General features: G+C 35.5%; 9 protein-coding genes across 10 annotated transcripts in view; 3 read left to right on the plus strand and 6 right to left on the minus strand.

Moving 5' to 3' along the window:
- The first annotated feature begins 3,606 nt into the window (after positions 1-3,606).
- On the plus strand, positions 3,607-9,972 carry LOC132307092 (uncharacterized). Its single transcript, XM_059804756.1, has 5 exons — positions 3,607-3,857; positions 4,435-4,665; positions 6,907-6,992; positions 7,098-8,784; positions 9,207-9,972. Exons 2-5 carry the CDS (start codon positions 4,503-4,505, stop codon positions 9,893-9,895), a joined length of 2,625 nt encoding a protein of 874 aa, XP_059660739.1. The 5' UTR covers positions 3,607-3,857; positions 4,435-4,502; the 3' UTR covers positions 9,896-9,972.
- A 20,618-nt stretch (positions 9,973-30,590) lies between these two features.
- Positions 30,591-31,912, plus strand: LOC132307093 (metallothionein-like protein 1). The gene is made up of 3 exons (XM_059804757.1): positions 30,591-30,729; positions 31,038-31,115; positions 31,444-31,912. The coding sequence occupies exons 1-3, from the start codon at positions 30,668-30,670 to the stop codon at positions 31,553-31,555; spliced, it is 252 nt and encodes an 83-aa protein (XP_059660740.1). The 5' UTR covers positions 30,591-30,667; the 3' UTR covers positions 31,556-31,912.
- Positions 31,913-35,717: 3,805 nt separating this feature from the next.
- LOC132307094 (metallothionein-like protein 1) lies at positions 35,718-36,902 on the plus strand. Its single transcript, XM_059804758.1, has 3 exons — positions 35,718-35,868; positions 36,313-36,393; positions 36,543-36,902. Exons 1-3 carry the CDS (start codon positions 35,816-35,818, stop codon positions 36,634-36,636), a joined length of 228 nt encoding a protein of 75 aa, XP_059660741.1. The 5' UTR covers positions 35,718-35,815; the 3' UTR covers positions 36,637-36,902.
- Positions 36,903-56,881: 19,979 nt separating this feature from the next.
- Positions 56,882-59,097, minus strand: LOC132307095 (putative FBD-associated F-box protein At5g56410). 2 transcript variants are annotated; one of them, XM_059804759.1, is made up of 4 exons: positions 58,951-59,094; positions 57,498-58,461; positions 57,208-57,285; positions 56,882-57,098 (listed from the first exon to the last, which is right to left on the minus strand). In XM_059804759.1, exons 2-4 carry the CDS (start codon positions 58,437-58,439, stop codon positions 57,057-57,059), a joined length of 1,062 nt encoding a protein of 353 aa, XP_059660742.1. In that variant the 5' UTR covers positions 58,440-58,461; positions 58,951-59,094; the 3' UTR covers positions 56,882-57,056. The 2 variants fall into 2 exon arrangements, with proteins under 2 accessions (XP_059660742.1, XP_059660743.1); XM_059804760.1 differs by lacking the exon at positions 56,882-57,098 and having other exon boundaries at positions 57,166-57,311; positions 58,951-59,097.
- A 4,358-nt stretch (positions 59,098-63,455) lies between these two features.
- LOC132309550 (uncharacterized) lies at positions 63,456-64,592 on the minus strand. Its single transcript, XM_059807843.1, has 3 exons — positions 64,288-64,592; positions 64,115-64,224; positions 63,456-64,066 (listed from the first exon to the last, which is right to left on the minus strand). The coding sequence occupies exons 1-3, from the start codon at positions 64,590-64,592 to the stop codon at positions 63,456-63,458; spliced, it is 1,026 nt and encodes a 341-aa protein (XP_059663826.1).
- Positions 64,593-93,405: 28,813 nt separating this feature from the next.
- LOC132307097 (uncharacterized) lies at positions 93,406-97,246 on the minus strand. Its single transcript, XM_059804761.1, has 2 exons — positions 96,615-97,246; positions 93,406-94,372 (listed from the first exon to the last, which is right to left on the minus strand). The coding sequence occupies exons 1-2, from the start codon at positions 96,706-96,708 to the stop codon at positions 93,762-93,764; spliced, it is 705 nt and encodes a 234-aa protein (XP_059660744.1). The 5' UTR covers positions 96,709-97,246; the 3' UTR covers positions 93,406-93,761.
- Positions 97,247-113,726: 16,480 nt separating this feature from the next.
- Positions 113,727-118,807, minus strand: LOC132307098 (F-box/kelch-repeat protein At1g74510-like). Its single transcript, XM_059804762.1, has 2 exons — positions 116,831-118,807; positions 113,727-114,689 (listed from the first exon to the last, which is right to left on the minus strand). The coding sequence occupies exons 1-2, from the start codon at positions 117,128-117,130 to the stop codon at positions 114,081-114,083; spliced, it is 909 nt and encodes a 302-aa protein (XP_059660745.1). The 5' UTR covers positions 117,131-118,807; the 3' UTR covers positions 113,727-114,080.
- Positions 118,808-128,624: 9,817 nt separating this feature from the next.
- LOC132307099 (F-box/kelch-repeat protein At1g74510-like) lies at positions 128,625-133,007 on the minus strand. The gene is made up of 2 exons (XM_059804764.1): positions 131,732-133,007; positions 128,625-129,592 (listed from the first exon to the last, which is right to left on the minus strand). The coding sequence occupies exons 1-2, from the start codon at positions 132,029-132,031 to the stop codon at positions 128,984-128,986; spliced, it is 909 nt and encodes a 302-aa protein (XP_059660747.1). The 5' UTR covers positions 132,032-133,007; the 3' UTR covers positions 128,625-128,983.
- Positions 133,008-143,529: 10,522 nt separating this feature from the next.
- Positions 143,530-144,179, minus strand: part of LOC132307100 (F-box/kelch-repeat protein At1g74510-like) — a 5,066-nt gene continuing 4,416 nt past the window's right edge. Inside the window, exon 2 of the mRNA XM_059804765.1 lies at positions 143,530-144,179. This exon is cut by the window's right edge and continues 313 nt beyond it. Coding sequence (XP_059660748.1) covers positions 143,884-144,179 — 296 coding nt within the window. The 3' untranslated portion in view covers positions 143,530-143,883.

Raw genomic sequence — 144,179 nt, forward strand, 5'->3', positions numbered from 1 at the left:
TGGGTTAATTTAAATTATTCAACTAGTCAGAGACTACTCTAATTGATTAACTTAAATTATTTAACTATTTTAAACTCACTTGTCTAAGACTACTTTAATTGATTAACTTAAATTATTTAAATAGTCCAACTTCTCTTGAAAGTGAGTTAGTTAAATGAATTTTTGTAATTAATAATTCACACAAATAAATGTGTTACTTATCAAAAGAAAGACAATTACAATTCTATCCCTGTGTTGAGCTTATAAATAAAGGTATTGGAAAAATGAAGAATTAAAAATAATGCTAGGCTCTGCGAGACCATGCATTCTAAGAAGGATGAGAAGACTGGGTGGGAATAGGTCGGGTTAGGCTGTCAAAGGTAAGCTTACGCCAAATTCAAGGTTTTAACACTTTAATTTGTGTGAAGCCTAAATTGTAAGAAATTCATCACGTCTCATCCTGTGTCATATCGTATGGATTTGATTAGTTTTTCGAGTTTATAAGATTATTCCAAATTTTAATAACTTCCTAACAAATAAACATTAAAACAAATAAAACGTTATGTTCACTCACTTGTACAATATGAAATCTTATAACAATAATATGATATCATCTGAAGAATACACGATTAATGATACTATTAATAATCTAATTTTAAATATAAAAGTTATAAACCATCCTAATATTTAAATTGGGACTCTAAAATTTAAACCCAGTCAAGTTCCATGGTCTCGAATACTTTACTCACTCTAGTAAAAATTTTTGAACAGGAATCGACTTGCACGGGTTAGTCTTACCCAAGTCGCCCTTAGACTCAATATCGAAGTTCTTCATCCTCTCACTTCTGGAGCTCGAAAGTAACAAGAAGCACTATCAAGATTTATAGAGCCAGGTCTTCAAGAACCTCCGGCAGTCCATATACTGTCATACGATTTGCTCCGGCGGATCTCTCCTCCTGAAGCTCATGTCTGCAACATTCACGAAGCTCACTTTTAGCCAAGTACTCGGCTTGTTAGCTTGTGTTTTGTAAGACTAGTGTAATTTATTGAAGATTGTTTGAGATTGAAGCAATTTGGTGAGTTTGATGGGTTTTGTTTTAGTGAGAAAGACTAGTGTAATTTATTGAAGATTGTCTGAGATTGAAGCAATTTGGTGAGTTTGATGGGTTTTGTTTTAGAGAGAAAAGGGTAATTTTGTAATTTTAAAATAATAATTTTTAACTTTTCAAATAACATTAAATAGTAAGATCAAATTTATCATTTCACAATTTATTCAACAGGTCGAGCATAGATATAGAGGCAATAGAATACATTTTGTTAGTTCCGTGTTTTTTTAAATTGTGTTGGGGTTTTATGCATGTTTTTATAGTACTATGGAGTTTTATGATTTTAATCCCAAAAAATATAAAAAGTTAATTAATTGAAAAAATTGGATTAAAATTTGATATTGTTCCATAGATATGTGAAATAATCACACTAATCTTCTCACCAAATATACTAAATTATAAAAATTTCTCCTGAGTTTTAAAATTTTTGCTCCCATCCCCTCTAATTAACACATTTATAACAATACAATATGACACAGATGTCATCACTTTATTAACTTTTAGATGACTACTTGATCGTTGAAATGTTTGTGAAGACATGTTTGTCCATTGAAAATATTATGAATATACATTTATATCATAAGTTACAGAAAATGCATGGACCGAAATGTCCTCAATTATCTGTATGCATGTATATTCTGAGATAACAAACTCCATTACATGAAGAATTCTTCATCATGCTCTAAGGCCAACTCTCACACATTCTGTGATCAATATTTTGTACCTAAACATAAATTGAATAATAAGGACAAAAGAGTAATTTCCTATATCTTGTTAACGGATAAGGATGGCAACGGAAAAAGTTTGGCGTGAGGGATATCAACCCCATTCCCACTCCCTATTAGCATAATTCCCCTACCCTTGACCAAAACTATTTATTAAACGGAATGGAGTAGGGCGGGATGGATTTGGGGATTAATTACTTTTGTAATTGTATTACCAATGTAAATAATGAAACGAAATTTCAAATTCTTAGAGAAATACATAGTGGTTCTCACTTCTCAAGTATGAATAATACAAAAGAAAATCTAGCCATTGGAATAGGATAACTTAATGTTTTGCTTTATATATATATATAGTATAAAATAAAATTTTAAGAGCAAAATTACAAATTATCACCATAAATGGGGTGGAATGGGAGTGGCAGATACATATTCTATTTGTATTCACTGATTTTTTTTTTAGTATCATATACCACCATTTTTTCATTTTTTAAATTATATACCTATGAAAATTTAATGTTCTGCCCTAAAATTATAAAAAAAATCTCATTTTTGCCCCCCCCACACAAATTTATGGGTCTGTTCCTAAGGGGTTGGGTGACCTTTTTCATTCCCGTCCCGCAACTACGGGGATTTTCAATCCTAACTCCCCTCCCTACCCAAAATCATTTAACAATCTTGCATAATCACTGTACACTGATCGGGTCGGGCGCTGCCCAAAATCATTTAACAATCTTGCATAACCACTGTACACTGATCGGGTCGGGCGCGAGGTGAGGCGGGGAGGATACAGGATGGTACCGGGTGTTTTGATACCCCACTAACAAAGGAGGACAATGTAATTTTTGAAAACTAAGGAAAGATTTCTATAATTTTTGAAAACTAAGGAATATCATTGTAATATTATCTAGATCTTCAAAGCCACACCTTGCTGGTTGTAGTTATATAATTTTTCAAAACTAAGGAAAATCAGTGTAATTATTTCTAGATGTTTAAAGCCACATCTTGTTGGTGGTAGTTATATCGGGTACTGCTATTAAGAGGGGACCTGTACTTTGGAGGTGTCACTTACATGGTCCCAGCTTTGGTTGACTAAATGAAATGAATTGACTTTTATATTATGATCACCCCATGAATTCTAAAAAACGGCTAATAGATTATTTATAACTTACATTAAAACACAACATCATCTACTTTACCTACTTTATTTGGGTATTTGAATGTAGATAGTTTGCAGGTTAATTCACACACATAGTTGTGACCGTTTCAAATATATATATATATATATATATATATAACGATGATGAGCATTTGATTTGCACATATACTATCATATATATATATATAGATATATAGGATAGCTTCTCTATATTTGGCTCCATATTTAGCTATATCATTGTCTATCTTGATAGTATATGTGTAAATCAAATGCTCATCATGGTTAGCATCCTATTCCACTAGAGTTGACTAAATTAATTTTCTTAGGGGAAAAAAAAAATAATAATAATTTTCTTAATTTGTTACTACTATTTTGTTAAAAGCTCACTACTAAAACCAACTGAGCCAATGGTAGTTGGTCTGACACTGTTTGGTAATCTAATCTCATCATTTAATTACTCCATTGACTCTTTATTTGTTGGCCTACCACCCAAACAAGTCCTCCAAACACACAAATAATGTGTATATATATAAATAAATATATATATATATAGAGAGAGAGAGATAGAGAAAGTAGTTGACGGGTAAAGAGGCGCGTAAGATATTTGGCGTCTGCTTGTTCTAGTCTTTCTTCAAAGAGGAACATAGATGACAACGACATTCTTCTTCTTCTTTCTTCTTGTTATCGTACACGTTAAATTTTCCCACTTGACCATATGTTATAAATATTAGTCATAAAAGTACCATTAATACTTTCAGTTATATATTCAACCCAAAATTAATGAGACCCAGTCTTCTCTTTCCACCTTGTTCCATAACTCTCAAGCTTTCTCATGCCAAAAACTACCTCTTCCACAGGCCTTCGCTTCACCACCCAATTCTCAACTCAAAGGTTCTAAATTTCCTTACTTTTATTTTTATATTAAAATTGTATAATGCAAAATTTATAGTTTTTGGTATTGGTTTTTGCACTTTTTGTTGATTTTGGTATATGAACATATTACCAATTCAGAGTAATTCTTTGATAGCTCTCTGTTTTTCTCTGTGTGTGTGTGTTTTTAATCCTCAAATTGAAGGGTGTTGTTACTGAGCTGACACTTGGTGAATATGTTTGTTTGAGCCTTTCTGATTAGTTATTTCGTTTTCGACCATATATTGAAATTAATTAATCAGAACATGTTTATGTTTATTTATAGAACTTTACAAACAATTGTCTACTATAAAAAAAGGAATTAATGAAAAGGGTTTGCAAAGTTTAACAGTTTATAGACATGGGTATTGGACAAGTTGGGATTTTGTTGATTCTAGTATCTTGCTCACATGGTATTTGATTTTTGTTTTCAATGAGATTTAACAAGCTTTCTAACACATGGGTTGTTGATGATTTTAAAGTTTACTATGTGAATTGTTTGTGCTTGGCTATTGGAATAGTTTATTCACATGTTATTTGGTGTATGATTCCTTATCAGGTTGGACAAGTTAGCGGTTGAATTCCGGAATTAATCGGGTTATAAAGGATTATTGATTTGTGGTATAAATGGGAAAGCACTTGTGGAGCAAAAACAATGGCGATGAATTTGTGGATAATCAACCAGGCTGCATGTGGGGCATAATTCATGCTCTTGACTACCATCATTGGAACCATAATGTCAAAAAGATGCTTCCCCACAAGAGGCATTATGGACGAAGACGTACCAGATGTAAGCGGTCTCAATTCGAGCAGTGTGTTTTTTTTTTTTTTTTTTTTTTTAAAGTAATATGAAACTTAAATCTTTAGTTGCTTTCATAACAACCTGTCAAAAACATAGATGGAGTTACTAATATCTCAGCTACAGAAAATTCGAAGGTTTTTTAAGTCATCTATTTGTATTTAGTATTCTCATAGCTTGTCTTCATGTGGTATTTCGAGTTTCATATAACACCAATGGCCTTGTGATGTATTTTGGAGGCTCGATTGTTGTTGCCCGAGCATGATTGCTTTGGATTCTTTTTGAGATATGTTACAATGTTTCCCAGAAGCCTGTTGATTTTATAAATCATAAATCATAATTTTTTGAAAGAGAATTTAAAGCGGCCATGGTGTGGCTACAACATTCAAGCCTAAAATTGCATCTTGTGGTCAATGGCAGCACTGATGAAGTGAGGAAAATTTTATTCTAAGAAGGGTCATAGGTAGGATAAATAGTTTAAGGTCCATAAATAGGGAAATTAAGGAGTTTCCTCATGATTGTTTTAACATCTCTTTTAAAAATTATGTTTCATATTTGACTGAGCTAATATGCAGATGTTCTTTAAAATGTTAAAAAGTACTGTCTTTGAATGCTTAGTATCTAATATAAATGAAGTCAAAGTGTGGAATGCCTCTGAGATTACTTTTTATGTGACTCATAGATTCATCTTGATTTTGACATCACGCATACTTTTATTTTCTTTTATTTGGTTCCTGTCAACTTAATAACCGACGTGCATTAAAGTAGTTAGTTTTTCTCTCTCCAATGTATATTCCGCACATGGCAGAAAATTTTCTTACATTATGTCCATAGGTGGTGTTATTTCTATCCATCTAGGTTGATATAGGAGCTTTGGTTCTTAATTGTGTTCTCAGCTCAGGAAGTTTGGGAACTCTTGAAAACAAGATGGAGCTTAATTCTACATTGAAAACTTATTCTTCAATTTCAGTAGCATGTAAATCCATATTAACATTGCCCTGTTTTAGGTGGACATGTGTATGAGCATGTGTGCCTATTTTTTTTGGGTGGAAGCCTTGCTTTCCATTTTCAACGGTAGAAAGTTACAAATAACTTGCTCTTGAAAAGGTTTGGCAATATGGATAACTCTGGTTCTTGTCTGCATAATCAACGGTATATTGAGCCACTAGACTTTATGAAGGAGTATGCAACAAAATTCCGCCAAGAGCTTAGCTCTAGTTGTATCTCCTCTACTTTCAAGTGGAATGAATGAAAAACATACTACTAATGTTTCATAAAGACACATCAGAATCCTGGCAGTTTTGAGAAACAACTGGAGTCAGGAAATTGCCATTTATCTGAACAGGAGAAAAGGCCAAATTTAACCTAAAATGTGGCTTATTTATTTTTACTGCATGTTTCAGTCAAACTTCTTCTCAAACATTATATTTCATCTTGTAGCATTTCAATGCTTCTAAAATTCCATTATTTGACCCTAAAAGAGTCAGGTTTTGGTTTGAACTTTGAACTGTTTTATTGCTCATATATTTGGACAATGATGTCAAAAAAGAGGTAATCATAAATTAAAGTACATAATATATTCAAAATAAGACAAAGCATTATCGGCAACTGTTCCAGCACATCGGATGGCAGACAGGAAAAAATTATAGCTGGAGTTGGATAGAGACTTACAGTTATCATGTAAATAATTTTTCACTATCCCTGAAAATCCTACTGAATAGAGAAGTGCCCAGTTTGCTATATGGTGCATGTTTAATTCCAGAAAAGATTGGTGTGAGTTATGTTGCTGATAACATATTTGGACTTTTATCTGTTCTTTGCCATTCGTGTTTGGAGATTTTTTTTTCCTTTTTAGTTTGTTAATATGAATTCGTGCTCGCATAGACCCTATTGAGGCACCTTTTTTCTTGTTTTATATTCTGATATTTTTATTTTTATTTTTTCAATTACGTTAAATTATCAAAAGATCAACTGTCTGCAACTATTTACCTTCCTAATAGTTCCACATATAAAGTAGGATTTCTCCAATGCTTTACTGATCTTACAGGATGTTATAAACCATTTCATTTGTACTTTATTTTTGAGAAGTGCAATGTTTTTTTCCACTTCCTATCCTCAATAAACTCAAGGTTGAAAAGGGTGTACATCATTTTTTATCCTTATATAAAATGTGTATATTCACTTTCCTGTTTTTCAATATTTATTAGATTTTTTGCTTCTCTTTGTTTATAGCCAATGGAAGTCCAAGAACAAGATTTTTTGCCAATGATGCTGGTGAAGTGCAAAAACTTTTGGATGTTGAAGCAAGTCACTTCCTTGTAAGTCCATTTGACATTTGCAATCTAAAATAATCTTGAAGTCACAACTGCTTCTAAGATGCAACAGAAAATGAAATAACAGTATTTTACTGTGAAATATGCCAGGTCAATGAGAGTAGTACAAAAACTAGCTCAACCAATAAAAGCTCTCTCAAAGCTCGCATAAAAGCATTTATTAGTGAAGAGATGTCTCGAGAAGAAGACTGCAAGCAACAGTCTTCACACTTTCCTACAGGAGCTCGGCTGCAACGAACATATTCAATCCATCATTTAGAATCTTTAGATCACGGCCCTGGAAAATACTCTGGCTGTAAGCATCCAATTATTTCCCGTCATAAGAATGGTTACACAAGTGCCACCAGATTGCAGGATCCAGCACAGACGAAGGCCAATGTCCTGCCAGTTAGCTGCAATGAAAAATTTGATGTCTCTATTACCAAGAATGTAGTGGACTGCTTGGAGCATAATTCTGGGGAAGCAAGGGAAATATTGGAAAACCAGAAGCTCATGGAAGCTAACCAGCTCAGTGGAAATGCTTCAAACAATGAGTTTAAGGACTACTTGGATGTTCTGGAAATATTTAACGTAAAGAAGGAATTATTCCTCAAAATTCTACAGAATACAGATGATGGTACTGCAAACTGCCTCCACAGCCTGCAGGCTTCCAATATGCAAGCAAGATTAACCAAATCAGGGTCATTTCCTGCAGCTAATTTTTCACACATTGGAAACTCCAAACAGAATGAAGTTTGGGCCTTTCCAAAAGGAGAGAAATTGGTTGCTGGTACTCAAGAACCTAATTTGGTTGCATCCAAGTTTTTGAAGGACCTCTATTCAAAGTCTGGGCCAGTGATAGCCGATGATAGTGGTCGAGGCAGTGCGCTAAATCAAGAAACAAGCATCTCTTCTTTGGGTTCGACACGTGAATTGGATGACCAAGGAAGTAATGAGATTGTCATGGATGTTTTGAAACATATTAAGCAGAGAATAGAACATGAAGTCAAGAAGAGTGGAAATGAGAGTAGCTTCACCTCCTTGGATGCATCCTTGGGTGGGAAAGAGATAACTGAAAGGTGGAAAGAGAGTACAATAGGAGTTGGTAAAGACAGTTCCAGCAGCTGTGAAACTGATGGTTCTGTTTGTGATCTCAGCAAGAGTAAACACAAAAGAACATCCTCCCTAAATGAGTCACTGAATAGGTATAATCAGTTGTTTGAGTATGGCTTCAGCAGAGAGGCCAAGTGGAATCTCTCTAAGAGCTTAAAGTTGACGAATGAGAATGCAATTCCATCAGATGGGCATGCTTCAATATCCTTCAGAAGGATTCACTCTCTACCTCATCTTGATTCTTATCGTTTCCTCCAGAATGAGGTATCTTGTGATGCCCATTTTTCAGGGATGCCAATCAGGACTGTTGTGGAAAGAAGTGGTAGTCATAATGAACTAAAGCCAGAAGGCCTTCCTATAAGTAAAGAGAAACATGTACCACTATATGCTAATGAAGAGACTGACTGTCTAAATAATACAGTAAAAAGAAGTGATAGTAGTCCAAGAATGGAACGTTTAGCCAGTATAACAGTGGGGATAGATGATGAAGGGACTGCTAGGATGGATGGGCTTAGTGAGAAAATGGATGGACCAACAATTGGGGAAAGCAATACTCAAAATGAACCGGAAATAAATTTTGCAGAGAATGCCAGCAATAAGCTTCAACAACAAACTCCTTTTTCAGTTCTTGAAAGCTGTTTCCAACAAGAAGAAACCGTCTCTGCAGAGTTTTCAATCTCTGAAGGTAATCAGCTAAATGCACTTCTTATCCAATGCACTGTATTTATACTTCATGTCGTGCTTAAATATTTGCTAATTATAAGCCAACAGGTGCTGGCAAACTAATTTTTCCCTAGTTCCAAGCCATAATGAATTTTTAATGGTGTCCTTTGTTAAAAAATTTCCTTATTAGTTGAAACTTGAACAAGGAGCATGAGTAATTTGGTTTTTAAGATATTTCTCAAAAAAATTCATCTTTGTGAACATGTTACCATAGAAATGTGTATCCTTCTTGTTGTATTAAATTGTCCGCTATGGCGTCTTTTTAACACTCCCGTACTAATTTACCCAAACCGCTCTGATTTTTAAGACAGATTCTTAAAACTTCTTTGCAGTTTTCAGTATGCTTGGAAGTAACAATAAATTGTTTCTGTTACATCTTATTAGGTTTGGAGAGTTGGTGTGATTATTTCAATGAGGATGAGTCTTCAGTCAACTCACAAGACAGGTCCGGCACAGATTCACTATCACGGTCTTGCAGGACAACAAACCCCAAGAGTTTTGAAAATATAAGCAGAAGTGCTAAAAGTCGCAGACATATTCAATTATATACAGAGGATGATACTGATTTCAATTATGTGAGAGAGATTCTTGAGCAATCAGGCTTCACAGGAGATGCCTTCCTCGGAACATGGCACATGCCAGACCAGCAGCCATTGGACCCTTCAGTTTTTGAGGAAGTGGAGGCTTGCCTCCCTCATGAACCAGAGTGCTCCGAGGAGGACATCATTGCTTCTTGTCATCGCCAGCTTCTGTTTGATTTAGTTAACGAGGTTTTACTTCAGATATTTGATAAATCATTCTGTTACTACCCAAGAGCCTTGTCCTTCAGTTGTCACATCCGTCCAATGCCTCAGAGAAACCATGTTTTTGAGGAGGTTTGGGCAAGCATTAACAGGACCCTGAGCTCGAGGCCAGATTTAGAGCAGCCACTGGATTTTTATGTGGCTCAAGATTTGGCAAAGGGTGATGATTGGATGAACCTCCAATTAGAAACTGAATGTGTGGCACTCGAGCTGGAGGAGTTGATTTTTGACGAACTTTTGGAAGAAGTTATACGTTCTGAAGATTGTTGAGAATAGTCAGGCTAGCCTTGTACAAAAAATTTTGCTTTGTTCACTGTATGTAACTAGTATGCCCATTGATGTTTTCCTTTTTTCCTTTTTTCTTTCTCGTGTGTGTGTCTGTGTGTGTGTGTGTGTTTGGGTAGGGGGTTTAAATTGTAGTTATAGTTGGAAGTTGGAACTATAGAATCAGTTCCATAGTTGTGGATTTTTTAAGGTTTTTTTTTTTTTTTTTTTTAATGAGATTTTCTTCTTCCCATTTGTCTTCTTTTCTAGTTTGATGTGTTTAAGGTAATTGGAAATTTTTCTTCAGAAATGTGTGTGGTGATTTAAATTTCCCCTCAATGCATGTATCTTCTGATTGGGACATAAATTAACATGCTTTACTCTAGCTTAAGATATATATTGAAAGCTGAAACAACCAGCCTCCTCTCTCAAAATTACTAATGGTTGCTGGTCGCAAAAGAAGCAACTGCAGTAGTGACGCGGCAGCAATCTGTGCCGTGGCAATGGCAGCATGTATGCCATCTGCTTCGCGGTAGAATGGTGATTTTGCAGATTAGGCCTTTTAATACTACTATTGTAAAGTTGTAATCAAATGGTATTACAATTAGTTTCTGCATAAGATACTATTTCTGCTTTATATGCTTATTCAAAAGTCATATGTGCATCTTGTGAAAGGGACATCATTGGAGAAGACCACTCCTCTGTTTTGGGATCTTGTTCAAATGAACAAAGGAGTTCTTTTTTTGCCTTATTATCTTAATTAACAATTAAATAGCTTAAACATTTCAGTAAATGCTCCTTTACATAATTTTGTTAACAATTACATGCTATGGAAAGTATAAACTTTTAGTGAAGGTGCAACTTTAATATTTATATCCTTTAACATGTCTGCGTATATGTGTGTATATATTTTTAATCTAAATCGTGAGGGTGACACTGAAGTTTTAATTCGCGACTTTTTGACTCTCATATATATCATCTTAATCTTTCTACAGAGAAGTTTTAGAGTTGATGGTGATTAACATTTTTCTTTGTCTTTGGAGCTTGGAACCATGGCTACCACAGTCCACATTTTTGTACTTAATCCTTTGGGGGCCAGATAGTTGGATGGGTCATAGTGGTGTTCTGTTTGGGCTGGGCCAAGATTTCTTCTTCACTTTTTATCTTTTTTTGGGGTTATATCTAACGAATTCGAATGGAACACATGACCTGGATGTATCACTAGTGTTACACACTATATCATTATATCGTAGTGCAACAATCTCATAATAACGATTAATGTGGTTGTTGTATAAACAATATGAAGTTGTTGTATAAACTGTAATGTTTATTAATTTATGCAAAAGTATAAAAGGGATATTTGTTTTTTTTTTTGAGTGGGCCCCATAAAGCACTAAACACATTTTGTATCACCAAGTATCATTTTGTGGCCATTTTCTCTTCAGCTTCGGGACTGAACTCTTTCTGTCTTTCCTTGCTTTTCTTCTTTTATTATTTTTCTACTATTTCAACTCTTAATTTCTTACTCATCTCTTGGAAATTTTGGATGCCGTTTGCGGCAAATTGAAGCCCACGACGAAATCTTCAAATCCATACCAACAATTTTAGCTTTTGGCCACTCTAGGGAGTCTGAAAATTGGACCCATTTTGAGAGTTTGAGGTGAAAATTAGGGCTTTTGGTTTAGATTGAGGTAGGGGTCTCTAACCTACATTTTCTTGTTCCTTTGTGAGTTGATTTCATGTAATTGTTGTTAATTTGTCCAATTGATGATAATTATCCTAGAATAATTGTGTTGTAATGTATAAAGTTCATAATCCTTTATGAATTATTGTCTAGCATGACTAATTTGTGTAAAATCTAACAAATTACTTGGTTGTTGTATATACGTTGATGTATAGTTATGGGTATTAATTGACCCATGTGAAGAGCATGTTTAAATATTGATTTTTATATGCCTATCATGCTAGATCTCGATTGTATGAAAGCATATTGTAGTTTTACTTGAAAATTCTTGTGAATCATGCTATATTAATTAAGTTTGAGTTAGTTATAGAATGATGAACTTGGACATGGCATGATGCATCTATGCACTAGTATTGTGCATGAAATGGGATTAATGTGATTTGAAATGAAAAAGGGAAATTTTGGGAAGAAGTTTTGATTAAAATGGTTTTGAGAAAACCTGGTCGCTGCGGGGTCACCAAAGACCCGGTATGTTAATATAACCTAGAGGGAACTAGGGAGATTGCCCTAGCGTGGTTGAGCTAGCTGGGCCCAAAATGACGCCGCGGGGGTACCAAGGGTCAGGGACACTAGCTAATCATTCTCTTGTGTCGTTGCGGGGTCACCAAAGGGCTGGTTATATTAACAGTTTGAAAGTGATGGATTTGAATGTTGAAAATGGGGAGCGACATCGGCATGTATTGCATTTCATAGTATCATATTGTGTATGCTGAGATTGGATTTAATGTTGTACTTTCCCAACATAGTATGACCCCGACTCCTATTGTCCTATTCTTTATTTGAATTCATGGGGATACAAGAGGTGTGTCTTAGGCACCACCTATTGAGCAATTTTGCTCACCCCTTTTTAATTAACATTTTTTCAGGGAACGGGAAAGAAGTGGCGGATGACGTTCCACCACAAGCCTAAATTGGATTAGAAGATTGTTTTGCTATTTTTGTATTTAAGTCCTATTTTTTTTGTAAAATTTTAGTTTGTTATATTTGGTATAAAGATTTGTGAACTCTTATTATTGTAATTATATTTATGGGTTGTAATTTTATTATAAGCGGTTTAAACGTTGTAAGACATGGACTTTAGATCTTAACCATGTATTGTTGGGACTGTAATCACGATATTTGGATTAAATGGTATGTGGATGCTCCACCGTGAGATGAACTATGTTGAGACCTGATGAATGGATGAAAGGGATGTTGGAATGTATTATTTGCATTTTTATGCATTTGAACAGGTTGTTGTAAGACCATTTTTAGCGGAGGTCATGCCATTTTTTTTTTTTTTTTTTTTAATGGTTTCAGTTTTGTGGTCATTACAAATTTAGTATCAGAGCGAAGGTTCGAAAACCATTAGGACGACAGGTAGAGGCCTACATAGGGTTGCATGGGAAGTCGTTTGCATAGTTTATGTGATTAATTGTTAAAGTGTTTTGCTATATGAAAAAAAAAAAAAAAAAAAAAAAAAGCATGCTTAACTGTTTACTAGTTTACGTGCTTACATGCTTATATGCTTATATTAATGTGTTCATTGCATAGTTTTGCATGCTAAATGTTAATATAATATACGTTTGTGTTGAGTTGTTCATGGTTGGACCTTAGTGTTATCGTTATTGAACTATTTTCCTTATTTTATAGAACGATGTCACGGTGTGAGGAACCCAGGGAAGTTGGCCTTAGGCCAACAAGGGGTGATGTTGGCGAGAACTTTAGCTCTAATTCGGCGGAGCCAGTTGATGAGGACACACTTCTTAGGGATTTGTTGCCCCAAGAGTTGTTCCTACAAGGAAGGATAATGTGGAGGCACCCGTTGAAGAGGGTGAAAGTTCGGCGGAACTAGTATTGAATCGCTTGTTGCAGAGAGCCTTGAGGGCTACAATTGCTACACATCCCAGCCGATACCGCTGCCGGTACCACAACCGGTAGTTCAGGTAAAGGAGACGCCAGCACAGAAATGTCTCAAGATTATTAAAGGGTTTTCTCAGTTAATGCCAGTGATGTTCGAATATGGTGCGGATCCAATGGAAGCGGATGACTAAGTTGAAACTCAATTGACTTCTATGGATGTGACGGATGATCACTTGAAAATCATCCTAGCCACTTACAAGTTTTCAAAGGATGCCAAGTTTTGGTGGAAATCTATCACAAATCAGTATAAGATTGAAGAGATGAGTTGTGATAGGTTCAAGGAGCTATTCTATGAGAAGTATTTCCCTGCCTCCAAGAGGTGGGAGTTAAATGATTAGTTTATTGGCCTTATCCAAGGCAATATGTCAGTGACGGAGTACGAGAACAAGTTTACTTCACTCTCTCGTTTTGCTCCAGAAATGGTGAGTAATAAAGTTGATAAGGTTCGAAATTTTATCTCCGGACTTGACTACAAGATGAAGCCGTTGTTAATAGCACAGGGTATCAAGGTTTATTCTGAGGCAGTGGAAAGAGCATTGATGCTAGAGGCGGAGGCCAAAGATAAAGATGCAAGAAGGGAACAGTGGAAAAAAAAGAGGAATGCAGGGTCATTTTCAGAGGGACCTTCAAGAAGAGCAACAGGGGTGGTTCATCTCAGTTTCAGGGACAGCTGTCTGTACGATCTGCTCCTACCACTCCTATGCCAGCTGGGTCAGATAAGAGTGCAGTTGTTTGTTATCAATGTCAGCAGCCTGGACATTACAAGTCCAGATGTCCTTGAACTCGACCACAGTTTCTGCGCCATTGAGAGTTATTATGGGTGTGGCCAGCAGGGTCATTTGATTCGAGACTGTCCGAGTTAGGGAGTAGGCACCACTAGTGGCAGAGGGTCACGACAGAGGCCACCATTGTTGGCTACAGTTCAATTAGGTTTTAGACCACCGCTACCACCACAACCTGCCATGTTTTCTCAGGGTTCATGGCCAGTTAGGAGGGATATTCCTATTATATTAGTGCAGCAGTCAGGTGTTCAGGTTGGCAGTTCATAGGCACAGGCACCACAGGGACGTGTTTTTGCACTTGCACAGGCCGATGCATCTTCTTGTCTATCAGTTCTCCGAGGTATATTTCCAGTGTTCGGTTCTTGGGCCTGTGTTTTGTTTGACTCTGGTGCATCTCATTCCTTTATATCATCATCATTTGCACTTGCATTGGGGTTAGAGGTCAGTTTCATGGATTGGGCGTTATGTGTAGATATGCCAGTTGGGGTTTCAGTGTCTTTAAGCCGAGTTGTGCGGGATTGTTCCATTATGATAGCCGGGCGAACCTTTGCGTTTGACTTTATCCTCCTGGAAATGACTAGCTTTGATGTCATTCTCGGGATGGATTGGTTAGCTTCCTTTTGTGCCACGATTGACTATTTTAGAGGTAGAGTCACAGTTTGCACTCCCGAGGGAGACTGTTTCTTTTTGTTGGAGATCGGAGTGATTCCCACATTTCATCGTTTTATGGAGTTCGTGGAAGGAGTCGTGGTTATTACTTCTTGGCTAACCTTATAGCCAAAGAAGATGATATTGTGGAAAAAGATTATCCTGCAGTTGTTCGTGATTTTCTGGATGTGTTTCCAGAGGATTTGACAGAGTTGCTGTAATACCCCTAATTTTAAAAAGGATATTCCTGGTATTTAATGGTAGTTAATTTATTATTTAAGTGCATTTTATTTGATTATGTGTCATTTTTTTTTAGTAGGTGCTTAATTGTTTTTTTTTTTGTGGTGATTTAATTTATAAATGATATTTATTTTTAGTTATTTGATTGGAATTACTTGTTAGTATTTTAATTATTTAATTGGTATTAATGGTTTAAGTGTATTTGGTTTAGTTATTTGATTGGAATTACTTGTTAGTGTTTTAATTATTTAATTGGCATTAATGGTTTAAGTGTAATTGGTTTAATTATTCTATGTGTCTTATTTTATGTGTGTCTTATTTGGTTTAATTGGGTTTACTAATTATTATTTTATTCAATTAGATTATTTGTTAAGTATTTAATGGTGAATAGGGTAATTAGGTAAATACATCTAACTAGGGTTTTAATTACAGTTTAAATTAGGGTTTTATATTATAGCCGTCGTAGGTTTCTACGTTAATTGGATGGGCCGGTTAGGATTGTGAGTTGGACTTAAATGAACCTAGGGTTTAGGAAAACTCTATAAGTATAAGGTAGACGTCTGTGTAGGGTTTTTTTTAACAAAGCACACGTTTTGTGGAAGTGGAAAAGGAAAAACGCAGTTTTTCACATTCTGCCAAGGTTTGATCAAAGCTCCGATCCCGCTTCGTCCATGGTCCGATCGAGCTGAATTTTGAAGGAGAGGTTCACGACTCAGTGACGCACAATCTGAACGATTGAGATCAGAGTTTGACCTCGGGAACAGTGATTCGTACTCGTGAACAGTAACTGGGTCGCATAGGTTTTTTTCCATTTTGCCCAGATTTCATCAAACATCCGATCCCGCTTCGTCCGTGGTCCGATCGAGCTGAAATTTGGAGGATAGGTTCATGACTCAGTGTCGCACAATCTGAACGGTGGAGATTAGATTTTGAGTTCGGGAATAGTGTTTCGTACCCATGAACAGTAACCGGGTTTTGGAACTCGCCGGGATTTTTTAAGAAGACGGCGTTGAAACTTTGAACAAAAGTTTCTGAGGCAAGATTCTATCCTTACTCTTTCCCTTAGGCTTCATACTCTTTGCACTCTTAAATGATTCCAGGATTAATGAAGATTAAACCAAACGAAAATGATATCTGTTTTGCTATGAAACTGGTAGTTACAGTAGTGTTGTATGCTTGTTCAACCTAGACTAAGCATGTTTGTGGATGCATTGTGGTTCTGTGGTTCACGTTTTCCCTTACCACTGCTAGTATAAATTATTGGAAGGATGGGTCTCGATGATAGCTATCTTAACTTCTGTAATAGCAACTGTTGGAACTTAAATACTAGGAGGATTTGAGTTTAACACTAGATTGGTTTTGTGGAACACTATAATTTGAGCATGTCTACATACATACTGTGAATATTGTTTTGATGCTTACATTATCACAGTTAGTATCAACTGTGGAGGTTAAGATTTTGTGATACATACCCTACATATCTGTATGTCATTTGTAAGGTGTTAAATGGAAGTTTTAATTAATTCTGTCTTTATATCAGACTAAAGGGAACAACTTAAACTGGGCAAGTATATGTTGTTGTTGTGACCCTGTTTATCAATGCTTATTTTATCACTGCTAACATTGAATGTTGGATGTTGGAATTTAGTTGATATATACTTGATTTATAGGTATTATTGACTACTGGAGGATTGGAAAGTAGGCACCTGTATGGGACGGTGGCATACTAAGGATGGGTTTGGTTTTTAAAACAATACCATTACCCACCTTCTTGGAATAAGGATGGTATTAACTAAAAGTTAAGTCCCGTGGATTTGTATTGTCATGGCAACTACTTGTTGAGCGGCAATACCAGGGATTTTGGATGGATTTTATATATGTACTGTTATGGTGCCTCGGTATGAGCTTGAGCCTCAGGACCGATGGCTAGGGAGCGTATATGCATCGGGATGTGTAGCTGGCTACGATGGTTGGAGGTGTACCCTGTTTAGGTATAGGTACATATGCCCACTTCGTGTGCGTTTTAGCATGTTACCTCTATTCAGGTTGAGACCGGCCTGTAGTCCAGTGGGAGTCCTTTAGTGTGACTATATATATGTTTACGGACTATTAGTTATTGTTGAATTATTTAGGATGTACATGCGTATCGGGCCTCTGTTTGGATTGTAGTAGTATAGAACTTGCGCGTGGGCCTGACCCACTTCTATTTTTCAGGTACACGACAGTTCCAGGCTTAGACGTGTTCGTGCTGAGCAGAGGTCTCTATTCACTCTTCCGACGATGTAGGGCTCTCTATATAGTTTTATTTCTGGACGTTTATTACAGTTGTTCTATCTTCCGTTTAGATGTTTAATAGGGGTCCACTAGAGATGGATTCCCAAGTTGTAAACTGATGGAGTTTTGGAGTTTGGGTTTGATGGATTTTAATAATTATAATATTTTGCGGATTCTATTTTTAGTTCCTTCCAGCTTTAATTTCATTTCTTAGTTTATTTTGTATTCCGTGTTCATTATAAAATATTAATTGTTTGATATTCCCTCGGGTTTGGGCCTGGGCCTGATCAACCCGTGTCTCGGATCCGAGGGGTATCACAGTTGGTATCAGAGCACTCCAGGTTCAAGTGTCTCTAGGATGTTTTCGTATTAAGTCTTCCGCGTAGCGTTTTCTCGTGAATAGAGCTTAAGTTAGGATTCATTGTATTCCTTATGGTTCGTATAGAAAGGGTACTGACATTTGTCTTTTCGTGTTAACAGATGGTTAACGCTAGAAATGGACAGAACATGCAAGGAACTAGGAAGGAAAGGAGAACGGCACGTAGGCAACAAGATTACCTACGGCGTCAGCAAATGGAGGAAGAGTAACAAAGGCTTGGGTTTTAAGATGACATGGATCAGTTTCAGGAGGAATAGGAGAATGTTCAACAGACTCTGAACCAGGTCAGAGATCCAGAGATTCCTCCTCACCTCAATGACCTCGTTGCTCGGGCTATAGAGGCTGGGATAACAGCTGCACTTCGGAATCAGCCTCAGGTACAGCCGGCACCTGTACCAGCACCAGTGGTTCAGACGGATTCTTGGGGAAAGGCTAGGAGCTCTTTCACAAAGGGGAGTCCACCTGTGTTCTCAGGCTCAACCGATGCGAGAGCAGCTCATCAGTGGAAACAAGACATTGAGCGTCATCTTCATTTGGTTCAGTGCACGGAGGTTCAGAAGTAGATGCTTGCTACTTTCAAGCTAGTTGGGGATGCACTACAGTGGTGGGAGTCAATTACCACCTCAGAGGAGAGGATGACATTGTCTTATGATGAGTTCAGTGCTCGCTTTGATGAGAAATATTTTCCCTATGCAGTCAGGGCAGCTATGAAGACCGAGTTTCTAAGTCTGCAGCGGGGAAACATGACAGTGGCGGAGTATGAGCAGCAGTTCACACGCTTGTCTCTCTTTGCACCGGAGGAAGTGGATACAGAGGAGAAGAAGCGCAACAGTTTTGTCAAGGGACTGATGTGGTCTATCAAGAGAGCTATTACAGATAGTCCAGCCTATACTACCTATGCTCAGGTGGTAGACGCTGCTCTACAACAGTATCAGTTGACTGTGGACATTAGACAGGCTCGTGGTGAGAAGCGGGGAGATAAAGACTCTACTAATCAGTCAGCTGAAAAGGGGAATGGCAATGGTCACCGGCAGAATGACAAAGGCAAGTTCCAAGGACAACAGCCTTGGAAGAAGCACAAGGGTGGTTCAAATGCTCACCAGAATGGGGCACCTATTCAGAGGCAACAGAATGGGGGACCACAGGCAGGACAGGGTCAGCCACAGGCTAACCGACAGAAGAGGCCATTTGGTACTTTCCAGGGTAGTTGTTACACTTGTGGAGAGTATGGTCATACCACCAGGCAGTGTCCTAAAACAGGACAAGGATAGGGACAGAGACAGTATGTGCAGCAGGGACAGAGGGCGCCAGTGCCTCTACCAGCTCCACAGGTTCCACGGATTCAGGGACAGACACATCTGGCTTTACCGGCACCGCCGCAGACTCAGGGACAGGCACCACAGCAGTTGCACTATGGCAGGGTGTATAACCCCATGCCACAGGATGTTCAGGCACCTTAGACTATTGAGGGCAAGTTTCTTATTCATGGTTTGCATGGACGTATTTTATTTGATACGGGTGCTACACACTCATTTGTAGCTAGGACTTTTGTTGCTTTGTCTGGGATGAGGACGAGGGTATGCTCTAGACCTCAGGGTATTTCTACACCATTGGGTGATACAGCTATTATACATGAGAGTGATGGGCCTGTGACACTAGATATTGGCAGATTCAGATTTCTAGCCAATCTATTGGTCCTGGACATGCACACTTATGATGTGATACTTGGGATGGATTGGTTGTCTCACTACTATGCCCAAGTTGTTTGTTTTGATAGATCTATTATTTCAGAATATGTATGTAGTAGCTATGCCACGTTCTAAAGGGGGCGGTAGCACCTATTTATTCCATGTGGAGGAGGAAAATGAGGAGGGGATTACTGTGTCATTAGATAACATACCGATTATACAGGATTTCCCGGATGTATTTCAGGAGATTCCAGGGTTGCCACCTAGTCGCGAGATCGATTTTGTGATAGACTTAGCTCCAGGCACTGCGCCTATTACTAGGGCACCCTATAGGATGGCACCGGTAGAGATGAGAGAGCTGAGGGATCAGATTCAGCAGTTACTCAGCCAGGGTTTTATTTGTAGGAGTACATCACCTTGGGGTGCACCGGTTCTGTTTGTGAAGAAGAAGGATGGTTCGCTTCGTCTGTGTATAGATTACAGGGAGTTGAACAAGGTTACGATTCGTAACAAGTATCCTTTGCCCAGGATTGATGACTTGTTTGATCAGTTAAGGGGAGCCACATATTTCTCCAAGATTGATCTGCGTTCTGGGTATCATCAGCTGAGGGTCAGGGAGCAGGATGTTCCTAAGACAGCATTTCTCACGCGATATGGTTCTTATGAGTTTCGAGTTATGCCGTTTGGGACGACTAATGCACCTGCAGTATTCATGGACTTAATGAATAGAGTCTTCCGGGCTTATTTGGATCAGTTTGTTATTGTCTTTATCGATGACATCTTGATCTATTCTCTGTCGGAGGACGATTATGCTAGACATCTTCGCATAGTCTTGCAGACGCTTCGTGAGCACCAGTTATATGCCAAGTTCGAGAAGTGTGAATTTTGGCAGCGGGAGGTGAAATTTCTGGGTCACGTGGTGTCAGAAAAGGGGATAGCAGTGGATTCGGCCAAGGTTTCAGCGGTGGTTGAGTGGGGACAGCCTACATCACCTACTAAGATTCGGAGTTTTCTCGGTCTGGCAGGATATTACAGGAGATTCATCCAGGGGTTCTCCAAGATAGCAGGACCACTCACTCATCTGACCAAGAAGGGTGTTCAGTTCGTGTGGGATGAACACTGTCAGCGAGCTTTTGATGAGCTGAAAAGGAAGCTAACTTCTGCACCAGTTTTGGCTACTCCGTAGAGCGGGATAGAGTATCTTATTTACACGGATAGTTCGTTGCAGGGTCTTGGATGTGTATTGATGCAGGAGGAGCGACCGATTTCTTATGGATCTCGGAAACTTAAGCCTCATGAGCTTAATTATCCAACACATGATTTGGAGTTGGCAGCAGTGGTCTTTGCCTTACGTATTTGGAGGCATTATCTGTTGGGTGAGTCCTTCAGATTATTCAGTGATCACAAGAGTTTGCAGTACTTGTTCACTTAGCGGGAGCTAAATATGAGACAGCGCAGGTGGTTGGAGTTTGTAAAAGACTATCATTTTTCTATACAGTACCATCCAGGGAAAGCGAATGTAGTGGCGGATGCACTCAGTCGCCGACCTGTTGGTAGTCTTTCTACTCTATTCACTACTGAGTGGAATGCTTTAAAAAGTTTGGATGAGTTATCGGATGCTTTTATGGCTTGCATGGTGGTTACACCTTCCATCATTCGCAAGGTTTTACAAGCACAACTCACCGATCAGCAGTGTGTCGACAAGGTCGCAGAGATAGCTTCCGGAGAGGTTCCATTCTACTATATTGGGGCTGATGGAGGTTTAAGGTACAAGGGACGGTTAGTGGTACCTTCTGCTGATAATTTGAGGAAGGATGTGATGACTGAGACTCATCACTCTGAGTTCTCTGTTCATCCAGGAGGCGATAAGATGTATCAAGATATGAAGCGGCAGTTTTGGTGGGCAGGTATGAAGAGGGACATTGCTCTTTTTGTTTCTCAATGTAGTACTTGTCAGATGGTTAAGATTGATCATCAGAGGCCGCCAGGAGCTCTACAGCCACTATAAATTTCGGAGTGGAAATGGGAGAGCATATCTATGGATTTTGTGGAAGGGTTGCCAAATTCTTTCAAGGGGCATAATTCCATATGGGTCATTGTGGATAGGTTGACCAAGTCAGCTCATTTCTTGCCTATTTGCACTGACTACACTTCGGAGCAGTTGGCGAGGCTTTACATTTCAGAGATTGTGAAGCTACATGGCATTCCATTGTCTATTATATCGGACAGGGATTCGAGCTTTGTATCTGAATTTTGGAAGAGTTTTCAGCAGGCTTTAGGTACGGAGTTACACCTTAGTACTGCTTATCATCCTCAGACTGACGGACAGACTGAGAGGGTGAATCAGATTATAGAAGATATGCTTCGGTCGTGTGTTCTGGATTTCAAGGGCCACTGGGAGGAATATTTGCCACTTGTGGAGTTTGCTTATAACAATAGTTTCTAGAAGACTATTGGTATGGCACCATTTGAGGCATTGTACGGTCGACCGTGTCGGTCACCTGTTTGTTGGATGGAGGTTGGAGAGAGTCGATTCTTAGGTCCGGAGTGCATCAAGGATACCTCTGAAAAGATTGCTCTTATTCGAGATCGCATGCGTACTGCCCAAAGTAGGCAGAAGAGCTATGCTGATCGTCGTACTCGGGCTTTGGAGTTTCAGGTTGGGGATCAGGTTCTACTCAGAGTGTCTCCTGTGAAGGGTGTTATGCGCTTTGGGAAGAAAGGGAAATTGTCACCGCGATTTGTTGGTCCATTCATGATTACGGATCGCATTGGAGCTGTTGCTTATCTGTTGGCATTTCCGGATACTTTGGATCGCGTCCATAACGTGTTTCATGTTTCCATGTTGCGGAAATTTCTTCGAGATGAGGATCGGTATCAGCATATCGATGTTGGGGAGATTGAGTTGCAGCCGGATGCAACTTATTTAGAGCCACCGTGTCGTATTGTCGACCGACGAGATCAGATTCTTCGTAATAAAGTTATTCCTTTGGTTCGTGTTCAGTGGAGTCATCACAATGAGTCTGAGTCCACTTGGGAATGAGAGGATGTCATTCGCTCACGGTTTCCTGGAATTTTGGAAGAAGGTAAGAGTGAATTCCGAGGACGGAATTCCTTTTGTTAGGGGGGAAGAATGTAATACCCCTAATTTTAAAAAGGATATTCCTGGTATTTAATGGTATTTAATTTATTATTTAAGTGCATTTTATTTGATTATGTGTCATTATTTTTTTTTTTTATTAGGTGCTTAATTGTTTTCTTTTGTGGTGATTTAATTTATAAATGATATTTATTTTTAGTTATTTGATTGGAATTACTTGTTAGTGTTTTAATTATTTAATTGGCATTAATGGTTTAAGTGTATTTGGTTTAGTTATTTGATTGGAATTACTTGTTAGTGTTTTAATTATTTAATTGGCATTAATGGTTTAAGTGTAATTGGTTTAATTATTCTATGTGTCTTATTTTATGTGTGTCTTATTTGGTTTAATTGGGTTTACTAATTATTATTTTATTCAATTAGATTATTTGTTAAGTATTTAATGGTGAATAGGGTAATTAGGTAAATACATCTAACTAGGGTTTTAATTACAGTTTAAATTAGGGTTTTATATTATAGTCGTCATAGGTTTCTACGTTAATTGGATGGGCCGGTTAGGATTGTGAGTTGGACTTAAATGAACCTAGGGTTTAGGAAAACTCTATAAGTATAAGGTAAACGTCTGTGTAGGGTTTTTTTTAACAAAGCACACGTTTTGTAGAAGTGGAGAAGGAAAAATGCAGTTTTTCACATTCTGCCAAGGTTTGATCAAAGCTCCGATCCCACTTCATCCGTGGTCTGATCGAGCTGAATTTTGGAGGAGAGGTTCACAACTCAGTGACGCACAATCTGAACGGTGAAGATCAGAGTTTGACCTCAGGAACAGTGATTCGTACTCGTGAACAGTAACTGGGTCGCACAGGTTTTTTTTCCATTCTGCCCAGATTTCATCAAACATTCGATCTTGCTTCGTCCGTGGTCCGATCGAGCTGAAATTTGGAGGATAGGTTCATGACTCAGTGTCGCACAATCTGAACGGTGGAGATTAGATTTTGAGTTCGGGAATAGTGTTTCGTACCCGTGAACAGTAACCGGGTTTTGGAACTCGCCAGGATTTTTTAAGAAGACGACGTTGAAACTTTGAACAAAAGTTTCTGAGGCAAGATTCTATCCTTACTCTTTCCCTTAGGCTTCATACTCTTTGCACTCTTAAATGATTCCAGGATTAATGAAGATTAAACCAAACGAAAATGATATCTGTTTTGCTATGAAATTGGTAGTTACAGTAGTGTTGTATGCTTGTTCAACCTAGACTAAGCATGTTTGTGGATGTATTGTGGTTCTGTGGTTCACGTTTTTCCTTACCACTGCTAGTATAAATTATTGGAAGGATGGGTCTAGATGATAGTTATCTTAACTTCTGTAATAGCAACTGTTGGAACTTAAATACTTGGAGGATTTGAGTTTAACACTAGATCGGTTTTGTGGAACTCTATAATTTGAGCATGTCTACATACATACTCTGAATATTGTTTTGATACTTACATTATCACAGTTAGTATCAACTGTGGAGGTTAGGATTTTGTGATACATACCCTACATATCTGTATGTCATTTGTAAGGTGTTAAATGGAAGTTTTAATTAATTCTGTCTTTATATCAGACTAAAGGGAACAACTTAAACTGGGCAAGTATATGTTGTTGTTGTGACCCTGTTTATCAATACTTATTTTATCACTGCTAACATTGAATGTTGGATGTTGGAATTTAGTTATTATATACTTGATCTTTTGGTATTATTGACTACTGGAGGATTGGAAAGTAGGCACCGGTATGGGACGGTGGCATACTAAGGATGGGTTTGGTTTTTAAAACAATACCATTACCCACCTTCTTGGAATAAGGATGGTATTAACTAAAAGTTAAGTCACGTGGATTTGTATTGTCATGGCAACTACTTGTTGAGCGGCAATACCAGGGATTTTGGATGGATTTTATATATGTACTGTTATGGTGCCTCGGTATGAGCTTGAGCCTCAGGACCGATGGCTAGGGAGCGTATATGCATCGGGATGTGTAGCTGGCTACGATGGTTGGAGGTGTACCCTGTTTAGGTATAGGTACATATGCCCACTTCGTGTGTGTTTTAGCATGTTACCTCTATTCAGGTTGAGACCGGCCTGTAGTCCAGTGGGAGTCCTTTAGTGTGACTATATATATGTTTACGGACTATTAGCTATTGTTGAATTGTTTAGGATGTACATGCGTATCGGGCCTCTGTTTGGATTGTAGTAGTATAGAACTTGCGCGTGGGCCTGACCCACTTCTATTTTTCAGGTACACGACAGTTCCAGGCTTAGACGTGTTCGTGCTGAGCAGAGGTCTCTATTCACTCTTCCGACGATGTAGGGCTCTCTCTATAGTTTTATTTCTGGACGTTTATTACAGTTGTTCTATCTTCCGTTTGGATGTTTAATAGGGGTCCACTAGAGATGGATTCCCAAGTTGTAAACTGATGGAGTTTTGGAGTTTGGGTTTGATGGATTTTAATAATTATAATATTTTGCGGATTCTATTTTTAGTTCCTTCCAGCTTTAATTTCATTTCTTAGTTTATTTTGTATTCCGTGTTCATTATAAAATATTAATTGTTTGATATTCCCTCGGGTTTAGGCCTAGGCCTGATCAACCCGTGTCTCGGATTCGAGGGGTATCACAGTTGCCTCCACACCGAAAAGTGGAGTTTACTATTGATTTGATGACTAGTACGACGCCGATTTCTATGGCACCGTATCGTATGGCACCAGTTGAATTGGAAGAATTGAAGAGGCAGCTTGATGATAGAGGATAAAAGGTTTCATTCGACCGAGTGTGTCACCGTGGGGCACACCGGTTTTATTTGCGAAGAAGAAAGATGGTTCTTTGAGGTTGTGCATTGATTACCGGAAGTTGAATCATGCCACCATTAAGAATAAGTATCATTTGCCAAGGATAGATGATTTGTTTGATCAGTTGAGAGGAGCCAATTGTTTTTCAAAGATTGACTTAAAGTCAGGCTACTATCAGTTACGGGTTAGGGATGAGGATATCCCAAAGACAGCGTTCCATATACGGTATGGACACTATGAGTTCCTTGTTATACTTTTTGGTTTGACTAATGCGCCAGCGGCATTCATGGACTTAATGAATCGCGTCTTTCATGATTACTTGGACCAGTTTGTGGTAGTTTTCGTGGATAACATTCTCTTGTATTCACGATCTCGGGAGGAGCACGAAGTCCATTTGAGTATTGTTTTACAGATTTTGCAGGAGCATCGATTGTATGCCAAATATGAGAAATGTGAGTTTTGGCTACAGGAGGTGAAAATTTTGGGGCATGTTATTTCAGAAGGTGGAGTGTCAGTAGATCCATCAAAGGTTGAAGCAGTTTTGAATTGGGAGCGACCCAAGAATGTTTTTGAGATCCAGAGTTTCCTTGGTTTGGCGGGTTTCTATCGGAGATTTGTGAAAGATTTCTCTCGTTTGGCAGCCCCTATGACCCGTTTGACTCGGAAAGGGATCAAATTTGTCTGGAATGAAACCTGTGAGACATCTTTTCAAGAGTTGAAGACAAGATTGACTACAACTCCAGTGTTGGTGATACCTGAGCGTGGCTTGGGTTATGTGATTTATTGTGACGCTTCACGTGATGGTTTTGGATGTAATTGATGATGATCTTATATCCTTATACGTCACTTCTTTATTTTCTTCCTACAACCCATATATTATATTATATTCTTATCTTCGAGTTTTTGGGGGCAACATGGCACTACAAGACTTGATAAATATTCTTCTGTAAACGTGCGCATAGAAGACACTGGAGTTGTATCTTGGAGCCTTACATAATTTTGTTAACAATTACATGCTATGGTAAGTATAAACTTTTAGTGAAGCTGTAACTTTAATATTGATATCCTTTAACATGCCTGCGTATATGTGTGTGTATATATATTTTTAATCTAAATCGTGAGGGTGACATTGAAGTTTTAATTCGTGACTTTTTAACTCTCATATGATCTTAATCATTCTAAGAGAAGTTTTAGAGTTGATGGTGATTAACATTTTTCTTTGTCTTTGGAGCTTGGAACCATGGCTACCAGAGTCCACATTTTTGTACCTAATCCTTTGGGGGCCATATAGTTGGATGGGTCATAGTGGTGTTCTGTTTGGGCTGGGCCAGGATTTCTTCTTCACTTTTTATCTTTTTTTTGGGTTATATCTAAGGGATTCGAATGGAACCTGGTTCTTTATCACTAGTGTAACACACTGTATCGTAGTGCAACAATCTCATAATAACGATTAATATGATTGTTGCATAAACAATGTAAAGTTCTTGCATAAACGATATAAATTATTGCATAAGCAACATGAAATGATGAAAAATGGAGTTTATGTTAGATTTTTACTATATAAAGTTTTTAAAACTTCATTTTACAGTTAAATTAAAGTGGTGTGAGTAAATATGAAAAATGTGTTTCTGACAAGAGTTGTGTCTATTGGCTAGAGGCATGAGGTAGCCTATACATATATGGTCTCTTCAATAAAGTAATTGATGATGACCTTATATCCTTATACGTCCCTTCTTTATTTTCTTCCTACAACCCATATATTATATTATATTCTTATCTTCGAGTTTTTGGGAGCAACATGACACTATAAGACTTGGTAAATATTCTTCTGTCAACGTGCGCATAGAAGATATCGGAGTTGTATCTTGGAGCCTTTCATAGTCGTCACAACCTACACGTAGGGAGGCTAGAAAGGCTTTAGAAAAGCATAATATTGTGTGCCTCTCTATTAAACAGGGCAGACATTTCTTCCTCTCTATTACTTTAATATGTATTTGTTGTTATTTTACTAGCCCATTATTTTAGTATATTGTTTTATTTATACTATATATATTGTGATATAATTACATTGTGATATGAATATAGAAGTGTTTTAGTTAAAGTGCATTTTGATATGATTACGTAAATAGACTTAAAATTAAGATTGTATAAAAATACTCAAAATCCCCAACAGTTAATATTTGAGACAAAAGATTGATGAATTGAAAGAAAAGTTGACAAAATTGAAAAACTTTACAAATAAAATGGTGAACGATACACAGAGAAAGCAAAAAGATGAAAGCACTCTTGAAGAGAATATTTCCTCTTTTAATCACATCAAAAACATGCTCCACATTAGGAGGATAGAGGCCATTGAGGACCCACATTATGTATTAATATTTATGATACATAGGAACATTAAAGTAGGTCTTGTGTATTGAACCAGAGGGTACTCACCTCCCTCTCTCTCTCTAGCTATATATATATATATATATATATATATATAATATATGTTGAATTCTTCAAGCAAAATGGATGAAAGGGAAGGAAAGGTGTTGTTAGTGACCTGGAATGTGTTGATTAAAGAGAGTGAGGAATCAAAAGAGCAAACGGCCAACACCATTCTTTTCGCATTTGATAAAACACCACAAAGGAATCCCATTATATGGAGAACCCCATTATCAATCACCAAATCAAACGCAACTTTGATTCTCTCTCTCTCTCCCTCGTTTTCAAACACCATGCCATTATTTGCATTGCATTAATTATAAACAATGTTGTGTAACGTGATGTACAGTAGGGACTTGTATAGAATTTTATTTGTAAAATATTATTATGTTGACTTTGTCCATAAGATCTATCATGAAAACAGCAAAACGTTATTGTCAATATATAGGTCGCTAGTCATGATCATTAAACAACAGGAGTATTTTGGTGGATCTACTTTTTAATTGGCACGTACTATTCATGGTAGGACTTAAGTTAGAGCGGAAGAACGCAAAACATAATAACCCTACTTGTTTAAAAGAATTATGTGATTTAAAATATGATTATTAATATTTTAAAAAAAAAAAACAAAGACACTCAATTGAGTGCGATTCATATAAAAGCGAAATAATTCTAAATACAATCATTAAAGTTTCTTATATTATATATATATATATATATATATATATATATATATATGCAACTTTTTGCTAATATATTGAGCAAAATGACTTTAATCTCATAGTAAATGTTGTTTATACACACACACACACACACACATTCACATGGGAAAGTCAAAATTGATGGTCCTGGCTGTGTAGCAGCATGTTTCATGCCTATGTGGCTCTGTATTGGTGTTATAAAAATAGAAAATTATACACAAGAAAAAAAAAAAAAAAAAAAAAAAAAGAAAATTGTTTGGTTCAGTTTTCTCAATTATAAAAATGGTTGTTTTCAAAAAACCGTCCTTTATAGTTATTTGAAAACAGTTTTTTATTTTCTAAATTTTAAAAACTGTTTTCAGAGTTACAAATCGAACAAACCTTTTAACTCGGTTACAAGTATTTAAAATAAATTTTGAAAATTTTGCCTTCATAATGTAACAAAATTATTTTAATCATTTCACAAAATTAGCATTTTAATTCAACTCTTTGGTTTTTTAGTGTTTTTATAAAAAGAAAAAAGTGTTAATTTCACTGACACTCCTTCAGATTTAGTCAAATATTATATTGATATACCTTTCGAAAAATTACTTTTATTTAAGTCCAATTTTATCTTTTCGTCACTGACACCTTTAAAAACGTGCTAAAGACAAATGTAAGCCTAATTTTTTTTATAACTTTTATTTCAAAATTTTGCAATTTAAAAGGTCAGAATTGCCATCATCAATTTCTCTCACCTACCCAATCCTCTTTCTCTCACTTTGCTGACCAACACCCCAATTCCACCGTCTTAATATATACTCCAGTATATGTTTGAGTTTTACTAAATTTAATCAGTTTGAGGGAAAAAAGGAATTCAGTAAAAATTAGGAGGAAGAGAAAGTTAATTCTTTTCTTTATGTGCTTGAAGCATACCTAGCTCATAATCTATCATTTCATTGTAGTTTTCTTAATTGTTAGTTTTTTTTTTTTTTTTTTTTTTTTTGTGGGATATTGTTTGAATAATTCCTTGCTTTTATGAAATTTTCATTTAATTTTTGCTGTTTATTTATTTTTTCTTATTTCATTTTACTTGATAGTTGGTACTGACTCTCATTTTTATGGACACAAATTTTCAGAATTAAGGAATCAGCATTTCACAAATGAATGGAGATATTTTCAGGAACCGAGTTTATTAGAGGAAAAACAGTGTGTAAGTCAAATTATGGGGAAAAAAAAAAAAAAGCACAAGAACATTTGCTTTAGTGATCTGTAATTAGAATTACATCAACAATTTCACATCAGCTTCAAAAAATAAAAGATAGCATTTGAGAGTCAATTATATATAATGAATATCTATTAATGTAAAACAATATTCCATAGTCTACGTACTTTTAACATTTTTCCACCAAGGCAAGGCTCACACGCATATAAAGCAAGCAATAACTAATTGTGATCTTATTTATACTTACAAAGGGTATCCAAGTTATTTTAATTATTATTTTTTTAAATCATTATAGAGTCAAAAGGATAATAATATTTTTTTTACATGTAAAAAATTATCTGACATATTTAAAAAATAACTTTTAGAATGTGAATGAAAAACGAATCAATTATATATAATGTGAGTTATAATAACAATAAAAAAATATTTTAATGTAATATTTAACCACATCGGTGTTGGTGAAATTAACTTAAAGGAAAAAAATTAACTGATTTATGAGACACATCTCAATCTTCTACCGAGAGAAGTTAGAAAAAAATTATTCCTAAGGTGGGCCTTACCAACACTGCATCATGGTGGAGCCCACATACCAATATTGGACTTTGCATAACAAATAATTATGTAAAATTGAAAAAACTAATGTAGGATTTTTTATTTATTTTATAATATATTTATGAGAGAAAATAAAATAGGATTTCAACACGTGTACGGTGGGATGAGCATAACTTCTCTGCTCACCTACATTATAAATAGGAGTGAGGTCTCTTCTGGTGAAAATCATCCTACAAGTGTTTTGAGTAATCCAATTTCCACTGAAATCAATCCTTTCCCGTCCTTAATTCTCTCTCTTAACCTCTAGAAAATGTCTAGCTGCGGAGCAAACTGTGGGTGTGGCTCTGACTGCAAGTGTGGCAGCGGTTGCAAGTACGTTAATTTTCTCCTCTCCCAAACAACCAATTAATATTTTCTTCACATTTTTTTCCCAGTAAATATATTTTCTTCCCATGTATGGTGGTTATTTATATTCTTCTCTCAGTCAAGACAATTTCTCATTTTCTTTCAACTTGCATATAATGCATTTTCTTTTTGTTATATTCACACACACACACACACACACACACACACACATACATAAAAAGTTAAAGATGCTTATAATTTTGTACATATTATACATATTTTCTGAACTTTTTATTTATTTATTTGTTTTATTTTTCCCATGGGTTGATTGGCAGATGTGGAATGTATCCTGACTTGGAGGTCCAGACCGCAGCTCATGCAACCATCGTCACTGGTGTTGCACCAAACAAAACGTAAGTATCTCATTGAAAATTCATGCATGCAAATAAAACTTTATGAATAAAAAAATTATGATCTGTTATATATATATATATATACATACAGAAGGACAACACACACATAGAGAGCTCGTCTAGTGCACGAGACTCTTGTTATTGTAAAGTCTGAGGATGTACTCAATCTTATTTCTACATGCTTAGACACTGTTTATTTGTTTTGAAACCATGATCTCTGGATCAAAATGGTGCAACCTTTTCATTGCGCCAATGACTCGCCCTCATAATATATACAATTTTATATGGACATAAAACAATTAATAATAATAATTGATTACTGTTGTAGGTATGCGGAGGGATCTGAGATGAGCTTTGGAGCAGAAGGAGGGCATGCCTGCAAGTGTGGTAAAAGCTGCACCTGTAACCCATGCAAGTGTGGTAACAGCTGCAACTGTTGATCAAAATTGGACCCTGACCTCAAAAAAAGCAGCTGTGGCTTAATATAAAATAATTGTGACTTTGTGTCGTAAGTTTTTACAGTAGAATAAGACAGCCATGGGCTTCTCTTAATGTGTCTTGTGGCTACTTTATTAGTGTAGTAGTTGTATCTCAGTCTGCTTTGTGGGTATTGGGGTTTTGATATCTGTATTAAGGAGAAGCTGGATTGTACAACAAGAATGAAATTAATATAGGTCCACTTCAGCCCAATTCCTTGTCACCTCTTTTGTAGCTTGAAGGCGAGGCACTTTTACTACTATTATGTCAGTGCTTTGGATTTGGAATCGGATGAAATTTAATTCAAAATTTGTACTAAATTTTTGCAAATCACAAATTCAAGACACTGATTCGGTGCCGCCAAACATAGCATATATATACAAGTACATGAGGAAATCACAGTTATTAAAGTACATTTGTTAGAAGATTTTAGCAAAAAGGGAGCCATTCTCAAATTCAAGCTTCTATGCTAGGTTTGATAGTGAAGCCAAGTTGAAAGCATGAAGATGTTTAGACCTAAAATCCTCAATCTGTTTTGCAGTAGTGCATATTCTACTACTCCAGTTAATCCACTCGATCTTGGAAGACTTCACTTTCTCAGTACTCAATAAATTTAACAAACAACTTCGCATATCATTACATGTAGCCTTAAGGATCTTTTAACATTGCATAGATTTAAAAATTTTTATTACTCACACGAAATAGATTTCAGATTTGACACCATATGTTAACGTCAGTGGTCAAAATAGTTTTAATATAAAGATTAAAGGTGCTGGAGAATAGTGAGGACAAGGATTCAATTATTACCTCCAATATATCATAATTTTTTATAAAAAACTTCCTCTTCTTTTTCTACCAACACCCTAAGTCCAAATGGATACATTTGATTAGATTTATGGCTCTATACTTGCAAAATTTCAATCGCTTATCCTTTTCATGAGTAAATAAATATGGTGAAGTTAGGAAGAATCTTAGTTTTTGTTCACAATTATATGTTATACTGAGTTTAAACTTTTAATTAGTTAAGGTGACACACTTGTATGTTTTTATTTCAGGGGGGTAACATAAATATTTTACAGATATATAATTGAAATATAGAAAAATTAGTAGTATATAATGATTAAAAAAAAAAAAAAAAAAAAAGAAAAAAACAGTGGGGGCATTGCCTCCGTAACATTATCAGGGTGGTATTAAAATTTTAACTGGAGACTTTTTGACTTTAATATTATGTTAGCCATTACCCACTCTTGAAAAAAGAAAAAAACAAAGAAAAAAAAAAAACAAACAAACAAACTACTTTTAGAAGTGATGATGGTTACTAACCATGGCTATTTTAGCCCACATTTTAGTGTATTATTCTAATGGGCCATCAAAAGTGTAAATTGTTGAACAACGTTATATATTCACCCTTATACATCCACGTTGTTTGGACTACCTTGTAACCCGTCACCCCCTAATGACTGGAGGGCCTATTAATGATCTGGACATAGACTCTATTTTGGTGACTGGTTGATGTGATATTAGATTAAGGGCGGAGTCTCACTTAGATATCATTTGTAAGGAGGTCGGATCCAAAAAAAAACATACTTGCGTATTTAGTCCTTTCCATTCGGATAGTAGGAGAAACCCATCTAACACTTATCCTACATGAGGCATACAGTTGGATGGCCCCCAAGCAGTGATTTGCTTAGGCTGGGTTCACTGTATATATATATATATTTTTTTTTTGGGTGGTGAAAACATAGACCAATTTGATATTTTTTATTTTGAACACTTTTCATGCTCATATCTGTATAGTTAGGAGGTATCCACACATATAAGTGTCAATAACCTCTCTCCTTAAAGACTATACAATCAGTGCGGGCAGGTTGTAACATATATTTGTCACGATCCACCCCGCTTTGTAAATATTTTTTGCTTTGCTTTGTGCTCGGAATTTTCAAAACGTATCTACACATTTACGAAGCGATCACACATATAAGTTTCAATAACCTCTCCCTCAATGATGTGAAATGTCACCCACATAGTGACGCGTTTTATAAGACATGAAGATACCACACACACACATATGTATCATCCTCCTCCTCCTCGTCATCGTTTCCTTTATCCCATGAAAACGGGCCAGTTGGCTTCATGAATCATTTTGTTCTATTCCTTCTCATTATACACCATGTCCTCTAATTAAATTCAAGTTTTTTAAGTCGTTTTTAATTACTTCATCCTACATTTTTGTCTCGTTATCACTTACCTTCTACACAATCAATTCGATCTTTCTCTATTTATAGGTGCAATATTGGGCTTACGCGGAATATGACCATACTTTCTATAAATTTTTTTTTTCATTTATAGACACTATACTTAATCTTCCTTTCATAGCCTTAGTTATTTATCTTATCTCTTCTAAGTAATTCTCATAATATTTTCATTTTTTTTTAATAGGGATATATCTTCATTTTTCTAAATGGATGCATTGTATTTGTGTCTTTCTCAAGTACACACGAATATGATGTAGGTCTTGTGTATTGGACAAATAGGGTGCTCACTTTCTATCTCTTTTGAATTCTTAAAGCAAAAACGGATGAAGGGGAAGAAAAGGTGGTTTTGGTGACTTTAAAATGTGTCGATCAACTTATGAAACAATAAATAAAAAAATGGTTGTGTATTTAAAAGATGACAATGCAAGTGAGGAGGAATCAAGAGCAAACGGCGAAGACCATTCTTTTCGCATTAAAAAATGGCCATAATTGAAGGAATTCTATTACATGGGGAATCCCATCATTAATCATCACATCTATATCACTTTGATTGCTATATATATATATATATATAATATATATACATATCTTTTTCAAACATAATGCCATAATTCTACTGCATTAATATAACCAATGTGTTGCTATAACTGACGTTCAAGAGGAACTTGTAAAGAAATTTATTTATAATTTTTTTTTTTATTCATTCAATAGTTGGGTGAAAGTTGACTATCTCCAAAGCTTTGTCCAGAAAGGAGCCAAAAACATCCTTGTTATACTTCTTAATTTGTTAATCACGGTGATTAAATAAGAAAAATACTTTGGCCGAACTCTCTAACTAATTATCATTTTTGTCATAATCTCGTGAAATAAATGAGATTAGACAATTGCAACCGTACTAACAAGTAACAATATTTCAAAGATTTTTGAAACTCAATTGGGTGCACGGTGATTAATTTCTGCATACCATCACTAAACTTTCTAATATATATTGATAAGAAATGGCTTTAATGTCATAGTAAATGTTGTTTATTTATATGTGTTTATATATATATATATATGAAGTCATTGACAGTTTCAAACTACTCTCCAAGGCACCCACGTGAGAATGTCAAAATTGATGATCAGCATCATGTTTCATGCCTACGTGGCTTTAATTGTATGGAACTGTTCTGTGAAGTAGGTGATGATGGATGGGACTTTGGAGTAAAAAATTAAATGATGATGTAGACTTGTATATTTTTCTGAAAACAACATTATCTCACATTTTAAATTTTATCTGCTTCCAAAGTCACCTTCAAAACATAGTTAACTTCTAAATTTCGTCTTGTTTGAAAGTTGCCTTTCGATGGATACCAAGAATTAATTTAATTAATTAATTAATTAATTATTTTCTTAATATATATTTTTTGAGAGTGAGGAGATTATAAAATATTTCTTATTATTTGATATGATTTAATGATACCGATCTCAATCTTATAAAAATAAATTAAAATAATATTTCATTGAAATTAAATACTCAATCCCCCCGAATCTTTCATAATTTCTTCAAACCTTAAAATAAAAACAACCTTGTGACTCATACTTATGGTGCCATTAAAAGGCTAAACAAATTTTATTTTCTACCATATTAAATTATTATGCTGAAAATGAAAGGCAAAATATATATATATATATTTGTTATGTGGGCCTCACCATTTATTACACAATGGTGGTGGAATCCCATCCCTCTTCTTTTCTGCCGTCGAGACTTGGACAACAAATAATTATTCAAAATAATATAGGTTTAAATAATAAATGCAAACGTGGGATTCCAACACGTGTACGGTGGGATGGGCACAACTTCTATCCTCACCTACATTATAAATAGGAGTGAGGTCTCTAACGTTGAAAATCATCCCGTAAAGTGTTTTTAGTAAAATCCAACTTCCACAAAAATCAATCCTTAATTTTCTTCTTAATCTCTTGAAAATGTCTAGCGGTTGTAACTGTGGCTCTGGGTGCTCATGTGGAGCCGATTGCAAGTATATTCTCTTTCTCCCTACAATCAATTAATATCTTCTTCACACTTTTTATTTATTTATTTTTAACAATTATGTTCTGTTCTATAGAATTTATGTTTTGATATTAGAATTAAAGAAAAATTAGTTTAAAATTTCATTTCCAACTTTAAGATTTATGCCACCGGACATAGCATAAATCTTTTCCAATCCATAAACGTAGATGTTTTCTATAGTCTTATATTATATATCTAATATTGATATGTTTTTTTTTAGCAAATGAGATCCCGTGGAGATATGGATATGGAATTGCTATTCAATAAAGTATATATACATACACATATAAACATACATAATTACATGGTTATATATATATTCACACACATATAATTATAGATCCTTATAAATTTGTACATATTATATATATTCTATACATCTTCTGAATTTTTCCCATTTATTGATTGGCAGATGTGGAAAAATGTATCCTGACTTGGAGACGAAGACCACAAGTACTGCAACCATAATCACTGGTGTTGCACCAAAGAATACGTAAGTATCTCATTGACAATTAATCATGCATGCAGATACAACTTTATGAATAAAAAGATTATGATCCATATATATATATATATATATATGCACATATATTAAAGAAAAATAATAATAATAATTGATCGGCTGCGATTATACCGGTGTAGGTATGCGGAGGGATCTGAGATGAGCTTTGGAGCAGAAGGAGGGCATACCTGCAAGTGTGGTGATAAATGCACCTGTGACCCTTGTACTTGTTGATCACAATTGAACTCCTCAAGCCTCAAAAAAAGTAGCTATGGTTTAATATAAATAATTGTTTACAGTAGAATAAGACAGCCATGGCCTTCTCTTAATCCACTACTACTTGGATTCTTAGAATGGCCTGTGGCTACTACTTTAATGGTGTCTTTGTGTAGTACTTGTGCCTGAGTCTGCTGCTTTTGTGGTTGTTGGGGTTTGATATATGTGTATGAAGGAGACGTTGAAAAAATGAAATTAATATAGCTCCTTCAACTGTTGTGTAATCCCTTCTCTCTTCCCACTGTAATTGACTGTTTTTTTTTTTTTTTTTGAGCACCCATTTAAATTTAAAGAAACTCGAACTCGAACATCCCTCGAGCCGTGAGAACTTAAATCTCACCGTTCGCACCGTCCACTTTCAGCGTAAAATATTTTTTTATGATAACCAAGTACTAGAAAAATAAAAAAATATTTTTCTAAACAGACTCATTGTTGAAAAAGTAGACCAAGTCTTGGTCAATGTTAGGCTGCCTAACTAGCATTGTTAGGCTGCCTAACCTACTATCTTTATAGGCTTTCTCAGGATCATTGGATTAAAATGAACTATACATAAAAAAAAAATATAAAAATAAAAAAAAATATATAAAAAAAACTTTTATACATTAAAAGATGAGGAAGAAGTAGGGCTCAAATCTCTTACTGTGAGTTACCCTGCAATCCCCTGCTGTGAACTGATGAAAGACCTTAGTTTGGCCACGTGTGCTTCAGTTTGTAATATGTCTGTGGGTTCCACTAAAATGGTGCAAAACGTATTATTCCGTTAAATTTGTCTTCCGTTAAACATTCATCTCTCGGCATCTCTGAAAAAGCCCAAAAGAGCCGGCTTTACAAATTAATTGAGCCGTCTCCAAAAAATTGGGTTGAGCCGTCTCCACATTTCTTCTTGAGCCGTCTGTCCATTATTTTTTTTTTCTTTTATTTTTATTTTATTTTGCTTGGCAAGGAGCCGGCTCTAAAAATTCTGATCAAAGGAACTCTGATCACCTTCACCATAAAAATTCTGATCAAAGGAACTCTGATCACCTTCACCATCAAAATAAGCTATTGACACAGTTCTGTAAAACTAATTTCACACCTCTGTAAAACTTTCATTTGTCATTTGTTAATGTAAATTATGATATTTTTCTACTTGAAATTGACATTGGTTAAGCATTCTAACATATTTGAAATGTTGGATAATTGTAGGATTTTTTTTCTATAATCTTCAATAACCATTCTAGTGAATGTAAAATCTTACATAATTGTTTTTTTTTTTTAACTGAGTTGGCTTCATTAGGTACCAGTTTATTATCCAAATATTTTTTCTTCTCATGTATGCGGCAATTACACATTTTGCAGGTTATTATGTGACATTTATGAGAAAAAATACATTGTGAAGTTTAATAAGTAGGGACACTGATTACCTTCACCATCAAAATAAGCTATTTACACAGTTCTACTAAACTAATTTCACACCTCTACAAAACTAATATCACACCTAAATTTAACATTTTTTAATTCTTTCATTTGTCATCCGTTAGTGTAAATTATGATTTTTTTTTACTTGAAATTGACATTGGTTAAGCATTCTAGCGTATTTGAAATCTAGCGTAATTGTAAGATTTTCTTCAATAATCTTCAATAACCATTCTAGTGAATGTAAAATTTTCCGTAATTGTTTTTTTTTTTTTTTTAACTGAGTTGGTTTCATTACGTACCAATGTGTTATCCAAATATTTTGTCTTCTCATGTATGCGACAATTACACATTTCACAGGTTATTATGTCACATTTCTGAGAAAAAATACATTGTGAAGTTTAATAAGTAGGGACACTGATCACCTTCACCATCAAAATAAGCTATTCATACAGTTCTACAAAACTAATTTCACACCTCTGCAAAACTAATTTCACACCTAAATTTAACATTTTTTAATTCTTTCATTTGTCATCCGTTAGTGTAAATTATAATATTTATTTACTTGAAATTGACATTGATTAAGCAATATAGTGTATTTGAAATATTGGATAATTGTAGGATTTTCTTCTATAATCTTCAATAACCATTCTAGTGAATGTAAAATCTTCCATAATTTTTTTTTTTAACTGAGTTGACTTCATTAGGTACCGATGTGTTATCCAAATATTTTGTCTTCTCAGTATGCGGCAATTACGCATTTCACAGGTTATTATGTAATATTTATGAAGAAAAAAATATTGTGAAGTTTAATAAGTAAGGACACTGATCACATTCACCATCAAAATAAGCTATTCACACAGTTCTGTAAAAACTAATTTCACACATCTGCAAAACTAATTTCACACCTAAATTTAACATTTTTTAATTCTTTCATTTGTCATCTGTTAGTGTAAATTATGATTTTTTTTTTTTTTTTACTTGAAATTGACATTGGTTAAGCATTGTAGCGTATTTAAAATCTTCGATAATTATAGAATTTTCTTCTATAATCTTCAATAACCATTCTAGTGAATATAAAATCTTGCATAATTGTTTTTTTTTTTAACTGAGTTGGCTTCATTAGGTACCAATGTGTTATCCAAATATTTTGTCTTCTCATGTATGCGGCAATTACACATTTCACAGGTTATTATGTCACATTTCTGAAAAAAAATACATTGTGAAGTTTAACAAGTAGGGACACTGATCACCTTCACCATCAAAATAAACTATTTACACAGTTCTGCAAAACTAATTTGACACCTAAATTTAACATTTTTTAATTCTTTCATTTGTCATCCGTTAGTGTAAATTATGAATTTTTTTTTCTTGAAATTGACATTAGTTAAGCATTCTAGCGTATTTGAAATCTTGGTTAATTGTAAGATTTTCTTCTATAATCTTCAATAACCATTCTAGTGAATGTAAAATCTTCCATAATTTTTTTTTTTTTTTAACTGAGTTGGTTTCATTAGATACCAATGTATTATCCAAATATTTTGTCTTCTCATGTATGCGGTAATTACACATTTCACAGGTTATTATGTCACATTTATGAGAAAAAATACATTGTGAAGTTTAATAAGTAGGGATACTGATCACCTTCACCATCAAAATAAGCTATTCACACAGTTCTGTAAAACTAATTTCACACCTCTGCAAAACTAATTTCACACCTAAATTTAACATTTTTAAATTCTTTCATTTGTCATCCGTTAGTGTAAATTATGATTTTTTTTACTTGAAATTGACATTAGTTAAGCATTCTAGTGTATTTGAAATCTTGGTTAATTGTAAGATTTTCTTCTATAATCTTCAATAACCATTCTAGTGAATGTAAAATCTTCCATAATTGTTTTTTTTTTAACTGAGTTGGCTTCATTAGATACCAATGTATTATCCAAATATTTTGTCTTCTCATATATGCGGCAATTACACATTTCACATGTTATTATGTCATATTTATGAGAAAAAATACATTGTGAAGTTTAATAAGTAGGGACACTGATCACCTTCACCATCAAAATAAGCTATTCACACAGTTCTGTAAAACTAATTTCACACCTCTGCAAAACTAATTTCACACCTAAATTTAACATTTTTTAATTCTTTCATTTGTCATCCGTTAGTGTAAATTATGATTTTTTTTACTTGAAATTGACATTAGTTAAGCATTCTAGCGTATTTGAAATCTTGGTTAATTGTAAGATTTTCTTCTATAATCTTCAAAAACCATTCTAGTGAATGTAAAATCTTCCATAATTGTTTTTTTTTTAACTGAGTTGGCTTCATTAGATACCAATGTGTTATCCAAATATTTTGTCTTCTCATGTATGCGGCAATTACACATTTCACATGTTATTATGTCATATTTATGAGAAAAAATACATTGTGAAGTTTAATAAGTAGGGACACTGATCACCTTCACCATCAAAATAAGTTATTCACACAGTTCTAACAAACTAATTTCACACCTTTGCCAAACTAATTTCACACCTAAATTTAACAGCTCTTGGGATTTAATGGAGCCGGCTTTTGAAGTTCAATGGAGCCGGCTCTAAGTTGTTGAGCCGGCTCTTTGAGTTGGCAGCCGGCTCATAATAAATATGGAGCCGGCTCATAATAAATATGGAGCCGGCTCTCAGAATTTTTAGAGCCGGCTCCTTGCCAAGCAAAAAAAAATAAAAATAAAAGAAAAAAAAAATAATGGACAGCCGGCTCAAGAAGAAATGTGGAGACGGCTCAACCCAAATTTTTGGAGACGGCTCAATTAATTTGTAGAGCCGGCTCTTTTGGGCTTTTTCAGAAATGCCGAGAGATGGATGTTTAACAGAAGGCAGATTTAACGGAATAATGCGTTTTGCACCATTTTAGTGGAGACAAACTGAAACACACGTGGCCAAACTAAGGCCTTTCATCAGCTCACAACAGGGGACTGCAGGGTAACTCACAGCAGGGGATTTGAGCCCGAAGAAGTATCATTAACATGTGAAAAGCTCTGTCACAAACATGATCTTGATAGGAAAACACAAGCAATCAAAACTAGGTAAATTACACAACCATATGACCTTCCGTTGTATTTGGCAAGGGACGGTTCCATCAACAGTTTCCTTGCAACATATATATATATATATATATATATATATATATATATATATATATATATATAGAGAGAGAGAGAGAGAGAGAGAACTAGCAAGGTGACCGAAGGAATTTTTCACAATGAGAGAGATCAAGAAATCACTACTTGACAACTTTGTGAACCCCTGGATAACGTCAAAAATTTCTTGCTATGACTTTTCTGGATTCATAGTAATGTGAATCGTCAATTTCTTCAAAACTTTACAATTCTTTAAAAAATACTCTGCTATTTTCAGCCCTTCTTCAAATCCATCAAATATTTTGATTTCGATTGCCTTGAGATGAAACAACAAACAAGAAGGCATATCCTAAGGTGGATCCTAATTATCATTGTCGTGTTTATAAGGATTTTAAGATTCTGCAGACAAACTGAAGTAGGATTTTAAGTCCTCATCCAAAAATTTTATAAACGTAAGACATAGGATTTTAAGATTCTGTAGACAAACTGAAGTAGGGACATTTAGGACAAAAAGACCAAACAGTTCAATTACCACCAGACTTTTACAATTAAAACGGTCACGAAGCAGCGCATCATATCCTTTAAGTTTTTGTTGGGGACTATTCCGAATTTCGAAAGGTAACAATGGCAACCCATCAACAAGGTTTAGAGTAGTTTGTGATGTCCAGAGATACTTGCATTTGGTTGACAAGACAGATTTTGTTGGAAGAAAGGAGAGAATATGACCAAGAAAGGAGAGAATATGACCTATAACACTGCTTGGTAAATTGGTAATTCTCTCAATTTCACTCTCCTCAGTAAGCATTTGGCGTTTTGAAATTGAATCCATGACTTTGTGATAATATCAACAACTACAAGGAAATATGAACTACTAAATTGGATTATGAACAATGCGAACAACTTATTATAAATTTATGCATGAATCAATCACATCAATCCCTTTTCGAGCATTGTGGAGGGGGTTGGGTAAATACAAGTCCACATACATCATTTTAAGCAAGGATTCATGTTGAACAATTGAAATCCACGGATAATCCCACAACCCGACCCAACAAAAATGAAACCCTAGCATTTGATGCCCTAATTTCCACATTGCCCAGAACAGGGATTGATGTTGTTAAGAAAACACTGCAGAAAGAAGAATCTTCCCAAGAAACAAAGCGACCCATTTCATGACCTCATGTTCCGAAGCTCCTTCGTAAATTATAGAAATTAGTCCCTCAAATAGACATACAAGTATATATATATATATATTTGTTTCTTGTAAAATAGATCACAGGTGAGGTTTAGAGAGAGAAAGAACGCATACCTATGGTTAGCGAAGCATTCGAGAGAGTTTCAGAGAGTAAAGAATTTTGCTGATGGGTTGATTTCAACGATGATGAAGTTAATACAACTTGAGCTTCAGAGCTGGAGAAGGTAAATCAGTGCATTAAATAAGAGGTATTTACTGAAAGCTTTGAATTGGATTGGTGTCCCCTAAAATCTTATAAAAAAATAATTTCAATTGGAATAAAATTGCAATTTTCATATTGGTTTTGGGGTAGTGCAATTGGTTTTGAAAAGCGCAATCTGTTCCACTTTGACAATGTTTAATATTTTAGAAGAGTATTTCGAAACTTAAACATCGAGACCGGTTGTGGTTTCGTTTTGGCAGTACACTTCGGAAATTTTCTTCAATTTCTAACTCCAAAACTCACCAAAGATGAAAAATAAAATGTTCTCACCAAAATACATTTTCTAACGTGGTATTTTCATACGAATCATGGTTAATGCATATTTGTTGCACTTGTTGTTCCAATTCCGAACATTGAGACACAAAATAAAACAAAAATTACAACCCGTCTTGAATGCCCAGCCAAAAGAATGCTTTGGTATTGAGAAACTTTTTTTTTTTTTTTGGTAAAACGAACTCATACACAATTGCTCGGAAAGTCCCTTTAGAGAGGCTAAATTTGCTTTGGTATTGACTTTTTTTTTGGTAAAACGAACTCATACACAATTGCTCGAAAAGTCCCCTTTAGAGAGGCTAAATTTGTGGCTATTCCCCCAGCTGGCTGTGGTATTGACAAACCATACCATACTAGCTTGTGCAATTAACTAGGGGCCTGTTTGGAGGCCCATATCTGTTATTGTTTTCATGTTTTGGTTTTATTTTTGGGCCAATATCATGTTTGGAGTGGGTTGATGTGGTATTGAACAATGTAAAAACATTATGAAATTTGGGCCAAAACCCATATCAAAGAATTGGTGATATTGGGTGATATGGTTTACTGTAGCGGCCATACTAACCAAAACCAAAACCATATCAATCTTCATTTAACTATACCGGTGATATCAAGTATAAAAAATCGCATATCAGAACCGAGCCATTTTTCATCGTCATTTTCTCTCTCATCGCGCAGCTCCTTTGGAGGCGATTTCATGGGCGATTGTTCTTCGTTTTTGTTACACCTTCGTTCCTAGGCTACAGATCAATCAATCCTCCTATACTTGGTTTTCAGCTCAATCGTCTCTCTGTTATGTATTTGTGTGACCCCGAATCTGAAACCCTAGATTGTTCTTCATCATCATTTTCTCTCTCATCACGCAACTCCTTTGGAGGCGATTTCTGAAGCCGATTGTTTTTCGTTTTCGTTACACCTTCGTTGCTAGGCTACAGATCGATCAATCCTCCCGTACTTGGTTTTCAGCTCAATCGTCTCTCTGTTAAATAGAGTGTGACCCGAATCTGAAACCCTAGAGTTCTTCGCAACCACAGATCGACGTTTCTTCTCTGGAAATTTCTGTTGTTTGCTACTGAGAAAGCGAACACGCTAAGGTTCAAGACTTTTAGCCGAGCGTTAGCAAAGCGGAACGAAGCGTCGGTAGGTTATACATTCTGTGTATCGGTTTCGTCAAGGGCGATTCTTTCAGGTGCTCTTTCTCTCTCTCTCTAAATATATATATATATATATACACTAACAAAATTCCAGATTTAGTTCCATAACTATAGTTCCACAATTCCATATTCTTTCAGTAGCAAATATAGTAGCATAATCCAGATTTAGATATAGTTTTATTCTCTGCAAAGTGATGAATAATTCTGTGTATATAGAAATGGGAGTGCATAATTTCATAACTCAATTTTAATTTTATAGCTAAAAAGTAAAGCCTATTTCAGCAACTTATGAAAATTTATAAAGTATCATTCAAACCAATTATTTGGAAATTTAGCCTTCATTAGTAACTGAGATCATATGAGATGTTTAGAAATATAAATTGTCTGATTCAATTAAATTAATAAATTAGAAATAAGCATGAGATTAAAAATAAAATACCTAACTTTATGTCATACAATCCCTATCCGGCCTTATTATATTGTAATTAGATGTGAGATTTTTGTATCCTCATATTTTATGCAATTACCAGGCACAATAAAATGTGAGATTATAAGTTGCATTACCTTGAATAAGTTACATTACCTTGAATTTGATACGTTGAGAGAGTTTTAAGATTTGAAATCATATACTTTGACAGATATGGACCTTCGAGATCACTGCTCTTCTCAACCTTTAGGAGAACATCAACTAGAGAAATGAAAACTTATCCAATTTGAATCACCTAGCTTATATAGAAATTGCCTTTAAAATTGAGGAAGGAGACTGATTTTTAAGAAAATCATGTGGTTGATTTAATTGATTTTGACAAATAGAATTTAAATCGAACAAAATGAAGAAAATGGTGAGAATTTGAACTGAAGAAAATGGAAGAAGACTAATTTTTATCACATTTTTACTTCATTTTTTCTTCTTTTTTGCCCCTTATTGAAGTGTTTTATAGACAGTACCTTTTTTACTTATCATTGACGTGTTGAATTATGAATCAAAACACAATTCAATGTACTAAACTGTTCAATTACTTAATAATAATCAGATGGACATGAACAATGACAATGTTGAGCAATACCCATCAAGAGACATTCATTCTCTTGATGGTGACAATGGTGAGGATGTTGTAGTTGTTGAACAGGTTGATGCCACTGTTTGGTGTGATGCCCATCAAGAGAAATTCATGCTCTTGATGGAGGAAGAGGTTGGAAAAGGAAATCGTACAGGCACGACTTTTAATCCAAATGGGTGGACACATATTGTGGACGCAATGTTATTGGAAACTGGAAAGAAGTATACGAAGGACCAATGTAGACAAAAATTCAATAATATAAGAGCATTGTACAAAGATTGCAAACAAATATTATCTGAGACTGGTGTAGGGTACAACAGTGAAACTGGAATGATTGAGTTGGAAGCTGAAAGATGGGTTCGATTGTGCAAGGTTAGTATTTCAATACGTGTCTATTTACCATACATATAGTAAGTAATTAGTGATTTAGTATTAAAAGGGTTTGATGAACAATAATTGTAAGCTGATAACGTGTAGGTTCTCAAGCATGGAAAAAAAATAAAAAAACAGGGGTGTAAGAATTATGAGCAGATGGTAAGGATTTTTGGGAATACACATGCTACTGGCAAGCATGTTCATCCTTCTACAAAGCCACCTAGAACTCACCAAGTACTAACAATGCCTCAAGTGGCAACACATGAAGCTCAAATTCATAACACTGAGGGCAATGTGGGCATGACTGATGTAGAACGACCTAATGTAGAAGGACCTATTGACCTCAGTCCTACTCCCAAACCTGTAGCTAAGAAACAGAAGAAAGAAATTTTTTCCGAAACAATGTCTTTAGTGATGGAATGTTTGACTAATATTGGGAACGCGAAAGCTGATAAAATTGTAAAAGCCATAGCAGAATCATCTTCTAGTTGTCAACCATCTCGATTTACCGAAATGCCTGAAGTGACATCTCCCAGTAAAAAAGAAAAAGAAATGGATCCCCAGCTTGAAGAGTGCGTTAAGATCGTCAACACATTAGTGGGGATTGATGATACCCATTATGCTAAGATCGTAAGGATGTTTGGTGAGGACAAGGTGTGGAGGGACATATTTCTTCGCATTCCTGATGAAAGGAAGGTTGGGTGGGTGATGAATCAGCCTCTATGATTTCTTCGGTATCTTACTTTTATATGCTTTTGGATGACTGTTTTATAACTGTTTTTACATTACTGTTGGATGACTGTAATGAATTTTTTTTTATCTACTGCTTTTACATTATTGTTGGAAGACTGTATTTAATTCCTCTATCTACTGCTTTTAAATTAATGCTGGAAAACTATTTATGTTCTACATTTATTGCTTTTACATTGTTGCTGGATAATTGTATGATTTGGTATGTCTTTTCCATTTTGCTTAATTTTTGTTACAATAACTGCTTCTGTTTATTCTTAAATATGATAGTAGCTATGGATATAAGGACAATATTAACCATTTATGATGATGATGATGAGGAGGAAATTCTTGTATTGATCGCAGCCTTATATGAGTACTATTATAAACATTTTGATAAACAACGTTGTAGGGATTCCATGTTATAAGGGGAAGATTACATATTCGAGGTCTTAAATGGACATGAAGATAGGTGTTATGAAAATTTTCGGATGTACCCCAACACCTTTAGGGCATTGTGTCGTGAGTTGAAATTGTTAGGATTGAAAGATTCAAAATTTCTAACGGTAGAAGAACAAGTTGCAATTTCCCTACTTACCGTGTCTCATAATGAAAGGAATCGTGTCGTTGCTGAAAGATTCTAACACTCTACATCCATAATTTCGTATCACTTTCATACTGTATTAAAGTTAATTTGTGAGTTAGGGACTAAAATTATTGTTCCCCCGGATTTGAATGAAATTCCTAAAGAGATAAAGAACAATCCAAAGTTTTACCCATACTTTAAGAATTGTGTAGGAGCCATAGATGGTACTCATATCCATGCTGTAGTGCCAGTTGACCAATAAATACCCTTTCGTGGTAGAAAGGGTGATACGACCCAAAATGTCATGGCCGTGTGTTCATTTGATATGAAATTCACATACATTCTAGCTGGGTGGGAAGGGTCTGCTAATGATTCGAAGATTTTAAATGAGTGCATTCAGAATGAGGATTTCAATTTTCCATCACCACCCGAAGGTAAAAATATTAAGTTTCCATATTTGTGCATTTAACATTACAAATACGTTAATTTTAATACTTAACATGACAGGTAAGTTTTATTTAGTCGACTCTGGGTACGCCAATCAACCGGGGTTTTTGGCCCCTTACCGAGGTCAACGTTACCATATGCAGGAATATCGTAGACATACTAGAGGACCACGTGGTAGAGAAGAGGTGTACAATTTTAGGCACTCGTCATTGAGGAATATCATAGAGCGATGTTTTGGGTTGGTAAAGATGAGATTCGCTATATTGAAGCAAATGCCCCCTTATCACTTTGACACTCAAGTTCTTATTGTCATTGCCTGTTGTACATTGCATAATTTCATAAGATCCCAAGGTGAATCTAATGAAAATTTTGATTCTGAAACCCCTCAGTCTTCACAAAATGAACCTGATGTGGATGACGATGTTCAGGTGGTCAATGATACTAATACACAGATACGACAGATGGATATTTATCGTGATGGTATTGCCAACCTAATTTGGGAGCACTGTAATCACTAATTATAAAACTGTCTAATAGTGTGTAGAATTAAAATATGGATGACTGTAATAACTAATTATATTACGTAAATTAAACTCAGATGCTCCTTATTTATGGATAACTGTAATAACTAATTATATTAGGATATCAAATATTAAATACTTTAGTACTTGTAGGCGCACTTATGTATAGGCTTGAAGGTGAGTGACCACAATGTGCATGTGATAGAGATCCTATGCATCTGTATAGGGCTCGAACTCCAAAAAATAATGGTCGACAATTCTATAGGTGTCGAGCTCGGGAGGTATGGTCAATTACTTTTAGGTGCTATTTCTGTTACTGTTTCCTAATTGTATAATTTATATTTCTTGTAGTCACATATGAATGCATTTATGTGGGTGGATGAGTTGCACCAAGGTGCACATGTTGAAGAACAGGTTCAATCTGACTTGGACAGAGTCATTGCAATGATTCAAAATGAACAATGTAGACAGAAGTACATGCTCTTCCTAGGTTGTGGATGTCTTGCTATCACAATCATGTTTATTGTGATTGTCCTCTTGTTGCTCATTATCGTTGTTATTGAAAGATGAAGTTAGATAAACTTCCATCTTTTGTAATATATGACATGTAATACGTATTTAGTTAATTTTCTGTGTTTCATTTGGTATGTAATATATACTTAAATGGTATATTTTGAACTGCGTATTAGTTGTTGTTGTGTTATCTTCTCTGTCATTTTGGGAGTGAGCTTTAGGGTATTTGTAAAATTTGCTACTGAGGTCATTTACACTCTATTTGCAACATTAGAGAAAAAAAAAAAAGGTTAGATATATCTTGTTTACTACTTCTAATTATTTCATTCCTACCGTGTATTATTTTGTTTTTCTCTAATGTTGTTCATGTCTTTTGCTTTGCATGAGGTCATTTACACTTTAAATTTACAACTAAGCCTGAAAAAAGGTTAGATATATCTTATTTACTACTTCTAATTATTTCATTCCTACCGAGTGTTATTTTGTTTTTCTCTAATGTTATTCATGTGTTTGGTTTTGCAGGAGATCATTTACACTTTAAATTTACAACTAAGCCTGAAAAAAGGTTAGATATATCTTGTTTATTACTTCTAATTATTTCATTCCTATCGTGTGTTATTTTGTTTTTATCTAATGTTGTTCATGTGTTTTGTTTTGCATGAGGTTATTTACACTCCAAATTTGCAGCTTAGCCTGAAAAAAGGTTAGATATATCTTGTTTACTATTTCTAATTATTTCATTCCTACCGTGTGTTATTTTGTTTTTCTCTAATGTTCTTCATGTGTTTTGTTTTGCATGAGGTCATTTACACTCCAAATTTGCAGCTTAGCCTGAAAGAAGGTTAGATATATCTTGCTTGAATTAAATTTGTGGACGGTGTCCCTTGTTAATTGAATTTTGTGGGTGGTGTCCCTTGTTGAAATAATTTTGTGGGCGGTGTCCCTTGTTAAATGAATTTTGTGGGCGGTGTCCCTTATTAAAATAATTTTGTGGGCGATGTCCCTTGTTAAATGAATTTTGTGAGCGGTGTCCCTTATTGAATTAATTTTGTGGGCGGTGTCCCTTGGGTTTATTGTGTTTTGAAATTTTGGAAATGTCCATTTTTAAGGGGAAGTCATGCCAGATTTTTTTTTAAAAAAAATAATAAAAATTGAATTTAACTCTGCTTTATATTTTGCTACTATAGGTAATGTCTTGTTTTACATTCAAATTCATTTTTTGCTACTACATTGAAGGACATGGCAGTAAGTTGTAGGCAGTGGCACCAGTGGGATTGATAGAAAACATTCTCCAGTTGCTGCAACTCCAGAAAGCTAGTGATCTCTAAGTTAATCAAATGGAGGCCTATGCAAGTATAAAAAAGTGGGTGTACATTTTATGGAATGAATATTAGTGATCTGCAGTTATGTGTACATTTTATGTAAGTCTAATGAAGTGTGTGTGTACACACATACTATTTTAAAGGAATGTCTAGCTCCTTATCTATGGAAGTATATATGTGAATGGTGTAACACTCAAGTTCTTAAGATTGTGATGTATAAAGCAAAACTATACAATTATTATATATGTAAATGTTGTTCAGTCTTGTAAGAGGGATCTTCCTTGATTGCTTGCTTTTTTAATCTTTATTCATATTTATCAATTCTGCTTATGGTTGGATATTGTATGAAATATTCACAAGTCCGTTATCAAAATAAATACTCAACAAAAGGGGAAATGGTCTTATGACTAAACAAAAAAAAATATTACCAATTTGAAGGACCTCCACTACAAAATTTCAAACTAATCTAAGTGAAGTAAAATTATTCACAAGCTTCAATGTTCACCAAATTTCAACTCTGACTAATTCAAGACGATTAACGTTTTGGCTTTGTTTCTTGTTTGTTTCAACTATAAGGATCTCTCTCTGTCTCACATTCATCATGAATATATATATATATATGTATGAAACAAAACAAAGTTAAATGGAATGCAAGCCAAAAGAAAAAGATAAATAGAGTGCAAAGATCTACTCTCATTGAAAGATTATTACAAAGTTAGATTTGTAATTTGGTTGCCATTAATCATGTTTATGCAGATTTATTCATTATTACAAAGTAGTTTGGTTGCCATTATACATGTAAATTTAACAAAAAAAAAATTTCCCAACTCTAATGCAGAATTTTTTTTTTTTTCCATAAATTATCTCAAATCATAAAGAAAAATGAACTATTTTACATATAAACTTATAATTGTATTCATATATATAATTTTTCAAAACAAAACAAAACAAAACAGTCTTTACCAAACAGGTATTCTGTTATTGATTCAGAATTTTTAATAACAAAACACTATTCCCAAACGTGTTTTGTTTTCGAATTCCTTAAAACGCATGACAATACCAAACGCGTTATCATGTTTCTGATATACAATTATCAAAAACAAAACAATCGTTACCAAACATGGATCCGATTTCTACTAAAAACATATCAATACCAAAATGATTGTTTTCATATCATACCAAACCATAACATATAACGTTATCGCCATCCAAACGGACCCTAGGGATATGGATTTTAGGGTGTTTTTAAGCGAGTAGATCTTACTGGGAGTCCATTGGATTATATCTTTGGAGTTAAAAGGTTGGGTTGGGAAAGATTTGTGATGTTACAGTCAGGAGAGACCAAGTTCTTAACATGCCTGGGCCAAGCCCATTGCTCATTTTAGTCATTTAAAATAAGAGAGAAACTACATTGCTCATGTTTTGCTAATTTGATATAAATTTTTTTTTGTTAGTTTAAATTATAAACAATTTCACAGAAAAATACTTCAATCTTGCTAATTGCAGAAATTTGAATATCTATTGATTCATCAATAGCAAACCCATCCAATAGAGGGTAAATTAGTAACAATTTCTACATGCCTCAAAGTCACATAAATTTGTAGAATATATTTCTGATTCGTCTTCAAGTTACCGCACCAACCTCAACATTACATTCCACAGAACAATTTATCCAAGATTAGTATTTGAATTGTTTTACCTGAGTATTCTCAGGTGAGCTCGCGATCTCATCCTGTTGTTTTGTGTAGCACTTCTCTCATGACCTTTAACATGTGTGAACACGGAATACCATCCATTTCAAACATCCAACAACTGCATGTTAAAAAGTCATCTGTTTTCCTTCTCACACGCCATTCTTGATCATGTTTTTCAAGTGAGACCACTTTGTATATAACTTCTCCATCCCGCTGAATTGATTCTTTGAAATAGAATTCAACTGTACCATGAATTTCTTTTTAAAATAACTGAAATATTTTTTTCGTATAAATCTCACCAGCTTTGACTACCATCGTGCACAAAAGTTTAACATTCAGCTCTTAGTGAGTCAAATCGTACTCCGCCTTTAGCTCAATATACCTTTTCTCAGTGACCATCATATCAAAGTGTTTGAAAAAATCAGGAATATTATGGTCAGATTTAGCGAATTTTTTCAAACCAAAATTGAAGCTTTCAATAAGTTGAGTGCTATGCATACCAGCACACCAGTGACTTTTCACAAATGCCTTTGCCCATTTAGTACTTAAATTATACGTTTCAGACAACCATTTGTTGTTACGAACACCACACTCAGTTAGCATGGACTCCTAGCATATTTCAAAATCATCTTCGTCCTCATGTTTTATCATAAACTCAAATAAAATGCCTGTTATACCCACCAGACCCTTGATAACATTACCTAAATGCTTCGTACCATTTTGCATAATATGCCATATACAAAGATGGTGGTGTGTCTCGGGCATCACCAACGCTAATGCCTTTGTAATAGCCACATCTTGGTCACTTATAATTGTCTTCGGAAATTTATGAGACATTGCTTTAAGAAATGTTTCAAACAACCATACAAATAAATCAGATGTCTCATCATACATCAAAGCACCTCCAAATATAACTGTTTCTCTATGATGATTCAGACCAACAAAAGCGGCAAATGGTTGATTCACATTATTCACCTTGTATGTTGTGTCGAACAACACAATATCTCCAAAATGACCATAGTTAATAATCATCCTTGCATCAGCCCAAAATATATTGGTTATAAAGTCATCTTTGTCTAGCTGAACCGCATGAAAAAATGAGGGATTTTCCAACATCTGGGATTGAAAATACTCAAATATGGATCCAGCCTCTCCAGACTGTAATTGTTTTTGTCTCTTAGTTCTCAAATAATTTTTTTGGTCTACTTTTGTAAACCCAAGCGCTTCTCTTGCCCCGAATTGTCGTTCCATTAGTTCATATGAAGAACCAACTGGTAGTCCAGAATCATCAGCCAAGTCGACGTCAATTGCTTAAGGTATAGAGATGTTCCGTTGTGAAGGCATCAAATAAGTGCAATCTTTTCTAATAAGTTTATGGTTGTGCTTCTCTTCAAATCTGTCTACAAAATATATTCCTTCCCCCTTTTCAAATTTTATATGCATGAATGCACCACATCCGACCCTTGTTTCTGCCCTAGCTTTTTTTGTAAGATGGTCCCTTTTGTCATTTACTTTGTAACCCTCCTTACAACATACAAATTGGGCAAAAGTAATTTCTCCAGTTTTAATGTTTTTATTGGAATAATCTATTCTCACACTAAATCCAACTTCACGTCAGTATGTATTGTAAAAGTCATATGCATTTTCAACGGACTTTAACATCATTCCAATTTTGGGTTTACGGCCTCCTTCACCTAATGGACTATCCATTTAAAACCACCACCTATAATAAGATAACAAAATGTCTTAGAGAATGCATGAACCCGCTTGTTTACATGTCTATTTTTTTTTTGCGTCTGTTTATTATTTACACAAACACACATTTATGAAGAAATCTCAGACTTTCATTACACTATCCCAAGCAAAATACAACAAAAAGGAAGACGGTAGACCACCTCCACTCCTTTTCCCAAGACACCCCATCCCACAAACAAAAAGGCAATAACAATAAAGAGAGGACTAAAACATAAAAGAAAAATCCCACCAACCAAGAGATGGGGAGGGGAAAATGATGATAAGGTTTATACAAAAGAACCGAGTTTTCTTTCCAAAACAACATGAAAATTAAAAAGGAAAAATCAGCATACAAAATTTACATGTTGAATTTCTGATTCTAAATGATTTGCCTTTTCTAATATTTGAATTTGACAGGAATAATCGAGTCAATTAGAAATTTATGGAACTTCATTTTTGGTGAAGGAATGAGTTTTTTTTTTTTTTTTTTAAGTTATGTATTGCGTTCTTTAGTAATTTAGACTAATCAAGAAAAGGCACAGAAATCGTTTTGAACAAGAATGTAACCTAATAAAAACAGACATTTAAGTAAATTTAACTTCGATTTCAAACAAACTATCAAGTCAAATAAGGTGTTTACCAATCAATGAGACATGAAAATTGGAGAAAAAAAAAAAAAAAAAGAAGAAGAAGAAGAAAAGAAAAGAAAAAAGCACAAATGATAAGAACTATCTTACCTTTAAAGTTCAAATCATGACATTCAAACCCTAAAATCATTAGGATACCAAAAATTTGTTTCAATTCAAAGCTCTTTCGGGTCATAATTAATAATACAATCAAAAAATTCAATTTTGTTCTTAAATGATACGATACAATTACAATTTTTAAATGCTAGCTAAAAATTTAAATAACTTGCCTTGACTATATTGTTAGCCATAATCAAACATTGAATTTTTTTTAGTTACAGAACCCACTTCATCAACTACCTTTTGTTAAAGGTGTTCAATCTGCCTAAGTGTATTCTAGGGGGTGTAAGTAAATGGATCTAAGAAGAACACAAATTTTGGTTTCCTATCCGTCTCCTCTGCCTTCTCGACAACAAAAAAGAGGTTTATATGGAAGAACCGAGTTTTCTTTTCCGAAATAGCGTGAAAATTAAAAATGAAAAATTAGCATACAAAATTTATATGTTGAATTTTTTATTTCAAATGATTTGCCTTTTCCAGTATTTGAATTTGACTGGAATAATCGAGCTAATTAGAAATTTATGGAACTTCATTTTTGGTGAAGGTACGAGTTTTTTTTTTCTAAGTTATATGTTGTGTTCTTTAATAATTTAGACTAATCTATAACTGAATACTTTTACTACGTTTGTTTGTCGAGAAAATGGAGGGGAAAAGGAATTAAAAATTTCATTCTTATGTCGATTGGGTAACCAGTATTTGAATAACTTCACTCAATTCAAGTCAGAAGTGTGAATTAAGATATGTTAATTCTGGAAGGTATTAAATAATGAAATTCCAATTGATTCAGATTTTGATTTTGTTTTCTCTTCTCACGTTTTACCACCAATCAAACTAAAGGTTAATTCTAATTTTAGTTTTGTTAAGTTTAGTTTTATTTAATCTCTAGTTCTATGATATTAGGACAAATCTTCGCAAGTACTAATTGTTAATTACCTAATTTCTCTAATTCTCACTACGCTCAAGTTGCATGAGTTTTGTCACTGCAATTGCATGAAACATAACGATGATAAACGTATGACAACTAATATATATATATATATATATATATTGAAATAAAAATAAATAAATAAATGAGAATCTAAATGGAGCCGTCATGATTTGTGAATAATCGTTGGTCATATATATAATATAAAGTTGTCTTACTTAAATATAAATTATTCACATTCCACATATTAATTTACTTTATGGATTATCAATTATCTATATTTATTTTATTTTCAGTATGAATATTATACATTGTAAATTGATATATGGGAGGAAATTAAATTTAGATTAGAATAACCCAAAATTTGGTTTCTTATCTTTCTCATTTACAACAAAAAAGATGTTTATATGGAAGAACCAAGTTTTCTTTCCAAAATAGCGTGAAAATTAAAAAGGAAAAATCAGCATACAAAATTTATATGTTGAATTTTTGATTCTAATGATATACTATGCAGAAATAAGTGTGATTTTTAGAGAGAGAGAGTTAGGGTTTATGAAGAGGAAAAGAGAGAAAGAAAGGGTGAGTACTTGAAAATACAGCCGCAAGACAGGGACGAAGTGATGCCTGAAAACCCCAGTACCCAATATGCTATTTTGAGATACACCGTAACGAGAAAGGGAGATGGCGTACGGCGACAAGGGAAGGAGGCTCTGAAGTTTGTTTTCCTTTTTTTTCTGTTTGTTTTTTTTGGTAGGGATGCGGTAGAAAGGATATTTTATTTTCCTTTTTTACTTTTTTTTTTTTTTTTTTTTTTTTTTTTTAACGTCGTTCCTTTTTCCGTTGGACTCTACCGTTACCAATTTAAAAACAATTTCTATTTTCACTACAGCATGGGTACAGCACGACCTGTTTACAGTAGAGGATCCCAGTCCTTTATATCAAGTCTCTTTTGACACTATGACAAGAGCAGGCATAGAATGTAATGTTTCTCATTTTTGCCATTTTTTATTTTTTTAAAATTTTCAGATTTTTTAAGGGTATTTTCGTCTTTTCTTGTTTTGCGTATAGGACACCGTAAGGTGTGCCGGGTGTGTCCAAGAGTTGATTTGGACATTTCTTTGAGTTCGGGACTCCTAAAAATACAATGGTTGTCATTTTTGCATTTTTTCGTTTCTCGGGCCAGATGGTCCCGTGTGGGACTTGGTACTGGAATTGTTGCATACAGGGATTTTAGTTAGGTCCATGTGCATCTCATATATTTTATTTAATGTGTTATGTGGGTTTTATATGGTTGTGCATGTATATAATTTTGTGGTAAAAAAAAAAATTAGAAGAAAAATAAAAGAAAAAGATAATTAAAAATGGTGGGACCCACATGATATTATAACAAATATAATAGCTTTATAGCCAAATCATTTTAGCAAAACCTCACCATCTCTCTTGGCCAGTTTTCTCTCTCTCCCGCTGACTTTGTTTTTTCTTTTTCTTTTACAACTTCTATTTTTTATTACTCTTCAACCACTTGGAATTTTTGGGTGCCGTTTGCGGCAAACCGGAGAGCACGGCGAGATCTACGCGTGGGTGTAAATAATTTCAACTTTTGGTCACTCTAAGAATTCTAAAAATTTGGACCCATTTGGGAGTTTTTCTACAAATTTGAGGTAGGGGTGCTCTAATTCATGTATACTTTGCCCTCAGTGAATTTTTCCTTCATTAATTTGATACTAGCATGCTTAATTGGTGTAGATCCCTTGAGATGTGATACAAATGTTGTATATGAAATTTTATTGTGTAAAATAGGTATGCCATTTGTTAATTGTTATTTTGTGATGACGTGTATTTAAATGACAAAAATTATGTATGTATATGTTGGATTTATTGCAGCACCATCCCATATCAAAACTAGGTCAATTACACAACCATATGAGCTTCCATTGTACTTGGGGAGGGAGGGAGAGACGGTGAGTATCTTTTCCATCAACAGTTTCCTCGCAACATAGAGAGATATACAGAGAGAGAGAGAGAGAGAACCAGCAAGGTGACGAAGGATTTTTTTCTCAAAGGAGGAAGATCAAGAAATCACTACTTGACAACTTTGTGAACCCCTTGAGAACATCAATAATTTTTTGCTAACTTTGAACCACTCTTTTGGATTCATAGAAATATGAATAATCAATTTCTTCAAAACTTTACCATTCTTTAAAAAATACTCTGCTGTTTTCAGCTCTTTTTCAAATCCATCAAAATATTTAATTTCAATTCCTTGAGATGAAACAACAAACAAGAAGGCACATGCTGAGGTGGATCTCAATGATCGCTGTCTCCGTTGTGCTTATAGGGTAAACATCCCTACCCAGAAAGGAAATATAAATTGACTTAACAACCATTTACTTACTACAATAATTTTTCCCACAAATCAAAGAGGTTAATCAAAATTATTTAGTACGTCACAGATTACCTCAAAAACAAGAGTTTCCAGTTGTGGTGAGCTTTCAAGCAACCTCAGTAGCAATTCCCATCGATCAAAACGACCAAGCTTCAAAAAAAGTCGAACAATTAAACCTTGGCAGCACATACCAGCAGAATTGAAGAGCCATTTCAAGCAGGGAAAAAAAAGCAGTCAATTGAACGCCGAAAAGAAAGAGGAACAATATATCAAATTAGCAAAGCAGATGCATATCCAGGTCAACATACATTTGGGCATAAAAGAGAATCACCAATAAAAAAGCAAGAGTTAAGCAAGCAAACCTCCATGGAAAAACAGGATAAATGAAGCCGCTGAACTTTAGATATTCCTTCAACAAGTTCTTTTACAGAATTATCACGAACAGAGGTACCGAATAATACAATTTTCGCCTGGACAAGAGCATTTAAGTTGTTCATTGAATAGCCTTCTGTTACATAGTCATTGTAATCAAGGAGTTGAAGATTTGGGGCATTAAGCACAATCTTATGCTTCCAAGAAAATGTATTGTCATGACAAGATATTCCCCTTATACTCAAACTCTTGAGAGAAGGAGCAAAAATGTTAAAAACCCCAACGTTAACCCAAACACAGGCTATCATAGAGAAATGTTGAAGCATAGGACAGCTAGGGAAGAGCCTATTAATTGAGTCATCCGAAAATGTAACGAGTACAAGGCGTAGGATTTTAAGGTTCTGTAAACAAACTGAAGTAGGAACATTTAGAACAAATTTCCCACATAGTGTAAATACCACCAGACTTTTACAGGTAAAGAGGTCACGAGTCGCATTATACTCCTTCACAGGGAGACTAATATATATTTCCCGAACATTTCGTGCCACTGCAGCTGAAATCCATGCATTAAGATGTGAAACATCATCAATCCGACTACATTTCAGATGGAGATCCCTCAAATCTGATACATTGAGCATAAAAACTCTGTAGACAAATTTTATAAAGCTCATTTCCTGAATTTTTTGTTTGGTGCTATTCCGAGGACCGAAAGATACCAATAGCAACTCATCATCATGGTCTAAAGTAGTTAGTGATGTCCAAAGATACTTCCATTTGGTTGATAAAACACTAGTGGCCACAGCATATTTTGTTGGAAGAAAGGAGAGGATATGACCCATAACACTGCTTGGTAAGTTGCTAATCCTGTCTACTCCACTTTCCTTGATTTTCACTTTCTGGCTAAAATTTTGGCGTTTTGAAATTGAATCCATGACTTTGTGATAAAATCAACAACTACAAAGAAATATGAACTGCTAAATTAGACTTATGAACAATGCGAAGAGCTTATTATTATAAATTTATGTATGAATCCATGAATTTTGAACACAAAGCCTTTTTGGGCAATGTGGAAATTAGGGCATGAAATGGAGTGGGTTGGGCAAATAAAAGTTCAGATACATCTTTTTTTTTGAAAGGTGGGTTCATGTTGAACCCATTGAAATACATGGATAATCCCACAACCCAAATGCAACAAAATGAAACCCTAGCATTTCATGCCCTAATTTCCACAATGCGCAGAAAAGGGATTGATGTTGCTAAGAAGACACTGCACAAAAAAGAATATTTCAAAGAAACAAAGTGACCCATTTCATGACCCCATGTTCTGAAACTCCTCCATAACTTCTAGAAATTAAATCCTTCGTATACATGTACATGTATCTATATATATATTTGTTTCTTATAAAAGAGATCACCATCAAGGTTTAGAAAGAAAATGCATACCTATGGTTTGCGAAGCATTCGAGAGAGATGGAGAGCTTTGCTGATGGGTTGATTTCAACGATAATGAAGTTGGTACACACAACTTGGAGCTAGAGTGGTGAGAAGCTATATATATATATGAGACTCAGGTAGTCCGGATAAGACTCGCTTTACAAGAGACAGTACTTGGTTCTTGCCCAGAACCAAGGACCAACTAGGTCCCACAGGAGGTGACATGGCCCAAAGAGACTATCTAAAAGTTACAAAATTAATAATGAAAGTGTAATAAATATACGTGTACGTGTAAATATATAGGGAGAGAATAATGAACGGAGAGAGAGAGGACAAACAAAGAGACTCAGAAAGAAAGAGAGAGAGGACGAACAGAGAATGAGATTTCAGATTTTTTCTCATTTCAAAATTGTACATGCCCAATGCCTTTTATAGGCTTCACTAATGGCTTCTTCAGTACGCTTCCATAGCAATCTTTCTTTGTAAGCCATAAAGACTATAATTACATGTATGACTTAATAAATTTGTGGAGCCCACAACAAGTGTATATCTCTATAACACTCCCCCTTGGGGTCCACAAAACTACACTAAAAATATGCCTCATTAAAACCTTACTAAGGAAAACCCAGTGGGACAAAACCCTAGCGAAGAAAAAAGAGTACAAAATTCTTATGTATCTTGAAAATGGTATTACATAGATTAAAACTATCTCATTAAAACCTTGCCAGGAAAACCCAGTGGGACAAAATCTGGACGAAGGAAAAAGAGTACAGCATGCCAATACCTCTTTGATGAATTGCTCCCCCTCATTAGATCAACCCTGAAGATCCTTTAGTTGACGCATTCCAATGTTGTGCACCAGCTTCTTGAATGTTGTAGTTGGAAGCGTTTTAGTGAATAAATCTGCTAGATTTTCACATGAACGTATCTTCTGAATATCAATATCACCATTTTTCTGCAGTTCATGTGCATAAAAGAATTTTGGTGAGATGTGCTTGGTCCTGTCACTTTTAATATACCCTTCTTTCTATGTGCAGTGCATGCCGCATTATCTTCATATAATATTGTTGGACTTTCTTTTATTGATGAGAGACCACATGTTGTTCGAATATGCTGGATCATTGATCTCAACCAAATGCATTCCTTGCTTACCTCATGAATTGCGAGTATCTCAGAATGATTTGAAGAAGTGGCAATCATTGTCTGTTTCATCGATCGCCATGATATAGCTGTGCCGCCACAGGTAAACACATACCCTGTTTGTGAATAAGCTTTATGTGGGTCAGAAAGATAGCCGGCATCTGCATATCCAACTAATGGAGACTTTGGTGCTTTCGAATAAAACAAGCCCATATCAGTTGTGCCACGAAGATATCGCAATATGTGTTTGATTCCATTCCAGTGTCTGCGAGTTGGTGCAGAACTGTACCGTGCTAATAAATTGACTGGAAAAATTATATCAGATCTTGTGCAATTTGCAAGATACAAAAGAGCACCAATCGCACTGAGATAGGGCACTTCAGGGCCAAGGAGTTCTTCATCATCTTCATGAGGACGAAAATGATCTTTCTTGATGTCCCGTGATCGGACAACCATTGGGGAGCTCAATGGATATGCTTTATCCATATGAAAACGTTTCAGAATCTTTTCTGTATATGTTGATTGATGATGAGAATACCGTTCGAAAGATGTTCAACTTTCCGAGATCTTTCATTTCAAATTCTTTCTTTAAATATGTGGCTGTCTTTTCGATCTTGTCCAATGTTCCCACAAGGTTCAGATCATCAACATATACTGCAACAATAACAAAACCAGATTCTGATTTGTTAATAAATATGCATGGACAAATATGACCGTTCACATACCCTTCTTTGAGTAAGTAATCGCTAAGGCGATTATACCACATTCGTCCAGATTGCTTCAATCCATATAAGGATCGTTGTAATTTTATTGAGTGCATATTACGTGGTTTTGTTTCAGGCATTGTAAATCCTTCCGGGATTTTCATATAAATATCACTATCTAGTGATCCATATAAATATGCTGTAACCACGTCCATTAAATGCATATGCAATCTTTCTGTGACTGCTAAATGTATTATGAATCTAAAAGTAGTTGCATCAATCACAGGGGAATATGTTTCCTCATAATCAATACCAGGTCTTTGTGAGAAACCTTGAGCTATAAGTCGGGCTTTATATCTCACGATTTCATTTTTCTCGTTACGCTTTCGTACAAACACCCATTTGTACCCAACAGGATTAACACCCTCAGGTGTCCGGACTACTGGTCCAAATACTTCACGTTTAGCTAATGAATTTAGCTCTGCTTGTATCGCTTCTTTCCATTTTGGCCAATCATTTCTTCATCGACATTCTTCGACGTTTTGAGGTTCCGAATTCTCATTTTCAATATTAAGAGCAACAAGATATGAGAATATGTTGTCGACAACAATTTCAATTCTATTCCATCTCGTTTCATAATTTAATGAGATCTCATCATTTTCAGGTACCTTTGCCTCATCAAGAGCATCTGCCTCATTAAGGGCCACATCATCATCTGTTGCTTTTGCCTCATCAATATTTATTATTTCATCTTTTTAGGTACCTGAGACTCATCAAGAGTATCTGCCTTATCAAAGGCTATTATCTCAGATTGATCAATAATATCTGTTGCTCTTTTTGTGGCCTCTTCAGGAGTGCCAACTTTTCTTTGTGATTTCTTCTTACGATAAACAATATCTTTTGCACCAACTGGTCTACCACGCTTCAGGCGTGTTTTAGATGCATTTGCTGCATTACTGACAGAAGGTCCCTCAGGGACAGCAATTCGTGCTGGTACATTTGCAGCTGGTATATGTGATTTTATCACTTTCTTTGTATCAGTAAATGCATCAGGTAATTGATTTGCAATATTTTGCAAGTGAATGATCCTCTGAACTTCTCGTTCACATTGGTTTGTACGAGGATCAAAATGAGACAATTTCAGGGCATTCCAAGTAAGATCACGTTGCTGCTGTACCTTTTCTCCCCCTAATGATGGGAAAACAGTCTCATCAAAATGACAGTCAGCAAATCGTGCTTTGAAGACATCACCTGTCAGGGGTTCAAGATATCTAATAATAGATGGAGAATCAAAACCAACATAAATTCCAAGTCTACGTTGAGGACCCATTTTAGTGCGTTGGGGTGGTGCAATTGGAACATATACAGCACAACCAAAAACTCGTATGTGGGAGATATTTGGTTGTTGTCTAAAAACAAGTTGTAATGGTGAGTACTTATGATAAGCAGTTGGTCGTATACGAACTAATGATGCAGCATGCAATATGGCATGACCCCAGGCAGAAACAGGTAATTTTGTTCGCATAAGCAAATGACGACCAATTAGCTGAAGTCTTTTAATAAAAGATTCAGCCATACCATTTTGAGTATGAGTGTGTGCAACAGGATGTTCAACATAAATTCCAACTGACATGCAATAATCATCAAAAGCTTGAGAAGAAAATTCAGCGGCATTATCAAGACAAATTGTCTTAATTGGGTAATCAGAAAAGTGTGCCCGTAATTTGATGATTTGAGCAAGAAGTTTAGCAAATGCAATATTACGAGTAGAAAGTAGACAAACATGTAACCATCGTGTTGATGCATCAATTAAGACCATAAAATAACGAAATGGTCCAGATGGTGGATGGATTGGCCCACATATATCCCCATGAATTCGTTGCAAAAATGGAGGAGACTCAACAATGACTTTTGAAGGGGATGGTCTGATAATCAACTTACCTTGTGAACAGGCGGTGCATAGATGATTATTTGGTAAGATGATTTTTTGATCCTTTAGTGGGTGACCATGTGAATTTTCAATAATTCGACACATCATTGTACTCCCTGGGTGACCAAGTCGATCATGCCAAAGTATAAAAAGTTTTGGGTCACAAGATTTTTTATGGATCACAACATTTGACTCAATTGTTCTAATGGTTGTATAGTATAACCCAGAAGAGAATACAGGGAGTTTTTCTAATATCAGTTTCTTACCTGAGGTAATGGAAGTAATGTAGAGATATTCAACATTTCTTTCATTTGCAGTCTCAATATGATACCCATTACGACGCAAGTTTTTAAAACTCAGCAGATTTCTCCGAGATCTTGTAGAATATAAGGCGTCATTGATTTGTAATCTAGTTCCATGTGGTAAAATGATGTTGGCTCGTCCGGAGCCTTCAATCAAGTCGGTGGGACCTGATATGGTACTGACATTAGCGTCTGTCAGAGTTAAGTGGGAAAAATATTTTTGATCTCGAAGGATTGTATGCATTGTTCCGCTATCTGCAAGACATATGTCTTCACCATTTATTTTGGAACTAGTCAGATCCATTCCTATTCATGCAAATTTCTTTATCAGAAAAAAAAACTTTTATAACAAAAACCTTTAATACAAACTAGAAAATAAAAACTTTAGTACAAGGACAATAAAAAGCATAGTAGACAGTACATAAAAGAAACATAAGATTAACTAGTGTGGACATTTCCATCACCAATCAGGAAGTCTATCCTTCCATCACGATCATCAAAAAAATCTGATACATCCAGATTGGTGATGTTAACTGGCTCATCATGATTAATGAAATTCATTTCCAGATTTGTGGTGTCAATTGGCTCATCATGATCAAGGAAATTCATTTCCTTTTGTTTTCCCTTTTCTTTTATTGAGGCTTGATACAGATCAGCTAGATGCTTCGGTGTACGACAAATACTTTGCCAATGCCCTGTCATGCCACACCGATAGCAAGTATTATCATGAGCCTTGGAATGTTGAGCCACATCCTTTCCTTTTACGTGTCTCATTTCATTATGATCTTTCCTTTGAGGATATGGTGTGGATCTCTGATTGCGAAAATGTGAGGATTGATATCCTTCACGATAATAAGAATGATTTCTACCACGACCATATTCATTATTGTGGTAGTTATTTTTGCCACGACCATATTCATTTCTACCACCACGACCACGTCCACGTCCGCGTCCACGACCACGGGATGAGGCAACATATGTTTCTGGGATTGGTGTCGATCCAGTTGGACGGGACTGGTGGTTTCTCAATAAAAGTTCATTATTTTGTTCTGCCACAAGCAAACATGATATCAGCTCTGAATATTTTTTAAATCTACGCTCTCGATATTGTTGTTGCAAGAGTACATTCGAGGCGTGAAATGTGGTGAATGTTTTTTCTAGCAGAAGTTCATCAGTAACAGTATCACCACATAATTTCAATGTAGAGCTGATTTTGAATAGGGCAGAGTTATATTCAGCCACAGTTTTGAAATCTTGCAACCTCAGTTACAGCCAATCAGCCCTGGCCTTTGGGAGGATAACTGTTTTTTGATGATCATATCTGTCTTTCAAATTGTTCCACAAACAAAGTGGATCTCTTTCAGTGAGGTATTCATTTTTCAGTTCCTCACTAATATGGCGCCGGAGAAAAATCATGGCCTTTGCTTTATCTTGCAATGATGCATCATTCTTTTCTTTAATTGTGTCTCCAAGGCCCATGGCATCCAAATGGATCTGAGCATCCAGAATCCATGATAAATAATTTTTGCCAGAAATATCCAGGGCCACGAATTCCAGCTTTGTCAAATTTGACATTTTCAGAATAACTAGATGCGACAACAATATAAAAAATATAATTTAGCACAGTATATAAAATAAAATGACATTAAATGAGATAATAACATAATATAAATTATTTAAATAATAAAGGTGGTAAATCCAGCCATAGTAAATAAATTAGTAAAAAAAAGCGGTAAAACCGGCCCATAAATCATTAAATAATAAAGGTGGTAGAACCGACTATAGTGTAAGCACATATATCATTTAAGTGAACAAATTTATTTTATGAATAATAATCCATAATTAACATTTCCTTACCCTTTGGAGTCAGAAATATTATTTTATCCGATAAAGCAAACCAACCCAACAATCTATCAAAACTAATATCACAAAATAGATATATAGTTGGGATAGAAAGAGGGAGAGAAAGCTTCTTCTTCAAATCTCAAATGGGTTGAGCGTCGTGCTGATAACGTGTAATAAATATATGTGTATGTGTAAATATATAGCGAGAGAATAATGAACGGAGAGAGAGAAGACAAACAAAGAGACTCAGAGAGAAAGAGAGAGAGGACGAACGGAGAGACAGAGAGAATGAGATTTCAGATTTTTTTCTCATTTCAAAATTGTACATGCCCAATGCCTTTTATAGGCTTCACTAATGGCTTCTTCAGTACGCTTCCATAGCAATCTTTCTTTGTAAGCCATAAAGACTATGATTACATGTATGACTTAATAAATTTGTGGAGCCCACAACAAGTGTATATCCATATAACAGAAAGATTGTATTTTGTGGATGTGAATTTATTTATATCAGAGGAGTGATGCTAGAGGAATGTTCAGACTTCAGGGTCATATTTTTGTCATTTTAGTTATATAAATATTATAGTGGAGTGCTGATAATTTTGTTGGAGTGCCAATATATCTCCCATAAATATAAACAAAAATTATATAACCTCTCAAGAACATAGCCTAACAAATAGCATAGTATGCTGTACTGTGGTTGGAGGTATGGCACTGAATCAAACCGAGAAATAAAATGCTCAGTTTTAATATATTCTTAATCTAACTTCCAATTTTTTGGGTAAAATATCGATTTAATTCGGATACTTATATAACTAATTTTCACACCGAAAACTTTGAGCTATTCCAATTCCTAATGAACTCCGGTTATGAAAATAGTGTATGAAGGAGAGGTTAGATATGCTTTAATCGAAGAGATGAGGGTACTACCAAAACCTAAAAGAGTGACAGAGTCTACATTGAACTCCTCCTATCCAATGGGGTCAAAGACTTTCTTTGGGTCAACTTTTATGGCACACCTCTTCGGGGACTTAGACCGTTTATGGTAACCATAGAGAAGTTCTTGAGTAACATAATAATATTGATGTTGTCACTCATTATCCATAGAAGAGTTCTTAAGCAATAATGACGTTGTCACTCATTATCCTACTCGATTCTGTTAGCAATAAATAAATTTGAATATGCATTTATAAATCACGTTGTAACAAGAGATAGGTCTATAATTATTGAAAGAGGTGGGATTGTTGCACAAGTCTCTCTCCCTGTGGGAAACATAATGCCATGATTTTATGGCATTATTATATATAAACAACGTTGATGTACTGTGGTGTTTCAAGAGAAAATTGTAAAGAAAGTTATTTATAACACATTTTTTTTCATTCAATTGTCAAAGGTCTCTCTCTACCTGTGAAAATTGTCCTACAGAGTGTCTTTGAGTAAAATCCAAATATCGCTAAAATCAATCACTTCCCACCATCCATTCTCTTTTCTTAATCTCCAGAAAAAGTCTTGCTGCAACTGGACAGCACCAACCCCAAACATTAAAATTGTTACTGCGCCAACCTCAATATTACCATTCTCTATGCAAACTCATACCCTCATCCATTTGAACAATTACTCGAGAACGAGCTCATATGAAAATTTGCTACTTTCTGACCAAGTGAAATGCTTCTATAGAACTGCCAATGCAGTGAACAATGATATCAGTTGGAGTTTTAGCCCCTTTGTCACCAATAAATAAAGTAGGAATGAAAGAACATATTTTACAGAGTGCTTGGCCATTCAGAACAAATTTGATTAAAATGAATGCAAGATAAAAACTTCTTCTTTTCTACAATAGTTTTACAGACGAAACAAAAATATCCCTTCGATATTAGAAGATGAGGAAGAAGTAGGTTCATTAAAAAGTGAAAAGCTCTGTCACAAACATGATCTAGATTCTGATAGGAAGAAACAAGCTATCAAAACTAGGTCAACTACGTAACAATATGAGCTTCCATTGTATTTGGTGAGTATCTTTTACATCAACAGCTTCCTCCCAACATACACAGAGAGAGAGAGAGAACCAGCATGGTGACGAAGGATTTTTCTCAAAGGGGAGAGATCAAGAAATCACTACCTGACAACTTTGTGATCAAGAAATCACTACCTTTTTGTGAGCTGCAAGCACCAAATCAACAGAAGTTTTAGCTGCATTGTGTGAATAACTCGGTGAACCAAAATGGGAGGAGTTTTCTGATCTTTAAGTCATTATTTTGATCTATAACTTTCATTAGAACTCTGATTTGAAAGAGAGAACTCACTGATGCAATAGAGCAGCATTAATGTAAATTTTCTGGTGTATAAAACTTGAGCAGGGACACAACATTGAAGAGAGACCTTCACAGGAGTTCTTCAAGGCTGAGACACATTCATTTTGACAAGGTAGGACTGCAGAAACCAGGTTCTATCTTATAGTCTTGCTGTAGCAGAATTCTACATCTCAGACATTAGTACTTGTGTAATTTGTGTAGAAATTGCTACTGATCTGAGCTTAAATTGTTATAGCATGCTGTGAATTCCTTGTTTATCTTTTGAGCATGTTTAATGTGTTGATTTGAGGCCACATAAATTGTGGACTGAACAGAGAAACAATTATTTCTGCACATGGTCTTTGTTCATCACTTGGCAGCTAGGGTTTTGAGGGTTTGAAAGCTAAGATATGGTCTAAGAGTACTGTCATTGTTATATCATGCTTAATTTACTGTAATCATCATCTAAGCATGTGTATTATGTCATTTCAAGACACAGAACAAGGTTCAAGTCTGAACAGTCACGAAATTCCATATTTGCCCTTCAAACCAGTGATATTTCAGTTTTGCAGTAAAAACACTGTTGTGTGCTCTTGATCACTGCTTCTGAGCTAACAATTATTCTACCTTACTTATTCCTCTTGGATGTACATCTGTGCAAGGTTAATTGGTTGATATCGAGCTCCATGTATCATTGGCTGAACTAAACTGTCGCTGCTAATGACATACTTGTATTCAAGGCTGTTGGTGCTGTTTGCTGAAAACCAGTCAGGTTGTGTGTTCCAAGTGTTCTTACCTTGCTATATTACTTGATTGTGGTTTGAGCAAGTCTATTATAATATATGGGAGCTACATAACCTCTTGAAAGGGCTGAGCAGTAAGCTTTATTGTTTATCACACCTGACACAAAGTCAAGAATGATTTATGCAGAAATGTTACTGGTGTTGTCATAAATTGCTGAGTTTGTTTTTGTATTGCTATGCATTGTGAAATATATCATTAGAGAAAGTGTAATATGTTATTTGAAGTTTGTGGAGATCAAGATTGACCCTGTTCTGAAGCTGCAGTAAAGTTTGTTATCTCTAACCTCAACAATTAGGGGTTGTGGCAATTTGTGAGGCTGTTATACTCTTTCACTTGTATACCTTGCGGTCCTTCTTGTGTTCATCATCTAAGCAGGTATATATTTGTGAGCAAAGCCTATGGGAGTTGATATAAGATCTGTTGTGAAGCTGCATTGAAGAAAAGTATACCAAACCTAAATATTTAGGGTTTGCTGCAGAATTCAAGCCTTGTGTGTGTGTGTGTGTGTGTTATAATTGTAAATCTCTTGCTGTAATCATTGAGTATCTTCTGGTGCAAGTGTAACTGATCAATAGAAGGCTGCAAAGACAACTCACAGGTCTGAGGAGAAGCTGCATTGTGAATTGACTATCCTAACCTCAGTTCTTTTACAAGTAGCCATTGAATGTTGTTGTTTTGCATCTCAGAGCTGTGTATCCATTCCTATATTATATCAAGAAATGCAACACAGCCAAGGAGATGTGGGATTCAATTGAAGATGCTTAATTGTGAGAGAAGCAATGTGATTAAAGAACACATGATACAGTTGTTCCAAGAGCAGGTTGAAGGCAGTAGAATGAAGGAAAAAAAGGTTGTGGACATCACTGTTTGGGGCTCATCTTCTAAGAAGGACTCCGTCAGCTGTCAACCAGACTTTTGTGGTCTTACCAGGATCCACACAACTCCTTTAAGATCAGGAATAGTTCACTGACTCACAGCTAAGGCTTCTCAGCCCAGGTTCAAGAGGAGACTAATGCTGGAGAAATCAAATAACACTTGGGAGGCTGAAATCAGAGCAAATGAAGACTCTATTACATGCTCCAAAAAACCAGTGCACTAATTCTGTTCATCATTAAACCCTCATGCAACCAAGCAAAAAGGAAAGATAAGTATATGATACATATACAGACACAAACAAATGTAATTGGACTTTTATTGAAAATTTTGAATTGACCTTGAGCTACAATTACATGGAATAGAATGTTACAAGTGAATACATATTTAAAATCGGTACATACAAGGCACATGGCCAATCAACAACATAAGCAGTGTATATAAAACTTCTATTTGGTAGCCATTTTTGTTTGAAACCTATTCAATGATCTCTCCCTCTTCTATATCAATCACCTCCTCCTCGTCCTCGTACAAATCATCATCTTTTTTAAGAAACAAACCAAACTCCTCAAGTGGCTTAGTTGATCCAAAAACCCTTAAATTTTCGAAGTATTTGCCAATGTGCAGATTGTCCTCAAACTGGACAGTGTTCTCCATCTGGAAATGAGGAGGGGAGAGAAGAGTTAATTTAATTTTAAGCAAGAAAAAAAATTGAAAAAAAAATTAAGAAAAGAACAAACCTTCTGCAGAGAAATTCTGGCAGCTTCTCTATTCCTCTCCAGCAGGATTTTCCATGCTTGTGCAATATTTTGTGAAGCAGCTTTATCAGCTATGATTTGGCCTTCAATTGTGCCCGGTTTCGGTTTTGGTTTGGGTTTGGTTTTAATCCGATCAGCCTGAAGGAATGGAATACACATTTAATACGTAATATATTTTGAAAGCTGAAATTTGAAGGAATGGAATACTTGTAAGAAAAACTGATGTTCATACCTGATTTAGCAATAGCTCCTTTTCTGCTTTCAAGATAGTTTCGGCAAATCGTTTCTTGAGGGCGGCAGCACGGATGGATTGAATCCCGGACACCATTGTGTTGTTCATTGATTGGAATCAAAGACAAAAGGTTTGGGCAGAGGAATGGTTGTGACAGAGGGAAGTGAAGAGAGAAAGAAAAAGGGAAATTGAAGGATTTCAGGTATGCACCAACAAAGCTTTGGGCAGAGGAACGGGGACGAACCCAAAAAGGACAGAACAAGAAATCAATCTGTTCAGAACAAGAACAGGACAGAACAGGAATTGAAACTCTGGGCGATAATCCAAAAAGGAAAGTTTAGGTTTAAGAGAGAGAGAGAGCTTCCTAAATGCAATGCAAGGGATCTCACCGCCTTCTCTTTCTTGATTTCCCAACAAGAAAGATTAATCGTAATCCCAGTTCTTTGGGGATAGGCGGCGAATGGATTTTCTTGTCCAGTGTAATGGATTTTCCCAACAAGCAAATCACCGCCTTAAACCATAAACTACACAATTGTCCAGTGTAATGGATTTTCTTGTTTGGATGTGAGAGTTGTAATGATGTCCAGTGCTATGGATTTTCTTGTTTGGATGTGAGAGTTGTAATGAGGACGACGATCTTAAACGATAAATAATTACGCATTTCTTTGCTTTTTAAACAATAAATTACACATACCTCCCTTAGAGATCAATAATTTCGTATTTCTCTACTTTTTAAACAATAAATTACACATACCTCCCATAGAGATAGTGTTTATTGCAGTTGTTTTGAATATGTGTTATTTTAACACATATTGGAAGATCATCCCTCTTAAGATTTTGATTGAAAAATAGAAATTTATTTGATACGATTTCTCTTCTGTGATTTCTTGGAACCAACCCTTTTGTTAAACCCAAAAGAAGAAAGAAAAAAGTTTTAATTATACAATTATTTTTAATAACCAAATAAAATGCAATTATTCACTCAATTATATATATTTCACCATATCCTTATACCTTCTTTAGTTTTTGGTTATAACTTATCACTCTCTCCAATCTAGATACACTTCACATAAATAAAGTAAAGAGAGAGAATTTTAGAGGTTCTTGTTCAGGTGGATTGTGAGTTCGGACAAGAAGAATACATATGCATGGGTATGCAACACTACTCAATAACTTAAGCTTTTGAGTTGGTGACCAAACACCGACCATGGGTTAAGTTAATCCAATGCATAAGATTTCCACGATTCACAATCTACTATTATCGTGAAACAACATTACCATGCCCCCCTCAATAACCATCCTATTATTTCAGAAGCAAAAACTCACAAAAGAAGATATAAACCAAATCACTGCAAAACTTCATATACCCAATCAGAATTACAATTTATTATCAACTTTACAATTTAAAAATAAAAAATTTGGTGCTGGAAATATTGGCCACTCCACTGGTGCATCCACTCTCCAAACACAAGTACCCTCTCCCATCAGAGAACCAATACCTCCTTCCCAAGTCGCACCATTCTTGGTAGTTTGAAAATGGGTTGATTGCGCTCATGATGCCTAAATTGCAGCCTCTCAACTTCAGGGTTTGGAAAGAAACAGACCATTTTCCAATTACCAATCGCCAAATCTTCATTATTGTCTCCAACCCTCAGCCACAGTTTTATGCCTAGTCGATCTGACCAGGTCCCAAGCATCGATGTCACTGCAAACCCTTATTTGAGAGAGGATTGTGGATTTCAGCTGAGTCCTTAGGAGTTGCACCACCAAAAACGTAAAATTTGCCCCTGTGAGCAAGACCTGTTGCAAATGCCCTTGCTTTTTGCATGGATGGCAATGCTTGCCATTCCCGTGTTTTGAGGTTGAGCCGCTCTGCTGAGTTGAGATAAGCTGAAGGCTCAGCATCTGTTGGTCATAACATAATGTCAAAAGCAATTTCAATGACCACAAAAAGTGATCTAATTCTCGATAGCAAAAATCTGCAATAGAAATTTAACATGCTGCTTCGACATATAATATTAAACAAACATTTAGTTAACAATATCACAAGCAGTCGTAAGAGGCTGGTATCAGGGAGGGAGCTACTTCGCCAGGGTGGGAGAATGTTCTTTCATTTTTTCTAAACTGAAACATAACCTGTAAAGCCAACAAGGTCACATCTGCAGCATCTTCAACTTTTAGAAAGCGCTTAAAACAACAGAGGATTTTGCTAAACAAGGTTGGAGGACAATGTCTATCTGGCTCCTCTTAAATGACTATCCCAACATTATGCTTCAGAAGCATTAAAATTTTATGCAAAGAAGAATTGGATTCATCATATGTTAACCGTATTAAATCATGTTTGTAAAATGTCAATTTAGTTGAATGAGATATAAACCAATGGTTTTCATGTGCTCATTTTTATCTAAAAATTAACAAGACATCAATTTCTCGATCCATCCTTAGAATTTCATTGGAATTAGAGCAAAGCAATTTCTAGCACATTTTCAACACTTTTAGTTCAGAATCCTAGCTAGTACTACATAGTCCAGGTTGAGGAGAAGATATTTATATAATTAAAAGGTAACTTCAAATGAGGTTCACTAATGCAACTGTTAGGATTGAGGGAATTTGCCCAAAACCTTCAAGGACCTTGTGCAAGTGCTAGAACAAACAAATGGAGAATGAAAAAGAATGAACAAACAACCACCAAGAGCAAATGAACCAAGAACCAGATAGAGCTAAATCCAGTATCGAGACTTGAAAATTACATCATTCGTGAATTTAACAATTCATTGAAATTAATAATTCATGACATAATGCAATCTTTCTCTCATAACCCACTCAAGAATTCTGAATCTGTTGTTACTTGTTACATGGTAACCTTCACTTCCATGATCAACACGCAATGGTGCTGCTCAACATTTCATTTCTCCAGAATTGTTCCTCTGTATCAAGAGAGGAAATTTTCTATTTTTGGTAGAATGCACTCCCCTAAGAAGAAAGATTACATGGTTCAAACTCTCTTAACAAGAAGCCTCCTTACTATCTACATGGAAAAACATACATCCCATTTCAAGTGCATGAATGACCTCTTTCTCTCTCTCTTTCTCATTCTCCCTCTCATTGAGGAGTAGAAAGACCTCTCTCTCTCTAATTATGATTACAAGCAATTCTAATCCTGCTTCCATCTGACATCATCTCATTACATTCAACCTTTAATTGTGATACTGATTGGTAAATGGTACAATCTCTAATTGACAAGCCAGAATACAAGATTCAAGGAGAACAATTCCATTGTACAAGATAATATATGTAAAGGACCTATTGGTTCAATTCGAATACGTTTCCAGAATGTCTGAAAGTAAACTACGAAAAACAGTAATAAAAACCATATTTTTCTTCTTCTTTTAACTCATTTTTCAGAATAATATACATTTGCAAACTGTAAATCAAACCAATCTTTGACCTGTTTCCGATTATTCAATTCTCCAAGCCCTCCAAAACCCAAAAATCCTTCATAGAACTAAAGAACTACAACATATAGATATCCCAAATTAGACCTTTTCTTAAGAGAACAATTCTTAAAACCTGTCCACTAAACAACTTTTTGAACTGTTTTTCTATTTTCAGATCTTCGATATTAGAAACCTATTTTCAGAAAACTAAACCAAGAAAGTCCTAACAAGTCTGTCTCCATTTTTTTTTCCTCTTTCGTCTAACTCAATTTTCAGAATAAAATTTTAAAAACTGTAAATCAAACCAATCTTTGAACTTTTTCCAGTTTTTCACTTCTCTAAGCTGGCCATAAGACGAGTTCAGTTCTCTAAAAATCATTTTCAAGATACCCCCAAAAACCTTAATAGAACTAAACAACTACAATATATAGAAATTAGACCTTTTGTCAGCTCATGTTTTGAACTATTTTCTATTTCCATATCTTTGATAACAAAAACCCATTCATAGAAAACTAAACCAAGAAAGTCCTAACAATTCTCTCTCCAATTTTGTCCTTCCCTCACCCAGAGTCCACGCAATATATGAAACATATAGTTATCAGAAATGATTTTGAACTATTTTTTATTTCCATATCTTTCATAATAAAAACCCATTTACAGAAAACTAAACCAAGAAAGTCCTAACAATTCTCTCTCCGATCTTGTCCTTCCCTTACCCAGAGTCCACACAATATATGAAACAGCTCTTTTAGCAAACTCAAAATCAAACCCAACATAACATTGCACAATCAATGCATAAAGATGAACAAAATTTAACACTTACGAGTTAGATTGCCTTCATACCCTCCAGCAAGATAGAGAAATTTATCATGCATCGCACCGGCGGCAACAATTGGGTTACGGTGCTTGCACTGTATCTTGGAAAGATCATGTGCCACGAGTTGTCATCAAGTCTGTAATCGCAAAGGGTGGCACGCGGTGGTAACTCTGGCACACAAGTACCGGTCATCCATGATGTCGAACAACTGGGTCGTCGTCGATAGTAACTCCTTAATTCGGTCAGAGAATCATGAAATGCAAACCATTCCCAAGCATTTGTTAGACATGGGTTTGGGTGTTTTTCAGCGTCGTCTCTGATGTGGATTGTTTGGGAGACGTTTGGGACTTTGACAATGGAGATTTCTTGGAAAAGGCTAGCGTCGGATATAGAGAAGATGGAGTTGGAGAAAGTGATTGGGAGAGGATGATAGGGGATGGAGGAGGGTGTCCTACTGAGGTACCACATTGTGGGCTTATGGGAGGTTTTGAAGAAATTCAAGAAAGGAAAGTAAGAGAGAGACAGATGATTAATGTGCTTGTAATTAATCTAGTCCTTCCTATTATTTGGGAGTTCAGAAGAGAATGGGAAGAAGAAGGTGGTAATGGATTTTATTGTTTGGAAGTGAAAGCTGTAATGAAGATGATCTTATATTATTACACATTGCTTTTTTACCTATAAATTACACATACCTCCCCTAGAGATAGAGTTTATTACACTTACTTTTATTTTATTTTGGATTATTAGAGGTACCCCACTTCTAATTACATTTGTGTATGGTCATCGAGGGATCAAGTCCCCTAAGGGAGGTATAGTTATAATGGGTGTGTGAGTTTCTTGTCAATGTACGGCGGGGGTTAATTATCTTCTTAATTCAATATACTTTTAACTATTTACAAATTTCATGCATAACTTAAAAATATTTAAATTTTTTGGATTCTTCAGCTTAGGGTTTAAGGCTAATAGTGGTATTCCATTTTGAGACTGTGCCTTAATGACCAATTCTTTTAGATCACTATTTTTTCCTTTTCTTTCTAGGGTAATACCTAATGACCTTGCCAAAGACTAGTGATGATGGAGTTCTTTGCTTCTGTTTATTTCATGGACGTGACTGAGGGAAGAAAAAAAGAAGTGGGGGCAAAAAATAAAAATTTTGGGGGCATTTTATGTAATTAGACAAGATTTTATAGGTAAAAATATGATTATTTAAAATTTCAGTGGGGGCAAGTGCCTCCCCTGGGCCTTAGTTAGGTCCGTCCCTAACCACAACTGCGTGTCACGTGATCTTTGCATCTTCTCTTACAAGAAATAAAATTGAGAAGTAAGAAAATGAAGTCATTTCTCTTTCATTCACATAACATTCGATTCCCTATTTCACAAAAGCAAAAGTAATGAGATACATCCATTATCCATGCATTTCTACACATGGAAATGGAAACAATTTATCAAAACACTGTGAAGTTAAAAATAGACCGAATTTAAATGACCACAAAAAGTGATATAATTCTCGAGAATAAAAATGTGCGATAGAAATATAACATGCTGCTTTGACATATAATATTCAACAAACATTTAGCTACCAATATACAAAGCGGTCATAAGAGGCTGGTATCAGGGTTGGAGAAACTTTGTCAGGTTGGGAGAATGTTCTTTGATTTTTTCTTAGTTGAAACATAATCTGTAAAACCAACAAGGTCACAGTCTGCAGCATCTTCAACTTTTAGAAAGCTTAAAACAACAAATTATTTTGTTAAACAAGGTTGAAGGACAATGTCTATCTTGCTCCCCTTAAATGACTATACTAACATTATGCTTTAAAAGCATTAAAATTTTGTTATGTAAAGAAGAATCGGATTCATCATATGTTAACTGTATTTATTAAATCAAGTTTGTAAAATATCAATTTAGTTGAATGAGATCTAAACCAATGGTTTGCATGCTCTCTTTTTCATCTCAAAACTAACAAGACATCAACTTCTCCATCCTAAGAATTTCATTCGAATTATAGCATAGCAATTTGCAGCACATTTCCCACACTTTTAGTTCAGAGTCCTAGCTAGTAATGCAAAGTCCAGGTTGAGGAGAAGACATTTGTATAATAAGAAGGTAACTTCAAATGACTTTCACTAATGCAACCTTCAAGGACCTTGTGCAAGTGTTACAACAAACAAATGGAAAACGAAAAATAATATATATATATATGAACAAACAACAACAAAGAGAAAATGAACCAAGAAACTCGAGACTTATAAATTACATCACATTAATCTAAAAATTCATTGAAATTAATAATTCATGAGATAATGCAATCTTCTCTCATAACCCACTCAATAATTCTGAAACTGTTGTTATACCGTAACCTTCAAGTCCGTGAACAACACGCAATGGTGCTGCTCAACATCTCATTTCTAAGAATTGTTCCTCCGAATCTAGAGAGGAGAAAAAATTCTTGGAAGAATGCACTCCCATAAAACTCCTTTTGCCACCTAAAAGATTACACGGTTCCAACACTCTCTTAACAAAAAGCCTCTTTACTATCTACATGGATAATCTAACATACATCACATTTCAAGTGTATGGATGACCTCTCTCTCTAATTTTGGTTAAAAGCGATTCTAATCCTGCTACCGTCTCTGCCTTTGATTTCAATATAAAAATGTCTGACATCATCTCATTACACTCAAGCTCTAATTATCATACTGATTGGTAAATGGGACAATCTCTAATTGACAAGCCAGAATACATGATTCAGGGAGAGCAATGTCATATTTTTATTCTTCTTTTAACTCAATTTTCAGAATATACTTTTGCAAACTATAAATCAAACCAATCTTAGAACTGTTTCTGATTATTCAATTCTCCAAGCTGGCCATAAGATGAAAACTCCAAAACCCAAAAACCATCATAGAACTAAAGAACTAAAACATATAGTTATCCCAAATTAGACCTTTTCTCAGCACATCTTTCAGATAACAGTTCTTAAAACCCTGTCAACTAAACAACTTTTTGAACTATTTTTCTATTTTCAGAACTTTGATATTAAAAACCCATTTTCAGAAAACTAAACCAAGAAAGTCCTAACAAATCCGTCTCCAATATTTTTTTTTATTTTTTTTTTTCTTTTAACTCAATTTTCAGAATAAAACTTGGAAACCGGTAAATCAAACCAATCTTGGAACTCTTCCCAGTTTTTCAATTCTTCAGACGGGCCATAAGACGGGTTCAGTTCTCTGAAAATAATTTTCAAGATAATTACAACCCCAAACACTAAACTACAACATATAGTTTATCAGAGATTAGAACTTTTATCAGCTCATGATTTAAAAAAAAAATGTCAACTAAACAACTTTTGAACTACTTTCTAAGTTTCTATTTCCATATCTTTGATAATAAAAACCCATTTACAGCAAGAAAGTCCTAACAATTCTCTCTCCAATATTCTCTTTCCATTACCCATGGTCCACGCAATATATAAAACAGCTCTTTAAGCAAACTCAAAATAAAATCAAACCCAATAAAACATTGCACAATCAATGCATAAAGATGAGCAAAATTTAACACAATACATAAAGAACAAAAATTAACACTGACGAGTTAGATTGTCTTCGTACCCTCCAACAATATAGAAAAATCCATGAAGAATCACACCGGCGGCGGCAATTGGGTTACGGTGCTCGCAATGCATCTTGGGAGATTATGCCACGAGTTGTCACAGAGACTGTAAGTGCATAGGGCGGCACGCGGTTGCGGAGCGGCGGCGATTCAGGCACACAAGTAACGGCACGGCATGATGCCGATCAACTGGGTCGTCGTCGACGGGCTCCTAGGGACCACAACGGCCCATAATTGAAAATCTTAGGCCAGGAGCTCATCATATAAGTTCGATAAAGTCCCAAAGTCCACCGTCTGTGTTTAGTTGACAAAAATTGTTCAAAATTAAAGATTTCCATCATTACAACAAACATTAGGAATTTGTTTGCACAAGAATCAGAGGTTAATCCGTACTACTAAGAAAATGGATGGAAAATTAAATCCAAATTTCAGGAGCCTTCAAAGTGAATTACAATAAACAAGAAAAACTAAGAAATAGATTTTAATAGATGTGGTACAAATATGAAAAATGGCTTCTTCATAAACCCATTTGTTGAATCCATTTTATACCTTCTGGCACGGACTAACCACTAGGTCTTTTGTCTTTGAGTTCAACTAGGTTATCAAGCCGATACTTCAAGGGTTCAACTTCATGAGTGAGGGTATAAATGACAAATCACATTTTTTCTTATTTTTTCAATAGATGAAAGTTAATATGGGATCTCATTGAAAGTTAAAATCAAAATAACTCAGATGACACCTTCTTCTTTTTTTTTTATTTTTGGCTAAAATACCTCAGATTTGACTTAAGTAATTTGCCATTTGAATTATTATACTTACCTAACTTCTAATTAAATTTTTGTAACAAAAGGATATTCTCAAAGATAATTAATATTGATGTGACAAATTTTTCTCACACTTTTGTCTTATATTTATTGTGGAAAAGGTAATTATACCCTCAATTTGAATGACATATTTTTCATATAAAACTAAAGTAATTATGCATTTATTTGTTTTTTAATGGACTGGCCTAAAGTATTTTAATCTATCAATGTTTTCATGTCTCGGGCACGAACATAAATAATATATGTGATTTGCAAATAATTGCACATATCCAAGTTTACTTTATAGTCAATTAAATGATATTTGATAAGTTTGACCAAATTAATAGTTGTTTTTCTATTATACTACATTTGGTTTGGTGTGCTGAAATAGAATTTAATGGAATGTGCATTTCAACCATTTATTTATTTGATATGCAATTTAAAATGGGAATGACCCTTCCATTGAAATAAAAATCCATTCTTCGGAATGAAAATCCATTCTACTACTAAACTTATGGAATGGTCATTTCAGGACCAAGTAATATATTTATAAAAATTAAGTTCTGAAAAAACGCTGATACTCCAAGTTCAGAAACTACCACCACCATTGTTGCCACCTTCAACCAACACATTGCCGCCACCTCCATTACCTTTAGCCACCGCCACCGCTACCTCCACTGTGGCCACCGCCACTGCTACCACCTTCAACTACTGCCACCGCCTTCCACCACTACCACATTCACTACCTTTCACTACCGTCATTGCCATCACTGTCTCCATTACCTAACACTATCGTCGCCTTCACCATCACCACCATCTTCCACCACCGTCACTCCCACCGCCACCACAGTAGCTTCCTTCCACCACCATCACACCACCGCCACCTCTACCACTACCGTCACCAACTTTCATCACCACCACCACCACCACCTCCAACAACTTCCATCAACACCACATTCCACCACCGCCGCTGCCACCTCCACCTCCACCTCTACCTCCGCCGACTTCCACCACCACCTTCTACCACAATCGTCGCCACCTCCACATCCACCTCTATCACTAATGCCACCTCCACCACCACCGTCATCGACTTCCATCACCACCACCACCTTCTACCTCCGTCACATCCACCTATACCGCCACCAACTTCCATCACCACCACCGCCTCCACCTCCACCTCCACCACCACCGCTACTGCCTCCGGCTTCCATCACCACCGCCGTCACCATGTAAAGACCCAAATCCGGGGGTCTGGATCATTATTTGGGTCCTTAACTGAACTCGAGGTCATCTAAGGGAATACAGTCATTTCCAATGTTAAATATAATTAATACATCATCCTAAGGTTTATAGTGCTCCATAACATCATCAAATAGCTCGAGATTGGACAGGAGAAGAAAAGAAATGAAAACATGGGGATAACATGAACCGGTCGACGTGTGCAGGGTACACGTCGACCGGTTTAGCCCTGTACCCAAAATACGGCATTGCCTAGATACCGGCCGTCGACTAGCCCTCCACACGTCGACCGGTTTGCCCTTCCTTGGTCTTTAAGGCTTGATGTGTGGTGGTTTAAGCCCCAATACTCGTATTGGTCCATTTGTGATCTTAAATATGGTCTAAACTTTTCCCGAAAACATATATTTGATAGGTTATGGCTACAAATAGCATCAATGCATTTAATTGAAACATAAGCAAGCTTAATACGCCAATTGAAGTCAAAATCAGTCCGGTTGCATTATACTATGGCCATAAGGCCTTATATAGATTTAGAAATCCTAATGAGACCGCAAAATACAACAAAAAAAAAAAAAAAAGGTCTTAAAACCATTTCTATACGTGAAATAAATACATAGACCGGTCCTATACAAATTTGAAGCAAAATAGATACATACACATTATATTTTTTTTCTTCAAAATGACAAATAATACATTAATTTTAAGAGAAATCAAAAGTCCCACTAATCCATCTAAGGTTGTGGAGGAATGTCAGAGGAGGCAACTGCCTCCCCCCCCCCCCCCCCCCCTGTAGGTCCATCCTTGCTCGCTTCTAATTAGATTTTTGTAACAAAACGACATTATCAAAGATTATCAACATTGATGTGAAAAGTTTTTCTCACACTTTTGTCTTATATTTATTATGCAAAAAGATAATTATACCCTCAATTTGGATAACATATTTATCATTTAAAACTAAAGTAAGTACATATTTTCTTTTTAGTAGAGTAACCTAGAGTCTTTTATCTATCATTGTTTTCGTGCTTCGGGCATCTTGGATTCGATTTTTAAAGGGCACAAAACACATTTATTTACTTTCTAATAGAGGGACCTAGAGTCTTTTATCTATCAATGTTTTCGTGTCTCGGGCATCTTGGATTCGATTTTTAAAAGGCGAAAAACACGAACTTAATTGTAATTGCACATATCCCAAGTTTATCTTATAGTCAATTAAATGATATTTGATAAGTTTGACAAAATTGAATGGTTGTTTTTCTATTAATGTATTTCAAAATATTAATATGATTATCTTATGTGCATTACCACAATTTAAATGAAAGTTCGTGACAATACGTGATGTAAGTCCCCTTAATGAAAGACTTGTTTATAATTAAAAGTTTAAGATTAACTTTGTAGCAAAATGTTACGAGTGGGACTTGTCCAACATCGGAATTGGATGGGGGTTGAAGTGTGTATAAATGGGTGGGTATGCAGCATTACCTAACAACTTGAGCTTTTGGGTAAATGGGCAAGCATCCACTGTGATCCTCCTCGATTCTAGAGCCACGGGTGATCAAGTCTGGGCACAGATCCGAGAGATATCAAGCAATTAATATTTTAAAACGAACACAGATGACAAAGAAAAATAAAAAAAAAATAAGTATAAAGCTGCAAAGAAATTCTAATTGTAAAACCTCCAATGATAAAACTTTAATAATATTTAAAGTTTTCGATCCGTACAACTCGGGAATCCAATTAGTGGACCCCTAATAATCCCAAATGATAAAACTTTACAGAATTAAAATCCAAAACTAAAATCAGAAAGAAAATCATATTTAGTTGGAAGAGTGAGTGACTGTATCTGCATCACCACGAACAAGCTCGAACACCTGAAAAATAAGGGTGGGTCAGGCCCATATGCAAGTTCCATACTACTACAATCTATACATAAACTCGATACGCAGATACATCCTAGATAGCTCAACAATAGTTAAAGTAGTATATAGATATAAGTACACACTATAGGACGTTCACCAGCCCACATAATCCGTCTCAACCCGAGTAGAACAACCAGGGAAACATCATCAGGCCTAGTTATCAATCCTAGGTGATATATGCATCCTAACCGTGATCAGGAGACTCAAGCTCATATCACGACACCATAAGTATATATTTAAATCCTTCCTAATACAGAAAAATAAAGCAACCATCCATTATGTCGTTCAACTATTTTAGTTGACAGTACATGCATCCAAATAGGAGTTAAATCCATTCCGTATGTATGAAGGGGTAGGACTTAGCTTTTTGATCTAATCCATCCCTGATATGTGACCGTCCCATACCGGTACATATAATGCAAATGATGCACATTCATTAGAACATCAAATACATCCAAAGTCCGACATAATAGCAATCAGATATAAGCAAGATCTATTATGCATACAGTACATGATTAAAATCACGAAACATTCGTTCAAATTGCTATAGTAATGATAAACAATTTAAACTATCCATTCCTCATATAATTAACAGAATAGGAATTATATTAGTTCAGCAATTAACATCCATAACATGATATAATGATTTTCAGAATTTTAAACTGATCACATTATATTAGAATTCCTAACCGATACTTCCATACTAGCCTGTTTGAATTACTAAAACAAAGGCTAGTAAACAAATCCTCCTATATCCTTGATGGCATGCAAAGTAATATAAAAATTACATGATGTCCATATCACAGTATAATCAACTTTCCTGGGACTTAATGTGTTAAATACATCATTGATATAAAATCCTCAAATGACTTTTCATATCAGTCCATTTCAATTGCTAAAATAACTAGCAATTACATCTTCCTTCCCTTGACAGCTTGCACACAAAGATTCATAATTCATGATGTCCCTTACCACAGCCTATACTAACTGTTTAAAGGATTCAATAGGTTAATTTTAAACATTTAAAACTCCCCATAACTTTCCAGAAAGTCTATTCAAGCCCCTGAAATCACAAAATATCAGAAAAACACCCCGTAGGGCATTTTTACAAGGGAGCCGGCTCTAGAACCCTTGGAGCCGGCTCCTAAGCTTCTAGAGCCAGCTCTTCCTCATGAAGAGCCGGTTCTCCTCCTGAGAGCCCCCTCTGTTTCGTCTCTACTTCGTAAAGTGATCTTCTGTGCTTCCGGCAAAGTTCAACGTCCCTGTCCCAAATATTTTTAACATACCTAGGGTTCAATTTAAGTTCTTATTGTTCTAGAAACTCCTCACCTTCCAGTAAGAATTAATTGACAAAAAATCTAAACCGAAAACAAAAACAGTTTATGTTTCCTCTGTTCGTCTTCCTTGATTCCGATAAAGTTCTATCCTCTGTTCCAAAGTTTTCTTAAAGTTCTTAAGGTTCAAGATAAGTCCCAACTGTCCTAGAAACTCCTCAATTTCTATTATGAATTGTTTGATAGAAGTTCAAACAAAAAACAACACAGTTTATGCAAGAAACCGATTTCAGTTACTTAAACGTAAAACAAGTTACAGTCCAACATAACATGCATCAACCATCAGTTTTAAAAGTTGAATTAATCCCTGGAGACTATAAAGAATGCACAGAACACAAGTTTAAAGGAAGGAGATAGAATGAAACTTGCCTTCGGTTTCAGCTTTGAAACCTAAATCACCAACTCCGCATTTTTCGACAGATTCCCAACTGTCGTTCAACCCCTCCGTTGCTCTTAGTTCCATCCAGAAGCAACCCATTCTTTCTCTTTTAGCCTCACAGGTTATCTCTTAAGACCCTCTCTGTTTTCCTTTCAAGCTTCCCTCTGTGCTTTCCTCACAAGAATTACTACGTGAATAGGGTTTTATATATACATATACAGCTAAACCCTAAGTTGGATTATACAGTATATATATAATAGCTTCCACTAAACCCTAATTCTAAACCCTTTAAATTACAAGTCGGCAACCCTAAATTACATAAAGATAAAACCCTAATATACACGACACACACAACTTAACCAACTAGTCCACCTCAGCACATATGTAATTAACACAATTAAATCAAACAAACTATCAAACAAAATACGTCATTTAAATCACCAATTAATCAAATAATAAAATACAATAACCATTAAATAATTAATTTAAAATAAATAAACAGATACAATTAAACAATCCACTTAAATAAATACACACTTAATCAATTAAGCAAACAAGCACATAATTCAGTAAAAATGCAATAAAATCCTCAATTAAAATTCCCAAATTATCCTTTTAAAATTAGGGGTATTACATCCACCTGTTACAGTTGGTATCAAAGCCAGACCCAGTCCTTAATCCGATGTCACGCCAAGCGCCCAGTCCAGAAGGCGTCCAGGTCCGTCCCCGGGTAGGCAGGGTGGCCCGATCGCAATGAGGGCATTGTGCTAGTTTGGGTGGAGGAGAATGTTACAAGTGGGACTGGTCTCACATCGGATTTGGATGAGGGTTGAATTGTGTATAAAAGGGTGGGTATGCAGCACTACCCAACAACTTAAGCTTTTAGGTAAATAGGCAAGCATAACAAGGGTCATTTATCCTATATCGTATATAATAGGAAAATGATTAGGTATAAATGGGTGGGTATGCAGTACTACCCAACAACTTAAGTTTGGGGGTAAATGGGCAAGTGCCCACCCATTACAGTTGGTATCAGAGTTAGATCTACTCCTTAATCTGGTATCACGCCAAGCGCTCGACCCAGAGGGCGTTCGGGTTTGCAGCGCGAGTAGGCAAGGTAACCTGAGCCGTAACGAGGGCATTGCGAGTTTGGGTGGGGGAGAATGTAACAAGGGTCATTTGTTCCACATTAGATTTGGATGGAAAAGTGATTAGGTATAAATAAGTGAGTATGCAGCACTACCCAACAACTTGAGCTTTTGGGTAAATAGGTAAGTGCCCACCCATTACACAAGATGTGATGCAGAATGGATTACCCGTAATTATGGAGACGGTGTAGATTACTAGAAGACTAAATGGATAGGTTGACATATGCTTGCACTATCTCGAATTAAAAAGACCCATTTTCCGATTGAATATTAGCCAATGAATAATATTGGCTCTTGGCATAAGTAGCTTTTTCAACCAAATTTCAGGACCTTGAAATCACCTTTTTCTGTTTTACAAGAAGCTTGTTGAATATTTAGAAATTTTTGTTCATCGTCTAAATGGATTCCGATTCCTCTTATTTTTGGTATTTAGTAGGTTTTTATGAAATTTGTAATTTTGTGTTGGCAAATTTCGTGTTCAAAACAAGTCCATCAAGTTATAATTTTTGCTTTAATTTAAGTCTCGATGTTGGAAGTGGAACAAGTGCACGGATACCTGAACTTTATTTAGACAAGAGATGTTAATTGAAGATACTTTGCATATGTATAGATCGAGTTGGACAAAATTGTATTTTATTTTTCAACAGTTCAAGATCAATGTTTTACAAACAACCAAGTCGAATCGGTTGCACTTCAGAATTCATAGTTAAATTCAGGATTTAGTTGGAGAAAATGAGCCTAAGGATTGTTGACCTTTTATCTCTCTTGCATTTTGGATTGTTGACCTTTTGGGTGCTTGCTGATTGATTTTTTTTCAATAAAAGGGTATTTAACTTTCTTAAAGTGAATAAAGGGGTGACATATTTTTATATTTAAACTTTGAAACTAAAATTGACCAAAAAAATAAAATTGTGTGGCACTAATTAAATTTAAATTATTAATCTAAATAATCACCCCTATTACTATTGAGTTTGAGTTTACACTCATTGATAGTATTATTCAAAGTTGTCTAGTAAAATTTATTCAATATTGCTAATAGCATAAATTCAAACATTTTGTTTACTAGTACTTAAGAAAAGTGATTCTACATGCCTCAGAGTCACATAAATTCACATTACTTGTGGGCTTTATTGGCATAAGTAACTTTTTCGACCAAATTTCAGGACTTTGAAAGCGCATTTTCTGTTCTACAAGAAGCTTGTTGAATATTTAGAAATTTTTGTTCATCATCTAAATAGATTTCGATTCTTTTGATTTTTGATATTAGGTAGGTTTTTATGAGATATGTAATTTTGTGTTGGCAAATTTCGTATTCAAAATAAGTCCATCGAGTTATAATTGTCATTTTAATTTAAATGTCGATGTCAGATGCAGAACAAGTGCACGGATACCTGAACTTCATTTAGACAAGGGATGTTAATTGAGGAAACTTTGCACATGTTTAGATCAAGTTGGCCAAGATTGCATTTTAGTTTTCAATAGTTTAAGACCAATGTTTTTACAAACAGTTAAGTCGAATCGATTACACTTCAAAATTCAGGGATAAATTCAGAGCAGTCAGAGAAAATGAGCCTACGGATTGTTGACCTTTTATGATTTATCTCTCTTGCATTTTGGATTGTTGACCTTTTGGTGTTTGCTGATTGATGCTTTTTGCAATAAAAGGGTATTTAACTCTCGCAAGGTGAATAAAGGGGTGGCATACTTTTATATTTAAACTTTGAAACTAAAATTGACCAAAACGATAAAATTTTGGCACGTGTGACACTAATTAAATTTAAATTATTAATCTGAATAATTACCCCTATTCAAACTCATTAATATTGAGTTTGAGTTTACACTCATTGATAGTAGTTATATTCAGAGTTGTCTAATAAAATTTATTCAAAATTGCTAACAGCATAAATTTAAACATTTTGTTTTCTAGTACCAAGGGCGGATCCAAGGGTGGGCGAAGCTGGGCTTCAGCCCACCCAAAAAAAAAAAAAAAAACAACAAAAAATTTACCATACTACTTTAAGCCCAGCCCAAAAAAAAAAAAAAAAAAAAAAAAAAAAAAAAAAAAAAAAAAAAAAATAGCCCACCCCATTTAGAAATGCTGGATCCGCCCTTGACTAGTACTTAAGAAAAGTGATTCTACATGCCTCAAGTCACATAAATTCAACTTCAAGTTATTGCATCAACCTCAACTTTACCAACTAGGATAATTTATCCAAGATTAATATGTGAATTCTTTTACAAATGAGAATGAAGTTTGCAGTCTTATCCATTTGAAAAACAGCTCACTTGATGAAATAATAGACTCAGAGCGCGAGCTCATCGGATAATTTGCTATTTTTCTGACTTGGTGAAATGATTCTATAGATCTGCCAATGAGTTGAGAAATGGCATCAGTTGGGAGATTATTCCCTATATCACCAACAAATAAAGTAGAGGATATAGACAAAGCTCCCCTAGGAGAAAACAAAAGAGAGAGTAGTGATTTAGGGATCAAATTCGACAGTTACCGAATTCAATTTGTGAGCTGCAAGCACCAAATGAACAAAAATTTTAGCTGCATTGTGTAAATAACTTGGTGAACCAAAGTGGGAGGAGTTCTCTGATCTTTAAGTCATTATTTTGAGCTACAATTCAGAACTCTGATTTGAAAGAGAGAAACTCACTGATGCAATAGAGCAGCATTAATGTAAATTTTCTGGTGTATAAAACTGGAGCAGAGACACAACATTGAAGAGAGACATTCACAGGAGTTCTTCAAGGCTGAGACACATTCATTTTGACAATTTAGGACCCTGGTTCTATATACTCTTGCTGCAGCAGAATTCTACATCTCAGAACTTTTGTATAATTTGTGTAGAAATTGCTACTGATCTGAGCTTAAATTGTTATAGCATGCTGTGAATTCCTTGTTTATGTTTACTGCGTTAATTTACCAAAATATACTCTCTCAGAAACTACCATATATCAATCCAATAGTTAATAAATATACCCTCTTGATGGCCTTACCCTTGTACAATTTGCAGTCTTTGAAAGAAAAAATCATACTTGATAAATCCAAAAACCAAATAAGAGGACGATGAAACTGATTAATTTTATGTTAGAGAAATAATGCTGAAGTTATGATCAGAAATATTCTAACTCAGTGCACAAAGCTTTTTCATTACGGAGTTTAAGGAATGTTAATCTTACTTTCGTATGCCAAGTTGCACCAGAGACTGCAAAACTTCTTATACTCAATCAGTATTAGTACTATTTATCATGTACACAGAAAATGTTTCACCCTCTTAGACCCGAAAAAAAAATTGAAAAAAAAAAAATTGAAAGACAAAACAGGAGACATATAAATGTAATTTTCCCTCGCTCTGAATCGGCTAGCACATAATCTAAATTTTGCTACAACTATTGTTATGTACTCCCATCTCCCAACTTGGAGATACCATCTATGTGTAACCATCAAAATAGTTCAATCATTCAACTTCACATTTTGAAATTTCTAAAAAATTTGGATCAAAGAATTGTGCATGCAAATAACCTACTCTCCACTTGATGCAAATCAAACCGCATTTCAAATAGGCAAATCTTGTTTAGCCATTCTTATAAATCTGGGACAGTGTAAACAGGAATCTGTCTCCAGTCAATTCTGCCACCAACCGCGAACGAGAAGGCATAGATATGGCCCTCACGCACCACTTCATGCCCAATGCCAGGACAAAAAACTGGTGCTGGAAATACCGGCCACCCTCCTGGTCCGTCCACTTTGCAAACACAATCACCGTCTCCCATCAGAACCCATACCTCCTTCCCAAATCGCACCATTTTTGCCCGATGACACCTGAATCGCACCCTCTCAACTTTGTCCGGAAAGAAACTGATCAACCTCCACTCACCAATAATAAAACTTGCGTGAACCATTTCAACCTGCTGCCACAGTTTTACGCCTAGTTGATCTGACCAGGTCAGTATTATCAAACGCCCAAACACCGATGTCACTGCAAACCCATCAGCCTCCTTTGGCACAAATCTGTTTCGAAGCAGCCATGTATTTGAGCGAGGATCGTAGATTTCAGCTGAGTGCTTAGGAGTTACACCACCCACCACATAAAATTGGCCATTGTGAGCAAGACCTGTTGCAAATGCCCTTGCTTTGTGCATGGATGGCAATGCTTGCCATTCCCATGTATTGAGGTTCAACCGCTCTGCCGAGTTGCGATAAGTTGAAGGCTCAGCATCTGTTGGTCATAATGTTAAAAGCAATTTCAATAAGACTAAATTTCAATGACCACAAAAGGTGATCTAATTCTCAAGAGTAAAAATGTGCGATAAAAATATAACATGCTGCTTCGACATGTAAGAACAACAAACATTTAGCTACAAATATACAAAGTAATTGCAAGAGGCTGGGAGCAGGGAAGAACCTACTTCACCAGAGTGGGAGAATGTTACTTTAATTTGTTTTCTATTTGAAACATAATCTGTAAAACCAACAAGGTCACGTTTGTAGCATCTTAATTCAACTTTTAAAAAGTGCTTAAAGAACAAGTAATTTTGTTCAACAAGGTTGGAGGACAATGTCTATATGGCTCCCCTTATACTACCCAACATTTTGCTTTACAAGCATTAAACTTTCTTGTGTAAAGAAGAATTGGACTCATTAAATGTGAAATGTAAAAGTATTTTGTTAAACAAGGTTGTAGCCAGTAGTATCTCCTCTACCTTCCAAAGTAAAAGGTGAGGGTTGAAGTCCTCATAAGAAGAGTTTCTTGGCAATAAAAAAAAAAAAAATTTGGATTCATCAAATGTGAACTGTAATTATTAAATCTAGTTTGTAAAATATCAATTTAGTTGAATGAAATCTAAACCAATGGTTTGGATGCTCTCTTTTTTATCTGAAAATTAACAAGACATTTTGTCCATCCTTAGAATTTCATTGGAATTATAACAAAGCAATTTGTAGCACATTTCCTACACTATTAGGTCAGAATCCTAGCTAGTAATGCATAGTCCAGGTTGAAGAGTAGATATTTATATAATAAGAAGGTAACTTCAAATGAGATTCACTAATGCAACTGTTAGGATTGAGTTTGCCCAAAACCTTCAAGGACCTCGTGCAAGTGTTAGATCAAACCCAAAAAAAAAAAAATTCCAAGAGCAAATGATCCAAGAACCAGATAGAGCTAAATCTGGTGTTGGGATTTGAAAATTACATCATTCACGAATTTAACAATTCATAGAAATTAATAATTCATGAGATAATGCAATCTTTCTCACAACCCACTCAAGAATTCTGAATCTATTGTTACATTGTAACAGTCACTTCCATGATCAACACACAATGGTGCTACTCAACATTTCGTTTCTGCAGAATTGTTCCTCTGTATCAAGAGAGGAAGAAGTTTTTGGAAGAATGCACTCCCCTGAAACCACTTTTGTCACCTAAAAGATTACATCCTATAAAAATGAATAAACAAACATCACATTTCGAGTGCATGGATGGCCTCTCTCTCTAATTGAGGAGCAGGAGGACCCCTCTCTCTAATCATGGTTACAATCGATTCTAATCCCGCTACCATCTATCTCTGCCTTTTATTACAATATATAATGACTGACATCACCTCACTACATTGAAGCTCTAAATGTGATTCATTGGTAAATGATACAAGCAGCTAATTGAATAGTCAGAAATACATGATTCAAGGAGAGCAATTCCTTTGTACAAGATAATACTTGATTCAAAGAGAGCAATTCCTTTGTACTACTCACAATTAAGGACCTATTTGGTTCAATTCGAAAACATTTTTCAAGAATTCTGAAAGTAAACTATAAAAAAACATTTAAAAGAATTCTGTTTTTTCCATCTCTCAATTTTCATAAAACAATTTTGAAAACTGTAAATAAAACCAATCAATTCTCCAAACTGGTCATGAGACAAGTATGGGTTCTCTGAAAATAGTCTTCAGAAAAAACTCCAAAATCCAAAAACCTTCCTAGGACTAAAGGACTACAACATATAGCTATCACAAATTACACCTTTAAATCAGTTCAGTCTTCAGAGCAGTTTTTAAAATTTTGTCTACTAAACAACCTTTTGAACCCTATTTTCTATTTTCATATATTTGATGTTAGTAAAAACCCAATTGAATATATAAAATAGCTCATTTAGCAAACTTAAAACATAATCAACATAACATTGCACATATAGATGAACAGAATTCAACACTTACGATTGAGATTGCCTTCATACCCTCCAGCAAGATAGAGCCATCCATCAATAATGGCACCCGCGGCACTAATTAGGTTACGATTGAGATCATGCCATGAGTTGTCAACAAGTGAGTAAGTGCACAGGGCGGCGCGCGACGGCGGCGGAGCGGCGGCGAGTCTGGCACACAAGTATCGGTCCGGCAGGATCGCGATCAAGTGGGTCACCGTCGTCGGGCTCCGGGGGACCACAACGGCCCGCAATTGGGTCGGAGAAGCGTGATAGGCAAACCATTCCCAAGGAGTTGTTTCACACGGTTTCGGTTGTTTGTCACAGTGGGCATTGTGGGCTCTGTTTGGGACTTTGACAATGGAGACTTCTTCGAAAAGGCCGGTTTCGGATACAGGGAAGATTGAGTTAGAGAAAGTGATTGCGGGAGGATGATTGGGATTGGGTGTTCTACTGAGGTACCACATTATGGGTTTATGGGAGGTTTTGAAGAAACACAAGAAAGAAAAATGAGAGAGATGATTTTTATTTCATCAATTTTCGATAAGCTCCAAAATTAAGAGATCATAACAATCTAATTAGAAGAGTAATCCCCTCTCCTCTTAGCAGCAACCGCAACAGCTGTAAAATCTGTGGGGTGGCTTTCTTCTTTTCCATTGGTGGGCTTCTTCCTTCTCTGCTCTGGATACCTAAATTGGGTAAACCTTCTTTGTGAGAGTCTCTTCTTTCTAGGACTCGATCTTGCAGTCCGATCAAAGTTGAATCGCGAGCCTATACAATGTAATGAAGCAAATTGATCATCATCTTATATTTACATTTATCACACAATTGAAAATGAAATATGAATTTCAAATTGAATTCTCTAAAATACCCCTCCCTCCCCCCTCCATCTGTAATAAATAAATAAACTAAAATTAACAAAATAATATTCTTGTGTAAGAAATAATTATACAAGAGGGTGGTGGTGGTGCCTAGATACGTCATTCGTAGCAGTGTTGGTGACGTTGGTGGTGGTAAAAGTGGCGGTGGTTTTTAGACTGGAACTTAGAGGGTTTTTTTTGGAACTTCCAATTTTTTTTTCCTACTGGAAATTGAATAGCTATTCCATGTGTTGTGATGTGGAATGAAGTTTTATTATTTTTCATTCCAAGGGAATGATGTGGATGATCATTTCCACTATAATTTTTCTACTATACAAAAGAATGGGTAGAATAGGCTGCATTTTCCAAATTAGATATGCGGATAAATGTTTAAAATTTAAAAGTTGGAGAATTAATCAAATTAAAACTACTTATATGGAGTGTAAATTAAATAGAGATTTGGACGGTAATAATATAATGATGGGATTTAAAATTAAAAAATTAACATAAAGGAAAGTGGTTGTGTGAGTGTGTTTCTTGTAAATAATAATAATAATAATAATAATAAATAAAAGTGAGTAAGATAAAATAGAGTAAAATTCTATAGGGCGTGCAAGGAACTTAATTCACACCCAAGATGTGAATTTATAGTATGTTTCTAACTATTGTTCTAATTCATATAGCGGAAATAAGAATGTGCAGATGGATGAAAGGTGTGATTAGAAAGATAGGATCATTAATTAAAGAGAGAAAAATTAGGGACAGTACACATTGTGAGAAAGATTTGTTGGCTAACTTCTTTAGTTTAGAGGATGAAATATGAAATAAAGAATAATAATACCATTTAATGGCAAAATGAAAATAAATTGATAAAAACAGTTTGACCATTCATTCCAGGGATAATCATTGGTCAATCATCTCACTTGAGAAGTTTACAAGGCAGAAGATGAGTTTTGGTACACATTATTACAAGTGAAGAACTATGGGTATGCGGAAATATATATTTACCTAATTTTCATTGATGCACTACTCGATATTGAATATTGGTATTTCACTACTTGAGTACTGATTAGTATTATTAATTATCTATATCCCCTTCCATTAATGTGTCTGGGCTTCATAATTATGAATGCAATAGATGTGAAAAATATAAATAACATTTCTCTTGCAATATATGTTTTTAAAATTAATAAAAATTTCAATGGACTATTATAACCCACTTGATGTGGCAAATGGTTAAATTCTATCGAGTCAACCGGAATGAAATAAGTAAAAAAGAAATAAAGAAAGAAAGATGGGTTAGAGTTGATTGTTACCAACTTACCATTTGAAAAGAGGAAGAAAATACCGTACTTTAGAAATCCAAAAACCAAACTCAATGGTTAGAAATACTCAAACTCAGTCTCGTTTGTTTGTCGTAAAATATTTACTAAGAAAGAAAGATATTAAAATTTAACAAAAATAACTTATCTATCAATTTTGGATAAATTATTTTACATGCCCCGCTCGATGGATTCAATCTCAACCTTAACGTAAACCTTTGCCAAACACTGACAATTCAACATTGACGTAAACCGTTATCAAACACTGACAATGTAAAATATATATTTTACTTGAAAAAGAAAAATATTTTTCAAAAATAATATTTTACATCGAAACAAACGGAGCATCAATGCGCAACAGCTTTTCCATTGCGGAGTCTAAGGATTGTCAGTCTTACCTTCGTATGCAGAGTTATGCCGAGGCCTCCCTCAATAACCTTCCTATGTTTTTTAGAAGAATGTTTCAAATAAGAAAATATAAACCAAATCACTGCAAAACTTCATATACTCAAATCAGAATTACTATTTCAGTATTTCTTATGTACATAGTAAATGTTTCACCCTGTTAGTCCCCCAAAAAGAGTGAAAATTTTGGAAGAGACATAACATAGAATCTACATTTTGCTACAACAATTGTCATGTACTCCATTTCCCAACTTGGGGATTCTATCTATGTGTAACCATCAAAACGGTTCAATCACTCAACTTTACATATTCAAAAATTAAAAACTTCGGATCAAAGAATTGTGAATGCATATAACCTACTCAACCTGATGCAAATCAAAGCCGTGTTTCAACTAGGCAAATCTTGTTTCGCCATTCTCATTTATCTTTAATCATGTAAAAGGAAATCGGTGTGCCATTCTCATTTATCTCCAACCAAGTGTGCCATCATCCTGGATGGTGAAGGCATGGATATGGCCCCCATGCACCACTTCATGCTCGACGCCAGGACGAAAATTTGGTGCTGGAAATATTGGCCACTCTACTGGTGCATCCACTCTCCAAACACAAGTACCCAATCCTCCAACCAGAACCAACACCTCCTTCCCAAGTCGCACCATTGTTGCCCCATGACGCCTAAATTGCGACCTCTCAACTTCAGTGTTTGGAAAGAAACAGACCATTTTCCAGTTACCAATCTCCAAATCTTCATTATTCTCTCCAACCCTCAGCCACAGTTTTATGCCTAGTCGATCTGACCAGGTCAGTATTACCAAATTCCCAAGCATTGTTGTCACTGCAAACCCTTCAGCCTCCTCTCGCAAAAATGAGTTTAGAGGCAGCCATGTATTTGAGAGAGGATTGTAGATTTCAGCTGAGTCCTTGGGAGTTGCACCACCAAAAACGTAGAATTTGCCCCTGTGAGCAAGACCTGTTGCAAATGCCCTTGCTTTTTGCATGGATGGCAATGCTTGCCATTCCCGTGTTTTGAGGTTGAGCCGCTTTGCTGAGTTGAGATAAGCTGAAGGCTCAGCATCTGTGTTGGTCATAACATAATGTCAAAAGCAATTTCAATAGACTGAATTTCAATGACCACAAAAGTGATCAAAATTCTCAAGAGAACTGTGCAATAGAAATATAACATGCAGCTTCGACATATAATATTCAACAAACATTTAGTTACCAAGCGGGTCCTAAGAGGCTGGTATCAGGGTAGGAGCTACTTCGCCAGGGTGGGAGAATATTCTTTGATTTTTTTCTAAATTGAAACATAATCTGTAAAACCAACAAGCTCACGTCTACAGCATCTTCAAGTTTTGGAAAGCACTTAAAACAACAAAGTATTTTGTTAAACAAGGTTGGAGTACAATGTCTATCTGGCTCCCCTTAAATGACTATCCAACATTTGCTTTAGAAGCATTAAAATTTTGTTATGTAAATTGAGTGAGATCTAAACCAATTGTTTGCATGCACTATTTTTTATCTAAAAATTAACAAGACATCAATTTCTCCATCCTTCGAATTTCATTGGAATTATAGCAAAGCAATTTGTAGCACATTTCCCACACATTTAGTTCAGAATCCTAGCTAGTAATGCGTAGTCCAGGTTGAGGAGAAGATATTTATATAATAAGAAGGTAACTTCAAATGAGGTTCACTAATGTAACTGTTACTAAAATTGAGTGAGATTGCCCAAAACCTTCAAGGACCTTGTGCAAGTGTTAGATCAAACAAATGGAGAATGAAAAAGAAAAAGAATAAACAACAGCCAAGAGCAAATGAACCAAGACTTGAAAATTACATCATTCATGAATCTAACAATACATTGAAATTAATAATTCATGAGACAATGCAATCTTTCTCTCATAACCCAATCAAGATTGAAATATGAATCTGTTGTTACATCGTAACCTTCACTTCCATGATCAATAAGCAATGGTGCTGCTCAACATTTCATATCTCCAGAATTGTTCCTCCGTGTCAAGAGAGGAAGAAAATTATTGGAAGAATGCACTCCCTTAAAACCCCTTTTGTCACCTAAAAGATTACACCGTTCCAACTCTCTCTTGACAAAAAGCCTCTTTACTATCTACATGGATAAACATGCATCACATTTCAAGTGCATGGATGACCTCTCTCTCTCTCTCTCTCTCTCTCTAATTGAGGAGCAGTAGGACCTCTCTCTCTAATTATGGTTACAAGCGATTCTAATCCTGCTACCATGTCTGCCTTCTATTTCAATATAAAATGACTAACATCATTTCCTTACATTCAAGCTCTTTTCAGGGAAGCTAAAGCAAACGCACACACCCACGAGATGCCCTTAGCATGGTCAAACTCTCAACCTCCCCTTTGGAGGAGAGAGATCATACCAATCGAGCTGGTGGTCCGATGGTATTACATTGAGGCTCTAATTGTGATACTAATTGGAAACTAGTACAATCTCTAATTGACAAGCCAGAATACATGATTCAAGGAGATCAATTCCATTGTACAAGATAATAAGTTAAGGACCTATTTGGTTCAATTCAAATAAGTTTCCACGATTTCTGAAAGTAAACTACGAAAAACAGTTATAAGAAATCATATTTTTCTTCTTCTTTTAACTCAATTTTCAGTGTAGTCAGGGAAAAAAAAAAAAAAAAATCAATTTTCAGAATATACTTTTGCGAACTGTAAATCAAACCAATCTTTGAACTGTTTCCCATTATTCAATTCTCCAAGCAGGCCATAAGACGAAAAACTCCAAAAACCCAAAACCTTCATAGAATTAAAGAACTACAACACATAGTTATCCCAAATTAGACCTTTTCTCAGCCCAATTTTCAGAGGCAGTTCTTAAAACCCCTGTCAACTAAACAAGTTTTTAAACTATTTTTCTATTTTAAGATCTTTGACACCCATTTTCAGAAAACTAAACCAAGAAAGTCCTAGCAAGTCTGTCTCCATTTTTTAAACTCAATTTTCAGAACAAAATTTTGAAAACTGTAAATCAAACCAATCTTGAACTCTTTCCGATTTTTCAGTTCTCCAAGCTGGCCACAAGACCAGTTCATTTCTTTGAAAATGGTTTTCAAGAAAACTCAAAAACCCCCCAAAACTAAACAACTACAACACATAGTTATCAGAAATTAGACCTTTTCTCAACTCATGTTTTTTTAAAATCTATTTCCATGCCTTTGATAATAAAAACCCATTTGCAGAAAACTAAACCAAGAAAGTCCTAACAATAACATTGCACAATCAATGCCTAAAGATGAACAAAATTTAACACTTACGAGTTAGATTGCCTTCATACCCTCCAGCTACATAGAGACAATGATCCATAATTGCACCGGCGGAAGCAAATGGGTTCCGGCGCTCGCACTGCATCTTGGGAAAATCATGCCACGAGTTGTCCTCAAGTCTGTACTCGCATAGGGTGGCACGCGGCGCCGGCGGAGCGGCAACGACTCTTGACACACAAGAACCGGCCGCCCCGCGTGATGCCCAACAACTGGGTCGTCGTCGACGGGCTCCGAGGGACCACAACGGCCCTTAATTTGGTCGGAGAAGCGTGATATGAAAACCATTCCCAAGCAGTTGTTTGATTTGGGTTTGGGTGTTTGTCAGAGTCGTCGTCTCTGGTGTTTGGGACTTTGAAAATGGAGACTTCTTGGAAAAGTCCGGCGTCGGATACAGAGAGGATGGAGTTAGAGAAAGTGATTGGGAGAGGGTTGATAGGGGTTGTTGGAGTTGGTTGCTCTACTGAGGTACCACATTAATGGGCTTATGGGAGGTTCTGAAGAAAGGAAAGTAAGAGAGAGAACGATGATTGAGAGAGAGAGAGAGAGATGATTAATGTGATTGTAATTAATCTAATACTTCATATTATTTGGGAGTTCCGAAAGAAAAGAAGTGATTAAGATGAAGGTGGTAATGGATTTTCTTGTTTGGAAGTGAAAGTTGTAATGAAGACTATCTTAAATAATTACACATTCTCTTTTAACCCCTACAATAACGATAAATTACACATACCTCCCCTTACTCTTACTTTTCTTTTATATTGGATTATTAAAGGTACCTCCACTTTTGTTCATTAACGAGCAATGTTGATGTCACAAAGACAATTTTAATTTAAAGGAAATATTTGTCATACGAAACTAATTTCCACATTGAAAGAGTAAGGAATTGATGAACCCAATCCTTTTATTAAAACCGAAAAAGAAAAAAAAAAAAAATTAATTATGGAATTATTTTTAGTAAGCAAATAAAATGTTTGACGAAACTACCCTCATAGGGTCATTAAAAATTATCTATCTTTTCATAACTTTAAGATCATTTTAAGGCAATTTTATTTAATTTTGGTCACTAAAATATAAATTGTCCCCAAATGGCCCGTAAAAATTAATTTGTATCAGTATTGGTGACTATTTATCATTTTATAACTTTAAGGTCACTTTGAAGAAATTTTATATGATTTTGGTTACTAAAATCTAATTCCAACAACAACCCATTATAAAAAGAATAATGCTTATCTTTGTCCATATAAGAAGGAACTTCTTTTTACATGTAACATGATGCAATAAAAGAAATTACCAACAGAGAAATTACGAAGCCTTTCCCGGGGAATTCCTTGGATATCTGTGCATCATCAAAGTATAAAGGAATGTAAACAAATTGAATTGAAATCTCTCTCCATGGCATTTGTGTTTATCATAATCTTATGGCTCAATGAATGTATCTATAATCTTAAACCAATATCACAACAAAACAAAACTTCTTATTTTCAATCAGAATTACTCTTTATTATGCACCTAGAAAATGCTTCAGTGGTGCTTCACCCTCTGAGCCCCCCGGGGGGGGGGGGGGGGGGGGGGGGGGGGGGGGGAGAGGGGGGAATTTTGGAAAGTCGAAACAGAGGAGACATTTTCCCTTGCTCTGAATCGGCTAGCATAGAATCTACATTTTGCCATAACAATTGTTAAAAACAGTTCAATCATTCAACTTTACATTTTGAAAAATTAAAAAACTTTGGATCAAAGAATTGTGAATGCATATAACCTACTCAACCTGATGCAAATCAGTGCCGCGTTTCAACTAGGCAAATCTTGTTTCGCCATTCTTATTTATCTTTAATCATGTAAACGGGAATCTCTCCCCAACCAATTGTGCCATCAACCTGGATGGAGAAGGCATGGATATGGCCCCATGAACCACTTCATGCTCAACCCCAGGACGAAAATCACTCTCCCCCATCACAACCAACACCTCCATCCCAAGTTTCACCATTGTTGCCCCATGACGCCTAAATCGCAACCTCTCAACAGCTTCATCATTTGGAAAGAAACTGATTACCATCCACAGACCAAACCCCGAAGCTTCATTATTCTCTCGAACCCACAGCCACAGTTTTACACCTAGTTTATCTGACCAGGTCAATATCATCAAATTCATAAGCATTGTCACCGCAAACCCATCAGCCTCCGTTGGCACAAATGATGTTAATAAAAAAAAAAAATAATGTATCATATACTATAGTATAATTTATTTAAATATTATTTTGTAAATATAATATTTATTATAATAATCTATATATATATATTTATATGGTTTAATATCAAGAAAATAAAACTATAAAAGAACCTGATAAAGTCGAGACTAGAATTTAATTCTATAGCCTTAAGACAGATACGCCCCGCTACGGTGCTAACGGACTCTTCGACGTCTATCTCCCAGGATACAACGACTTTTCTTCCTTTGGTAGTAGCACTTCAAACCAATGGAATAGGCGAACCGGCTCGGTGTAGTACTCTCTGATGAACTCAGACTCGGAGACCAGGATTGAACCTAAACTTGGAAACCAAGGTTCGAACCCAATCCAAACCAGTTTAGGTTGAACCCAAACCAGTGGCTGAACCGAACAAAGAAGAATTAGAAGAAGAAATTCAGAAGAAGAGAAGAATATTTCTAAATTTGGTGTGAATTGAAATGAACCCAATGATGGGTATTTATAGGCTTGTTGGTGCCTATTCTGAATGGGTGCACCCATAGTCCGAATGGGTGCAACCATTGTTGACCAATCAGAATTAAAAAACTGTTGGTGGTTTTTAAATTGTAAAGGGTGCAACTCTTGGTTCAAAATTAATTCTGATCCAGCCCAGCCCTTTAATTTCGTCCAGTCCAGCAAGCAAATAATCCAACTCGGCCATTAATTCAGCCCAGTAAACAGGCCCATTTTGATAAGTCCAGCAACAAAATAAAATTACAACCACACAGGCCCATCCCAACTTTGGGTAAAAAGTTAAACCCATTTCACAATCAAGCCCCGCCCTAGCCCGGACCGGACCGGGTCGGGTCGGGCGGGCGGCGCGCGCGTGTGGTAGTTGGTTCGGATCCAGGCTAGCCTAGGTCCTCCCCCTCTTAAAAACTTGGGTGCCCTTGGGCCCAAACCCAAATCCCATACTAGACATATATATACTCAAGGTTGCTTTGCTACTTTTTCGATGTGGGACAAGCATTTCCCACTTTATTCACACCCATTTAGGCTTTATAAATCACTTACTTTGGAGCCAATTTCTCATTCACCCGGAAACGGATTTGAGAAAATAAATATACCACGTTCATCTCCTCGCAGAGAGGAACGCGCTCATCAATAGATTCGCAAAAAATTCTTAGCGGAATCTTTTTAATAATCCTTCCAAAGTTTGCGTTTTCTAATGCCGTTTCCAACAATCCCCCACATGAATGAAAATTTTCACAGATTACAAAAGGAGAAGATACAGACACTATAGAGAGTACTATTGGAAAGTTACTGCATCGGGATAGGTAGCTTTTGGCCTTGAACCTTCCCTAGTGTATTACTATCGGATTTACTAGCTAACCAGTGAACATTATGTCTTGAACTGTTCAGCCATTGATGTAAACCAAGACAATAGCAAACACACAATTCCTTCCCACACAAAGTCGGTTCTCACGGTTGTGTTCATATGGCCCTGAACAACGCCTGGTATTTCATGAGCGCTCCAGAAAACTTAGCCTTAGAAGTTCTCATAGAAGCGGCCCCACTTCACACTCATATAGGTGACTTCTTATTAAGAGTATCCTACCATACCCCACTTGAATTTTCAAGGTATAAGAGTCATTAAAAGCATAGCTTATCCTACTCATCGCTGTAGGTAACACTGTCTCATCATAGAAATGGGTAGAAGATTGAATCTTCCCAGTGCTTCTGGTGAGCCATTCAGAATTTGTGTTGTCCCTTTGAACCTAGATCTTGGGATCTCCAGTCAACTAGGTTGGGTTTCCATTAAGATGACTCGTTAGCTTTCGGCTTTAATCCCATTCCCCTCGATGAACTATATACTTGCTCTCTTGTCAAACCTTTTGTAAACGGATCCGCTAAATTATCTTTTGACCTGATATAATCTATTGAGATTATCCCACTTGAGAGCAATTGTCTAACGGTATTATGTCGTCGACGTATATGTCGAGACTTACCGTTGTACATATTACTTTGTGCCCTTCCAATTGCTGATTGACTATCACAATGTATACATATAGCGGGCACCGGTTTAGGCCAATTTGGAATATCTTCTAAGAAATTACGAAGCCACTCAGCTTCTTCACCTGCTTTATCCAAAGCAATAAATTCAGATTCCATAGTGGATCTGGCAATACAAGTTTGTTTTGAAGATTTCCAAGATATGGCACCTCCTCCAATAGTAAAGACATAGCCACTTGTGGATTTAGAATCCTTAGTATCTGATATCCAATTAGCATCACTGTATCCTTCAAGTACTGTTGGATATCTAGAATAATGTAATCCATAACTTATAGTATATTTTAAATACCTTAGAACCCTAATTATTGCAGTCCAATGGTTCTTTCCTGGATTACTAGTATATCTACTCAATTTATTAACTGAGTATGCTATGTCTGGGCGTGTGCAATTCGTCAAATACATTAAGCTTCCTATAATGCGAGAATACTCAAGTTGTGATATGCTAGGACCAGTATTTTTTGATAAATGAAGATTTACATCAACAGGAGTCTTTACAAGACTACTATCCCCTTTATTAAAATTTTCTAATATTTTCTCAATATAGTGAGATTGAGATAATACTAGACCATCTGATGTTCTAGAAATCTTAATTCCTAGTATGACATCTGTTATGCCTAAATCTTTCATATCAAAATTTTTGGTCAACATCTTTTTAGTAGTTTTGATTATAACATCATTACTACCCATTATTAGCATATCATCCACATATAGGCACACAATGACATATCCATTTTGAGTGTTTTTCACATACAAACATTTATCACACTCATTAATTTTAAAACCATTTGACAACATCACTTTGTCAAATTTTTCATGCCATTGTTTAGGTGCTTGTTTTAATCCATATAAGGATTTTACAAGTTTGCACACCTTCTTTTCTTTCCCTGGAACTATAAACCCTTCAGGTTGTTCCATATAGATTTCCTCCTCTAATTCACCATTTAAGAAGGCAGTCTTAACATCCATTTGATGTATTTCTAAGTTTGGCAGTGCTGCAATAGCTAGTAACAATCTAATGGATGTTATTCTTGTGACTGGTGAATATGTATCAAAATAATCCAGGCCTTCTTTTTGCCTATATCCCTTAGCAACAAGTCGGGCTTTATATTTTTCAATTGAACCATCAGGCTTCATCTTCCTCTTGAAAATCCACTTATACCCTAAAGGTTTAGTACCAGGAGGAAGATCCACCAGCTCATGATGGATTCAATTTCACTATTTATGGCTTCTTTCCATAAATTAGCTTCAGGAGAAGACATAGCTTCCTTGTAGCTTTGTAGCTCATTCTCCAATATATATGTCAGAAAGTCAGGACCGAATGACTTAGACGTTCTAGCTCTTTTGCTACGTCTAGGTTCTTCCTCATTTTCATCATCTATAGACTCTTGGTCTATATTCTCTTGTATATTGCTATTAGCAGTATCATAATTTCTTTTAAGAGGATTTTTGCAAGGAAATATATCCTCAAAGAAATAAGCATTCCTTGACTCAATAATTGTATTGACATGGATATCAGGAATGTCTGATTTATGCACAAGAAAACGATATGCACTACTATTCTGTGCATAGCCTATGAAAATACCATCAAAGGTTTTTGGTCCTATCTTAACTTTCTTAGGAGTAGGAACCGCAACCTTAGCTAAACACCCCCACACTTTTAAAAATTTATAGGAAGGTTTTTGACCTTTCCATAATTCATAAGGTGTCACATTTGATTTCTTTTGAGGTACCTTGTTGAGAACATAATTAGCAGAGAGCAAAGCTTCCCCCCACAAATTCTGGGTTAAACCAGAACTTATCAACATAGCATTCATCATTTCTTTTAAGGTACGATTTTTGCGTTCAGCAACACCGTTCTGTTGAGGTGAATAAGGAGCGGTAGTTTGGTGAATAATACCATGTTCTGAACAAATGTCAGCGAATGGTATTTCGTATTCACCACCTCTATCACTTCTAAACATCTTTATCTTTTTTCCAAGTTGATTCTCAACCTCATTCTTGTAATGTTTAAACATTTCCAAGGCTTCATCTTTACTTCTTAACAAATATACATAACAATATCTTGTGCAGTCATCAATAAAAGTAACGAAATACTTTTTCCCACCTCTAGTTGGCACAGATTTAAAGTCACAGATATCACTATGAATTAATGCTAGAGGTTCAGTACTTCGCTCTATGGAGTGAAATGAGGTTCTAGTCAATTTTGCTTCTACACATGTTTGGCATTTTTGATTTAAATCAATATTAAATTTAGGTATAGATTCCATGTTAATCAATCTACGAATAGTATCATAATTAACATGTCCTAACCTACCATGCCATACATCAGATGAGTCAATAATATAAGCAGAAGAAGCACTAGCTTTATTATTATCATTAATAGCTTTGGGTACAACAGTCATTACATTGAACTTAAATAGTCCATTACTTAAATACCCTTTGCCCACATACACCCCATTCTTAGTCAGCACAAACTTATCAGATACAAAGACCAGCTTGAACCCATTCTTGCTTAGTAGTGACCCAGAGACCAAGTTCTTCCTGATGTCTGGTACATGCAGCACATTATTAAGAGTGAGCTCTTTCCCTGAGGTCATTAGTAGCTTGATTTTTCCTTGTCCTTCAACCTTTGCAGTAGAAGAATTCCCCATGTAGAGTTGTTCTTCATTATTTATAGTTTCATAGGTAGTGAACATCCTCTTTTCAGAGCAAACATGACGAGTAGCTCCTGTGTCCACCCACCATTCTCTGTTGTTGCTTACCAGGTTGATTTCAGAAACCACAGCTGAAAGATTTAACTCTGATACATCAGCTGTCAACTTATCTTCTTCAGCTATGTGCACCTCAGTGGTCTTCTTCTTGGGGTTATGATGTGTTTTGCGGCTACGACAATCTTTAGCTCGGTGTCCTAGCTTGCCGCATATGAAACACTTCCCAGTGAACTTCTTGTAGTTTCCTTGGCTAGGACCTTCTCCAGAGTGCTTCCTCTTCTTATTTTTCTGTCCTGCTTCCACTACATTTGCCTTTGACACTATTGAAGAATTTCCGGCTCTCTTTTCAGATGTACGGTTATCTTCTTCAATTCTCAGCCTGACAATTAAGTCTTCGAGCCCCATTTCCTTGCGCTTATGCTTCAAGTAATTTTTGAAATCTTTCCAAGTAGGTGGCAGCTTTTCAATGATTGAAGCTACTTGAAAGGATTCACTCAATGTCATCTTTTCAGCATGTATCTCATGTAGGATTAGCTGGAGCTCCTGCACTTGGCTCACGACTGTCTTGGAGTCTATCATTTTGAAGTCCAGAAATCGTCCAACCACGAATTTCTTCAATCCAGCATCCTCTGTTTTATACTTTTTGTCTAACGACTCCCAAAGCTCTTTAGCAGTATTTATTGGACTGTACACATTATATAAGGTGTTGTCCAATCCATTGAGGATGTAGTTCTTGCATAGGAAGTCTCCATGCTTCTATGTATCAACAGCTCCAAGCTTGGTAATGTCTGTATCACCCTCATCTAACACTGGAGCAGTCTCAGTCAGATACTTGCTTAGATTCAGAGTTGTAAGGTAGAACATCATTTTCTGTTGCCACCTTTTAAACTCTGTCCCGTTGAATTTTTCGGGCTTCTCCCCATGACTGACGGGAACATTAGGCACAGTAATACTCGTACTTGCCATTTGTCTGTTATATATTGATATACAGACCACGAGTCAAATTATAATAATTATAACAAGAATAATAATTAAATAATTATTACTATAGTATAAAGTTATCTGTCTTAAGATTGTTAATAAAAAATAATGTATCATATACTATAGTATAATTTATTTAAATATTATTTTGTAAATATAATATTTATTATAATAATCTATATATATATATTTATATGGTTTAATATCAAGAAAATAAAACTATAAAAGAACCTGATAAAGTCGAGGCTAGAATTTAATTCTATAGCCTTAAGACAGATACGCCCCGCTACGGTGCTAACGGACTCTTCGGCGTCTATCTCCCAGGATACAACGACTTTTCTTCCTTTGGTAGTAGCACTTCAAACCAATGGAATAGGCGAACCGGCTCGGTGTAGTACTCTCTGATGAACTTAGACTCGGAGACCAGGATTGAACCTAAACTTGGAAACCAAGGATCGAACCCAATCCAAACCAGTTTAGGTTGAACCCAAACCAGTGGCTGAACCGAACAAAGAAGAATTAGAAGAAGAAATTCAGAAGAAGAGAAGAATATTTCTGAATTTGGTGTGAATTGAAATGAACCCAATGATGGGTATTTATAGGCTTGTTGGTGCCTATTCTGAATGGGTTCACCCATAGTCCGAATGGGTGCAACCATTGTTGACCAATCAGAATTAAAAAACTGTTGGTGGTTTTTAAATTGTAAAGGGTGCAACTCTTGGTTCAAAATTAATTCTGATCCAGCCCAGCCCTTTAATTTCGTCCAGTCCAGCAAGCAAATAATCCAACTCGGCCATTAATTCAGCCCAGTAAACAGGCCCATTTTGATAAGTCCAGCAACAAAATAAAATTACAACCACACAGGCCCATCCCAACTTTGGGTAAAAAGTTAAACCCATTTCACAATCAAGTCCCGCCCCAGGCGGGCGGCGCGCGTGGTAGTTGGTTCGGATCCAGGCTAGCCTAGGTCCTCCCCTCTTAAAAACTTGGGTGCCCTTGGGCCCAAACCCAAATCCCATACTAGACATATATATACTCAAGGTTGCTTTGCTACTTTTTCGATGTGGGACAAGCATTTCCCACTTTATTCACACCCATTTAGGCTTTATAAATCACTTACTTTGGAGCCAATTTCTCATTCACCCGGAAACGGATTTGAGAAAATAAATATACCACGTTCATCTCCTCGCAGAGAGGAACGCACTCATCAATAGATTCGCAAAAAATTCTTAGCGGAATCTTTTTAATAATCCTTCCAAAGTTTGCGTTTTCTAATGCCGTTTCCAACAAATGAGTCTCTAAACAGCCATGTATTTGAGAAAAGATCGTAGATTTCAGCTGAGTGCATAGAAGTTGCACCACCAAAAACGTAAAATTTGCTCATGTGAGCGACAAACACCTGTTGCAAATGCCCTTGCTTTGTACATGGATGGCAATGCTTGCCATTCCCCTGACTTGACGTTGAGCCGCTCTGCCGAGTTGAGATAAGCTGAAGGTTCAGCATCTGTTGGTCATAACATAACGTCAAAAGCAATTTCAATAGACTGAATTTCAATAACCACAAAAAGTGATCTAGTTCTCGAGAGTAAAAATGTGCAAGAGGAATATAACATGCTGCTTCAACATATAATATTCAGAGCGGTTGTAAGAGGCTGGTATCAGGGTAGGAGCTACTTCGCCAGGGTCACCTCTGCAGTATCTTCAACTTTTAGAAAGCGCTTAAAACAACAAAGTATTTTGTTAAACACAGTTGGAGGACAATGTCTATCTGGCTCCCTTTAAATAACTATCCCAACATTATGCTTTAGAAGCATTAAAATTTTATTCAAAGAAGAATCGGATTCATCATATGTTAACTGTATTTATTAAATCAAGTTTGTAAAATATCAATTTAGCTGAATGAGATCTAAACCAATGGTTTGCATGCTTCTTCTTTTTTTATCTAAAAATTAACAAGACATCAATTTCTCCATCCTTAGAATTTCATTGGAATTATAGCAAAGCAATTTGTAGCGCATTACCACACTTTTAGTTCAGAATCCTAGCTACTAATGCGTAGTCCAGGTTGAGGAGAAAATATTTATATAATAAGAAGGTAACTTCAAATGAGGTTCACTAATGCAACTGTTAGGATTGAGTGAGTTTGCCCAAAACCTTCAAGTACCTTGTGCAAGTGTTAGAACAAACAAATGGAGAATGGAAAAAAAAAATGAAAAAAAAAAAAGTGAAAAAGAAAAAGAACAAACAAGAACCAAGAGCAAATGAACCAAGAACCAGATAGAGCTAAATCCGGTATTGAGACTTGAAAATTACATCACATGAATTTAACTATTCATTGAAATTAATAATTGCTGAGAGAATGCAATCTCTCTCTCGTAACCCACTCAAGAATTCTGAATTTGTTGTTACATTGTAAACTTCACTTCCATGATCAACACGCAATGGTGCTGCTCAACATTTCATTTCTCCAGAATTGTTCCTCCGTATCAAGAGAGGAAGAAAATTCTTGAAAGAATGCACTCCCTTAAAACCCCTTTTGTCAATTGTCACCTAAAAGATTACACAGTTCCAACTCCCTCTTAACAAAAAGCCTCTCTTTCCCTCTCTCTCGCGTTACATTCAAGCTGTAATTGTGATACTGATCGATAAATGGTTCAATTTCTAATTGACAAGCCAGAATACATGATTCAAGGAGAGCAATTCCATTGTACAAGATAATAAGTTCAGGATCTATTTGGTTCAATTCGAATACGTTTCCAAGATTTCTGAAAGTAAACTACGAAAAACAGTTATAAGAAATCTTATTTTTCTTCTTCTTTTAACTCATTTTTCAGAATAATATACTTTTGCAAACTGTAAATCAAACCAATCTTAGAACTGTTTCCGATTATTCAATTCTCCAAGCTACCATTACACGAAAACTCCAAAACCCAAAAACCTCCACAGAACTAAAGAAATTCAACGTATAGTTATCCCAAATTAGACCTTTTTCTCAGCCCATTTTTCAGAGAACAGTTCTTACAAACCTGTCAACTAAACAACTTTTGGAACTATTTTTCTATTTTCTGATCTTTGATATCAAAAACCCATTTTCAGAAAACTCAACCAAGAAAGTCCTAACAAATCTGCCTCCAATATTTTTTTTTTTTTTTTTTTTTTTTTTTTTTTTCAATTTTTAGAATAAAATTTGGAAAACTGTAAATCAAACCAATCTTTGAACTGTTTCAGTATTTCAATTCTTCAAACTGGCCATAAGACCGGGTTCAATTCTCTGAAAATAGATTTCAAGAAAACTCCAAAACCCAAAAAACTAAACAACTACAACATATAGTTATCAGAAATTAGACCTTTTCCCAGCTCATGTTTTTATAAAATCAGTCAATTAAACAACTTTTGGAACTATTTTTCTATTTTTTGATCTTTGATATCAAAAACCCATTTTCAGAAAACAAAACCAAGAAAGTCCTAACAACAACATTGCACAATCAATGCATAAAGATGACCAAAATTTAACACTTACGAGTCAGATTGCCTTCATACCCTCCAGCAACATAGAGAAACTCATCAATAATCGCACCGGCGGCAGAAATTGGGTTACGGTGCTCGCACTGCATCGGGGGAAAATCATACCACGAGTTGTCATGTAAACTGTAATCGCTAAGGGCGACACGCGGTGTCGTAGCGGCGGTGATTCTGGTACCCAAGTACCGGTCATCCATGATGTTGAACAACTGGGTCGTCGTCGACGGGCTCCGAGGACCACAACGGCCCTTAATTCGGTCAGACTAAAGTGAAATGCAAACCATTCCCAAGCAGTCGTTTGATTTGGGTTTGGGTGCTTGTCATAGTCGTCGTCGTCGTCTCTGGTGTCGATTGCTTGGAAGATGTTTGGGGCTTTGAAAATGGAGATTTCTTGGAAAAGGTCGGTTTCGGATACAGAGAAGATTGAGTTAGAGAAAGTGATTGGGAAAGGATTATAGGGGTTGGAGTTGGGTGTTCTACTGAGGTACCACATTATGGGCTAGAGAGAAAGAAAGATGATTTAAGTGACTCTAATTTAATCTAATCCTTCCTGTTATACTCGTATTTGGGAGTTCAGAAGAGAATGGGAAGAAGCTGTGTAATGGATTTTCTTGTTTGGAAGTGAGAGTGTATTAGCAAAAATATACCGTATAGTATGCTTAGAGTGTATGTCACATCCCTCAACCATAAAGTATCATTTTATGCCAATAAGTTACACATGAATACCTACACATTTAACATAGATTTTATCCAAATTACCAATTTATACATTATTTCAGCAAAATATCAACTTGTGAAATGATGAAAAAAGACAACTCATATAGGATAAAGAGCAAAAAAACTCCACAAGATTTGGTATCACCAATTTATTTATTTATTTTTTTTTTCAATAAAGATTGAACGCTCATTTGTTACTAAGTAATGAGTAGGTATTAAGTCATAGGAAATGTAAAACAGTCAACTCAAAGAGAGATAATACAGATAATATAATATTATGGGATGTATATAGAGAGAATTTTTTTTTTTGAAAGGTGAGAGAAAAATCTTAAAAGTTGGTTGAATATAGTTAACGTACATTATGCGCATAACACCCTTTTACTATAAGATTACTAACTTGCACAAATCCTTAGGCATTTTTGGTAGAGTAAAAGGGAAACAAGCATTACAACATTAGTTTACGTCAATTCTTCGCAAAAAGTAATTTTAGGGGTGTACTTGCTCAATTTTTAAATAATAAAGATGTTAATAGCACATTTTTAAAATAAGAGGTGAAAGTGCTATGCAAAGTATACTTTGATAGTACTTTTGCACTTTATTCACACTTTTAATCAATATTTGTTGTGCGAAAAGACAACTATACCCTTAATTTAAAGGACATATTTTTTGTATCAAACTAATTTGAATATTAACACATATTGGAAGATCATCCATCTTAAGAAATTGATTGAAAAATAGAAATTTATTTGAATCGATTTCTCTTCTATAATTTCTTGGAAAACAAGCATCACAACAAACAGTTTTAATTATGCAATTATTTTTAATAAGCAAATAAAATGTTTGACAAAAGTACCCTCATATGGTAAATTTTGCATCGTGACTATCTATATTTTTATAATTTTAAAGTCACATTAAAACAATTTTATTTAATTTTCGTCACTAAAATCTAATTCTCTCTTTCATATATAGCCAACAAACAATTTTATCGTAAATATATGTACCAGTTAATTCTATCTCTCAATACAATCTTATGGCTCTCAATGAATGTATCTATATTGTATTATTTTACTAATATTTCAATATCTTAACGGCCAATAAGACTAATGCGATGGTTAAATGCTATCAAGCCAACTGGAATGAAAAAAGAAGCAAAGAGATGGGTTAGATTTGATTGTTACCAACTTACTATTTCAAAAGGGGGAGAAAATATCATACTTGAGAAATCAAAAAACCAAATCAGAGGATGATGAAACTGATTTTTTTTGGTTGGAAAATAATGCTGCAAAAATTGAAATATTCAAACCCTAATGTGAATGCGGAGTTGCGCCAAAGTCCACCCTTAACCTCACTATTATTCTAGAAGCAAAAACTCACATTAAGAAAATATAAACCAAATCACAACAGAACTTCTTATGCTCAATTAAAATTACTCTCTTAATGTGTACATAGAAAATGCTTCACCCTCTTAGCCCCAAAAAGGGGGAAATCAAACGATAACATGACCAAACTACTACTGTTGGAGTAATGATACTAATCCATCTCTAATGTCACTCTCCTTGGAAAATCAAAATGCAACACAGCCAAGGAGATGTGGGACTCAATTGAAGATGCTTAATTGAGAGAAGCAATGTGATTAAAGAACACAGGATACAGTTGTTCCAAGAGCAGGTTGAAGGCAGTAGAATGAAGGACAAAAAGGTTGTGGACATCACTGTTTGGGGCTCATCTTCTAAGAAGGACTCTTGTCAGCTGTCAACCAGACTTTTGTGGTCTTAAAAGGATCAACACAACTCCTTTAAGATCAGGAATAGTTCACTGACTCACAGCTAAGGCTTCTTAGCCCAGGACCAAGAGGAGACTAAAGAAAGAAGATGAAGGAAACTTCATTTCCAATATAATGGAGGCATGTTATGTGTCTGCTTATGTTCATTTCACTCAGAAGTACAAAGGAAATGAATTCTTCATCAAAAGTAGATTGGTGAGGACACTTGGGAGGCTGAAATCAGAGGAAATGAAAACTCTATTACATGCTCCAAAAAACCAGTGCACTAAGAAATATCTCATACATGCTCCAAGAAACTGGCTGCCAACATTTCTTGTCTCAATCATTGAAAAGTTTGTTCACAGAAAAGCAATTCACAGGGAGCTTCGATCTCATTGATACTTATTCACTCTTCAATCAATCAACCGGCAAAATCTTGAAATTGCCATGTTTAGTTGAGGAATAAAGAGTTGATAGACCTCGGGTGAAAACCAGTGAGTCACATTGCGACATTAATAGTCTACTTCAAAGCAACCACATCTCAGAAACAATTCAATCCAAACTTTTACTTCAGAGGATAAGAGCAGTTTGGTGTGCAAAAGACCGGTTCATTTGAAGTTCAAAGGTTTTGGATGTCACTCTCTGTATTCTACAGGTTCCTTGACTGATAGCTTTAAGACCAAAAATATACACATGCATATATATAAAAACGCAAACAACATATATATATATATATGTATGTGTGTGTGTGTGTGTGTGTGTGTGTGTATACATATACAGACACAAATAAATGTAATTGGACTTTTTTATTGAAAATTTTGAATTGACCTTGAGCTACAATTACATGGAGTAGAATGTTACAAGTGAATACATGTTTAAATGAAGTAAAAACTGTACATACAAGGCACATGGCCAATCAACAACATAAGCAGTATATATAAAACTTCTCTAGGAAAGAGCTAGTGGAAAAACTCTCTTGTGGTAGCTATTTTCGTTTGAAATCTATTCAATGATCTCTCCCTCTTCTATATCAATCACCTCCTCCTCGTCCTCGTACAAATCATCATCTTTCTTAAGAAACAAACCAAACTCCTCAAGTGGTTTAGTTGATCCAAAAACCCTTAAATTTTCGAAGTATTTGCCAATGTACAGATTGTCCTCAAAGTGGACAGTGTTCTCCATCTGGAAATGAGGAGGGGAAAGAAGAGTTAATTTAATTTTAAGAAAGAAAAAAAATTGAAAAAAATTTTAAGAAAAGAACAAACCTTCTGCAGAGAAATTCTGGCAGCTTCTCTATTCCTCTCCAGCAGGATTTTCCATGCTTGTGCAATATTTTGTGAAGCAGCTTTATCAGCTATGATTTGGGCTTCAATTGTGCCCGGTTTCGGATTCGGTTTCGGTTTGGTTTTAATCCGATCAGCCTGAAGGAATGGAATACACATTTAATACGTAATATATTTTGAAAGCTGAAATTTGAAGGAATGGAATACTTGTAAGAAAAACTGATGTTCATACCTGATTTAGCAATAGCTCCTTTGCTGCTTTCAAGATAGTTTCAGCAAATCGCTTCTTGAGCGCGGCAGCACGCATGGATTGAATCCCGGACACCATTGTGTTGTTCATTGATTGGAATCAAAGACAAAAGGTTTGGGCAGAGGAATGGTTGTGACAGAGGGAAGTGAAGAGAGAAAGAAAAAGGGAAATTGAAGGATTTCAGGTATTCACCAACAAAGCTTTGGGCAGAGGAACGGGGACGAACCAAGTGACAGAGACTATGGAAGAGAAATCACCAGGTTTGAGTACCTTAGAACAGGACAGAACAAGAAATCAATCTTGGAAGAACCAAGCCCCGTTACTGGAGAAAGGAAAAATCACCATTGTCCAGTGTAATGGAACAGGCCGATGTGTGGTGTATGAGAGGGAAGGCTTGGCTTCTATGTATGGTGTATGAGATGAATGCGCAGAGGAATTGAAACTTTGGGCGATAATCCAAAAAGGAAAGTTTAGGTTTAAGAGAGAGCGCTTCCTAAATGCGATGCGAGGGATCTCACCGCCTTCTCTTTCTTGATTTCCAAGCAAGTAATGGTAATCCCAGTTCTTTGGGGATAGGCGGCGCTATGCTATATATTTAATTCTTGCTTCACATTCAATAAAGATTACTTGGGAAGGAGGTGTTGGTTCTGATGGCAGTTTTACACATACCTCCCCTACAATTGTCCGGATTTTCTTGTTTGGATGTAAGACTTGTAATGAAGACGACGATCTTAAACCATAAATATTTACGCATTTCTTTGTTTATAAAACGATAAATTACACATACCTCCTCTAGAGTTCAATAATTACGTATTTCTCTACTTTTTAAACTATAAATTACACATACCTCCCCTAGGGATGGAGTTTATTGCAGTTGTTTTAGCAACAAAATATACCGTATAGTAGTATGGGTAAATTTAGAAATAAATAAAAATATATTTTAAATCATAAAAGGACATTTTTATTTTTTTTCTTCTTTTTTACCAAATATATATCAAATTCAAGATTAATCAATTGTAAAAGGAGATACCAAATATCAGCCGTTTAGTTATATATTTCACCATATTTGGTGGTTCCCGTGGGAAAGAATTTTAAAGGTTCTTGTCCCACATTATATATATTTTTAGAAATTTTGTCCAAGGTAAATTGCGAGTTCAGGCGAAAAATGTACATATTCATGAATATACAACACCACCCAATAACTTAAAGAAACTATTCTTTCATATATTCATCTTATGGCTCTCAATGAATGTATCTATATTGTATTATTTTACTAATATTTCAATATGGGCCAATATGACTGTAATGCAATGGTTAAATGCTGTCAAGCCAACTGGAATGAAAAAAAGAAGCACAGAGACGGGTTAGATTTGATTGTTACCAACTTACTATTACAAAAGGGGGAGAAAATATCGTACTTCAGAAATCAAAAAACCAAATCAGAAGATGATGAAACTGATTTTTTTTTTGTTGGAAACTAATGCTGCAAAAATTGAAATATTCAAACTTATTGCACCAGGCTTTCTCTTTGCGAAGTTTGAAGAAATGTCAGTCTTACCTTTATATGCCGAGTTGCGCCAAAGCCCACCCTTAACCTTACTATTATTACTATTATTCTAGAAGCAAAAACTCACATTCAGAAAATATAAACCAAATCACAACACAACTTCTTATAATCAGAATTACTACTTCTCTTTTGTATGTACATAGAAAATTGCTTCACCCTCTTAGCCCCCAAAAAGAGGGGGAAAAAAATTGAAAGTCGAAACAGAGGAGACATTTTCCCTTGCTCTGAATCGGCTAGCATAGAATCTACATTTTGCTACAACTACTGTTTTGTAATCCCATCTGTATGTGTAACCATCAAAATAGTTCAATCATTCAACTTTACACTTCGAAAAACTAAACTTTGGATCAAAGAATTATGCATGCAAAAAAACTACTCAACTTGATGCAAATCAAAGCCGCGTTTCAACTAGGCAAATCTTGTGCCATCAGCCTGGATGGAGAAGGCATAGGTCTCGCCATCATGCACCACTTCATGCCCACCGCCAGGGCAAAAATTTGGAGATGGAAATATTGGCCACGCTACTGGTCCACCCACTCTCCAAACACAATCAGTCTCTCCCATCAGAACACACACCTCGTTCCCAAGTTTCACCATTTTTGCCCCATGATGCCTGAATCGCAATCTGTCAACTTCTTCATTGTTTGGCAAGTCACTGACAATCGTCCACGTACCATTCTCCAAAGCTTCATTACTCTTTTCAACCCGCAGCCACAGTTTTAAGCCTAGTCGATCTGACCAGGTCAGTATTACCAGATTCATAAACGTCGATGTCACTGCAAACCCATCAGCCTCCTCTGGCACAAATGAGTCTATAGACAGCCATGTATTTGAGAGAGGATCGTAGATTTCAGCTGAGTGCTTAGGAGTTGCGCCACCAAAAACGTAAAATTTGCCCTTGTGAGCAATACCTGTTGCAAATGCCCTTGCTTTTTGCATGGATGGCAATGCTTGCCATTCCCCTGTACTGAGGTTAAAACCGCTCTGCCGAGTTGAGATAAGCAGAAGGTTCAGCATCTGTTGGTCATAACATTATGTCAAAAGCAATTTCAATAGACTGAATTTCAATGACCACAAAAAGTGATCTAATTCTCAAGAGTAAATAACATGCTGCTTCGACATATTATATTGAAGAAACATTTAGCTACCAATATACAAAGCGGTATCAGGGTAGGAGCACTTCGCCAGGGTGGTAGAATGTTCTTTGATTTTTTTCTAAATTGAAACATAATCCGTAAAACCAACAAGGTTACTTCTGCAGCCTCTTCAACTTTTAGAAATCGCATAAAACAACAAACTATTTTGTTAAACAAGGTTGGAGGACAATGTCAATCTGGCTCCCCTTAAATGACTATCCCAACATTATGCTTTAGAAGCATTAATTGTATTAAATCAAGTTTCTAAAATATCAATTTAGTTGAATGAGATCTAAACCAATGATTTGCATGCTCTCTTTTTTATCTAAAAATTAACAAGATATCAATTTCTCAATCTTTAGAGTTTCATTAAAATTATAGCAAAGCAATTCGTAGCACAAGCAATTTGTAGCACATTTCCAACACTTTTAGTTCAGAATCCTAGCTAGTAATGTATAGTCCAGGTTGAAGAGAAGATATGCATATAATAAGAACGTAACTTCAAATGAGGTTCACTAATGCAACTGTTAGGATTGAGTGAGTTTGCCCAAAAACTTCCAGGACCTTGTGCAAGCGTTAGATCAAACAAATGGAGAATGAAAAAAAAAATGAACAAACATCAACCAAGAGCAAATGAACCAAGAACAAGATAGACTTAAATCCGTTATGGAGACTTGAAAATTACATCATTCATGAATTTAACAAATCATTGAAATTAAAAATTCACTAAGAGAATGCAATCGTTATCTCATAGCCCACTCAAGTATTCTCAATCAGTTGTTACAACTTACATCATAACCTTCACTTCCATGATCAACACGCAATGATGCTGCTCAACATTTCATTTCACCAGAATTGTTCCTCCGCGTCAAGAGAGGAAGAAAATTCTTGGAAGAATGCACACCCTTAAAACCCCTTTTGTCACCTAAAAGATTACACAGTTCCAACTCTCTCTTAACAAAAAGCATCTTTACTATCTACATGGATAAACATACATCACAGTTCAAGTGCATGGATGATCTCTCTCTCTCTCTCTCTCTCTCTAATTGAGGAGCAGAAGGACCTCTCTCTCTAATTATGGTTACAAGCGATTCTAATCCTGCTACCATCTCTGCCTTTTATTTCAATATAAAATGACTGACATCATCTCATTACATTCAAACTCTAATTGTGATACTGATTGGTAAATGGTGCAATCCCTAATCGACAAGCCAGAATACATAATTATAGGAGAGCAATTCCATTATACAAGACAACAAGTTGAGGACCTATTTGGTTCAATTCGAATACGTTTCCAAGATTTCTGAAAGTAAACTACGAAAAACAGTTATAAGAAATCATATTTTTCTTCTTCTTTTAACTCAATTTTCAGAATGTACTAATTTTGCCAAGTCCAAATCAAAGCAATCTTTGACTGTTTCCGATTATTCAATTCTCCAAGCTGGCCATAAGATGAAAACTCCAAAACCCAAAAACCTTCATAGAACTAAAGAACTACAACATATAGTTATCCCAAATTAGACCTTTTCTCATCTCATCTTTCAGAGAACAGTTCTTAAAACGTCAACTAAACAACTTTTTGAACTATTTTTCTATTTTCAGATCTTTGATATTAAAAACCCATTTTCAGAAAACTAAACCAAGAAAGTCCTAACAAATCTGTCTCCAGTTTTTTTTTTTTGTCTTTCTTTTAACTCGATTTTCAGAATAAAACTATGAAAACTGTAAATCAATCCAATCTTTGAACTCTTTCCAGCTTTTCAATTCTTCAAACTGGCCATAAGACAGGTTTAGTTCTCTGAAAATAATTTTCAAGAAAACTCCAAAACCCCAAACACAGAAATTAGAAATTTTCTTAGCTCATTAATTTTTAAAAAATATGTCAACTAAACAACTTTGAACTATTTTCTATTTCCATATCTTTGATAATAAAAACCCATTTACAGAAAACTAAACCAAGAAAGTCCTAACAATAACATTGCACAATCAATGCATAAAGATGAACACGAATTCAACACTTACGAGTTGAATTGCCTTCATACCCTCCGGCAAGATAGAGAAATTTATCAACAATCGCAGCGGCGGCAGCAATTGGGTTACGGTGCTCGCACTGCATCTTGGGAAAATCATGCCACGAGTTGTCCTCAGGCATGTAAACGCAAAGGGCGGCACGCGGCGGCGACTCTGGCACACAAGTACCGGTCCTCCATGTTGCCGAACAACTGGGTCGTCGTCGACGACGGGGACCGAGGGACAGCAACGGCCTCTAATTGGGTCAGAGGTTCGTGAAATGCAAACCATTCCCAAGCAGTTGTTTGACATGGGTTTGGGTGTTCGTCAGAGTCGTCGTCGTCGTCTCTGGTTTGGATTGTTTGGGAGGTGTTTGGGACATTGATAATGCAGATTTCTTGGAAAAGGTCGGCTTCGCATACAGAGAAGATGGAGTTAGAGAAAGTGATTTGGGGAGGATGATCGGGATCGGGATTGGGGTTGGGTTTGGGGTTGGAGTTGGGTGTTCTACTGAGGTAACACATTATGGGCTTATGGGAGGTTTTGAAGAAACTCAAGAAAGAAAAGTAAGAGAGAGAAAGATGATTAATGTGAGGAAATTAATCTACTTCTTCCTTATTATATACTAGTATTTGGGAGTTCAGAAGAGAATGGGAAGAAGGTGGAAATGGATTTTCTTGTTTGGATAAGAAGAAAAAGTAGTGTCTGAGTGAAAAGTAGTACTAATAAAGAGTATCCGAAGTTTCTTTGCTTTAAAATTCTAGGGTAAATTACACATTCCTCCTCCTATAGATATAATTTATTACACCTACTTTTTTTTTCTAATTTTAAATTTTTACCATTATCTCCACTTCTAATCACATTTGTCTAACAAAAATGACCCATGTGGTCAGTTTTAGTAACGGTCAACGTTGATATCTCAAGTTTCTTTGCTTTTAATTTCTAGGATAAATTATACATTCCTCCCCTAGAGATATAATTTATTGCACTTACGTTTTTTTTTTTTTTCTAAATCTCCACTTCTAATCACATTTGTCTAACAAAAAGACGCATGTGGTCAGTTTTAGTAATGGTCAAAGTTGATCAATTGACAAGTTTTTTTCAGACATTTTGTCCAATAAAAAGGCAATTATATCCTCAATTTGAAGGACATTTGACATTCGAAACTAAAGTAATTACACAATCTTTTACTTTTTACTCCCAAATAACAGTTTAAAGGAGTAAGTAATTACTTTACTTTTTAATGGAGTGACCGAAAGTCTATCCATCAATACTTTCTTGTCTCATTCATCTTATTTTGATTCTCGTGCAAAAACACCTACATTTATACTATATGTGTAATTTATAAATAATTGCATATATTCGAATTTTCCCTGAATTTTATTGTCACAAGTTCAAAATATTTGTATTGTCAGAGTTTCACGTTTTCCAAAATATTTTGTAATAAGATTACAGAAAAAAATTACAATTCAATTTGGTCAAACCTGTCACTTTTTCACTAATGTAACTGTTACTAAAATTGAGTGAGATTGCCCAAAACCTTCAAGGACCTTGTGCAAGTGTTAGATCAAACAAATGGAGAATGAAAAAGAAAAAGAATAAATAACAGCCAAGAGCAAATGAACCAAGACTTGAAAATTACATCATTCATGAATCTAACAATACATTGAAATTAATAATTCATGAGACAATGCAATCTTTCTCTCATAACCCAATCAAGATTGAAATATGAATCTGTTGTTACATCGTAACCTTCACTTCCATGATCAATAAGCAATGGTGCTGCTCAACATTTCATATCTCCAGAATTGTTCCTCCGTGTCAAGAGAGGAAGAAAATTATTGGAAGAATGCACTCCCTTAAAACCCCTTTTGTCACCTAAAAGATTACACCGTTCCAACTCTCTCTTGACAAAAAGCCTCTTTACTATCTACATGGATAAACATGCATCACATTTCAAGTGCATGGATGACCTCTCTCTCTCTCTCTCTCTCTCTCTCTCTCTCTCTAATTGAGGAGCAGTAGGACCTCTCTCTCTAATTATGGTTACAAGCGATTCTAATCCTGCTACCATGTCTGCCTTCTATTTCAATATAAAATGACTAACATCATTTCCTTACATTCAAGCTCTTTTCAGGGAAGCTAAAGCAAACGCACACACCCACGAGATGCCCTTAGCATGGTCAAACTCTCAACCTCCCCTTTGGAGGAGAGAGATCATACCAATCGAGCTAGTGGTCCGATGGTATTACATTGAGGCTCTAATTGTGATACTAATTGGAAACTAGTACAATCTCTAATTGACAAGCCAGAATACATGATTCAAGGAGATCAATTCCATTGTACAAGATAATAAGTTAAGGACCTATTTGGTTCAATTCAAATAAGTTTCCACGATTTCTGAAAGTAAACTACGAAAAACAGTTATAAGAAATCATATTTTTCTTCTTCTTTTAACTCAATTTTCAGTGTAGTCAGGGAAAAAAAAAAAAAAAATCAATTTTCAGAATATACTTTTGCAAACTGTAAATCAAACCAATCTTTGAACTGTTTCCCATTATTCAATTCTCCAAGCAGGCCATAAGACGAAAAACTCCAAAAACCCAAAACCTTCATAGAATTAAAGAACTACAACACATAGTTATCCCAAATTAGACCTTTTCTCAGCCCAATTTTCAGAGAGCAGTTCTTAAAACCCCTGTCAACTAAACAAGTTTTTAAACTATTTTTCTATTTTAAGATCTTTGACACCCATTTTCAGAAAACTAAACCAAGAAAGTCCTAGCAAGTCTGTCTCCATTTTTTAAACTCAATTTTCAGAACAAAATTTTGAAAACTGTAAATCAAACCAATCTTGAACTCTTTCCGATTTTTCAGTTCTCCAAGCTGGCCACAAGACCAGTTCATTTCTTTGAAAATGGTTTTCAAGAAAACTCAAAAACCCCCCAAAACTAAACAACTACAACACATAGTTATCAGAAATTAGACCTTTTCTCAACTCATGTTTTTTTAAAATCTATTTCCATGCCTTTGATAATAAAAACCCATTTGCAGAAAACTAAACCAAGAAAGTCCTAACAATAACATTGCACAATCAATGCCTAAAGATGAACAAAATTTAACACTTACGAGTTAGATTGCCTTCATACCCTCCAGCTACATAGAGACAATGATCCATAATTGCACCGGCGGAAGCAAATGGGTTACGGCGCTCGCACTGCATCTTGGGAAAATCATGCCACGAGTTGTCCTCAAGTCTGTACTCGCAAAGGGTGGCACGCGGCGCCGGCGGAGCGGCAACGACTCTTGACACACAAGAACCGGCCGCCCCGCGTGATGCCCAACAACTGGGTCGTCGTCGACGGGCTCCGAGGGACCACAACGGCCCTTAATTTGGTCGGAGAAGCGTGATATGAAAACCATTCCCAAGCAGTTGTTTGATTTGGGTTTGGGTGTTTGTCAGAGTCGTCGACTCTGGTGTTTGGGACTTTGAAAATGGAGACTTCTTGGAAAAGTCCGGCGTCGGATACAGAGAGGATGGAGTTAGAGAAAGTGATTGGGAGAGGGTTGATAGGGGTTGTTGGAGTTGGTTGCTCTACTGAGGTACCACATTCATGGGCTTATGGGAGGTTCTGAAGAAAGGAAAGTAAGAGAGAGAACGATGATTGAGAGAGAGAGAGAGAGATGATTAATGTGATTGTAATTAATCTAATACTTCATATTATTTGGGAGTTCCGAAAGAAAAGAAGTGATTAAGATGAAGGTGGTAATGGATTTTCTTGTTTGGAAGTGAAAGTTGTAATGAAGACTATCTTAAATAATTACACATTCTCTTTTAACCCCTACAATAACGATAAATTACACATACCTCCCCTTACTCTTACTTTTCTTTTATATTGGATTATTAAAGGTACCTCCACTTTTGTGCATTAACGAGCAATGTTGATGTCACAAAGACAATTTTAATTTGAAGGAAATATTTGTCATACGAAACTAATTTCCACATTGAAAGAGTAAGGAATTGATGAACCCAATCCTTTTAATAAAACCGAAAAAGAAAAAAAAAAATTAATTATGGAATTATTTTTAGTAAGCAAATAAAATGTTTGACGAAACTACCCTCATAGGGTCATTAAAAATTATCTATCTTTTTATAACTTTAAGATCATTTTAAGGCAATTTTATTTAATTTTGGTCACTAAAATATAAATTGTCCCCAAATGGCCAGTAAAAATTAATTTGTATCAGTATTGGTGACTATTTATCATTTTATAATTTTAAGGTCACTTTGAAGAAATTTTATATGATTTTGGTTACTAAAATCTAATTCCAACAACAACCCATTATAAAAAGAATAATGCTTATCTTTGTCCATATAAGAAGGAACTTCTTTTTACATGTAACATGATGCAATAAAAGAAATTACCAACAGAGAAATTACGAAGCCTTTCCCGGGGAATTCCTTGGATATCTGTGCATCATCAAAGTGTAAAGGAATGTAAACAAATTGAATTGAAATCTCTCTCCATGGCATTTGTGTTTATCATAATCTTATGGCTCAATGAATGTATCTATAATCTTAAACCAATATCACAACAAAACAAAACTTCTTATTTTCAATCAGAATTACTCTTTATTATGCACCTAGAAAATGCTTCAGTGGTGCTTCACCCTCTGAGCCCCCCAAGGGGGGGGGGAGGGGGGAATTTTGGAAAGTCGAAACAGAGGAGACATTTTCCCTTGCTCTGAATCGGCTAGCATAGAATCTACATTTTGCTATAACAATTGTTAAAAACAGTTCAATCATTCAACTTTACATTTTGAAAAATTAAAAAACTTTGGATCAAAGAATTGTGAATGCATATAACCTACTCAACCTGATGCAAATCAGTGCCGCGTTTCAACTAGGCAAATCTTGTTTCGCCATTCTCATTTATCTTTAATCATGTAAACGGGAATCTCTCCCCAACCAATTGTGCCATCAACCTGGATGGAGAAGGCATGGATATGGCCCCCATGAACCACTTCATGCTCAACCCCAGGACGAAAATCACTCTCCCCCATCACAACCAACACCTCCATCCCAAGTTTCACCATTGTTGCCCCATGACGCCTAAATCGCAACCTCTCAACAGCTTCATCATTTGGAAAGAAACTGATTACCATCCACAGACCAAACCCCGAAGCTCCATTATTCTCTCCAACCCACAGCCACAGTTTTACACCTAGTTTATCTGACCAGGTCAATATCATCAAATTCATAAGCATTGTCACCGCAAACCCATCAGCCTCCGTTGGCACAAATGAGTCTCTAAACAGCCATGTATTTGAGAAAAGATCGTAGATTTCAGCTGAGTGCATAGAAGTTGCACCACCAAAAACGTAAAATTTGCTCATGTGAGCGACAAACACCTGTTGCAAATGCCCTTGCTTTGTACATGGATGGCAATGCTTGCCATTCCCCTGACTTGACGTTGAGCCGCTCTGCCGAGTTGAGATAAGCTGAAGGTTCAGCATCTGTTGGTCATAACATAACGTCAAAAGCAATTTCAATAGACTGAATTTCAATAACCACAAAAAGTGATCTAGTTCTCGAGAGTAAAAATGTGCAAGAGGAATATAACATGCTGCTTCAACATATAATATTCAAAGCGGTTGTAAGAGGCTGGTATCAGGGTAGGAGCTACTTCGCCAGGGTCACCTCTGCAGTATCTTCAACTTTTAGAAAGCGCTTAAAACAACAAAGTATTTTGTTAAACACAGTTGGAGGACAATGTCTATCTGGCTCCCTTTAAATGACTATCCCAACATTATGCTTTAGAAGCATTAAAATTTTATGCAAAGAAGAATCGGATTCATCATATGTTAACTGTATTTATTAAATCAAGTTTGTAAAATATCAATTTAGCTGAATGAGATCTAAACCAATTGTTTGCATGCTTCTTTTTTTATCTAAAAATTAACAAGACATCAATTTCTCCATCCTTAGAATTTCATTGGAATTATAGCAAAGCAATTTGTAGCGCATTACCCACACTTTTAGTTCAGAATCCTAGCTACTAATGCGTAGTCCAGGTTGAGGAGAAAATATTTATATAATAAGAAGGTAACTTCAAATGAGGTTCACTAATGCAACTGTTAGGACTGAGTGAGTTTGCCCAAAACCTTCAAGTACCTTGTGCAAGTGTTAGAACAAACAAATGGAGAATGAAAAAAAAAAAAAAATGAAAAAAAAAAAAGAAGAAAAAAAGAAAAAGAACAAACAAGAACCAAGAGCAAATGAACCAAGAACCAGATAGAGCTAAATCCGGTATCGAGACTTGAAAATTACATCAGATGAATTTAACTATTCATTGAAATTAATAATTGATGAGATAATGCAATCTCTCTCTCGTAACCCACTCAAGAATTCTAAATCTGTTGTTACATCGTAAACTTCACTTCCATGATCAACACGCAATGGTGCTGCTCAACATTTCATTTCTCCAGAATTGTTCCTCCGTATCAAGAGAGGAAGAAAATTCTTGAAAGAATGCACTCCCTTAAAACCCCTTTTGTCAATTGTCACCTAAAAGATTACACAGTTCCAACTCCCTCTTAACAAAAAGCCTCTCTTTCCCTCTCTCTCCCGTTACATTCAAGCTGTAATTGTGATACTGATCGATAAATGGTTCAATTTCTAATTGACAAGCCAGAATACATGATTCAAGGAGAGCAATTCCATTGTACAAGATAATAAGTTCAGGACCTATTTGGTTCAATTCGAATACGTTTCCAAGATTTCTGAAAGTAAACTACGAAAAACAGTTATAAGAAATCTTATTTTTCTTCTTCTTTTAACTCATTTTTCAGAATAATATACTTTTGCAAACTGTAAATCAAACCAATCTTAGAACTGTTTCCGATTATTCAATTCTCCAAGCTACCATTAGACGAAAACTCCAAAACCCAAAAACCTCCACAGAACTAAAGAAATACAACGTATAGTTATCCCAAATTAGACCTTTTTCTCAGCCCATTTTTCAGAGAACAGTTCTTACAAACCTGTCAACTAAACAACTTTTGGAACTATTTTTCTATTTTCTGATCTTTGATATCAAAAACCCATTTTCAGAAAACTCAACCAAGAAAGTCCTAACAAATCTGCCTCCAATTTTTTTTTTTTTTTTTTTTTAATTCAATTTTCAGAATAAAATTTGGAAAACTGTAAATCAAACCAATCTTTGAACTGTTTCCAGTATTTCAATTCTTCAAACTGGCCATAAGACCGGGTTCAATTCTCTGAAAATAGTTTTCAAGAAAACTCCAAAACCCAAAAAACTAAACAACTACAACATATAGTTATCAGAAATTAGACCTTTTCCCAGCCCAGGTTTTTATAAAATCAGTCAATTAAACAACTTTTGGAACTATTTTTCTATTTTTTGATCTTTGATATCAAAAACCCATTTTCAAACTAATTTGAATATTAACACATATTGGATACCAAAAACCCATTTTCAAACTAATTTGAATGTTGTGCGAAAAGACAATTATACCCTTAATTTAAAGGACATATTTGTCGTATCAAACTAATTTGAATATTAACACATATTGGAAGATCATCCATCTTAAGAAATTGATTGAAAAATAGAAATTTATTTGAATCGATTTCTCTTCTATAATTTCTTTAAAAACAAGCATTACAACAAACAGTTTTAATTATGCAATTATTTTTAATAAGCAAATAAAATGTTTGACAAAAGTACCCTCATATGGTAAATTTTGCATCGTGACTATCTATATTTTTATAATTTTAAAGTCACATTAAAACAATTTTATTTAATTTTCGTCACTAAAATCTAATTCTCTCTTTCATATATAGCCAACAAACAATTTTATCGTAAATATATGTACCAGTTAATTCTATCTCTCAATACAATCTTATGGCTCTCAATGAATGTATCTATATTGTATTATTTTACTAATATTTCAATATCTTAACGGCCAATAAGACTAATGCGATGGTTAAATGCTATCAAGCCAACTGGAATGAAAAAAGAAGCAAAGAGATGGGTTAGATTTGATTGTTACCAACTTACTATTTCAAAAGGGGGAGAAAATATCATACTTGAGAAATCAAAAAACCAAATCAGAGGATGATGAAACTGATTTTTTTTGGTTGGAAAATAATGCTGCAAAAATTGAAATATTCAAACCCTAATGTGAATGCGGAGTTGCGCCAAAGTCCACCCTTAACCTCACTATTATTCTAGAAGCAAAAACTCACATTAAGAAAATATAAACCAAATCACAACAGAACTTCTTATGCTCAATTAAAATTACTCTCTTAATGTGTACATAGAAAATGCTTCACCCTCTTAGCCCCAAAAAGGGGGAAATCAAACGATAACATGACCAAACTACTACTGTTGGAGTAATGATACTAATCCATCTCTAATGTCACTCTCCTTGGAAAATCAAAATGCAACACAGCCAAGGAGATGTGGGACTCAATTGAAGATGCTTAATTGAGAGAAGCAATGTGATTAAAGAACACAGGATACAGTTGTTCCAAGAGCAGGTTGAAGGCAGTAGAATGAAGGACAAAAAGGTTGTGGACATCACTGTTTGGGGCTCATCTTCTAAGAAGGACTCTTGTCAGCTGTCAACCAGACTTTTGTGGTCTTAAAAGGATCAACACAACTCCTTTAAGATCAGGAATAGTTCACTGACTCACAGCTAAGGCTTCTTAGCCCAGGACCAAGAGGAGACTAAAGAAAGAAGATGAAGGAAACTTCATTTCCAATATAATGGAGGCATGTTATGTGTCTGCTTATGTTCATTTCACTCAGAAGTACAAAGGAAATGAATTCTTCATCAAAAGTAGATTGGTGAGGACACTTGGGAGGCTGAAATCAGAGGAAATGAAGACTCTATTACATGCTCCAAAAAACCAGTGCACTAAGAAATATCTCATACATGCTCCAAGAAACTGGCTGCCAACATTTCTTGTCTCAATCATTGAAAAGTTTGTTCACAGAAAAGCAATTCACAGGGAGCTTCGATCTCATTGATACTTATTCACTCTTCAATCAATCAACCGGCAAAATCTTGAAATTGCCATGTTTAGTTGAGGAATAAAGAGTTGATAGACCTCGGGTGAAAACCAGTGAGTCACATTGCGACATTAATAGTCTACTTCAAAGCAACCACATCTCAGAAACAATTCAATCCAAACTTTTACTTCAGAGGATAAGAGCAGTTTGGTGTGCAAAAGACCGGTTCATTTGAAGTTCAAAGGTTTTGGATGTCACTCTCTGTATTCTACAGGTTCCTTGACTGATAGCTTTAAGACCAAAAATATACACATGCATATATATAAAAACGCAAACAACATATATATATATATATGTATGTGTGTGTGTGTGTGTGTGTGTGTGTGTATACATATACAGACACAAATAAATGTAATTGGACTTTTTTATTGAAAATTTTGAATTGACCTTGAGCTACAATTACATGGAGTAGAATGTTACAAGTGAATACATGTTTAAATGAAGTAAAAACTGTACATACAAGGCACATGGCCAATCAACAACATAAGCAGTATATATAAAACTTCTCTAGGAAAGAGCTAGTGGAAAAACTCTCTTGTGGTAGCTATTTTCGTTTGAAATCTATTCAATGATCTCTCCCTCTTCTATATCAATCACCTCCTCCTCGTCCTCGTACAAATCATCATCTTTCTTAAGAAACAAACCAAACTCCTCAAGTGGTTTAGTTGATCCAAAAACCCTTAAATTTTCGAAGTATTTGCCAATGTACAGATTGTCCTCAAAGTGGACAGTGTTCTCCATCTGGAAATGAGGAGGGGAAAGAAGAGTTAATTTAATTTTAAGAAAGAAAAAAAATTGAAAAAAATTTTAAGAAAAGAACAAACCTTCTGCAGAGAAATTCTGGCAGCTTCTCTATTCCTCTCCAGCAGGATTTTCCATGCTTGTGCAATATTTTGTGAAGCAGCTTTATCAGCTATGATTTGGGCTTCAATTGTGCCCGGTTTCGGATTCGGTTTCGGTTTGGTTTTAATCCGATCAGCCTGAAGGAATGGAATACACATTTAATACGTAATATATTTTGAAAGCTGAAATTTGAAGGAATGGAATACTTGTAAGAAAAACTGATGTTCATACCTGATTTAGCAATAGCTCCTTTGCTGCTTTCAAGATAGTTTCAGCAAATCGCTTCTTGAGCGCGGCAGCACGCATGGATTGAATCCCGGACACCATTGTGTTGTTCATTGATTGGAATCAAAGACAAAAGGTTTGGGCAGAGGAATGGTTGTGACAGAGGGAAGTGAAGAGAGAAAGAAAAAGGGAAATTGAAGGATTTCAGGTATTCACCAACAAAGCTTTGGGCAGAGGAACGGGGACGAACCAAGTGACAGAGACTATGGAAGAGAAATCACCAGGTTTGAGTACCTTAGAACAGGACAGAACAAGAAATCAATCTTGGAAGAACCAAGCCCCGTTACTGGAGAAAGGAAAAATCACCATTGTCCAGTGTAATGGAACAGGCCGATGTGTGGTGTATGAGAGGGAAGGCTTGGCTTCTATGTATGGTGTATGAGATGAATGCGCAGAGGAATTGAAACTTTGGGCGATAATCCAAAAAGGAAAGTTTAGGTTTAAGAGAGAGCGCTTCCTAAATGCGATGCGAGGGATCTCACCGCCTTCTCTTTCTTGATTTCCAAGCAAGTAATGGTAATCCCAGTTCTTTGGGGATAGGCGGCGCTATGCTATATATTTAATTCTTGCTTCACATTCAATAAAGATTACTTGGGAAGGAGGTGTTGGTTCTGATGGCAGTTTTACACATACCTCCCCTACAATTGTCCGGATTTTCTTGTTTGGATGTAAGACTTGTAATGAAGACGACGATCTTAAACCATAAATATTTACGCATTTCTTTGTTTATAAAACGATAAATTACACATACCTCCTCTAGAGTTCAATAATTACGTATTTCTCTACTTTTTAAACTATAAATTACACATACCTCCCCTAGGGATGGAGTTTATTGCAGTTGTTTTAGCAACAAAATATACCGTATAGTAGTATGGGTAAATTTAGAAATAAATAAAAATATATTTTAAATCATAAAAGGACATTTTTATTTTTTTTCTTCTTTTTTACCAAATATATATCAAATTCAAGATTAATCAATTGTAAAAGGAGATACCAAATATCAGCCGTTTAGTTATATATTTCACCATATTTGGTGGTTCCCGTGGGAAAGAATTTTAAAGGTTCTTGTCCCACATTATATATATTTTTAGAAATTTTGTCCAAGGTAAATTGCGAGTTCAGGCGAAAAATGTACATATTCATGAATATACAACACCACCCAATAACTTAAAGAAACTATTCTTTCATATATTCATCTTATGGCTCTCAATGAATGTATCTATATTGTATTATTTTACTAATATTTCAATATGGGCCAATATGACTGTAATGCAATGGTTAAATGCTGTCAAGCCAACTGGAATGAAAAAAAGAAGCACAGAGACGGGTTAGATTTGATTGTTACCAACTTACTATTACAAAAGGGGGAGAAAATATCGTACTTCAGAAATCAAAAAACCAAATCAGAAGATGATGAAACTGATTTTTTTTTTGTTGGAAACTAATGCTGCAAAAATTGAAATATTCAAACTTATTGCACCAGGCTTTCTCTTTGCGAAGTTTGAAGAAATGTCAGTCTTACCTTTATATGCCGAGTTGCGCCAAAGCCCACCCTTAACCTTACTATTATTACTATTATTCTAGAAGCAAAAACTCACATTCAGAAAATATAAACCAAATCACAACACAACTTCTTATAATCAGAATTACTACTTCTCTTTTGTATGTACATAGAAAATTGCTTCACCCTCTTAGCCCCCAAAAAGAGGGGGAAAAAAATTGAAAGTCGAAACAGAGGAGACATTTTCCCTTGCTCTGAATCGGCTAGCATAGAATCTACATTTTGCTACAACTACTGTTTTGTAATCCCATCTGTATGTGTAACCATCAAAATAGTTCAATCATTCAACTTTACACTTCGAAAAACTAAACTTTGGATCAAAGAATTATGCATGCAAAAAAACTACTCAACTTGATGCAAATCAAAGCCGCGTTTCAACTAGGCAAATCTTGTGCCATCAGCCTGGATGGAGAAGGCATAGGTCTCGCCATCATGCACCACTTCATGCCCACCGCCAGGGCAAAAATTTGGAGATGGAAATATTGGCCACGCTACTGGTCCACCCACTCTCCAAACACAATCAGTCTCTCCCATCAGAACACACACCTCGTTCCCAAGTTTCACCATTTTTGCCCCATGATGCCTGAATCGCAATCTGTCAACTTCTTCATTGTTTGGCAAGTCACTGACAATCGTCCACGTACCATTCTCCAAAGCTTCATTACTCTTTTCAACCCGCAGCCACAGTTTTAAGCCTAGTCGATCTGACCAGGTCAGTATTACCAGATTCATAAACGTCGATGTCACTGCAAACCCATCAGCCTCCTCTGGCACAAATGAGTCTATAGACAGCCATGTATTTGAGAGAGGATCGTAGATTTCAGCTGAGTGCTTAGGAGTTGCGCCACCAAAAACGTAAAATTTGCCCTTGTGAGCAATACCTGTTGCAAATGCCCTTGCTTTTTGCATGGATGGCAATGCTTGCCATTCCCCTGTACTGAGGTTAAAACCGCTCTGCCGAGTTGAGATAAGCAGAAGGTTCAGCATCTGTTGGTCATAACATTATGTCAAAAGCAATTTCAATAGACTGAATTTCAATGACCACAAAAAGTGATCTAATTCTCAAGAGTAAATAACATGCTGCTTCGACATATTATATTGAAGAAACATTTAGCTACCAATATACAAAGCGGTATCAGGGTAGGAGCACTTCGCCAGGGTGGTAGAATGTTCTTTGATTTTTTTCTAAATTGAAACATAATCCGTAAAACCAACAAGGTTACTTCTGCAGCCTCTTCAACTTTTAGAAATCGCATAAAACAACAAACTATTTTGTTAAACAAGGTTGGAGGACAATGTCAATCTGGCTCCCCTTAAATGACTATCCCAACATTATGCTTTAGAAGCATTAATTGTATTAAATCAAGTTTCTAAAATATCAATTTAGTTGAATGAGATCTAAACCAATGATTTGCATGCTCTCTTTTTTATCTAAAAATTAACAAGATATCAATTTCTCAATCTTTAGAGTTTCATTAAAATTATAGCAAAGCAATTCGTAGCGCAAGCAATTTGTAGCACATTTCCAACACTTTTAGTTCAGAATCCTAGCTAGTAATGTATAGTCCAGGTTGAAGAGAAGATATGCATATAATAAGAACGTAACTTCAAATGAGGTTCACTAATGCAACTGTTAGGATTGAGTGAGTTTGCCCAAAAACTTCCAGGACCTTGTGCAAGCGTTAGATCAAACAAATGGAGAATGAAAAAAAAAATGAACAAACATCAACCAAGAGCAAATGAACCAAGAACAAGATAGACTTAAATCCGTTATGGAGACTTGAAAATTACATCATTCATGAATTTAACAAATCATTGAAATTAAAAATTCACTAAGAGAATGCAATCGTTATCTCATAGCCCACTCAAGTATTCTCAATCAGTTGTTACAACTTACATCATAACCTTCACTTCCATGATCAACACGCAATGATGCTGCTCAACATTTCATTTCACCAGAATTGTTCCTCCGCGTCAAGAGAGGAAGAAAATTCTTGGAAGAATGCACACCCTTAAAACCCCTTTTGTCACCTAAAAGATTACACAGTTCCAACTCTCTCTTAACAAAAAGCATCTTTACTATCTACATGGATAAACATACATCACAGTTCAAGTGCATGGATGATCTCTCTCTCTCTCTCTCTCTCTAATTGAGGAGCAGAAGGACCTCTCTCTCTAATTATGGTTCCAAGCGATTCTAATCCTGCTACCATCTCTGCCTTTTATTTCAATATAAAATGACTGACATCATCTCATTACATTCAAACTCTAATTGTGATACTGATTGGTAAATGGTGCAATCCCTAATCGACAAGCCAGAATACATAATTATAGGAGAGCAATTCCATTATACAAGACAACAAGTTGAGGACCTATTTGGTTCAATTCGAATACGTTTCCAAGATTTCTGAAAGTAAACTACGAAAAACAGTTATAAGAAATCATATTTTTCTTCTTCTTTTAACTCAATTTTCAGAATGTACTAATTTTGCCAAGTCCAAATCAAAGCAATCTTTGACTGTTTCCGACTATTCAATTCTCCAAGCTGGCCATAAGATGAAAACTCCAAAACCCAAAAACCTTCATAGAACTAAAGAACTACAACATATAGTTATCCCAAATTAGACCTTTTCTCATCTCATCTTTCAGAGAACAGTTCTTAAAACGTCAACTAAACAACTTTTTGAACTATTTTTCTATTTTCAGATCTTTGATATTAAAAACCCATTTTCAGAAAACTAAACCAAGAAAGTCCTAACAAATCTGTCTCCAGTTTTTTTTTTTTGTCTTTCTTTTAACTCGATTTTCAGAATAAAACTATGAAAACTGTAAATCAATCCAATCTTTGAACTCTTTCCAGCTTTTCAATTCTTCAAACTGGCCATAAGACAGGTTTAGTTCTCTGAAAATAATTTTCAAGAAAACTCCAAAACCCCAAACACAGAAATTAGAAATTTTCTTAGCTCATTAATTTTTAAAAAATATGTCAACTAAACAACTTTGAACTATTTTCTATTTCCATATCTTTGATAATAAAAACCCATTTACAGAAAACTAAACCAAGAAAGTCCTAACAATAACATTGCACAATCAATGCATAAAGATGAACACGAATTCAACACTTACGAGTTGAATTGCCTTCATACCCTCCGGCAAGATAGAGAAATTTATCAACAATCGCAGCGGCGGCAGCAATTGGGTTACGGTGCTCGCACTGCATCTTGGGAAAATCATGCCACGAGTTGTCCTCAGGCATGTAAACGCAAAGGGCGGCACGCGGCGGCGACTCTGGCACACAAGTACCGGTCCTCCATGTTGCCGAACAACTGGGTCGTCGTCGACGACGGGGACCGAGGGACAGCAACGGCCTCTAATTGGGTCAGAGGTTCGTGAAATGCAAACCATTCCCAAGCAGTTGTTTGACATGGGTTTGGGTGTTCGTCAGAGTCGTCGTCGTCGTCTCTGGTTTGGATTGTTTGGGAGGTGTTTGGGACATTGATAATGCAGATTTCTTGGAAAAGGTCGGCTTCGCATACAGAGAAGATGGAGTTAGAGAAAGTGATTTGGGGAGGATGATCGGGATCGGGATTGGGGTTGGGTTTGGGGTTGGAGTTGGGTGTTCTACTGAGGTAACACATTATGGGCTTATGGGAGGTTTTGAAGAAACTCAAGAAAGAAAAGTAAGAGAGAGAAAGATGATTAATGTGAGGAAATTAATCTACTTCTTCCTTATTATATACTAGTATTTGGGAGTTCAGAAGAGAATGGGAAGAAGGTGGAAATGGATTTTCTTGTTTGGATAAGAAGAAAAAGTAGTGTCTGAGTGAAAAGTAGTACTAATAAAGAGTATCCGAAGTTTCTTTGCTTTAAAATTCTAGGGTAAATTACACATTCCTCCTCCTATAGATATAATTTATTACACCTACTTTTTTTTTCTAATTTTAAATTTTTACCATTATCTCCACTTCTAATCACATTTGTCTAACAAAAATGACCCATGTGGTCAGTTTTAGTAACGGTCAACGTTGATATCTCAAGTTTCTTTGCTTTTAATTTCTAGGATAAATTATACATTCCTCCCCTAGAGATATAATTTATTGCACTTACGTTTTTTTTTTTTTTCTAAATCTCCACTTCTAATCACATTTGTCTAACAAAAAGACGCATGTGGTCAGTTTTAGTAATGGTCAAAGTTGATCAATTGACAAGTTTTTTTCAGACATTTTGTCCAATAAAAAGGCAATTATATCCTCAATTTGAAGGACATTTGACATTCGAAACTAAAGTAATTACACAATCTTTTACTTTTTACTCCCAAATAACAGTTTAAAGGAGTAAGTAATTACTTTACTTTTTAATGGAGTGACCGAAAGTCTATCCATCAATACTTTCTTGTCTCATTCATCTTATTTTGATTCTCGTGCAAAAACACCTACATTTATACTATATGTGTAATTTATATATAATTGCATATATTCGAATTTTCCCTGAATTTTATTGTCACAAGTTCAAAATATTTGTATTGTCAGAGTTTCACGTTTTCCAAAATATTTTGTAATAAGATTACAGAAAAAAATTACAATTCAATTTGGTCAAACCTGTCACTTTTTCACTAATGTAACTGTTACTAAAATTGAGTGAGATTGCCCAAAACCTTCAAGGACCTTGTGCAAGTGTTAGATCAAACAAATGGAGAATGAAAAAGAAAAAGAATAAATAACAGCCAAGAGCAAATGAACCAAGACTTGAAAATTACATCATTCATGAATCTAACAATACATTGAAATTAATAATTCATGAGACAATGCAATCTTTCTCTCATAACCCAATCAAGATTGAAATATGAATCTGTTGTTACATCGTAACCTTCACTTCCATGATCAATAAGCAATGGTGCTGCTCAACATTTCATATCTCCAGAATTGTTCCTCCGTGTCAAGAGAGGAAGAAAATTATTGGAAGAATGCACTCCCTTAAAACCCCTTTTGTCACCTAAAAGATTACACCGTTCCAACTCTCTCTTGACAAAAAGCCTCTTTACTATCTACATGGATAAACATGCATCACATTTCAAGTGCATGGATGACCTCTCTCTCTCTCTCTCTCTCTCTCTCTCTCTCTCTAATTGAGGAGCAGTAGGACCTCTCTCTCTAATTATGGTTACAAGCGATTCTAATCCTGCTACCATGTCTGCCTTCTATTTCAATATAAAATGACTAACATCATTTCCTTACATTCAAGCTCTTTTCAGGGAAGCTAAAGCAAACGCACACACCCACGAGATGCCCTTAGCATGGTCAAACTCTCAACCTCCCCTTTGGAGGAGAGAGATCATACCAATCGAGCTAGTGGTCCGATGGTATTACATTGAGGCTCTAATTGTGATACTAATTGGAAACTAGTACAATCTCTAATTGACAAGCCAGAATACATGATTCAAGGAGATCAATTCCATTGTACAAGATAATAAGTTAAGGACCTATTTGGTTCAATTCAAATAAGTTTCCACGATTTCTGAAAGTAAACTACGAAAAACAGTTATAAGAAATCATATTTTTCTTCTTCTTTTAACTCAATTTTCAGTGTAGTCAGGGAAAAAAAAAAAAAAAATCAATTTTCAGAATATACTTTTGCAAACTGTAAATCAAACCAATCTTTGAACTGTTTCCCATTATTCAATTCTCCAAGCAGGCCATAAGACGAAAAACTCCAAAAACCCAAAACCTTCATAGAATTAAAGAACTACAACACATAGTTATCCCAAATTAGACCTTTTCTCAGCCCAATTTTCAGAGAGCAGTTCTTAAAACCCCTGTCAACTAAACAAGTTTTTAAACTATTTTTCTATTTTAAGATCTTTGACACCCATTTTCAGAAAACTAAACCAAGAAAGTCCTAGCAAGTCTGTCTCCATTTTTTAAACTCAATTTTCAGAACAAAATTTTGAAAACTGTAAATCAAACCAATCTTGAACTCTTTCCGATTTTTCAGTTCTCCAAGCTGGCCACAAGACCAGTTCATTTCTTTGAAAATGGTTTTCAAGAAAACTCAAAAACCCCCCAAAACTAAACAACTACAACACATAGTTATCAGAAATTAGACCTTTTCTCAACTCATGTTTTTTTAAAATCTATTTCCATGCCTTTGATAATAAAAACCCATTTGCAGAAAACTAAACCAAGAAAGTCCTAACAATAACATTGCACAATCAATGCCTAAAGATGAACAAAATTTAACACTTACGAGTTAGATTGCCTTCATACCCTCCAGCTACATAGAGACAATGATCCATAATTGCACCGGCGGAAGCAAATGGGTTACGGCGCTCGCACTGCATCTTGGGAAAATCATGCCACGAGTTGTCCTCAAGTCTGTACTCGCAAAGGGTGGCACGCGGCGCCGGCGGAGCGGCAACGACTCTTGACACACAAGAACCGGCCGCCCCGCGTGATGCCCAACAACTGGGTCGTCGTCGACGGGCTCCGAGGGACCACAACGGCCCTTAATTTGGTCGGAGAAGCGTGATATGAAAACCATTCCCAAGCAGTTGTTTGATTTGGGTTTGGGTGTTTGTCAGAGTCGTCGACTCTGGTGTTTGGGACTTTGAAAATGGAGACTTCTTGGAAAAGTCCGGCGTCGGATACAGAGAGGATGGAGTTAGAGAAAGTGATTGGGAGAGGGTTGATAGGGGTTGTTGGAGTTGGTTGCTCTACTGAGGTACCACATTCATGGGCTTATGGGAGGTTCTGAAGAAAGGAAAGTAAGAGAGAGAACGATGATTGAGAGAGAGAGAGAGAGATGATTAATGTGATTGTAATTAATCTAATACTTCATATTATTTGGGAGTTCCGAAAGAAAAGAAGTGATTAAGATGAAGGTGGTAATGGATTTTCTTGTTTGGAAGTGAAAGTTGTAATGAAGACTATCTTAAATAATTACACATTCTCTTTTAACCCCTACAATAACGATAAATTACACATACCTCCCCTTACTCTTACTTTTCTTTTATATTGGATTATTAAAGGTACCTCCACTTTTGTGCATTAACGAGCAATGTTGATGTCACAAAGACAATTTTAATTTGAAGGAAATATTTGTCATACGAAACTAATTTCCACATTGAAAGAGTAAGGAATTGATGAACCCAATCCTTTTAATAAAACCGAAAAAGAAAAAAAAAAATTAATTATGGAATTATTTTTAGTAAGCAAATAAAATGTTTGACGAAACTACCCTCATAGGGTCATTAAAAATTATCTATCTTTTTATAACTTTAAGATCATTTTAAGGCAATTTTATTTAATTTTGGTCACTAAAATATAAATTGTCCCCAAATGGCCAGTAAAAATTAATTTGTATCAGTATTGGTGACTATTTATCATTTTATAATTTTAAGGTCACTTTGAAGAAATTTTATATGATTTTGGTTACTAAAATCTAATTCCAACAACAACCCATTATAAAAAGAATAATGCTTATCTTTGTCCATATAAGAAGGAACTTCTTTTTACATGTAACATGATGCAATAAAAGAAATTACCAACAGAGAAATTACGAAGCCTTTCCCGGGGAATTCCTTGGATATCTGTGCATCATCAAAGTGTAAAGGAATGTAAACAAATTGAATTGAAATCTCTCTCCATGGCATTTGTGTTTATCATAATCTTATGGCTCAATGAATGTATCTATAATCTTAAACCAATATCACAACAAAACAAAACTTCTTATTTTCAATCAGAATTACTCTTTATTATGCACCTAGAAAATGCTTCAGTGGTGCTTCACCCTCTGAGCCCCCCAAGGGGGGGGGAGGGGGGAATTTTGGAAAGTCGAAACAGAGGAGACATTTTCCCTTGCTCTGAATCGGCTAGCATAGAATCTACATTTTGCTATAACAATTGTTAAAAACAGTTCAATCATTCAACTTTACATTTTGAAAAATTAAAAAACTTTGGATCAAAGAATTGTGAATGCATATAACCTACTCAACCTGATGCAAATCAGTGCCGCGTTTCAACTAGGCAAATCTTGTTTCGCCATTCTCATTTATCTTTAATCATGTAAACGGGAATCTCTCCCCAACCAATTGTGCCATCAACCTGGATGGAGAAGGCATGGATATGGCCCCCATGAACCACTTCATGCTCAACCCCAGGACGAAAATCACTCTGCCCCATCACAACCAACACCTCCATCCCAAGTTTCACCATTGTTGCCCCATGACGCCTAAATCGCAACCTCTCAACAGCTTCATCATTTGGAAAGAAACTGATTACCATCCACAGACCAAACCCCGAAGCTCCATTATTCTCTCCAACCCACAGCCACAGTTTTACACCTAGTTTATCTGACCAGGTCAATATCATCAAATTCATAAGCATTGTCACCGCAAACCCATCAGCCTCCGTTGGCACAAATGAGTCTCTAAACAGCCATGTATTTGAGAAAAGATCGTAGATTTCAGCTGAGTGCATAGAAGTTGCACCACCAAAAACGTAAAATTTGCTCATGTGAGCGACAAACACCTGTTGCAAATGCCCTTGCTTTGTACATGGATGGCAATGCTTGCCATTCCCCTGACTTGACGTTGAGCCGCTCTGCCGAGTTGAGATAAGCTGAAGGTTCAGCATCTGTTGGTCATAACATAACGTCAAAAGCAATTTCAATAGACTGAATTTCAATAACCACAAAAAGTGATCTAGTTCTCGAGAGTAAAAATGTGCAAGAGGAATATAACATGCTGCTTCAACATATAATATTCAAAGCGGTTGTAAGAGGCTGGTATCAGGGTAGGAGCTACTTCGCCAGGGTCACCTCTGCAGTATCTTCAACTTTTAGAAAGCGCTTAAAACAACAAAGTATTTTGTTAAACACAGTTGGAGGACAATGTCTATCTGGCTCCCTTTAAATGACTATCCCAACATTATGCTTTAGAAGCATTAAAATTTTATGCAAAGAAGAATCGGATTCATCATATGTTAACTGTATTTATTAAATCAAGTTTGTAAAATATCAATTTAGCTGAATGAGATCTAAACCAATTGTTTGCATGCTTCTTTTTTTATCTAAAAATTAACAAGACATCAATTTCTCCATCCTTAGAATTTCATTGGAATTATAGCAAAGCAATTTGTAGCGCATTACCCACACTTTTAGTTCAGAATCCTAGCTACTAATGCGTAGTCCAGGTTGAGGAGAAAATATTTATATAATAAGAAGGTAACTTCAAATGAGGTTCACTAATGCAACTGTTAGGACTGAGTGAGTTTGCCCAAAACCTTCAAGTACCTTGTGCAAGTGTTAGAACAAACAAATGGAGAATGAAAAAAAAAAAAAAATGAAAAAAAAAAAAGAAGAAAAAAAGAAAAAGAACAAACAAGAACCAAGAGCAAATGAACCAAGAACCAGATAGAGCTAAATCCGGTATCGAGACTTGAAAATTACATCAGATGAATTTAACTATTCATTGAAATTAATAATTGATGAGATAATGCAATCTCTCTCTCGTAACCCACTCAAGAATTCTAAATCTGTTGTTACATCGTAAACTTCACTTCCATGATCAACACGCAATGGTGCTGCTCAACATTTCATTTCTCCAGAATTGTTCCTCCGTATCAAGAGAGGAAGAAAATTCTTGAAAGAATGCACTCCCTTAAAACCCCTTTTGTCAATTGTCACCTAAAAGATTACACAGTTCCAACTCCCTCTTAACAAAAAGCCTCTCTTTCCCTCTCTCTCCCGTTACATTCAAGCTGTAATTGTGATACTGATCGATAAATGGTTCAATTTCTAATTGACAAGCCAGAATACATGATTCAAGGAGAGCAATTCCATTGTACAAGATAATAAGTTCAGGACCTATTTGGTTCAATTCGAATACGTTTCCAAGATTTCTGAAAGTAAACTACGAAAAACAGTTATAAGAAATCTTATTTTTCTTCTTCTTTTAACTCATTTTTCAGAATAATATACTTTTGCAAACTGTAAATCAAACCAATCTTAGAACTGTTTCCGATTATTCAATTCTCCAAGCTACCATTAGACGAAAACTCCAAAACCCAAAAACCTCCACAGAACTAAAGAAATACAACGTATAGTTATCCCAAATTAGACCTTTTTCTCAGCCCATTTTTCAGAGAACAGTTCTTACAAACCTGTCAACTAAACAACTTTTGGAACTATTTTTCTATTTTCTGATCTTTGATATCAAAAACCCATTTTCAGAAAACTCAACCAAGAAAGTCCTAACAAATCTGCCTCCAATTTTTTTTTTTTTTTTTTTTTAATTCAATTTTCAGAATAAAATTTGGAAAACTGTAAATCAAACCAATCTTTGAACTGTTTCCAGTATTTCAATTCTTCAAACTGGCCATAAGACCGGGTTCAATTCTCTGAAAATAGTTTTCAAGAAAACTCCAAAACCCAAAAAACTAAACAACTACAACATATAGTTATCAGAAATTAGACCTTTTCCCAGCCCAGGTTTTTATAAAATCAGTCAATTAAACAACTTTTGGAACTATTTTTCTATTTTTTGATCTTTGATATCAAAAACCCATTTTCAAACTAATTTGAATATTAACACATATTGGATACCAAAAACCCATTTTCAAACTAATTTGAATGTTGTGCGAAAAGACAATTATACCCTTAATTTAAAGGACATATTTGTCGTATCAAACTAATTTGAATATTAACACATATTGGAAGATCATCCATCTTAAGAAATTGATTGAAAAATAGAAATTTATTTGAATCGATTTCTCTTCTATAATTTCTTTAAAAACAAGCATTACAACAAACAGTTTTAATTATGCAATTATTTTTAATAAGCAAATAAAATGTTTGACAAAAGTACCCTCATATGGTAAATTTTGCATCGTGACTATCTATATTTTTATAATTTTAAAGTCACATTAAAACAATTTTATTTAATTTTCGTCACTAAAATCTAATTCTCTCTTTCATATATAGCCAACAAACAATTTTATCGTAAATATATGTACCAGTTAATTCTATCTCTCAATACAATCTTATGGCTCTCAATGAATGTATCTATATTGTATTATTTTACTAATATTTCAATATCTTAACGGCCAATAAGACTAATGCGATGGTTAAATGCTATCAAGCCAACTGGAATGAAAAAAGAAGCAAAGAGATGGGTTAGATTTGATTGTTACCAACTTACTATTTCAAAAGGGGGAGAAAATATCATACTTGAGAAATCAAAAAACCAAATCAGAGGATGATGAAACTGATTTTTTTTGGTTGGAAAATAATGCTGCAAAAATTGAAATATTCAAACCCTAATGTGAATGCGGAGTTGCGCCAAAGTCCACCCTTAACCTCACTATTATTCTAGAAGCAAAAACTCACATTAAGAAAATATAAACCAAATCACAACAGAACTTCTTATGCTCAATTAAAATTACTCTCTTAATGTGTACATAGAAAATGCTTCACCCTCTTAGCCCCAAAAAGGGGGAAATCAAACGATAACATGACCAAACTACTACTGTTGGAGTAATGATACTAATCCATCTCTAATGTCACTCTCCTTGGAAAATCAAAATGCAACACAGCCAAGGAGATGTGGGACTCAATTGAAGATGCTTAATTGAGAGAAGCAATGTGATTAAAGAACACAGGATACAGTTGTTCCAAGAGCAGGTTGAAGGCAGTAGAATGAAGGACAAAAAGGTTGTGGACATCACTGTTTGGGGCTCATCTTCTAAGAAGGACTCTTGTCAGCTGTCAACCAGACTTTTGTGGTCTTAAAAGGATCAACACAACTCCTTTAAGATCAGGAATAGTTCACTGACTCACAGCTAAGGCTTCTTAGCCCAGGACCAAGAGGAGACTAAAGAAAGAAGATGAAGGAAACTTCATTTCCAATATAATGGAGGCATGTTATGTGTCTGCTTATGTTCATTTCACTCAGAAGTACAAAGGAAATGAATTCTTCATCAAAAGTAGATTGGTGAGGACACTTGGGAGGCTGAAATCAGAGGAAATGAAGACTCTATTACATGCTCCAAAAAACCAGTGCACTAAGAAATATCTCATACATGCTCCAAGAAACTGGCTGCCAACATTTCTTGTCTCAATCATTGAAAAGTTTGTTCACAGAAAAGCAATTCACAGGGAGCTTCGATCTCATTGATACTTATTCACTCTTCAATCAATCAACCGGCAAAATCTTGAAATTGCCATGTTTAGTTGAGGAATAAAGAGTTGATAGACCTCGGGTGAAAACCAGTGAGTCACATTGCGACATTAATAGTCTACTTCAAAGCAACCACATCTCAGAAACAATTCAATCCAAACTTTTACTTCAGAGGATAAGAGCAGTTTGGTGTGCAAAAGACCGGTTCATTTGAAGTTCAAAGGTTTTGGATGTCACTCTCTGTATTCTACAGGTTCCTTGACTGATAGCTTTAAGACCAAAAATATACACATGCATATATATAAAAACGCAAACAACATATATATATATATATGTATGTGTGTGTGTGTGTGTGTGTGTGTGTGTATACATATACAGACACAAATAAATGTAATTGGACTTTTTTATTGAAAATTTTGAATTGACCTTGAGCTACAATTACATGGAGTAGAATGTTACAAGTGAATACATGTTTAAATGAAGTAAAAACTGTACATACAAGGCACATGGCCAATCAACAACATAAGCAGTATATATAAAACTTCTCTAGGAAAGAGCTAGTGGAAAAACTCTCTTGTGGTAGCTATTTTCGTTTGAAATCTATTCAATGATCTCTCCCTCTTCTATATCAATCACCTCCTCCTCGTCCTCGTACAAATCATCATCTTTCTTAAGAAACAAACCAAACTCCTCAAGTGGTTTAGTTGATCCAAAAACCCTTAAATTTTCGAAGTATTTGCCAATGTACAGATTGTCCTCAAAGTGGACAGTGTTCTCCATCTGGAAATGAGGAGGGGAAAGAAGAGTTAATTTAATTTTAAGAAAGAAAAAAAATTGAAAAAAATTTTAAGAAAAGAACAAACCTTCTGCAGAGAAATTCTGGCAGCTTCTCTATTCCTCTCCAGCAGGATTTTCCATGCTTGTGCAATATTTTGTGAAGCAGCTTTATCAGCTATGATTTGGGCTTCAATTGTGCCCGGTTTCGGATTCGGTTTCGGTTTGGTTTTAATCCGATCAGCCTGAAGGAATGGAATACACATTTAATACGTAATATATTTTGAAAGCTGAAATTTGAAGGAATGGAATACTTGTAAGAAAAACTGATGTTCATACCTGATTTAGCAATAGCTCCTTTTCTGCTTTCAAGATAGTTTCAGCAAATCGCTTCTTGAGCGCGGCAGCACGCATGGATTGAATCCCGGACACCATTGTGTTGTTCATTGATTGGAATCAAAGACAAAAGGTTTGGGCAGAGGAATGGTTGTGACAGAGGGAAGTGAAGAGAGAAAGAAAAAGGGAAATTGAAGGATTTCAGGTATTCACCAACAAAGCTTTGGGCAGAGGAACGGGGACGAACCAAGTGACAGAGACTATGGAAGAGAAATCACCAGGTTTGAGTACCTTAGAACAGGACAGAACAAGAAATCAATCTTGGAAGAACCAAGCCCCGTTACTGGAGAAAGGAAAAATCACCATTGTCCAGTGTAATGGAACAGGCCGATGTGTGGTGTATGAGAGGGAAGGCTTGGCTTCTATGTATGGTGTATGAGATGAATGCGCAGAGGAATTGAAACTTTGGGCGATAATCCAAAAAGGAAAGTTTAGGTTTAAGAGAGAGCGCTTCCTAAATGCGATGCGAGGGATCTCACCGCCTTCTCTTTCTTGATTTCCAAGCAAGTAATGGTAATCCCAGTTCTTTGGGGATAGGCGGCGCTATGCTATATATTTAATTCTTGCTTCACATTCAATAAAGATTACTTGGGAAGGAGGTGTTGGTTCTGATGGCAGTTTTACACATACCTCCCCTACAATTGTCCGGATTTTCTTGTTTGGATGTAAGACTTGTAATGAAGACGACGATCTTAAACCATAAATATTTACGCATTTCTTTGTTTATAAAACGATAAATTACACATACCTCCTCTAGAGTTCAATAATTACGTATTTCTCTACTTTTTAAACTATAAATTACACATACCTCCCCTAGGGATGGAGTTTATTGCAGTTGTTTTAGCAACAAAATATACCGTATAGTAGTATGGGTAAATTTAGAAATAAATAAAAATATATTTTAAATCATAAAAGGACATTTTTATTTTTTTTCTTCTTTTTTACCAAATATATATCAAATTCAAGATTAATCAATTGTAAAAGGAGATACCAAATATCAGCCGTTTAGTTATATATTTCACCATATTTGGTGGTTCCCGTGGGAAAGAATTTTAAAGGTTCTTGTCCCACATTATATATATTTTTAGAAATTTTGTCCAAGGTAAATTGCGAGTTCAGGCGAAAAATGTACATATTCATGAATATACAACACCACCCAATAACTTAAAGAAACTATTCTTTCATATATTCATCTTATGGCTCTCAATGAATGTATCTATATTGTATTATTTTACTAATATTTCAATATGGGCCAATATGACTGTAATGCAATGGTTAAATGCTGTCAAGCCAACTGGAATGAAAAAAAGAAGCACAGAGACGGGTTAGATTTGATTGTTACCAACTTACTATTACAAAAGGGGGAGAAAATATCGTACTTCAGAAATCAAAAAACCAAATCAGAAGATGATGAAACTGATTTTTTTTTTGTTGGAAACTAATGCTGCAAAAATTGAAATATTCAAACTTATTGCACCAGGCTTTCTCTTTGCGAAGTTTGAAGAAATGTCAGTCTTACCTTTATATGCCGAGTTGCGCCAAAGCCCACCCTTAACCTTACTATTATTACTATTATTCTAGAAGCAAAAACTCACATTCAGAAAATATAAACCAAATCACAACACAACTTCTTATAATCAGAATTACTACTTCTCTTTTGTATGTACATAGAAAATTGCTTCACCCTCTTAGCCCCCAAAAAGAGGGGGAAAAAAATTGAAAGTCGAAACAGAGGAGACATTTTCCCTTGCTCTGAATCGGCTAGCATAGAATCTACATTTTGCTACAACTACTGTTTTGTAATCCCATCTGTATGTGTAACCATCAAAATAGTTCAATCATTCAACTTTACACTTCGAAAAACTAAACTTTGGATCAAAGAATTATGCATGCAAAAAAACTACTCAACTTGATGCAAATCAAAGCCGCGTTTCAACTAGGCAAATCTTGTGCCATCAGCCTGGATGGAGAAGGCATAGGTCTCGCCATCATGCACCACTTCATGCCCACCGCCAGGGCAAAAATTTGGAGATGGAAATATTGGCCACGCTACTGGTCCACCCACTCTCCAAACACAATCAGTCTCTCCCATCAGAACACACACCTCGTTCCCAAGTTTCACCATTTTTGCCCCATGATGCCTGAATCGCAATCTGTCAACTTCTTCATTGTTTGGCAAGTCACTGACAATCGTCCACGTACCATTCTCCAAAGCTTCATTACTCTTTTCAA

Source organism: Cornus florida, unplaced genomic scaffold, assembly GCF_030987335.1.
Source record: "Cornus florida cultivar Cherokee Brave unplaced genomic scaffold, ASM3098733v1 CherokeeBrave_3.0.0_Hap2_Chr05, whole genome shotgun sequence".
Taxonomy (NCBI): Eukaryota; Viridiplantae; Streptophyta; class Magnoliopsida; order Cornales; family Cornaceae; genus Cornus; species Cornus florida.

Bases quoted from the DNA above. Each gene is read 5' to 3' on its own strand.
- LOC132307092 (XM_059804756.1), top strand. From the start codon at position 4,503: ATGGGAAAGCACTTGTGGAGCAAAAACAATGGCGATGAATTTGTGGAT. The intron at 4,666-6,906 runs GTAAGCGGTCTC...CTTTGTTTATAG, and splicing joins TGGACGAAGACGTACCAGAT to CCAATGGAAGTCCAAGAACA. The intron at 8,785-9,206 runs GTAATCAGCTAA...ACATCTTATTAG, and splicing joins AGAGTTTTCAATCTCTGAAG to GTTTGGAGAGTTGGTGTGAT.
- LOC132307093 (XM_059804757.1), top strand. From the start codon at position 30,668: ATGTCTAGCTGCGGAGCAAACTGTGGGTGTGGCTCTGACTGCAAGTGT. The intron at 30,730-31,037 runs GTACGTTAATTT...GTTGATTGGCAG, and splicing joins AAGTGTGGCAGCGGTTGCAA to ATGTGGAATGTATCCTGACT. The intron at 31,116-31,443 runs GTAAGTATCTCA...TTACTGTTGTAG, and splicing joins GGTGTTGCACCAAACAAAAC to GTATGCGGAGGGATCTGAGA.
- LOC132307094 (XM_059804758.1), top strand. From the start codon at position 35,816: ATGTCTAGCGGTTGTAACTGTGGCTCTGGGTGCTCATGTGGAGCCGAT. The intron at 35,869-36,312 runs GTATATTCTCTT...ATTGATTGGCAG, and splicing joins TCATGTGGAGCCGATTGCAA to ATGTGGAAAAATGTATCCTG. The intron at 36,394-36,542 runs GTAAGTATCTCA...ATACCGGTGTAG, and splicing joins GGTGTTGCACCAAAGAATAC to GTATGCGGAGGGATCTGAGA.
- LOC132307095 (XM_059804759.1), bottom strand. From the start codon at position 58,439: ATGGATTCAATTTCAAAACGCCAAAATTTTAGCCAGAAAGTGAAAATC. The intron at 57,286-57,497 runs GTTTGCTTGCTT...CTTTTTTTGAAG, and splicing joins TATCCTGTTTTTCCATGGAG to CTTGGTCGTTTTGATCGATG. The intron at 57,099-57,207 runs GTAATCTGTGAC...CTTTCTGGGTAG, and splicing joins TGGAAACTCTTGTTTTTGAG to GGATGTTTACCCTATAAGCA.
- LOC132309550 (XM_059807843.1), bottom strand. From the start codon at position 64,592: ATGTCAAATTTGACAAAGCTGGAATTCGTGGCCCTGGATATTTCTGGC. The intron at 64,225-64,287 runs GTAACTGAGGTT...ATTCAAAATCAG, and splicing joins AAGGCCAGGGCTGATTGGCT to CTCTACATTGAAATTATGTG. The intron at 64,067-64,114 runs GTAGATTTAAAA...TGCTTGTGGCAG, and splicing joins GCAACAACAATATCGAGAGC to AACAAAATAATGAACTTTTA.
- LOC132307097 (XM_059804761.1), bottom strand. From the start codon at position 96,708: ATGCAGTGCGAGCGCCGGAACCCATTTGCTTCCGCCGGTGCAATTATG. The intron at 94,373-96,614 runs GTAAGTGTTAAA...TGACCAACACAG, and splicing joins GTATGAAGGCAATCTAACTC to ATGCTGAGCCTTCAGCTTAT.
- LOC132307098 (XM_059804762.1), bottom strand. From the start codon at position 117,130: ATGTCAAACAACTGCTTGGGAATGGTTTGCATTTCACGAACCTCTGAC. The intron at 114,690-116,830 runs GTAAGTGTTGAA...TATGACCAACAG, and splicing joins GTATGAAGGCAATTCAACTC to ATGCTGAACCTTCTGCTTAT.
- LOC132307099 (XM_059804764.1), bottom strand. From the start codon at position 132,031: ATGTCAAACAACTGCTTGGGAATGGTTTGCATTTCACGAACCTCTGAC. The intron at 129,593-131,731 runs GTAAGTGTTGAA...TATGACCAACAG, and splicing joins GTATGAAGGCAATTCAACTC to ATGCTGAACCTTCTGCTTAT.